Below are 144,179 nucleotides of genomic sequence, written 5' to 3'. Positions count from 1 at the left end.
ACAAGATTGCTCCAGGATTCTCACCTATGGGTTGTTATCAGCAACTGAATTTGCAGGTGCAGACCTATATAGCACCATAAATACCTTGGGTGGGGACAAATGGAATTTCTTTCTAATTGGTTTGACAGTGAACATTTAATTTCTTATAATCAATTAGATTATAATCAATCACTAGATTTAATCAACTGAGACCCATTTCTCCCATTGCATCATATTGTTGAGCAAATAGTGTTTAAATATGGACTACTCAGAACCTTGAATGTGCTTGAAAACTTTCTTTATAATTCTATATCTCAGAAATTGATTAGTAAAATTTATGGGATGTTTTCAGAAATTGATTTAATCTGAATACAAGCTTCCAATAAAAATAAATGCGATAAGGACCAGAATAGTTTTAACCTCTCTATGCAAGAAACTGAATGGAAATGGCTTTTTGAAACTGTACCAAGAATGTTAATTAGTGCTAATCAGAAAAAGAACTTTTTAAAAGTAGTATTTCAGTAGCATCTTACATGGTACAAGCTAATTAAAAATCCCAGACTAACAGCTCCGTTGGAGATGTATAAAACCGAGGGCATAATATGTTCATATTTGGGGGGGGGGGGAGAATGCAAAAAAGTAACTAAGTTTTGGAAGTCTGCTGTCAATAAAATATTGGAGATTACAGGATGTAACTTACCCAGAAACCCAAAAACCTTCTTGCTAGGTATGTTAAAAATGGAAATTGAGACAACAGATTTACAATTGACAGTAACAATTATTAACAGTTGCAAAGACTTGTATTGCCAAAATGTGGCAAAATAAAAAAAGTCCAACTTTATTTGAATGGCTGAAGGAGGTTTGGTAAGTTGCTTTATTAATGAAAGCAACTTCCTAAAGAAGATCACTAATGATCTGCTCCCTGCTTCCTTAATGTGGGAGCAGCTGCCCCCATGGTTCTTGACTGTAAGAGGAATTACAAAACACAAGATGAGTATTCTGTATGGAAGTTAGGGGAAAATGAGATATATGAGTATATGTAAGGAACAGCTAGAGCTCATCCTGCTGTGGAATCATCTGTGCCTGTCCCTGTAAGGCAGCCACAGTCCATCCCACCAGGAGCCAGGACTCCTTCTACTCAGCTAGGAACCAGGTTGGAAGGCAGGCAGGAAGCCTCACCTTCAGAGCCACAGGCAAGGTAGAACATCCTGCCTTGCCAGTACTATGGACAGAGCAGGGACCCACAGCAGCCACTGGGCCACAATGAAGGACTCCTGGAGCCCAGAAGCTTAAATAAGCCTGTGGGAGCAGTCAAAGCAAGTGGATGCAGAAATGAAACAGACAGAAGAAGAAAGGAGTTGAGGAGCATGGTTAGCAGGAAAGCCAGGGGAAAGTTTGTCTCAGCCAGCCTCTCCAGAAGCTGCCACTGAGCCAGGTATCCCAAAGGACAGCTCCAAGCCTTTGCTAGTACTCAGCTCCATATCAGGTGGAGTTGTCCCAATGGAGGGATGTAGAATGTGGAGCTCCCCAAGGATCAATAATGGGACCTGTGCTTTTGAACTGGTTCATGAATGATCTAGCGTTAGGGATGTGCAGTGAGGTGGCCAAGTTTGCTGATGATACTAAATTGTTCAGCGCTGTTAAAACAAAAAGGGATTGCGAAGAGCTCCCAAAAAGACCACTTCAAACTGAGTGAATGGGCAGTAAAATGGCAAACACATTTCAATGTAAACAAGTGTAAAGTGATGTGTATTGGAGCAAAAAAATCTTCATTTCACATATACACTCATGGGATCTGAACTGGCAGTGACAGACCAGGAATGAGACCTTGGGGTTGTAGTGGATAGCTTGATGAAGATGTTGACCCAAGTGTGCCACAGCTGTGAAAAAGGCAAATTCCATGCTTGGGATCATTAGGAAAGGTATTGAAAATAAAACCATCGATATTATAATACTGTTATACAAATTGGTGTAATGGCCACATTTGGAATACTGTGTACAGTTCTGGTCACCTCACCTCAAAAAAGGTATTGTAGAGCTAGAAAAGGTTCAGAAAAGAGCAACCAAAATGATTAAGGGGATGGAGTGACTCTCCTATAAGGAAAGGGTGCAGCATTTGGGCCTTTTCTAGTTGAGGGTAAAGGCAAGTAAGAGGAGACATGATAGAAGTGTATAAAATTATGCATGGCATGTAGAAAGTGGATAGAGAAACGTTTTTTCTCCCTCTGTCATAACACTAGAACTCATGGATATCCAGTGAAGCTGAATGCTGGAAGCTTTAGGACAGGCAAAAGAAAGTACTTCTTTACACAGCGCATAGTTAAACTATGGAATTCACTCCCACAAGAGGCAGTGATGGGCACCAACTTGGATGGCTTTAAAAGACGATTAGACAAATTCATGGAGGAGAAGGCTATCAATGGCTACTCACCACGATGGCTATGCTTTGCCGCCATAGTCGGAGGTGGTATGCTTCCAAAACCAGTTGCTGGAAACTGCAGGTGGTGAGAGTGCTCTAGCACTCAGGTCCTGCTTGTGAGCTGCCCATGGACAAATGGTTGGCTACTGTGAGAATAGGATGCTGGACTAAATGGGCCATTGGCCTAATCCAGCAGGCTCTTCTTATGTTCCTACGAGGCTTGACCCATCCCAAGAGCCTTCTAGGCAAGGGCATTGCTAAAACAGACCCAAAGCTAAGGCCCTTGGGTCTTTAACAGCTGGAGATGAGTCCCAAGCCTTCAATTCTTTGAGGAACCAACCTATGTGCACAGGGGGAATATCAATAGGTAGGCTGTTACCAAGCTACTCTAGGGGTTGTCTCCCCACCACCACCTATTTGCCAGATCCCCTGGCATATTTACCTAGATTATTCTGAACCCACTTAAGTTACCATGGAAGAGGTGTGTGGCAAAGTCTTTGTAGAAGGAGGGGGGAGCTTGAGTTAGCTGAAAATGATTTACTCTCTTGTTATAGAATTTGTAGGCTTTATTCTGGTACTCCATTTGAAAAAGGATCCTCAAGACCCAGGTGTGGATCAACATTCAGTTGTCCCTTTTTTTTAAGACTGAGCATTACACCATGGAGCCAATGGAACCTGGGACTTTTGATATGTCCCTACTTCTAAACAATGCCACAGTGTTCTCACGCACATTCCTTTCTTTGTGTATGTGAAACCCATTTTGTGTGTCCATCTGCCAACATTCCTAAAAATAACACTGATGTGGTTAGAGATTGATAAGAGTGCCAAACTGGGTTCAGCCCATTACAGGTACGTCTAAGAACAGAATGTAATAGGACTGTTGAAGGGCAAGGCTCATCAACCCAGGACTCAATGTTGGATTGGCCCACTATTCAATACAATTGCTGACCACTGCTCTGTGGACATCTAAGTCAGTCACTTGTGTTGTGTATATATCACTGCTCAAATTTTCCTTGATTTGAGTGTTATATGAGTATACACTAACTGTGTATGAGAGTGGAAAATAGCAAACAATCAAGATTCTTTAAATATATCAAAAAGTACAAAAGACTGGATGTTAAGAAACAGCTTTCTGGGCACATTCTGAATAAGCCACCCCAGTGTTTACAGAATGATATTTTTACTAGGCATGACTCCACCCCCAGAACTATATACTTTAATTACATTGCTGCCATTACAACCCTGTCATGTCTCACTGGCTGTAAAACATACACACTTCCTATTTTAAAAATTAAAATTAAAAAAAGCTCCTTATTACTTCTACCTCAAGGTTCTTCCCAACATATCATATTGCTGTTCTGAGGGATGAAATGGAGTGTTAGCATTACATTTTGTCTTCCCAGATAATTTCCCAGATGAACAGCTTTGAAGTGATATATTTCCTTTTTTTAAAAAAATCTTAGCATGAAATACAATAATAGTGAAGACATCAAGTGCTCTTATTGATCAGGGTTTTCTTTGTGCTGTGATGTACTTTTCATTTTCAAGAGATTCCCAAAGGAGGAGGAGGAAGAAGACTACAATGAGGTATTTATTAAAAGGAAGTATAGTTTGTCTATCATAAAGGAGGGTTCATTCTGTCACTCTGTAGACTTTCTGGTGGAATCAGGAACAACAATAATAGAATAGCACATTTGATTTCTTATCTATCCTTTATCATAAGGTCCCAGGGCAGTATAAAAATACAATATTAAAATCAGTTAAAACAATTTAGCATTTGGTCCATGCAAGTATTTGTGTTCTTGAGTACAAAAATAAAACTGAACTCTCCATCAGCCTCAACCAGCCATCGTTCAGCTGAGAGGCTTGTCAGGATGCTGTGAGTTTTCCATCATAACACCATGTTATCCGTTCTAGCTCTGCATCTCCTTTCAGAAACACCAATCAATAAAATCATCTCAAGAGCAAGCTGGTGTTTGCTTCAGACATGCAAATAACTGCCTGAGTAAATGAAGCAGTGTCTGCCATTGCTTTCTGCAACATACACAAACAGAAAACTCCTGCAGTGCTGAAGTCTCCGCCTTGTGCCTGTTAAGCAACCTTTGTGACATTCCTGCTACAGCATTGCCAAACAATAAATAATTATGATAACCATAGCTCCAGGTGTAAGCACTTCAAATGAGTTTGTTTTCTGATTCGTATTCCATTGTGGAAAGGAAGTTTTTATCAGCAACAACAAGTCTTACATATTTTTAAAGTCTTTAATGAGGAGAAGACAGAAACAAAATAACAGATTATTGTATATCCTATGCAGTGGCCAGCAGCTATTAGGCCCTGTGCCAGATCTGTCCCAAGAAATGATATCAGCTGTAAACATTATGAAAGAATAATCTATCTGCATGCTGATATTCTGCCCAAGTTCTAGGAAGGAATCACCAAACTACTATAGATAAGATTCAAAAGATATGATAAGATAAATCTCTGCATTAAAGAAGCGCCACATATGGTTGTAACTAGCAGTGTCTGCCACTGCTCTCTGCAACATGCACAAACAGAAACCTCCTGCAGTGCTGGAGTCTCTACTATGTGTTTCTTAAGCACCCTATGTGACATTCTTGCTATAGCATTGCCAAACAATAAATAATTATGATAATCATAGCTCCAGGTGTAAGCACTCCAAATGAGTTTGTTTTCTGATTTAGTGCCTGGCACTGCTGGGGAATTCTAAGAAACCAAAAAAATCAGTGCAGTCTTGAAAACTGTGGTTAAAAGCAGTGCAGTTTTTGAAAGATTCAGTTTGCTGTCTTGATTCAAAATGGCATCTATTTGTATTCATACATAGAAGGACACCTGCTCCTTAATCTCAAACTGTCATGCAACATTTGGTTACAATATTTTTGAGGGGTGACCAAATGTAGAGCAAACAGATAAGCAAACTTCCCCAAATATATATTCGATACACTATGCTGTACCATTCATTCATCTCACTAGCAACTTGACAAAGAACAGTTCATGTATTCTTCCTTGAAACTAAGTCTGATCCAGTTCAGTGTACAATTCAGATGCACTGAAGCATTGGGTCCGAAGAATAAACTTCTGCTCAGTTTGGATATGGTATTAAATTGTCCTGCTATGCTTTGCTGTCAATCAACACCATGGCTCAACTTTGATCTGTTGATATGCTCACATGATGTTGCAAAACACCTTGAGGAATTCTGTCTGACTTTAACACTTAGAGACATTGTATAGTGGTTCTCAAACATCTGTAAATCCAGCCAAACTCAGCCATACTGTGGTCAGTTTTAGATAAGCCCTCATTCTATCTGACTGGCAATAAAGGCATCAACTAGCAGTTTCTAAGATATCAACTTTTTGTCTTTTAAAAATCCTATACACAAGGGTCTGCATTAGAGAAACCAGACATTCTATTTCCTGTGGAATTACAAAGCTGACTGTGTCTATGTCACACTGCAAGGTGAGCCATCATTATCAGTGTAACCCTTGGTAGAATAACTCATGGTAGCCAATTCAGAGTGTTATAATTGCATCATTAAAATGTGATTCCATCAATATATTATGCTTGTGAGTTTGGGGAAGGAAGGAAGGTTAAAACATCTATTACAGAGTGATCCTAAAACAGAAATATATCCCATCAGTATTTTCATTTATATCCAAATATACAGGCTTTGAGTTGTGGCATTAGTATGTCCTTGTGAAGTTTTAATGAAAGCTGATCAAGTACTAGATTGTACAGGAGCTTGAACTGAAATGGTGCTTTTCACTGTAGAGACAAATAAATGCTAAACTAAGAGTGAGAATACCAGTGAAATGATATATAAGCATGCCATTGTGATACCAAAAGCATTCTCCACCTAATGAGCTAAGAAGAAGAGCCTGCTGGATCAGGCCAAAAGGTGCATTTAGTCCAGCACCCTGTTCTCACAATAGCCAACCAGATATCTATGGGAAGCTCGCAAACAGGACCCGATTACAACAGCACTTTTCCCACTTGTAGTCCCCAGCAACTGGTATTCAGGGACATACTGCCTCTGACAGTGGAGGCAGAATATAGCCATTGTGGCTATTTGCCATTGATAGCCTTATCCTCCATGAATCTGACTAATTTATCTTTATCCTCCATGAATCTGCCACCCTGGGCTCCCTCAGGGAGGTAGGGCAGGATATAAATTTACTAAATAAATAAATAATCCTCTTTTAAAGCCATCCAAGTTGGTGGCCATCATGACATCGTTTAACTAGAACCATTCTGCCAACTAATGTGGACTAAGATGTCTGGCAGTAAATGTATTTCACTTATTTCTGTGTGGTCAAGCAAACTCCCAGTAACCACATCATATTCTGATTTAACCTGTATCACAGTATTAAAAAATATTATAAATAACTAAATAGACACAGGCGATAATTCTTCCTGTCATTTCACTGTGTGTGATCCATTAGGAAGGCTTTCATAATGTCATTCTTTAAAGCTGCCATTATCCAGCATTCTCTAAGCACTAATAAACTAATGTAGAAGCCCTGCAGTTGTGGCTTCATGAACTATCTCAACAGCCAACGTATTTATTCAGTCCAGATAACCTCACACTATGACATTTCAAACTCAGATAAATGGTATATCAGCCTCTGATGCTACATAGCAACAGCTTTTGTGGCTGTTCCAAGAAACCAAGCACTTGATGCAAACTCTTGCTTCAAACACAGTCTGAAGGCATACAGCAGGGTGAGGTTTTATGACAGAGGTTTATCCCTACAGCTCAATGGCAGTCCTTTTCTCTTGTGATCTCCAAAGACACATTCTTAGCTTACTCTCTGCAAAGAAAAAGCCAATTCCATTGGCAAGCAATAGGCAGACTGAGATGGAGTCTACTGAGTAGGTACAGGGGGCTGAATTAACTGGGGAAATCATACATACCAACAACCTCTTCCAGGCCCACTCTAAAATTTGTCAATACCAGGGGTAGGTAAAGTGGTGCCCTCCAGATGTTGTGGACTACAATTCCCATCAGCCTCAGCCAGCATGGCCAATGGTTGGGGATGATGGAAATTGTAGTTCAAAACAGCTGGAGGGCACCACATCACCTTCCCCTAGACTATATCTTTTCAGCTTTCTCCCCAGAAACCATTAGGGCAGAGTTCTATTCTAAATATAGTCTGTGAGAGAGGCAAAACCCCTAAACTGCTGGAATATATTTATAACTGTGTCTAAACTCTGGTTGGGGTTACACACCCTCTGAAGGAACAGATGCGTAACTTGGGGGTACTTCTGAGTAGCTTGTGGATATTTTGGTGGTGTGAAGTGCCTTCCATCAGCTTCAGCTGGTGGCCCAGATACATCCCTATCTGGACAGGGATAGACTGTTTCCTACACCCTGGTAACCTCTAGGTTTGATTACTGCAATGCATTATACGTGGGGCTGCCTTTGAAGATGGTTCGAAAGCTGCTGGTACAGACTACTGACTGAGGCAAGACAATCAGAACATGGAACACCAATTCTGGCACAGCTCCACTGGCTACCCATTAGTTTCCAGGTCAAATTCAAATAGGTTTCGACCTATAAAGCCTTATGTGGCTCAGGACCCCAACACATCATAGACTGCCTCTCCCCACATCAATCCAGATCCTCAGTTTGCCATCTGAGGCCCTTCTCCATGTGCCTCCTTCAAGGGAGGGATGGAGGGGTGGGTGGCAATATAAGAACAGGCCTTTTCAGTGGTAGCTCCCTATTTGTGGAACACTCTCCCCAGGGAGACAACCTGGATCATCGCTGTCTGTCTTTAGGTGCCAGATAGAAATATTTTTATTCACCCAGGCCTTTGGAGTTTAATTCTCTGTTCGTTTTTAGTCAGGTGGAGAGAAGTTGGATTTTGTTTTGTTTTTTATAGTTTAAAGTATTTTAGGATCTTTTTATTCCTGTTTTTTATATCCGTTTTTAATGTTGTGAGTTGCTTTGACTTTTCAATTTCAGTTTTTAAAAAGTGACTAATAAATATAGTAAATAACAACAACAACAATGGAGTATGTTAGTAATTGTAGCAATAAGGTTATTTGTTGGTGGGGTGATGCTGTGATCCCAGTTATTCTAGTTTAATTCTGTAAATTATAAATTAATAAAGACCTCCTTCTATTTACTTATTTTTTGACATTGTTTTGTTTTATTTATGCTATTCAAGTATAACTACAAAATGGCTTACATTTCTTTTTAGACTTTATTTTAAACCAATAATTCAGAATGGGAAAATATCTGAGGTTTTCCCAACCTGATTGGGCCCCCAACATGGTCCAATATTTTATTAATCCTGGAAAACAACAAATCATTCAGTGAACTAATATGGATTAAGATGCCTGGCAGTAAATATATTTCTTGCATTTTTGTTTGTCTGGTCAAGAAAACTCCCAGAAGCTTGATCATATTCTGATCTATTTGCATCACAGCATTAAAAAAAAAAAATCCTACGAGGATATGTTTCAATACTTTGATATTCAAAATGGTACTATAAAAAACACAGGGTCATCACCAAAAATAGAAACACAATGACAATTTTCTTTTCCTGTATGTAATATGTCGTACAACATATTTCTTGACCTGACATAATCACCTGCATTTCCCTGTCCTCGCACCACAACCCTGGCTGATGCTGGTGGAGATGGAGAAGTGCTTTGCATAATGATGTCAGGATGCAATATAAATTGTACTATTTGTTATGGAGGGGATGAAATTAACACTGGGTGACCATTTCAACACCAGCATCATGTTTTGTATAAGTTTACTTCTGTCCTCAGATGCCCTAGTTGAAATTATCAAACTAGAAGCCAAATTCTGCCCTTTGCAGCATAAATGCAACTTCATTTGTTGAATGTCTCTCACCATTTAGAATAGGAGTCATCTAAATGAGTTCAGGGGGCAGGTGCTCCTGGCTGTCAGATCCCATTTAATTCTAGTAATCAATATTATCGGCAATTTTGGGATGCCTTTTTGCTTCATTTCAGTGGTTAGCACTTTTCCAAATCATAAAACAAAACACCACATTATTTCTGTCCAGATTGTCATGGTCATAACGTATGGCTATGGATGTTCCCTATAAAGACTTGGGGAAGCAAGGGGTTGTAATCAACAGAGTGCTAAGGTGAAAGTTCCATCAGTGCAAGGATTTCACCTTAGCAACAAAATATTCTCCCCCTCTTCTCCTGCTGCATGCCACCTAAATATTTTCTGGGGATTCCCCCAACCTTCCAGAGCACATCTGGGGACAGTGCAGGGTGCACTAGAGAGAGCAGAAGGGAAAGAAAACCATTGCACATTCACTAATCCTTACATTAGTAAAGTCTTTCACTGAATACCACCCTCTATGTGGTTAACTTCATTTGAATGGGAGTTACAGTGTCTTAACAATATCTGTTTCTTGGCAAATATATATTCAAAGTGGAATCAAATAGACCCACAGAGAAGACAACCTTAGGGTTGCCACGTCAGAAGCATCCCAAACCCTGAGATTTCAGAGGCAGGCCCTAGTGATGTCATGGGGGCGTGCCCAAGTGATGTCATGGGGGGGCTCTTAGTGATGTGTTAAGCATGATACATTAAGCGTCAACCACACTTGCTAGGAGCATACCACTCAAACAAAAAACATTTCTCTGATTGGAGATTAAGATAGAAATCTTAGCTGAAAGATTTGGCCCATGACATTTTGCTACCTGAAGCAGAATGTCCCTCCCCAGTCAATGTGCATAAGGCCAGTCAACATATTTTGGACCCTGAAGCAGAAAATCTCACACTTACTTCTGACAGTATAAGTACCATAATGATAAATTAAATAACTAAAAAATTCCAGCCCTTTCATGACACCCAAAATCAGCTGCCCAAGGCAGCTGCTTCACTCTGCCTAATAGTAGGACCAGCCCTGCTTCCCGAATACACATTAGTCTGTCAGAAAAAGTAACAGTGATTGCTCATTCATTCTAATTGCGAGCTGTTATGCACCCTAATATTATCTTCTTTAGTATTGGAAAAGATTGTACTAAAGAGAAGAAACATTTCCTCCAAAAGTGCATTGTCTAGTGACATTATATGGCTGCATCAGGTCAGAGATTCAAACTGTGTCCTCCTAACCTAAGCCACAGGGGACACAATAAAGGAGGACTTATTTTTGCAGAGGACTATGTGCTCTGTAAGTACATATAGAGATGACCCCTGGACATCATGCATGTAGCCACATCTGAGTATCAAACTCTACATAACTGACACAGTAAATAACTAACATGATTTGGAATGAAACTCACAGTCTTCAGGGATGCAAGCCAAATAGTTATTCAATTAACCAGAGTGCAATACTATGTCAAACCTCAGGGAGAGCCACTGGCATCTTCCACCAAAGGCTAAGAAATATTGATCAGAAATTTTCATTCCTAACTCACTACAGAATTTTAATGTTAGGGAAAGGGAGGATACTCAACAGGTGTCTCGATTCTACAAAAGAATTGAAGAGTACACAGAATCCTATCTAGTAAGTATCTAATTGAATGGCCTTCACAGATGGGCTTCCTTTGATTTAGCCTTGTCTCCTCAAAATGAGAGATCTGAAAAAGCTTGTCATCTTAAGCATCAGTAGAGATTTTGCCCTTAAAGGACAAAGCTAGAATGAAGATAAACAAGCTAAGAAGAGCTCTGACATTTGCCGTCAGCGTAGAAATAAATGGATTTCTCTCATCCAATCAAACTTTTGACTCAATGTATCCAGGCAACAGAAGTCTTTGAATTCAATAACAGATGTTCAGACCATACCGTACCCACAGAAGCTAACACAACATTCCGTCAGCCACAGCAAGCATTGTTGGCTTTATATTATTATTGGAGTGTGGTGCTGTTCTTTCATACTATTACCGAAAGATCCATTGATTCACTTGGTGTTTTGCTGAGCTTGGTATATTTAGGTTCATTTAGCATGAAAAATCTGTTCTATGTTTACAACATTCTGCACAGCATATGATCTTATATTGCAGTAATAGACTGAGGCACTTGTCAAAATAACAGAGAATAATGATTATGCCTGTCCTGTTAGCTTCCTGGGAGGCAGATTGTGCAAGTTCAAGCTACACATAACAGCTATTGATTGCAACTGCCTCCAACCCTTGATGAAATTTTGTAACTTCAGAGGCCTCCAAACAAATAGTCATTCACCCTAGACAGCTGTACAGCAGAAGCACATTGCCCTAGCCCAGATAGTAGAACCTGGCCTGAGTTGCATGCAATACATTTGAATAATTGAAATTTCTGGTCAAGATAATAATTTTGCTAACCCATCAGTAAGCCAGCACCCTGGCTCAGATTCCCAGGTTGCTGGGGAAAAGAAGGAAACCCTGTCCTTCCCTCTCACCCACATGTACTACTGCTGCCACTATCCATTCCGGTAAGGCCTTAAGGGGAAGTGGAAGGCCGGGAAGGATTTCACATCAGTGTATCACTAGAGATGGGAAAGCATGGGGAAAAAACCTGGAAAAATTAGGGTGGAGATATTTTCCCATTTTTAATTTGGGGGGGGGAGAGGGAAAGAAAGCTTTCGGGGAGAAACGGGGAAGTTTTTTATTCTTCCAGGTTTTTTCTGAGCTACATCATGTTCTTTAAACGATTTGTAGTTGTTTTTATGTTGTGTTTGTAAACCACCTTGAGACTCATGTGGAAGATGGTAATAGCTCACAGTTAAGAAGCAGTGCAAAACATGTAGGCAAAGCCAATACGGGATGGTCACGCCTACAAAACCATTCTGTGAGAATGAGTTTTAGATGGATCTGGATCCCAACAAGTAAGTAAACTCAGGAGTTTGGATGTGACTATGGAAGTTTTGAAAGAATCCGTTGTGTTTTAAATTTGAATGGTTTTGTATGTGTCAAGGCACAGGAATTATAATTCCAGGCTCGCAGAAACTCTCAGGACAGGTTTGGGCCTTTTGGAGTGAACACCTAACCTGGCAGAGGCACAAGACATCATTCTGAAACTTGGAAACGATCAGGGTCCATATTTGTAGGTAGTCAAAGGCTCTTTCGGAGAAGATGACAGAGGAGACTCACTACTGCCCTCTACAGCTCATGTTCTGGAAAAATTTAGCTCTCTGTGCTAAAGAACACATTGTTTTCACACCCTAGCCAAATAAAATGTCTAGGGCAAGAAGTAACATACAGCAACTTCAGATAGCACTGAGAGAAAGCATAGGTATGTTCGTGGAATGCCATGTGCATTCCAAACATGGATACATGTGTGGAAGTAGAATGGAATAAGTGATATTGAACAAGTTTTAGGTAATGTATGATTTATGCAGATGCAAGACAGAATTTGGCTGTGATGTATAAGTGGAGCAAATATTGTATACTGCCAAGGGGAGATTACAGAGAGAAGGGATCCACAAATTGTAATATGTGTTCAAAATGTGGTGCTACATTTTTTTCAGGTGGATTTCATTGTTTTATATTGCATTGCATTACCTTATATTGTAGTTTTTCAGTTTCGTTGTTTGTTATATATACATATTGCATTTGTTATTTTGCAAACGGCTTAGAGACTGCCTTAAGTATTAAGCCACATATAAATATATGAATTAAATAAATAAATCACACATCTTGTGCAGACTGAACATTGAAACTCTAAAGAAACTGGGGAAGAGGAAGTGTGCACCACTGATGCTTCTCTCTAAGCATGCTCAGAATTCCCAAAGGCACTCATAGAATCCATTCATTGTGTCTTGTTGATTCATAGCAGTGTGTATAGCCTCTGGGTAGTTCTTAAAAATCTTGTAAACAGTAATAAACAGCACTCAGAGAAGATTATTAATGTCAAACCAGAATCCTTTCTGCCAGAGATAAGGTGCAATTTTTAAGGTGTTTTTACTAAGACATATTTTATAGGAAACATAATTTGGAATTAATGCTACAGAGGCATTGCTCGGTTTTAACAAAAAAAAAGAAAAAAAGAGTCAGCTATATATGCTGCACCAAAGTTATTCTTCAAAGGTGAGGCTACTGTTATTTTACAGTATGGAAACATACTGTAAAATAGAAGTTTTTAAAGTTGTTTTGTTTTAATGTATTTTAATGTCTGTTTTTATGACGTTTTAAGGTGTTTTTGGTGCTTTCGTTTGCCACCCTGGGCTCCTGCTGGGAGGATGGGCGGGATATAAATCAAATAATAAATAAATAATAAATAATGAACAGTCTTCTCTTCCACTCTTACATTTGTCATTGTGGAAGAAAATGGGATAGCACTGGTGCAATCAATGCAACTACTTTGATGAATTGATTACTGAGGCAGAGTGGTAGCACTAGAATGCAGAGAAGAAGTGCCATGAAGCAGAGCCTGAGATAAACTATAAAGAGCACCTTTGGAACTAGAATGCAATTTTTTTTTGGAAGCCAAAATGAATTATATTTGTTTTCCTATGAGCTCATACATAGCTTTTATCATCGGGGTATAAAAAGTTGTTTTTAACAAAGCCTCTAGTCTGATGAAAGGATAGAATTAGTTATGACGACAAAAAGAAGAAACAACTGCAGCAGCAACCAGTGTTAGTAGCAATTTTACTTCTTGACATATTGCTTAGGGCAAACTCTAAAGTCAACTTCAATAAAAACCACTGATGGTGATGTTGTCGGTGTTTCAAAATGCTATGAATTTCCAACCAGGAAAGGAAGTCAGCATAAGAAGAATCATGTAATCCACAAGTAGTTTGTCACCTGTGACAATCTCCACTATGTCACTGCGGGTATAAGCAGCAGGAAGTATGGACAGTCATGGCTTCTAATCACATGCATGTGCAGAAATATGATCTTACACCAAAAGTTCAAAATGTGATGGCTCAAGACGATCCCAGATGAATACTCAAAACCTCAGCAATGCATTGGTTAATATTGTCAGTCACCTAATTATGATTGCCTCTATTCAAATGATGTACAAGTAGAGGCAACAGCTACGGGCGATGGAGCTCCACCACAGATGGCTTTTACAGGGTAATTTCCCCTTGGCTGAAGGCTACAACGCACGGAGAATATGGGGGAGTCCCCCCTCCGTTTTCTCTACACTGCCTCCCTCATTTGACCTGGACTTGGATGCCAGCGATTGGTATGACCCAGGAATGCAATGTGATACTCTACCTATTCCAGGTCGCCACCTCTCGTGGTGGAGAACGCCGAGCTGGGCTGGAGCTGGAGATGAGCTGCGACCTCTCGGCAGGCCCGGTGCTGTGGCCTGTCCTTGGAAGACGCTGCTTGCTACAAAGATCTTTTGACTTCTGAGGGTTAGGAAGCGCCCCTGCAGTGGCCACTGTCCTACCATATGGCCTCATCCACTTTGCCTGATATCGGTTGTGTTCACACCCTGGCTCCTTGCCTTGGCTTCTCTGAGAACTGCCCTGTTGGTCCCGCCCCTCTCCCTACTGGAGTTGCTGGACGCTAAGATTGGGGGGAGATGCCGTTTTAGATCTTGCAAACGGACTATTGCCCACACTGGTTTTTATGCCAATGTGGGAAGACTTACACCAGGAACTTCCATCTGCAGTTACATCTTCGGACTATACAGGCAAGAAGCCTTATTATTGAAACTCAGTTGCCTTTACCTTATTGTTTAGCTTTTACTGTTAAGTTTTTTGATGTTTTGATGTTTTATATGTTTTTGCTTTGTACATCACTCAGAGTGGCTGGTTAATCCAGCCAGATGGGCGACTAATAAATTGAATAAATAAATAATAATAATACATCCATGAAGTAGGAAATTATCTATTTTCACCCTGAAATTCATCTGTGATTCTCAGCAGTCACATGTGAATCTTGACATTGACCAATTTTTTGTATATTCACTATAACAATTTTTCCCTCCATGGAACGCTCTTCCCTGTGCAATCCATTATCTAAGATCTCTTCTGTGCATTTGCCTATGGACTGTTGACTTAAAGTCTTTAAGCTGGTTATGAAAGACCTGCCAAGTCAGAAATGATAACCCTTAGTTCTGGAGCAAGCTCCACCTATAAAGGAAACAAGTGAAAGATTATTTTTAATTTTCATTTTTTTAAATAAAATTGAATATGAAGAGAGAGAGAGCGCTGCTTGAGGCTTTCGCTATAATATGTGTGCAGTTGTTGCCTATCAGTAATAAACAGTCTGGACCTTTTTCTTCCAGGAAAGTGTTTTTCATGTAGGCAATTCAGAAAGTTCCTGAGCTCCCCAATTTTACGGCTTCCAAAAATTATATGAAGGTTAGTAAGTGATCTGGCTCCCAACCAAGGAGCAGAATCAGGACTCAGGAAACTGGGGGCTTTTCTCAAGAAATCAGTACGGGAAATGCATCATCACACTCTAGGCATAAATCAGGATACAGGAACATACTGGGGTTATTTCAGGATGCACACTTGGAATGGTGGAGGCAGCAAAGACCATTGTCACAACAAAAAATCACAAGCATTGCTGAGCTTATATACCATGGAGAGGTGGCATCTGCTTTCTATGGGTTAAATCTAACTCTTTCTAAGAGCTGAAGGAAAATTGCCTTCTCTTTTCCAGCCGGCAGCCTTGGCCAAAGTGTTATCACTTGCTCTGATAAACTTACTTTTGCTTTCAACTCTCTGAAAAAACTCCCTGTGAGTTGTCAACAAGGAGGGAGTTTGTGGGCTTTCCTTAGCAGAAACACTAACAGGCTTTCTAGGCACGAAGCCTTTCTAAGCCTGAGGTTTCTGGAAGTCTTTTCCCCAGACCTATCCCTGACCGTTTCCACATGTCTATATCCCACTTATTTCCCCAGTCCCAAGGAATCTCAAAGGGGCCCATGATAGCAAGGAAGGTTTGGGAAGAGAAGCAGCTTGTTGTGGGGACTAGGCCATGGGCAGTAGCCTGAGATGAGTCAGGAGCTGGGAATCAAGAACAATGATATAGCCCAGCAGCCAGAACCAATTAGCAAGGAAAAATTGGAGGACAACCAGGAGGCAAGGCCAAGAACAATCAGAATCAAATACAAAGGCAGAAAACAAGTCAAGAGTCAAGATATAGGACAATCAGGATCAGAGATCAAACTAGAGAGCAAGACCAGAGAACAAACTAGGAGTCAGGGCTGTAGAGCAATCAGGTTCAGAGGGCAAACTAGAGAGTTGGACTAGAAGACATGGGAAAAGCAAGACTAGAAAAGCAAGACACACTAGTACTCTGGTAAATACTGTTGCCCACAGCTCAAGCAAGGCTCAGCTATAAGAGGGAGCCCTTTAAACTCCTTCCAGAAGGAACCAATGCCCAGCCTTGACTGAGAAAGCTGTCAGCTGTAGCTAGGTGACTCACCACAAGGGGCAGCTATATACTGATCCAGTTGCATTATACCATGTGCTTGTAGCATATTCTGAAATATGCTATAACTCACACTTGCAGATATAAATCACAAAATTCAAAGCTAGCATTACAACTGTAGTAGAGAAATGCAAGCTTTTGAACTTCTTTCTCTTTCCTCAACCATAGGAAAGTTGGTTTCTTTACCCCCAGATGACTCAGAGATAAATTCAGCTTTGATAAATAGGTGGGTGATAACAGATGTTAGTCATACATCAGTAGACCTACTTATTTCAATGAGTCTGCTCTGAATATGACTTAGTTGGGTATTACCCCCTATCTTTCAGAACTTCCTCATATTCTAAGCAACATTAGTATCTCACTTAAGTCCTATCCTTAAGTAGAAAGAAAATGTATTTCAAATATTTATATCCTGGGGTGCTGGAGGTGTATTTTATGAACTAACAAAACAAATGCTGACAGGGTAGAGATTTACCTGGGTGTTTTGTTGTGTATTTATTATTATTATTATTATTATTATTATTATTATTATTAACAATGACAATGATGATGATGACAATGATGATGATGATGGTGATAATAATAATAATAATAATAATAATAATAATAATAATAATAATAATATACCGCATTTTCCACAAATACACATGTGCTCAAAGCGGTTCACACAAATAGTCCAAATGCAAGAGCACAACACATAATAAAAAGTATAATCACTACATTAAGAAAATATATATATACATCAAAGCACAAATGAGCATAAAGCTCAACAACAAAGCCAAAGCAAAAATATTTAAAAACTAACCCCCAAGCTGATACAAAAATCTCTTCCATCTCCCAAACCCCCATAGCTCAACCCAAAGGGCCAGGAATCTACAGATGTATGTGCTATGCATATCTGTCAGATGAGTTAGCTTTTATGTGATTGTCTCAACAGCCCATATATTTGTGGCTATGTACAGGTCACTGAACACAAATGGTTCTTAGGGCAGAAGTGGCTACCCTGTATCCCTGCAGTTTTTACTGGGCTATAGTTCCCATCATCCCTGACATGGGTTGTCAGGTCAGAAGCATCCCAAAGCCTGAGATTTCAGTGGCGGGCTCTGATGATGTCAATGGGGTAGGCCCTGGTGATGTCACAGGGAGGGTCCTAGTGATGTGATTAAGTGTGATACATTAAGCATCAACCACAGTTGCTTGGAGTATACCATTAAAAAAATTCTCAGATTGGGAATTACTTTAGAAATCTTAGCTAAAAGAGAGCGTTTCAAGTCCAGCTGAAGTGACAGGATCTTTCCTTTTCACCTGCTTAGGGAGCCTGGGTAGGGAACGTTTAATCTAGCCAACTTGCTTCTGGCAGGAAGGGTTTAAGTACCCTCAGGGCAGTCACCAGAAGGCCACTGTAGGAAGAAAGGAGCCTAGTGTTGTGAAGATGTGAGATGGGAGCACTCAGGAGTAAAGATGGATGCTTCTGAATGCTGCAGTTCTAAAAAAAACACTTACTAAGGGACAAAGCCCCATATAACTCAATAGGACTTATTTCTGAGTACATAGGGTTAGGATTGTGCTGTGAGTAAGGTTTGACTAGGGATCCTCTGAAAAGATATCCATATCAAAGCAAGGTTGGCAAACCCCTGCCTGGAATGTCCTGCCCCTGCCTTTTAATGTGGCTGCTCCAAACTTCTTTACAGACTTGACCCTCCCTTGCAGAGAGAGGTTGGAGAAATGAGTAAGAGTTAAGAAGATTCTCTACTCCATCCTGCCTACCATGTGGCTGCTGTAAACTAACTTTGACAACCAACACAATTGCAGTGAGTAATAACTGACAGACAGAAAACATGCATGGTTTGGTCTACCTTCACAGGCAGTAGCTGGGAAATAACAGCAACTGAAGCCACACTTCCTAGTATGTAACTTCTCTTTTACTACTATTGACAAGAACCAAACTGTCATGTATCATCAGTGGGTTTAATGGGATTGAGCTGAGCACATGGAACCACTGTTGTTGCTTCTATGGATGTAAGAGAGTGAGGTCAGAGGTAAAGGAAAAGCAAACAGAAAAAGAAAAAAAGATAGTGATGATTTCCAAAATGCAATACCACACCAACCACAACAAGATTCCTAGGAGTAAGGCAGAAAATTCAGAATCCCACAACCAGTCAGGGTTCCTAACCAAAAACAAAGCTAAAAATACCTATTTTTAGCTGTTTTTGCCAATAATTTTATTGTTTTAATTCCTTCTCTAAACTGCTTTGAGGGGTTTTTTTAACAATAAAGAGGCATGTAAATGTTGTAAGTAAAATACGTAAATAAATTTCAGAGTCACTGTGGCACTTGGGTCTCTTTCCTCTTTAAGGAACGAAGGAATCTGGCTTATACCAACAGGCCATTTGGTACCATCCAGTTCAGTACTGATGCGATGAATTAGCACTGGTTCTCTAGGATTCCAGGCAAAAGTCCTTTCCAGAGATTGAATTTTGGACCTTTGCATGCAAAGCATGTGCCCTACCATTGAACTACAGCTCTTCCCCTGTGTAAAAAAGTGCCTTTTAAAATTGTTCTTTTCAATTCACTAATAAATGCACAGCATACTAGGGCAGACCCACACCATGCATTTAAAGCACATTAAATATACATTTGAAGCACATGAATCCCACCATAGAATCCTGGGAAGTGTAGTTTGTTAAGGATGGTGGGAACTATAACTGTGACAGGGAAACTACAATTCCCAGGATTCTTTAGGGGAAGTTATGTGCTTTAAATACAAGTTTGTTTGTTTGTTTGTTAGATTTATATCCTGCACTTCCTCCCAGTAGGAAATGAGGGCAGCAAACATAAGCACTAAAAAAAAGTTTAAAACATCATGAAAACAGAGTTTAAAATTTAATAAAATAAAACATCTTTAAAAACCTTTTTTTTTACAAAAATCTTTAAAAATGTTTTTTTTTTAAGTTTAAAACATTAAAATTCTAACACAGATGCAGACTGGGATAAGGTCTCTACATAAAGGGCTTGTTGAAAGAGGAAGCTCTTCAGTAGGCACCAAAAAGATAACAGATGGCACCTGTCTAATATTTAAGGGGAGGGAATTCCAAAGGTTAGGTGCCACTACACTAGGTCCATTTCCTATGTTGTGCAGAATGGACCTCTTCATAAGATGTTATCTGCAGGAGGCCTTCACCTGCAGAGTGCAGTGATCAACTGGATATATAAAGGATAAGACAGTCTTTCAGGTATCCTGGTCCCAAGCTATATAGGGCTTTATACACCAAAACTAGAACCTTGAACTTATCCCGGTAGCTAATAGGTAAACTGGTAATACGTTGGATGTGCTTTAAATGTATTGTGTGGATCTGCACTACTTTATAAACCTTGCCTACATATAAATCATTTTAATTAATTTTAAAAATGCAAATCAACTACAAAGCTTACTTGGGGACCATGGGCTACTCCCCATCTCTCAGCCTAATCTGCCCCTCAGGGTGAAAATAACAGAGGGGGACTACGACCACCCCAAGGAAGAAGGGCACACTTAAAATGTAGGGGCAATAATAATGTACAACCATAGTGTGAAATCAGATACTTATCTACCTAGTATGAAGAAATATTTATATAAGCATGACTGTCAAAGTTATTTATTATTTACACAACACAAAGATATTTATAGTGCAACCCTATCCACGTTCACTCAGAAGCAGTCTCAATGTATTCAGGGAAGTATGCACAGGATTGCAACCCCAAGTAATAAGGAACTTCACTCACCCAACCCAAAATTCAGAATCATGCTGCTTGCATGTCACTTTAAGCTGTTTTGTAACTGTTTTATACTTTTTATGGTTATTGGATTTTAAATGGATTTATTTCTTGTTGTGATCTGCCTTGGTTTCCACTCAGGAACCCTACCTCACTGGATTGTTGGAAAGACCCCATACACACACACACACTGGAGATGTAAAAATACATACATCCTATATAACAGTTTATTGTCAAAAACCAGTTGGTCATTGCAGAACATTTTTTAAAAAAATCAGTATTAGTTTCTTACCAAATAAAAGCAGTGACACCTAAGTAAACTCTTCTTTTAAATTGTTTTTTTAAAAAGGGGAGGGGGAGAAAAAGATTTACAACACAATCCTTTGCTATGTTTATGTAAGTCTCATTGATTTACAGCACAATCTTAACCATGTCTACTCAAAAGTAAGTCCTACTGAATTCAGTGGGATTTGCTCACAGATATGTGGGATTAGCATTGCAGCTTTACTCCCAAGAAGTGAGTATATGATTAAAACTTCATATAGGGAAGGTTTTCAAACAGTCTATGAATTAGACAAATAAACTGTCCTTTTCAACAGCCCAGGAAACCATTTTGGTTTATGACTGTGCCAAGGTATTGATAATCCTTGACAAGTTTAACGTCGTCATTGTAAACTTTAAAGTTAAAAGTCCTTCCCCCCTCCAGAACTTTTAAAGATACAGAAGACCTCTTGGAGGCCGGGCCTGGCAACCAAGAGGTCTTCTATATCTTTAAAAGTTGTGGAGGGGGGAGGGAGAATTCCACCTTGTGGTTTTTTCCATTACAGAGTTGCAAGAACACCTGCACTTGGCTGACTTTCTCCTCTCCTAAAGATACAGGATCAGTCTCAGGCCATGGACCTGGCAACCCTAATATATACTTACTCAATTTATGAGATTTGCAGACAAGTAGGAAAAGGAAACTGTTTTCAGGACTTGCAATGGGTTCTAGCTGCTGTTGCCTGAAGGTCAACAAATCCCTCATCAATCACAACCCTGACTTCACTTATTGGCTAAAAACCTGAAAGGGCAGGGATTAGAGCAGGTGGCTACTAACAGAAGTTGTATGGGTGCTGACATTTTGGTGTATATCTCTTGATCCAGACCACCTAGAAACTTTATTTTTGATTAAATGAAAGCTAAACGTCTGGAGATTTGGGTGGCTCATCCAGGGAGGACCCAAAAAATACCAGTCTCTGGGTGAAAACCAGAGATCTGACAACTCTATCCCTGACCATTGGCCATGCTACCTGCGGGCTTCCCCCAGGCACCTGGTTGGCCACTGTGAGAACAGGATGCTGGACTAGATGGGCCACTGGCCTGATCCAGCAGGCTCTTCTTATGTTCTTATGTTCTTATGAGTTCAATAATATCAGGAGGGCCATAGGTTAGCTACTGTTGTCTTCGAGGCATTCTGTTTTAATAAAGGAAAATAAAATAAAATAAAATAATAATCCCTACTATATCTTCCAAACTGTTATACAGTTAAGAGAATTATTCCACTTTGAAAGGGCTTTCTTTCCCCCCTGCTTCTTTATTCTAGAAGCTTCTACCACAACTCAGCATTCAGTAAAAGCAACTTTCTTGTCTGTCTGCTTCTAGCAACTACACTGATTGGCTGCACTGAATCTCTGCAAAATGCTGAGCCACAATTAACTCAACAGGGAGCCTTTTTGCTTCAGTAAAATAGTGTTATATATTACCATTTTCAGTATATTTATAATTATATGTTTCCAATTTATCGCACACAGGTGCAAACGGGAAACAGGAGGAAGAAGTGTTGAGTACAAATCCTAAGAGAGAGGAATGGTCCAGCACTGTGGGGATCTGCACGTATGCACTGTAGCGTATGCATTCTGACCCATTGAACATATCTCTGATCGTGGCAGTGGAGTCACAAATTCAAGAGTTCTCGTGCCACCTCCTGGGGAAGGCTAAATTATTTTTAAACACAGACTAGTATGCATCTTCCATGATCACAAGGCAAGGGAAAATGCAAAGGTGTCACAGCATCTCTAAGTAGAAAGCAATGGCACATGGTCTCTGCAGATAATGCTATACTAGGATTAGGATCTTCATGATTTGTCCGACACACAGCTTTCAGAGACCAGCTAGTAAATAAAGTATAGCAAAATGCTTTAGAAACTTGTCATAAATAATGGACAGGTCTGAACAGGAACCATTTGTGCTGTCTTATTTTATACTCTTCAATCAATTGACTGCAACTTACAGTTTCTGAATTGGTGCAATGGCCCAACACAAACAGCCACTTCACAGAACTCATGCACACCAAAGGTGCCATGATGATGTGCTAGCATCTTCACCTGGCAGATCTAGAGGTGGACAGAATTCTCTGCCTTTAGGATATGAGAAAGCACGTGAAAAACTCTTCTAAAATGTGCCCTCAGTAAACTTCAGGCACTCTGTCAGTGTACCTGTTATCCTCTTGGTTAAGCAGTTCTGCATCCATACATTCAAAGAGGACTAGAGACATGGAAAAAATGGAAAATGGACTGCCTTCAAGTCAATTCCGACTTATGGCGACCTTACAAATAGGGTTTTCATGGTAAGCGGTATTCAGAGGTGGTTTACCATTGCCTTCCTCTGAGGCTGAGAAGCAGTGACTGGCCCAAGGTCACCCAGTGAGCTTCATGGCTGTGTGGGGATTTGAACCCTGGTCTTCCAGGTCATAGTCCAACACTCTAACCACTATGCCACATAAAGGCCTGAAAAATTTTTTTTCATATTTTTCCCAGGGATTATTTTTGGGCATTCACATCTCTAAAAAAGACAAGCCTTCTTTTCATTCCACTTTTTTTTAAAAAAAAATTAAAACATAGTGTTCTGTCACTTCTTTACATTTGCCGGGGGGGTGGGGAGATGTTATTTTATGATGAAGTCAGATAAGCAATAAGGTTTGTGCTAATTAATGTGGCTTTTATTCAGATACCAGATTATATTTAGATACCAGATTTAGCATTACATTAAGACCCTTCCTAGCAGATAATACTTTACTCATCTTTAGTTATAGAGGGAGGCCCCCTTCCCCATAATATTGCAGGGAAAGGGGCCTCCTATGGGTCAGTCCAACAGCCCTCCCTAGGCCTTCACAGAGTCTGTACTACTGATGTGTGATGATTTATGTCTACTCTCTCTCCTGGGCCTCTGTCTCCCTGTGCTATGTCTTTATAGCCCAGTAACAAGGCAAGTTACACATCTGCCACCTTTCAAGGGTAGATCCCCTGTGCATGTGCCCTCCATGAGACAGGCAGCCATCTGTATGAGTCAGGTGAGTCTTCTGTCTGCTTCAAAAAGAGACTCATGCCTTCAGCATGAGTCACCTCTTTCCCAAGCTTAACCACATCAAAGAGCCACCAAGACACTTGAGTTCTAACTTAGGCTGCCTTTCCTTCTTACACAGAATATCAGCTCTAAACTGCTACTTACTATCATAGCCCATTGTTAAGCATTTTCAGACCCCTTTCTAGGCTACAAAATAGGCACCTTAAAGGGACAATCGCTGGATTTATCTATCTTCCAGACAACATCAATACACATAGAAGGCAGCATCACTGTTGGCAAATTTCAGTGGATTTCCTACAGATGTCAACCACTGCCTTAACAGCAGCCTAAGATTCTGAGCATAAAAATGAGCATCTTAATTCATATTTAATAGTCTTGATTTAACGAGGACTATTACAGAGCTCAGTAAGCCAAAATAAGTATGTGCCATCTGCATGCAATTTGCAGAGACTGTGGGTGTGTATTTTGATTCAGGGGAACTAGGTGTTTATTTAAGCTTTTTTCCCCCTCAGAAATCCTTCACTTATGTGCATATGTGAACTTCAATATCACCATCTGCTGCTGAATTCAGCCCCTCTGGGATGGACTTGGATTTCCCTCTCATTTCCACTACTAACAAGAAAATTATTGGGCCTTTGTTAACCTCAGAAGTTGTCTAGCTCTTGTAAGTAATACCAGCAATTATATCCTGCCTTTATACATTTTTTATTAAAAAAAACACAAGCAGTTTATGGCCATTAAACTAACAACAAAATAAAAATTAAATAATCCAGAAACAAATTAGAACTGAATTATAAATGTTATAAAAGCAGCCGCAGTTAGGCTTTATTAAAGTATCCTGTGAAAAGCCCACTGGAAAAAATTACATTATTTATACCACTTGTTGAAAACAGTACAGCATGGAACTAGATTTTGAGCACTACATCTAGAAAGGTGCTCTCTCTGGTGCCCACCCATTGTATCTCCAGCCGCAAGGCAATCTAGAGAAAGGTCTTAGTAGTGGATGAAGTTCTACTGCTTCATCAGAAAGCCTCTTATTAGGAAAAATGAAAGTTTGTAATAATTCCCATACATGCATTCTTCTACTCCAAAATCATTCAAGGGCTTCTAACGCTGAAAGCGTGATGCATCTGCTCCTAGGGAAATTACAGCAGAGTGAGGAGTCAATTTTGTAGAGAGAAATTCTGGATACCATGTCAGGTACCATTTGTTTAATGAGTAATACTTTGAAATCCCAGTTTGTTCACCATAAAAAAACATAATTGCCCTTTTGCCTAAAGAAATCTCACTTGGAGTGCATGTCATGCAGACTCTCTTGGGGGCTTGTTCATTCTTCCAGTAAGAAAAAAACTCAACCTCACATCACACAGTCCTTGTGATTAGTTTCTTGTTAAAGGTTTTCTGCAGGTGTTATATGCTTCATACAACATCCAAAGACAGTAGCCTGCTGCTACAGACTAACTTGGTGACTTTTCTAGATTTATGCCTGAGAAAGAGATTTCCCCCCACTCTCTCTTTCTCTCTCCCTCCCCTTGCATTTATACAAATGCCCATTAACTTTTCCAAGGTTATATGAATAGGCCAGGGACAGAGAACTAGCTCTCCAGATGCTGTGGACTTCAAATCCCATCAGCCCCAGTCAGCATGGTCCATGGTCCTGGACGATGGGAGCTACAGTCCAACAACATCTGGAAGGCCACAGGTTCCCCAGCCCTGGAACAGACATTCACTATCAGGCATATGTATAGTCTTTGAAGTCTTTCTGTATTCCAAAAACCAGATGGGGTCAAGAGGAAAGAAGCTGACCTCTGAACTTTTCAGTGGCTCCTTGTTGTCAAAACTGTACATAGCAGAAAATCCTCAAAGGATTGTCACATATCTTGTTTCTAAAGGCGGTTTTGTGGACTAGAGTTCACTTATCATGTAATTACTAATGCTACACAAAATAGGTCCTTATAACATCTCCCTCCAGTGAAATATGGTTTAATATGGTTTGACAGGTTTTTGTTTTTTTTACTAAAACAGGGGTGGGGAACCTTTGGCTGTCCAGTTACTGTTGGACTCCAAATCCTAACAGCCCCAGTCAGAATGGTTAATGGTCAGGGGTGATGGGAGTTGTAGTTCAGCCACCTCTGGAAGGCCACAGATTCACCACCCCTGAGCTAAAATGACCAAAATGAGCTAAAGTTACTGAAGTGGTGCAACTAAATAAGGGAATTCAGAAGAGAGAACTCTTCAGAAGAGACCCCATTTATTTATAATTTAAATAAGTCATAGAAGATGAATATTAATCAGTATCTGTCATAGATTATATTAACTGCTATCATAAATTACATTATGGTTTTACTGCATGGAGGCTATTGTGATTCTTTTCCTTAGTAAGACATAAATAAGAAGAAAGATTGTTTCTTGATAGAATTATGTTTATGCTTTGTCTACTTTGCATGTTTTAACTGTTTTTCCCAGTTTATAACAAAACAATATGGTGCACTTTCATTCATGTCCCTTCGAAACACTCAGTCAAAAACACTTCTGTGTGCATTCCATTATGTCATTTGCATCAGTTCACATGGGTATTCATCTCAGGAGAATCCAAAATCAAGGTACAATTAAAACAAACTACCTGACCTTCACCCAATGGTCTCAGGGTGGGCTACAACAGTTTAAAATACTTCATTAAAAACAGTTAAAAACAACCTAAAATTACAACACCGCCAAAAATAGTATGTGTCCTAAAAATATACATCTCAGATGTCAAAGACCAGGGTAAAGAGGTGTGTCTTCAGCATTTGCCGAAAATTGTACAGTGAAGTTGCCAGATGTATCTCTGTGGGGATGGAGTTCTACAACTTATTTATTTATTTATTAAATGTGTTAGTCACTTTTCTACATATATATGCACACTCAAAGCAACTTACACTTAATAAAAAATTTAAAAAATAAAGTAAAATATTTTAAAGATATAAATAAGTTAAAAACAAAGATGAGACATAAAGTGGTGGAGCTGGCAACTTCGGAGCTGCCACAGAAAATGTCCTCTCCCGGACCACCCTCTTGCACTTCTGAGGGTGGCAGAACTAGTGAAAGGGCCCCCTCTACAGACCTTAACTTGTGAGAGCCAGTTTTTCAGATATCTGGGACTTCCAAACAAGGCAATCATCAATATTCTGCAATATACCATTATAATAATTTATCTACATGTATCTGATATATTATAGTTATAGCTAGTATTGTAATGCAGTACAGTTTATAATGTTGTTTTCTGCATTCTGTTCACAAACCTAACGCTTGGAACCAACTAGTGCAAACAAACAGCAGAAATATGAAGATGACAGTGGAGATGAAGGCTTTTCAAATGTCTGTTAGGGATCCAGAGCCAGCCTGAAATATTTTGCTGCCTGAGGCAAAGGACAAGATGTTCAAAAGCTGGCCACTCTAGCAGCTGAATCTTACTTCAACACTAGCACTAGGACAGTCTCCATGGTACCTTAGACCACAGTTGAGGCTGCCAATTAGTGCAAATGGGCATTGCCCCACCTCATTCAGTCCGCCCTTAGTCTACCTCCACTTGTCTGCCTTCTTACTTGCATCCAATCCAAGGGATAGTACCGGCTGTCAGCTTCCTCCTCCTTAATCTCAGTGTTGTCATTATAGAATTTAGTAGGGATAAAACTAGAATTAATTAGATCTACTGTTATTGGCTCTGGCTCCAACTACTGTTGGGCTCTCTACATTCTGCCCTACCAATCTCAATGGGCATCAGCTACAACTGTTTAGGGGTGCAAAGCAGGCCACATAGCACATAGACCTCTGCCTAGTCTCCACTCCTCAGCATTTTCTGCTTGAGGTGGCTTCCTTACTCTTTCTCATGATAAGCTTGGTCGTGTAGGGCTCTTAGATACACCTCAGCAGAGAAGCTTTCATTAAGCAGTAAGAAAAGTTATTCCAAGAAGTCACTCCTCACACAACTAAAACATTGAGGCCATTTAATAAAACTTTCTGACAAAGTTAAATCTAAGAGTATATGCATTCAGCTTTCTTGTAGGTCAACACACTGGGAAAGAGTTAACAACTTACATAATTATGAATTTACTTAATGCCACTCAACACCCCCTCTTTCCTTCATTATAAACCTCAAAAACTAAATGGTCAACATGTAGTTTAACTTAAGAACATGACTCATGCCATGAACTTTACAGCCATCTCTTCTATAGACATTTTGGAAGTCCCAATGACTCCTGTCCGAGCTAGATAATATGAGTAGTGACATTTTTCAGCTGGTTTGGGTTCCAAGGCAGAAGAAAGATGAGATATAAATATAAGAAAATAATATCAAGAGTTAGGACAGAAAATGTAGCTTCTACAATGTAGGGCACTGAAGAAATATAGTTTTATAGAAGCAATGTTCATGTTGGAAAGATAGAAAAAGGTAGAACTAAAGTATTATCCCAGTTTGATGTAAAAAGTACAGAGAATGGACATGGGATAATTTCCCAAGAGAGGGAGAGACCTGATTAGGTAGCATAGCAGAGGAATGAGGCACACACACACAAAATAAAAATACATAAACAGACCAAAAAAGTGAAGACTTATAAGTCAATTATTTTCCTCTCCTAATTTTTTTTTTTGGAGAATTAGGATTCATATAATAATTGCGAAGAATCAAGCATGATGACATCACATTCTCTGCTCTCTTTACACTTTTGCAAAAGGCAGCTATCAAGGAGGGGAATCTAGATTGGGACCATTGTATGAGAAGGGGGTGGTATCATTCCCCTACGTGCCACTTTCCCAGTAGCTACATTTGTCCCTTCAAGAAAAACATACATACACTGGGCTGTTTCCAGTTATGCCCCTCTGCTCATGGAAGGCAGAGGTTATCATGAATAGAAGGGGGAAAGCTATTTCTGATGAGTCTCCCTTCTTTATGCCACCCCCACAGGGCCGGCTCCAGGAATGCGGGGGCCCTTGGGCATCAGCTTGCCCTGGCCCCCCGGTGGGTGGGTGGGAAGGTGTGCACACGTGCGCATACGTGCGTGCATCCCCCACAGCCCCCCTATCTGTCTAGTCTTTACCATTGCCCTTAATGAAGATGGTGGCTGCGGTTTCCCTAAGGGGAATGAAGCCTCCACCGCCATCTTTGTTGATGGTACACATGTGTGCTACGTGTGCACATCTCTGCCATCAACTAAGATGGCGGCAGCGGCTTCAGTACCTTAGGGAAGCTGCGGCCGCCATCTTCATTAAGGGCAATACTAAAAAGCCGGCTGACAGGTAAGTGGGCGCGGGATCGCAGAAGGGGAGCGGAGGGCCCCTCAAGGGCTGCTGTAGCTCCGGGGCCCTCGGGCCAGTGCCCAACCTGGCCGCCCTTTAGAACCGGCCCTGCACCCCCAATATGCTCCAGAGAGTTTGGGAACTCTCCAGAAGAGTGTGGGAGGTTGAGCAGTGGGCTGCAAAAGAAAGAGGAAATGTGCAAATATCACATCACTCCCATGATGGAAGCCTTCACTGGAGCATTGCGTTTCTTCCCTTCATGGAAAAACACACACTCAGGGCCAGAGAGGCTGATTTTCAGCAGCTTGGGGGTGGAAAGGGCTAATTTTTTCCCTTAAATCATGCTCCCAAAATGGATTAGGCTTCCTACAGTTGCCATTTGCCAATGCTGAAACAGAGAAGAAATGTATTAAAACGTTTGTCATCATGTCCAGTTTGGCCCTAAACCAAAAACATTCACTCAATGAATCCCCAAAGATATTCAAGGCACCTGGACTTTCAAAAACTTTTAACAAGGTACCTCACCAAAGTCTACTGAGTAAGCTTAGCAGCCATCAAATAAGGAGAGGTCCTCTTGTGAATTAGGAACTGCTTAAGTAGCAGGAAGCAGAGAGTAGGAATAAATGTCAGTTTTCTCAATAGAGGGATGTATGGACTGGTATTGGGACCTTTGCTTTTTAACTTGTTCATAAATAATCTAGAGTTAGGGGAGAACAGTGAAGTGGCCAAATTTGCTGATGATACTAAATTTTTCAGGGTTGTTACAACAAAAAGGGATTGCAAAGAGTTCTAAAATGACCTCTCCAAACTGCATGAATGGGCAGTAGAATGGCAAATGCAATTCAGTGTAAACAAGTGTGAAGTGATGCATACTGGAGCAAAAAAAAAGCTCTTAATTTCACATATATGCTAATGGGGTCTGATCTGGCAGTGACTGACTGGAAATTAAACCTTTGAGTTGTAGTGGATAGCTCGATGAAGATGTCAAGCCACCATGCAGCAGCTGTGGAAAAGGTAAATTCCACACTAGGGATCATTAGGAAAGGAACTGAAAATAAAACTGCCAATATCATAATGCCATTATACAAATTTATGGTGCAACCACATTAGGAATAATGTGTAGAGTTCTGGTAACCTCGCCTTAAAATAATATTGTAGAATTGGAAAAGATTCATAAAAAGGCAACCAAAATCATCAAGGCAGTGCAGCAACCCCCTTATGGGGAAAGGTTATAGTGTTTGGGGCTCTTTAGTTTTGAAAAAAGGCAAATAAGAGGTGCAACCTGATAGAAGTGTATACAATTATGCATAGTATGGGAAAAGTGGATAGAGAAATGTTTTTTCTCCCTTTGTCATAACAACAGAACACGAGGACATCCAAGGAAGCTGAATGTTGGGAGATTCAGGGCAGACAAGAGAAAGCATGTCTTCACACAGTACATTACTAGGCTGGAGAACTGCACTGCAAAATACAGAGAAGTGCAAATATCAAAGGATGGCTGTTTATGGTTCACATATTGTTGTGGAAAGTGCAAATTAGGTAGGGTTGCCTTTAAATGCAAACTGAATCAAATTTCTCCTCCAACCTAGGCTGCTCCTGGGTATCTACAGAATATATTTGTTTGTTTGTTTGATTTATATCCCATCTTTTCTCCCAATAGGAGCCCAGGGCTGCAAACAAAAGCACTAAAAGCACTTTAAAACATCATAAAACAGACTTTAAAATATATTAAAACACAACAACCATTGAAAACATATTAAAACAAAACATCTTTAAAAACATTTTTAAAAAGCTTTAAAAACATTAAAAAGAAGGTTTAAAAATATATTAAAAAACAATTCCAACACAGATGCAGACAGGGATAAGGTCTCTACTTGTTGAAAGAGGAAGGTCTCCGGTACGTGCCAAAAAGATAACACAGATGGTGCTCAGAGCAAAGGGAATTCCAAAGGGTTGGTGCCACTACATTAGAGGTCTATTTCCTATGTTGTATGGAATGGACCTCCTCATAAGATGGTATCTTATAAGGAGGCCCTCACTGGCAGAGCATAGTGATCTACTGAGTATATAAGGGATAAGATGGTCTTTCAGGTATCCTGGTCCCTAGCTATATAGGGCTTTATACACTAAAACAAGGTGTGAACGTAGCCCGGTAGCTAATAGGTAGACCGGTAGCTTATAGGTAATAGGCTGGATGTGCTTTAAATGTATTATGTGGATCTGCACTACTTCATAAACTTTGCCTACATATAAATCATTTTAATTAATTTTTAAAATGCAAATCAACTACAAAGCTTACTTGGCGACCATGGGCTACTCCCCATCTCTCAGCCTAATCTGCCCCTCAGGGTGAAAATAACAGAGGGAGACTATGACCACCCCAAGGAAGAAGGGCACACTTAAAATGTAGGGGCAATAATAATGTACAACCATAGTGTGAAATCAGATACTTATCTACCTAGTATGAAGAAATATTTATATAAGCATGACTGTCAAAGTTATTTATTATTTACACAACCCATAAAGATATTTATAGTGCAACCCTATGCACGTTCACCCAGAAGCAAGTCTCAATGTATTCAGGGAAGTATGCACAGGATTGCAACCTCACGTGATAAGGAACTTCACTCACCCAACCCAAAATTCAAATTCTTGTTTCCCACAAGAATCATCAAGGGATTAAAGGTTCACTTCTACCAAATTCTTTCTAGCGGAAAAGTCTAATAGGAATGTCTGGTACATAATCCCAAATAGCGACTAATTTGTCATCTAACATTTCACATCAAAAAATTAAATGCAATTAACCATGTGTCGCCAAGTTTGCAAAAGCTCAAAAAATGTAAATTTGAATACTATGTTGCTATAAATACAGATAATGCAGTTTGAATTGGAAATCTCTGTGGACTTGGTGTACCAACCTGTCCGGTTCAGAGCGGGAATCACGAGTCGGAGATGAGGGTGCAAGGAACTCTTGCTTTATTAACGTAATGGATACATCAAAGGCTGAGCGCCTCATAGAAAAGACGCTATGCTAACTCACTGCAAGTCCCTAACTACCCTCTAGACATGGTCTGCAACCTGTGAGAAAAGCTGACTCAATGCCCCATTCACAGCGCGGCAGTCTTAAATAGGAGAGGTCTTGGAGCGTAACCTCTCACTCCTTCGCACACACACCCTCTGCCCTGTCCACTTCTCCCTACATCGTGTGCGTGGTGAAGGGGGGCGAGTCTCCACAGCTCATCTGACAGAACAGGGTCCTTATCTGCAGGCGGGGAAGCAGAGGGCTGGGAACCGTCAGGTGTCTCTGGGATACTGCTTGGCACAGGAGGAGTTACTGCTCTTTCGGAATCCTCCCCTAATGGCTCTGTAGGGGCGCTTGATGGCTGAGTGCTGTCCCATTGAGGGGCAGGGCCATCCGTGGGAACTGGCGGGGCGGCTAGTTTGCTCTCTTCCTCAAGGTCTGGGCTAGACTCAACAACAGCTGGATCGTCCATGCCCGCTGACGGCTGAGGCGCCTGCAACTCATGCCTTCCCCCTCCTTGATCCTCAGGAGAGAGGCTGGGCTCAACACCCCCAACACCCCAGGGCTCAACACAACCTATTCAGACATCTACTGTATGAATTCTAATTAAAAGTGGTGGCTTTACATTTACAAAATGCCCAGCCTTGAGTATAATAACACATTAAGTAAACATGCCATTGATTTCTTTTAAAATGTATAGGCCAGCAAATGCAACCAAGCCACAAATAAATAAATCAAAACACTAGTAATAATCATTATTAACAGTAAAGAGAATAGGTCTTTTAAGATTAGAACCAATGATTCCCAGGACACACATCTTTGTATATGGTAATAGGTTGTCTACACTGCCGTAAGCAATAACCTCCCTGTTTGGAAAAGGATAGATTATTCATATTGTCAAAGATATTATATCCTAGTATTTAGGGCACAATCACCCTCCTATAGCGGTGTAAAAATATGATAGTATCCAAAATAATAATATTTAAAGCCACTTTACCACCCCATTAAAACTGAACACTATCAATAATTGGCTTGATGGGAGAATAGGAATAAAAAGGAAAGACAGACTACTTATCAAGCTCTTATCCTCATTTCCAGGATCTTACGCTTTGCTGGCACAGAGGCTGCCTTGACAAGATCTTAGACTCTAGTTGACACAGAAGCTGAGTTTTAAGATCCAGGCAGACCCTTCACCCTTGCCTGATGATTTTACAACAACAATGAAACCTTCTTTGTTAGGATTTCTGGTATCATTTACCTGAAGTCATACATAGCATGCAACTTTTACATTGGCACTTCTATTCTGATTAGTGTTTGGAAACCCATTAGGAGAAAGCTGCTGCAGTGGGGCCCAATATTGGTGACAGCAGCATATCCTCAGTCTCTGCGCTTTATGGGAACTGGGTTAGCTGCAAGGCAAAAGTAGTTTGTAAAGTGTACTTACTCATAAATGATTTCCTTCCTTTCTTTGCAGAAGGATATGTGCAACAGTGAGATATGAGGCCAGAGGCCTTGAAAGGGGTAAGAAGAAGCCCCCAGTATGAGCTGCTCGGAGACAGGTGTCCCTCCCCAGTTAGACTCGAGGTACTACCAACTTCGCTTGCAGGCTACCCGGTTTAAGGGGAAGTTTGTCTATGTTATGGTGTTTTCCTTTTGGTTTCCCGATCCCATACTCCAACTCCCGGCTGCAATTTTAAATCTGTTTTAGTATGGCAGTAATGGCCAGGGACAGGTTGTAAAGATGTACAGTTGGGTAGGGTTCTTGGCCCCTTCCTGGATGCCCCAGTGGTGTAGGGCCCCTAAGAGGCAGCCGGCAAATTACACCTGATTACCACCAGTCTTATTTATGGGGTCAGGCAGTAAAGGTTTTCATATCAGATAGTCTAGGAACAGTGCACTACACTTCATTCAACGTGGTGTGCGCATGTGGCAGAGGTGCCTTATGCATTTTAGGGACTGCTATATTTCTCACAGTGAGTGTTTCAGCTCCTACTGGGAGGGGGCATTCAGGAGATAAGTGGGCTCAGAAGCTGTGGGGCACTACCTGTATGATTGGTGGTTCATAGGTCTGGCAGATTTTGGGGTGCATGTTACCGCCTGAGGTCACAATTTATAATATGGCTATGTAACTGGGGGTTCCCTTGACAGCTGGGAATAGGGAGGATTCTGCCCCAGCATTCACATTTATGGGTATCAAGATGGACTCTGGGGCCCAGGGCTGCAGGCTGCCCGGGGACAAGCTTGAACTGTTGCAGATTAGGATCCTGGCGTTTTCAGGGGCCATGAAAGTGTTTTCCTTTCTGCCGTCCAGGTGTTAGGGGTCTTTTACGGTGGGTTATGATGCCATGGCAGGGCTTTCACAGCCTTACAGGTTCAGGATTGTGGCTGCCTTATGCGCCGACCTGGCTGTGTGGCCTTCTTTCCTGTGGCTGTGGGCCTGGATTTGGGAGGGGTTACCTAGGAATTTCACCTTTCAGTAACTCTTTTCCAGTGTGTTGGAGGTCAACTTATGGGCAGAAAGGCTCATGGCCATGGGCCAGGTTTCGTAACTCCCTTATATTTAGGAACACTAGGGTTAGGGCCCTTGTCTGTTCCTTTGTTCTTGGAGAGGTTTCAGCAGTGCTGTACAAACCGCACATTGGGAGGTTGGGGAACGAGTCAGAGATGGCCATAGGCCTATATGTTGCCCTAGCATGATCACCAGCTATCAGAATGCAGAAAGGGATTACCGGGAGTTCAGCAGGTAGGACGATTGAGGAATTCTGGGTCAGCAAGGGCTATGCGCCACAGTAGCCTATTCTGGTGAGTCACCTGCTAGAATTCCTAGCGGACGGCAGGAGAAGGGGCCTGTCAGCCCAAGCACTTCAAAGTAAGCTGGTGGGACTTTCCTTCCTAGCAAAGGCTGGTGGTTTTTCCCGATCATTCCGGGGACTTTAGAGTCCACCGTATGTTAGTTCCTCAAGCTATGAAGCGACACTATTCCAGGCAGTAGTGCTTATGCTGTTTTTTGGGAGCTTTTAGGATAGGGGAGGTGGTGGCTGGATCCAAGTGATACCTGTCTCAGTGTGCCCTCCAGCTATCAGATGTCACCATGGAGGGGGGTTGTGCTCCATAAAATTGAGGAGGTCTAGGACAGATCAGGGATGCAAGGGGTGGACCGGGCATTCAGCCCCTTCCTCGGTACTGAACCTCTGCCCTGTGTGGGCTTTGCTACCATTTTGGGGGCCCAGGGGATTTGGAGAAGGATATTTATTCACTCATGCAAGTGAGGATCCGCTCACAAAATACCAGTTTTGGGCACTCACAAAGAGGGCCTTGCAGGGGCTAAGGCAGGCCCCCTCAGAGTTGGAGCCCACTCTTTTAGAATTTGAGCTGCTTCTACGGCAGCGGGCCTTGTAGGGGCTAGGGCAGGCCCCCTCAGTGTTGGAACCCACTCTTTTAGAATATGAGCTGCTTCTATGGCAGCAGGTCTTTGTTTTTCACAGTCAAAGGTGCAGGCCTTTGGATGCTGGTCCTCTGGTGCTTATAAGGGCTATATTCACCCCTTTTAGAGGGCCTAAGAATTCGGAAGCCTAACAAGTTGTAATTTGTTTTGACAGGTTGCTGGACAGGGATTGAGCAGACACGTGTCCTAATATGCGGCCACAGCATGGTTCCCTGGGCAGCCCGGAGGGCCACGAAATCAAGCATGGGCTCACAGTTGGGCCTCAGTCAATGGGCTGCAGTGCAGTGGTTTGGCCGGCGAGGAATGCATTGGGATGGGCTCCTACCCACTTGTTCCAGCATGGTTCAGTGCAGATGGTTCCGCATGTGGTGGTCATTCCCCTGGGTGGAATGACCTTGGTTACTTGAGGCAAGGCCCTCAGATCACTGGCATGTAACAACATGCAGTTTGGGAGGCAACAATGGCCTTGGTACTTAAGGGCAAGGCCCTCAATTGGCAGGCATGTGAGGACATGCAGTTAACAAGGCAACGATGGCCTTTGGTACGTCTGCTGTGATCAGACATTCTCCCACACAGGGGTGGTGTATGGAACCCGAAGGGGATTGATCAGGCACGGAAGGTCAACCGGAGGATTTGGTTGGCTCTTCTTGGGTACGGTGGCGTTGGCTGTTCCGCATCCCCACATACAGCATTTGAGGGTTGAGCTTTATAGGGCCCATGCGTTCACCTGTCGGATGCAGGGAACGATGTCTTCTGGGGAGACCTGCAGAAGTGTCTGTGAGAGTTGCTTCTCAGCAGTGGGGTAAAGGGGGACTAAACAGACATTTGTCCCCCTTTTGTGGTGGGAAGGTGCGGGAAGGGAAGTAGGTAAGGACAGCTAGGTGGCCCCCTTAGGCACCTTTGGAGGTGATTGGTGGTTCCAGAGGCCTGTCTGCCTGGGCTTTACGGCTCAAGGGCAGGATATGGGCTGCTTCTGGAGCCAACTTACCTCATCCACCCGAGGGTTGTATGGCCCTGGGGGGTGGTGACATGAGAAAGTTCCCCTACTCACCTACTGGGTGTGGCCGGGGTAAGGGGTAAGCAGATGGGCTTGCCCTTGCCCCAGCAGTGGCTGGTCGCCAGAGAGCTATATGGCAAGATGCTTGCTTATAGACAGTTCCCGCACCTAGGTTTTCCCTCTGCAGGTCACTTTAAAATGGGTTTTGTTATAATTTTAAAAAGTGGCCCTTGTTTAACCCAAGCTGATGTGTCTGTGTCTTATTTCGCCCCTCAGCTGCAACAAGATCTGAACAGGGTGGTTCATGACAGATGCTATTGGAGGTCGCTGATTCATAGGGTCGCCATAAGTCAGAACTGACTTGAAGACATATAACAACGTTAAGAAAACCTAGAGTGCCTACAAGATACTAACCTTGGCTGCTGCACACCTAAGTTGCCTAAAGCTTAGAGCCCGAGGAGATAGAGATGGAAGAGTTAGGAAATATAGAATACTTCGGTGTCGGCAGCCTCCTCCTGCTCCTCTTCAGGCCTGGCATCGGTGCTGCCTCCGGTGCTGGTGCGTCTTCAGGGCCATGACCTGGAGTTTGTGATGTGTCAGGTGTTGCTGACGATGGGTCATTGCTCCTCGCAGGACTCTGTGGACTTCAACATGGGCCACTCCAGCTTCATCTCGTGCCACCACCTGGAGCTCACCTTCTGCACTTCGCACTTCTACCTATACTGCCTCAGCAAGAGCGGCATCTTCATCAATGCCCCTTCCAGCACAGGGGTGGCCCGGACCTCCAGCTGCCCCCACATCCTTCTGTTTGCCATTTTTGGGATCCTCTGGGAAGCTTGTGAGACTTTGGGGGCGATTTGTGTGTGTTGGACCCTGGGTGAGAGCTAGGGTGGATGGGTAGAGTCCTGGGTGAGAGCCAGGAGGTTGAGAGATGTTGAGTGGAGAAGTGCAAGGCAATTGTTTTAATATTTATTTGTTAATTTGTATTATGAATGCATTTGTATTGTGGCTTTATTGTATTTTTTATAATATTTGCTGTTGTTTTATCTTCTGTACACAGCTTAGAAATTTTTACATATATTAAGCGGTATAGAATGTCAGAATCGATTTATTGCTTAGCCATAGGCCATCGCATATCAAACATCACATATAAAATTTGAACAATAAGACCAATACATTTAAAAGTGCAAATATATAACAAAACAGTTACAATAAAATAACAGTTAAAAATCTAAAATCCACTAGCTAATCTATTACAAGAAATAACCATAAAGTGACCTTATAGAAGCAGGAAAACTATCTAGCCAATAACCAGCACTGGTGAATTATCACCTTAAGGTGTCGCCCTGGCAATCAACCCCATGCTCTAAAATGAACTTGGCACGAATCTTTTGTGCTGCCAGCGCAAAGAGAGAGACCTTGTATGTTACAGAAAAATCCGTATCAGACATAAGGTAAGCAATCCTATTGTCATCATGGTCCCACAACGAACAAGCCAACAGGCTTTCCAAAAATTTGGCACGGGTTGTGAATACAAGGGGCAGAATAACAGGTAGTGGGGCAAATCTTCAACCTCCAGGGCTCCACAAATACAAAAGCGCTGGGACCAGGGAGAATGAAAGTAGTGTCCCTGTAACACAGTGTTTGGCATTGTTTGAAATCGGAGTGCCGTGAAGGCCTGCCGGAGTTTTAAAGGTAAAGGCCCGGCCAAATAAGATGATCTGCGGTGGTCATTCTTGTATAACCTATACCATTTGGAAAATTTCAAGTTGATGATAGCCAGCCTATCTAAGTGGGCACTATGGCGGAAGATGGCATTCCGTAGGTTCCCTCTGGTGTTTAGGGAGGGAAGTTCCTGCGGAGATATATGGTACAAATGTAAGAGGGGATTTATTCTTGCAACCCAATACTTGGCTCCTAGTGGATGTTCAAGACATGATTTAAGTATAGTCTTGTAAGGGGCGTCTTTTATAATTATCCCAAAATTTATCAGAGCAAGATGGACACGTGCTCTAATTGAGGGCAAGCCAGTTTCTGCACGAAGCAGGGTGGCGGGAGTACCAGGGGGTAAGTGCAGAAGTCTTTTCAGGAAGCTGTTTTGAACCACCTCTAGGCTTACTAGGTAAGTATTTTCCCATCCCCAAACTGCTGCACCATATAAAATCTGGGGGAGTACTTTGCTTTGGAAGATTTTCAGGGCAGGGTCAATTAAATTCCCACCAGATGAACGGGCAAATTTAAGAATAGCCCCGCTAGTTCTTGCTGCTGTTAGTTTGGTCATGTGGGCGTGTGTTTTCCAGGATAAGTTTTCCGAGAAATAAATGCCAAGGTGTTTGAATTCTCGACATTGTTCGATTGGATGACCATGGATTGAACAACTGAAATTGACATGTCTTTTACCAAACACCAACACCTTGGTTTTAGCATAATTAATCTGTAGCTTCTCTTTTACACAATAATCATAAAGCCTTGGCAATAGCCTTCTTAGTCCAATGCGAGTGATAGATAACAATATCATATCATCTGCATACAATAGAATTGAAATTTTCCTGTTGCCAATTGAAGGTGGAAAAAAGGCTGGGTCAGTTAATTCAGATACTACATCATTTATATAAAGATTGAAAAGTATGGGGGCCAAAAGGCACCCCTGTTTGACCCCTTTATTTGTAGAAATGGGATCTGTTAATATACCAGATGTCCCTGCCCTTACTCTTACTCTTGTGTATAGGGCTCTAATTAGAAATAGCAACCGCCTATCAATGTTGGTGTTGGTCAATTTAGCCCACATCATATTCCTATCTATTGAATCAAATGCAGCAGCTAAGTCAGTAAGTGTTTAGTGGGACCGGTAATAGTCTGTTTAGCAAGAAAATACAGGGTCATACAATGATCAGTAGCACTTTGGCCTTGCCTAAAACCAGCCTGCTCTGGGCAGATAATTTGGTTAGCGGATTCCCAATCTTCAATTTTCTGGAGAAGATATTTACTATATAATTTAGAACCAATGTCTAAAAGACTAATTGGTCTATAATTATTTGGGTCCTGCTTAACACCCTTTTTGTAAATAGGGAGGACTATGCTTGTCCTCCAGCCTTCCGGGAGGATTCTGGTATTATTGATGTAATTAAACACCTTTGCCAATATGGGGGCCCACCAGTCCGGAAAGTTTTTGTAAATTTCTGGGGGCAACATATCCTCCCCTGGAGCTGTACCCGATTTAAGGGCAGAAATTAAAGATTCGATTTGTGCTGCTGTAACTGGAGGCCAGTGCGGCAGCATAGTTGCCTCTGTTAAAGGACAAAACTTGTTATTTGCTAGCGGGGACAGATAGAGCTTGCTAAAGTGGGAATACCAGACTGATGGAGTTATTTGGTCGACAGAAAAGGGACTGGCTGAACCCATATCTCTAGCAACAAGATTCCAAAACTGACTCTCCTTCCTTTCTGTCACGGCTAACTCCAATTGCTGCCATTGGGATTTGGCATATGCTTCCTTCTTTCGCTTTAGAAGCGATTTATAAGCAGATCTTAGGTGTATTATCTGCTCATGCACATAGTTCGCTGGGTTTCTAATAGCCAGTCTAGAATAATTCATCGTTACTTTCCTGGCCTTTCTACACTCTTGGTCAAACCACCTTTTACCCAGGTTCCTGTTGGCCTTAAGTTGTTTTTCCTGCACCAATAATGGCTTCAGGAGACACGAGATAGAATGCGAGGCCTCAATAGCATCTAGGTCGGAGTTCACAAATCCTTGCCGAAGTGACTGCAGGGTGTTGCTGGCCAAAAATTGTGAAACGGAGGAGTGTAGGTCGCTTGACCAGTGAATTCTCCGTTCCACGACATGTGTTTCATCAATGATTACTAATGGCTGAGGGGGCAGGAAGTGCGCGAGTCTCAAGAACAACAAGAGTGGAAAGCCTCCCAAAATCTACACTCCCCTCTCGACTGGTCACTTAATCTTAAGGGGAATGCCCATCCAGTCCCAGGGGAGTATTCAACCTTAAGTCTGGCAGCAGAAATAGATCTTGCTGAGGGCACACATGTAACAAAGCCATCGAATTTGACCATATCCGGTTTAGATACTGATGATATAATTACACCACAGCCTATGGAGATACCCCCAAATCAAGATGCAGCTCCTGGAGAAATACAGCCGGATACCCCTAAGGATGGGCTCATAGAGATCCAAACTTGGTCACAACTCACAGAGCTGACTAACAACCTGAGTGAAGAAGCAGCCCCAACTGAGGGAAAGGAAAGAAAATCCTTGGTGGAGGAACAACACTTAGACCCCCAATGGCTTCCAATTTTGGGCTGCTTATCTATGTTGGTCACAGACATCGAACACGTAAAAGCTTTCTTGTTGGAATGTAACCATCTATTAACGCTTCTTGTGGAACTACACCAAAAGGGTGTTCCGCCCTCTTTACATAAGATCCCACTCATAATGCAGAAGAAATCAGCGCCAAAGATTTCGAGGGTGATGCATAGGAAGACCGAAAGAGGGCTCATTAATGTGAAGAAGAGTAAAAATGTTAAAAATTATAAACCTGCCCACTGTAAGAAAATGAATTTCAAGAAACTATTCAATCTTCTGGACAATTCTCCGGTACAGAAAGTGAGAACTCCGGCCAAAAGCCCCAGAGGAAAAAATGTTACAAAGCCCCAAGAGGACTCCTTCATTCATTGTATATCCATATCCCCATCTCCAACTACTTTAGCCTCCCACAATTCTAGGCAGGAGTCCCATAATGCCCCCCAGGTTCCGTGGTCGGATGTCCTCCTAAAGGGGAACAAAGAACAGGCGGACAATCCACAAGCCACTAAATGGAATCTGGTACTGAATCATTACAACTTGGTGCTAGTAAACTACCCTAAATCCAGTGGGCAACTATCGCAAATGGAACGCAAGCTACACCTTTTGGACTTCCTGAAGAAATTCTCTTCAAGCCATCTTATAACAACTGATATCGAAAAGGTGGAGTATTTATACTACAGTGGCATAACAGCGCGAGCTGTAGTATCCCTCACTACAAGGCAAGCAGTGGACCAAATCCTTAACAGCAAAGATGATCTTGCTAGGGGTGGAATAGTAGTTGCAAGACATTTTGAAAACAAGGCCCCTCCACTGGTCTTGATCCCCCATCACCTCTTACATGCAGAGCACAACCAAGAAGAGAGAAAGGCAAGCCGAGACATCCCCATCGATGTGGACTTGGTTGATGTGTGTGCCAGTAAGGAGAATACTGAGCCAGCAATCTACAAAGGAACTCCGGCCTTCTACTGCCAAGAACGAAGTCAAAATTCTGCGGTGCTTAATGTCCCCTTTGATAAGGACGAAAGACTGCTGATTGATTCCTTTGGCACTTTATCACCTCAAGACCAAACTGAAATATTAAGAAGACTTGAGCTTCTTAAATTGCACCTTGTATATATTCATAAAGAGAAGAAATCTTTATTCGATACTGACCTGGTGGTCTTAGCCGCGGAGTCAGGCCCACTGACAGCAGTATTAGAAACAACGCCTCCTAAAGCAGTGTGCACTCCTGACATCTCAAGGGGGAGTCAACAATTGCCTATTCCTATATCCCAGAGTGTGTCTATGGCTGACGGTAGGTCGTCAGTGGGAGTGTTCCATACTTCTCTGCGTAATAGTTTAGGGAAATGCAATCATGAGGGATCGATTAAAGCTGTTGAGGGAATTTTTCCTTCTACCTACCAGACCACGTTGAAGCAAGATGCCCTACCTAGATATTGTGCTAATAAACTCTCTGAGGCCTCAATTACTCCCCTTGCGACCGATAATATGAACCGTGTAAGTGCTAATCACTGGCAAAATATGAGATTCCTTGCAGAGGAGGAGCTAGGTCTGCCAGAAAGGCCTATTGTGAATAGAGTAACATCAAGTTCCACCTTGCAGGCCCCGGTAGAGGCAAACATCCAATTCCTTAAGAACAGCCCCTGTTGCCATGGTTGGATCTGAGTTAAGACTGACGCCTTCTGGGAATGACCCCCATCTATCTAGTTTGCCCCCATCTGCCGCTAAAACAAATGGTTGTGTGTTAGCCACCAAAGAGTCTGATTTAATCTCCCCAGCCTGAATCTACCCATTTTATTGTGGAATATTATGGGCTGGGAAAATAAGTTGCAAGACGTGGATTTTGTTATTTATCTGCAAAAGTTCAAGATCCTCTGCCTTCAAGAAACCTGGGTCGTTAATACAAACTCACTGTTTCTACACGGCTTCCGCGCCTATTCCAACCCTGCTGTCAAACATAGTTCAAAAGGCTGCGGCAGTGGCGGTCTTACGATCTTTATTGCAGCGGACTTGCCAGTAGAAGCCCAAGTAATGGATAATAATAGTTCGCAGTTTGTCCAGATCCTGAAGATCTGGAGTAAACCCACAGGTCTTCTCATATGCGTCAATATATGCGTATAGAAATGGCTTAAATAAATAATAAAGCAACATTAAAAATAAACACACACACAGAGGTAGTAGAATAATTCTTTTTATCTATAAGATAGCAATGGTAGTCTCTTTGCTGGTAAGGGAAGCGGGAAGGGAGGCAGAGGCCACTACTCAGATCTTTGCATGTCAAACCAAGTGCAACCCCCCCCCCCTCAGCCAGCAAGCATAATCTTTCTCACTTAACCACCTCCCGGACCCTGCCCTGCCACCAACTAAGGGACACTCAGCCAAGCAAACATTTTCCTCTCATATGCAAAAAAGTTAAAACATTGCAAATGCAGCAAAGTAGCCAGGGAGGGCGTCAGAGGGCACTTTATGTGCCAAGTGCAAACACAGTATTCTCTCTCTTTCTCTCTCTCTCTCTCTCTCACACACATTGTCATCTTTTACCTCCGCAGTTCTTTATCTCCATTCTGCTGCTGCTTCCTTCTCCTCCTTTATCCATGTTCTTGCCCTCTGGCTCCTTTTCCCCTCCACTCCATTCTTCTCCATCACCATCCCCTTTTTAAAACAATTGTTTTCTCCAGTCCACCCCTATCTCACTCTCCACCTCCTCTCTCATCACCTCCTACCCACCCACAGAGCATGAGGGAAGAGCGACGCTGCACAGAAGCCCAGACCTCTCCATCCCATCAGTCAAAACAGCCAAACTGGTGAGGACTAGAGAGAGGGCTTTTTCAATTGTGGCCCCCACCCTGCGGAACTCCCTCCCAAATGATCTCCGCCATGCCCCTTCTATGATGAGCTTCCGTCGGGCCTTGAAGACCTGGCTCTTCAGACAGGCTTTTGGGGTGGGTTAGGTTTTATCTTCATTGTTTTTAGATTTTTAATGTCTATGTATTGTATGCCTATGTTGTACGTCACCCAGAGTGGCTGGACAGCCAGACAGATGGGCGACTAATAAATTCAATAAATAAATAAGTAAGTTTGAGGCACATGATTTTCATCCACAAATCAGAGGAGCAGAAGACTTCCCCTGCTCCCCCCCCCCTGAAGTAATGCCCAAAAGTAATGCTGGAAACATTACAATTATTCCTCAAAAGTAATAAAATTACTCTCCGTTCTATTATAATCAAAATGTAAAGGAATTACCCACTCGTTTCTCAAAAAAGTAATGAATTACAAGTAATTTGGGTTTTTGGGTAACTAATTACTTCCAAGCTCTGATTACAGTATGTAATGTACTCTACTGTACATAATGTATGTAATCGACAGGCAAACTGAAAGTGCTATAGAAACAAATAATTCGTGAAGGAAATAGAATTAGCAGAAATTTACAGCAGCATCGTAACTGGTGATGCTGTACATCAATAAGATATGGCCACTATGTTGCCAAAGCATCATAGCAGCATGGGGAAGGGAGTGTGGCTCAATTGTAGAGCAGCTGCTTCCCATGCAGAAGGTCCCAGGTTGAATCTCCAGGTATGGCCAGAGAAGGTCCCTTTCTGAGACTTGGAGAGGTGCTGCCAACCAGCATAGAGTAGACAATACTGAGCCTGAGGGACCCATGGTCTGTCTGACTTAGTATAAGGGAGCTTCCTGTGTTCCTTTGTTTGTGGCAGCTTGCTGAGGTAGCTGTCAGTGTGCAGTCGAGGCTTATTCCTCAACCATGTTTCAGAATCATTTAATCTAGATAATAAAATACAAAATCGTGGAAAAAATCTCCCTTTAAAGGACCTCTAATCATGACAGCTAACCAGTCGACATGCTCTTCTCATTCTGGCACTAAACTACACTATTCCAAAGCAAAATAGCCTGGATTCATACTTTAGAACGTTTATGCCATTATTTCTGCTCCTCAGAGTGTTGAGCCTTGGGGGAAAACAACAGCATCCCTCCGTACACTTCACTGGCCTGCTGCATTAAGTCACTGAAAGCATTGTGTGAAATGAGCAGAAAAACTCTACTTTGAGCCTCGAGAGCTTAACCTATTCATACATTAACTGGCTTGCAGTTACATCCTATTGATTTTGTGCAGGCAAAGTTGCAGCAATGGTTCTCCATGTTCAAAGTAGCCAGGAGGACAATGTACATCAGGACTCAGCCAAGATGTCTCAGAAAATTCTTCTCAGAGTTTTTTTTTCTTACCCTTTCTAGTAAAGAAGGCCACTTTGCAGAATTGTCTCTGAATAGTCTTCACCATTATTATTATTTTTGTAGCAGCCAACATCCCCTCCCATGCCCTGGAATGATGACAGGTCTATGGCATTGTGGAAGATGCAAAATGGTAGCCAGGTGGCCATGCCATGTCAGTTGCTGCATCTGCCACTTGCAATGTTAGCAAAAATAAATAAATCCCTCAAGGGGGGGGAGCTATGTTAGTGCCACTGTTAAAGGTGAGCTTCACCCCCTGGAATTTTATCTGTCCTTGGAGAAATCTGGTGACATTCTTCCCCTGATTTCTCTTGCCTACAAATAAGATGAGGAATTTCAAGAGGCTATTTGCACAGAGCTCCAATAAACATTGCCCCTAAAATGACAGAGTCCTGATTTGGTATTTAAAGGAGTGAACTGACATAGGCAACCTTGATTTATAATTCATGAACTAGCCCAGTGAGGTGTGGATAAGCTATTGTGCTTTAAATTGGTTTTCCGCTCAATCAATGGAAATGTCAAGGCATCTATTGCATTTCAAATCAATAGTGTTTTAATTCATCTTGCTAAGTTCTTGTTGAGGTAGTAAAGTTTTTCTGGTAAAGGCCACTCCACAAAACTCAGTTTTGTGAGAGGGTTCAATGTGGACCCTGCACCTTGGTTGCACGTGAACAGCAGCAATAAAAAAAAAGAGTTTATTGTTCAAAATAGTCAGGGAATACCTTGCAGGCTACACCTTGCTCATGACTTTCAGGTAATTCTGTAATGTGCACTCGGAAATTCACCAAATGGAAGAAAGAATGAATGACATGAATCAACCTAAAGGGACATTAGAAAGAGACCCTCTCAACCTCCTTCTCCAATGAAACAATAGCACCCCTACAGCGAACAAAGCAATGCTCTTGGGGAAACTGCAAATGGAACTCCTGTAGATCAGTTTGCAAAAATGCAAAAGGACCCTTAAAATTAAGTCCATTATCTGTTGTTGTTTCTAATTATTAAAATATTAGGGTAAGCAGCAAAAATCAATTTGACAAGGGATGGCACAAACGTTTGGCCAAGCCTGGGTCAGATTTAAAGTCAGGGGATTCAGAAGACCCCAGGCCAAACCAGATGTGAGCTTTTCTCCCCCCAAACATCCTTCATGAGCACTCTAAATCCAAGCATTTTCTGGGAAGGAAATCCTGCAGTGTTTTCCCCCCAGTCCCAATGCATGCTAAAAGAGCTACTTCATTTCCATTAGCTTGAATGGGGATGGGGCAATAGAAGCCACTGCAGGAGCAAAATCAGGAGGTGGGGAAGGGAGACTTTGACCCCTGCTGCCTACCCCCCCTTTCATACCCACTGCAATTTTTAATGCATACATATAAGTGCAGAAAAGAGATGCTCACTTTGGGAAACTAAGAGTGGGAGCTAAAAACCCACAAGTTATTTCCGGGGAGCTCTTTTTTGGGATTCACCTCAATTTCATACTTGGAACATTTTTTTCCTGCCTCCATAGGAACACTGGAATTGATTATAGGAAGCTGCCATGTACAGAGTATTTTGCATGCCAGTGCATGTCCTCTACCACCGACCTATTGTAATTCTGGAGAATCCAAGTAAATTCTGAGTCAGTCCAATGACACTTTTGGAATCTCATTGTTCTCTTTTAAATTTTGCTCTCTGGTTTTGTTTTAATAATGGTTTTGTCATGTCTTCTCAATTTTTAACCTGCATAGTGTGTGTGTGTGTGTGTTGACTTGGGGATCCTTGTGGGCAGAAAAGCAATTCATACATACTTGAAATAAGTAATAAAGAATCCTGGATATTTAATCTATAGATCTACCATCTAAAGTTTCAGTGGGAACAAATTGCCTAGACTGAGGGATACCCTTTCAAAAACCTGTTTTGGCTTTAGTGTTAGTAGTTCAGCTAGTAGTGATTTCTACTAAGTTTATTCAGTGAGTTTATTCAGTGATCTCACATTTCTATCAATCACCTCAAAACTGCATCTCTATTATAGTTTAGGTAATACAAAAAATTATTTAAATTTCATCAGTCACATAAAAACCTAGTGATAAATCAACTGAAAAAAACAACCCTATCAACTGCATCTGAATCCTAGCAAGACAGAGGCGCTGTGGATTGGTGGTTCCCGAGTTTGGATAATTGGTCAGTTGCCTGCTTTGGATGTAATTGTACTCCCTCTGAAAGAGCAGGTCCGTAGCCTGGGGTGCTCCTGGATCCATCTTTGTTGCTAGAGGCCCAGGTGACCTCAGTGGCTTGGAGTGCCTTTTACCAGCTTTGGCTAGTAAGACAGCTGCAGCCATTTCTGGACCGGAATAGCCTGACCATTGTTGTCCCTGCACTTGATTACTGTAATGTGTTCTATGTGGATCTGCCCTTGAGGTTGGTCTGGAAGCTGCAGCTGGTGAAAAATGTGGTGGCATGACTGCTCACTGGGGCAGAATTGCTCTGGCTGCCCATTCACTACTGGGCCAAGTTCAAGGTTCTAGTTTTGGTGTACAAAGCCCTACGTAGCTTGGGACCAGGATATCTGAAAGATCATCTTACCCCTTATATACCCAGTCAATCACTGCATTCTGCAGGTGAGGGCCTCCTGCAGACATCATCTTATCAGGAGGTCCGTTCTGCACAGCATAGGAAGTGTTTAGTGTTGTGGCACTGACCCTTCGGAATTTCTTCCCCTTAAATGTTGGGCAGGCGCCATCTCTGTTATCTTTTCGGTGTCTATTGAAGAAGTTCCTCTTTCAACAAGCCTTTTAAATAGAGATCTTATCCCAGTCTGTGTCTGTGCTAGAATTGCTTTTGAAGTTGTTTTTAAAGTTGTTTTTTAAATACATTTTTAAGATTTTTGTTTTAGTATGTTTTTAAAGATGTTTTGTTTCAATATGTTTTAAAGTGCTTTTAGTGTTTTTGTTTGCTGCCCTTCGCTCCTCCTGGGGGAAGGGCAGGATATATAGCTACTCAAAATATATGGGAAGCGTGACCTATATTTTCACACATTGACAGTACTTTGAGAGAGTTAACTAATATGCACACTGTTTTTATTTCTAGATTTCAGTCAATTCCATTCACAGTTCTAAATAATTTCACAGCACAAGGCGAATGCATTCAGCTGATAAGTATATGCTTGTGAAAACCTAAGTCAAAGCATACATTTATATCAGCTCAGCAAAGCTAAAGCTGTGCTAGGAATACATGTTTGTGCTCAGATAAAGTTCCCAAACTCATGTTTTGGACTGCGGTTCCCTCATAGACAAAATTAAATTAATTGGGCAGAAGACTTTGCACTCAGGTCCTGCTTCTGGGCTTCCCATGGGAACTGGTTGGCCACTGGGAGAACAAGATGCTGGACTAGTTGGGATCCAGCAGGCTCTTCTTATGTTCTTATGCCACAAAGGTAAAGCATTTGTGTGCAAAGTGAACATACAAAACTTGCAGAACAGATTGCCAGCAGTTTTAAAAGAGGGCAACATTCAATTTGTTTTTGTTTCTCTGGAGTGCAAGTGATTCCTATATTCATAAATTTGGACTGAAAGCATCAGATATTGAGTCCTGCACAGAGATTCTGTTCTGGTCATCTGAGAGAAGAGGCAGATGGAGAGAGAGGTCCTTAAAATCTATTACACTAGGCAAGAAGACCCCATGAGTTGACATTCAAGCCCATGCTCCCTGCCACTTCATATGTGGGAAAATATGTCTCAAAGTCAAAGTACAACAATACAATTCTGGTTAGTTATAAAGCCTACTTCAAGTACCCTGCAAAACTGAATGATGTTTATTAGACTAGGTGAACTTTCACTTTGTTAGCATGGCACTCCTTTATCCAAAGTAATTTGAATGGGTTGCATCCAGACTTGTCCCTCTGTGAACAGAGCAGTTCCTTCCATTCACAGAGGCTCCCTGTTGGAAGAAAGGGGTGGGGAGGCTCTTTTCCCATTACCCATTCCTTCTGCAGCCCAATGAAAGGCAACAACACAGGCAGAGGTTCCTGAGTAGGGATGAGGGAATTGGTCAATTTGTCGTTTTCCCCCAATCTTAAATTTAGTTCTCCACATTTCCACATGAGTTTGCATGATAAAAAGTCTTCATTCATTAGCATTTTGGTGCAATTTTCTCATAATATACTCATGTTTGTATGCAGTTTTATCTAATATATACATTTTTGCAAAGCAATTCCCCCTAAAATAATGCATTTTTGTATATTATTTTCACTAATATTTGCATTTTTATGGACATGTTACCTCGGTATATGCATTTTCATGCACATTACTTGGCTGAAGAACTGCATTGCCAAATTCATTGAAGTGCAGATTTCAAAGGATGGGTGTGTTTTCATTCCCATATTGGTTTGCAAAGTGAAAATTAGGTAGGTTCATCTTTAAATGCAATCTGAATCAAATTTCTCTCTCATCTCTATTCCTGAGAGCCCCCTACTGCTCGGCCAGAGCTCTGAGCAAATGTCCTAGTCTCTCACAGAGGAGGCTGCCCCAGTCTGCTTCCATGGTAACATGGAATTCTTCTGCCATTGCAGTTCATATTTAACACGCCAGAAGTTTCCTAACTTCCCTGAGGACATGTTCAAATCTATCACTACACAGTTGTTTCATGAAAGGTGTTTTTGGCTAACAGGCCTGAAATGGCAATGAGAGAAGTCATTGCCTATTGCATGTTGAATGTTCATTATGCAGAGATAATCCTTGCTCCTACCCTAATCAGATGTAACATGAGACATCATATGAAACATTTGTATCTCTCTAGCTCTCTTGTACACAAATGAAGCAAATGTTTCCAAAATAGATGCAAATACAGAATGACTTCCAGAAATCCAGTTTCCTAAGAATCCCATCAACAAGAATCAGGAGGATGCATACATTCCTTTGACAAATTTACGGAGCTGCTGTGCTGGCAGAAGGAGGGAGGCAGGAAATCTTGATGGATTTCTTCATTTTACACAGTAATTATTAAGCCACACGCTTGTGTACACCAAGTACAGTGACAACACTATAAGCCATAACAATACTGTTAATAAGCTTTTCAGCCCAAACCACCCACTTGTACGGCATTGCTGTCTGCCAAAATCTGCTATGAATTTTATTCTGCCTGTGGAGTGACTCTTACTAACCCCTCCTGGCAACATATTTCAGACTGAATGCCTCTGAACAACACTGGGAATAGTGTGCACTTTCTGGATGAAGACTCCAACTTGATTCTTGAAGTGCCCGTAATCAGGCCAAGTGCTCTATTTACTATGGAGCAAATGGTTTTGAACCAAGCATCCTACATAGTGCTTCAGCATGAGCATAGTTATGCAGCCCAGTCACATTTACCTCTCATAAAAGCCTCTCATAAAAGCTTTCCCCAGTTAATTAAATGTAGTTCAAATTAAACTCTTTCCATTTCCCCCCCAGCTCTTTCATAGACCAGCCAATGCCCATCTGACTTTGGATACATCACTCTGTGCCACATTTCCTTCTCAATCTTTATCTGCTACCCCTTCTAGGCAAAGCCCTGCCATTCATCACCAGCAAAACAATGTCTTGACTGACATGGCTGACAACCAAAGTAATAAATCTCTGTAGTGTCTAGATCTCCTTTTCCCTTGTGCAACCTCTTTGAACTTAATTCTGACATCAATTATCTCTTTTCCCGACTGGCATTTACTTTTTTCCATCCCAAGGCAGCTCTCAGGGACGCAGACTGATATAATGCCTTCATTCATGGCAGTGTTCTTAGAATGATTCCCACGGAGAGAGGGTGGGGGGAAGAGGCAGAAAATATTGTGTCAGAAGTGACAATCTATGCTAATCTTTTCATGAAATAACTTTGAATCTTGCTAGCTGCTACTGAAGTCACTTTCCTAATCCATTTGTATTTTTGCTCAATAGGAATGTGCAAAACGGGAAAATTCTCACAGAACCTGTGTTGACCTTCAGATCCCATCTTCTTATATTTGTGCTGCTGTTTCTTCATATCTTTAACATATGAGATCCAGGGATCTGTCATACACACTTATTGCACTCATCATAGTTGCTCTGCACCATGGATTCTGTAGTGCACTATAGGCACCAGAACCTATGATGATACAGAATGACAGTACATGTGTAAGAGCATCAAGGGCCTAATAATAAAGGTAGGCAAGATAGCCGTGCAAAAGGAAGAGTATCCAAAATGTAGACTTCCCTCTGCCAGTTTCAGCATACAGTTCTGCCTTAGCACAACAGATGGTTTTTCCCAAATTGCGTTTTTGGTAAAATATAGAGGCAATCATAGTTTTTTGTTCCTATGTAATATTTCCCAGTGAAATTCTCACCAAAAACATTCCCCAAACAGTTCAGAGGAAAACATGGAACTGAAAAAGATCCTTGTTGTGGACTTCGCTCAAAGCCAGACACTTACTATAATGACACTTATGTGGTTCCCACTATTCTGTTGTTCATGAATAACTGCTGAAACACTTCTAGTTGACTCAAACACTAACATAACTTTAGTGAACTAGTTTCTCAGTCACCTACTGTAACCTGTAACTCCGCTTATTTCAGTCTCTCTCCTTTTGTGCAAGCAACATTTTCCAGGGGATTCCACATAACCCTGGTTTCAGCCAGAGATGGGTGAATCCCATACATCTCACCCTAGGCTTTCACATGTTCCAAAATATCATGAGGAATACGAGGGAGTTTACAGGAACACTAAAAAGGCACAAAGGATTGAATCTGCTTCCCTGTCAGTTTTTCCAACCTTCCACAAGATAGAAAAAAGTTTCACCTTTGGGAAAAGGGAGGATGGGAGTGACAGGCAGCAGATGGCTACATACATGAGTAAACTGCACACCCCATGACTCCTACCAGGTTAATGACACACTGTATATCATTTGCACCCAAGGAAAGTATTTGTGGGGAATTGGCAGAAAGGGCAGACTAGTGGCTAAGTTGGGCTGCATGCCCCATTTTGAGTTGAGCCCAGCTCAAAATGCAGTCAAAATGAAGGGGAAATTCCCATTCTAATCCCCCCTCCACATACACTGCTTAATTTTTAGTTTAGAGAAAAGAAGAGTAAGAGGTGACATGAAAAAAGTATATAAAACTATGTATGGTATGGAGAAAGTGGACAGGAAAAAAAAGTTTTTTCTCCCTCTCTCTTACCACTAGAACTTGGGGACATCCAATGTAGCTGAATGTTGGAAGATACAGGACAGACAAAAGAAAGTATGTCTTCATGCAGCACATAGTTAAACTGTGGGATTTGCTCCAACAAGAAGCAGTGGTGCCCACCAACTTGGATGGCTTTAAAAGAGGATTAGACAAATTCATGGAGGATAGGGCTATCAATGGCTACTAGCCATAACGGCTATATTCTGCCTCCATAGTTGGAAACAGTATGCTTCTGAAAACTAGTTGCTGGGAACTGCAGGAGGGGAGAGTGCTCTCTGGTTGGCCACTGTGAGAATAGGATGCTGGACAAAATGGGCCGTTGGCACAATCCAGCGGGGCTCTGCTTATGTTCTTAATTCCATCCAATATCTAGTTGCTGATTATTTCAGATCACTCCTCCAAGTCTCTGCACAATTCCATGCTATTCTTTGTGCCCCCCTTTCTTTGCCTTCATCTTGCCCAGGTGATTCTCTTGATCAGTAAGTAAATTATTGTTATTCCAAAATATTTAATTATTTGTACAAGCCAGATGAGTCAATACAAATCTTATCCCTTGAAAGGAGGAAAAAGTGTGTGTGTGTTTAAACACACACATTTATTATTCCTAAAGTCATATTCCTTTATTAATTATAACCAGAGCTTGGAAAAGTTACTTTTTTCGAACTACAACTCCCATCAGCCCAATCCAGTGGCCATGCTGGCTGGGGCTGATGGGAGATGTAGTTCGAAAAAGTAACTTTTCCAAGCTCTGGTTATAACTGGGAAGAAAATCAGTAATCCATGAGGACATTAAGGTCCCAGTGTAAACAATGCATCCTAAGGAACTCTCTCTCATTTACAGTTGTTACACTGGTTTGGGGGGTTTTGTTATCTCAATCAATTATTTACAGTGCAGATCTTTTGAATCTGCAAAAGAAATCTCATTGAAACAGCAACAATAAATTTTTTGGGGTTTTTTTGCCCTCAGTCAAAAATATCTGCACCAAAGAAGAGTGTTGCAGTAGGAAGATGCATCATATCCTCTGTGGGGTTTTTTCTTTCACTCTAAACGAAGTACTATCTGCCTGCATGCACACAACAGGAAGGTAATGAAAGCCATTCTGCACTACCAAGTCTGATGAGGATTGCCCATTTCCATCCTATTGTAAAAATGAAGTGTGCCATGTGCCTGCTCAACTGCAACTAAACATCTCTTACTAAAAGAATGGCACAGAGGCCACTAAAGTACTGTTGAGATTTCCTAATTAAGCTTCTGAGAAAGAACCATCTTGTGCTATACTTTTCTTTTCTTTTTGCAGTGGTTCAGATCTTTCAGTTTCTTTGGATAGGAAGTGGCACTGCTTATGTTGGAAATTATATGGAATTTAGCTAGTTACAATCAAGTGACACTGCTAGACCAAAGGACTACAATAGGCTTCTCTTACTGTGAAATACTACTGGTGCCCCAGAGACCTTTAGAAGCCTACCATAGGTCAGTAGTCTTTCCCCAGATCATGCTAGTCTGCTCCAAGGCCTCCAAAATACTGACTGAGTGGCAACATTCCTGTCCTTAGGGCACTGGCATGGCAGGGAATCTGAGAACATCCTGGGCTAACCTCTGCTCCCTCACATGTATTTCAGAAACAGGGTCACTCTGGTGCTTGGAAACATGCACCATCCTTTCCTCAGCCCTTTAATATTAAATGCTGTTTTTGGCTTTCTTGAGTCTTGAGATGGCTTGTGTCTTTTAAAAAAATAAAAATCACAGTACTTTTGGTTGCCAAATCCTTGTTTCTCCATCTTTTTCCTCAAATAATGTTAAATACCTGAACACAGCACATATTATAGCTGCTTCTCTTCAATCAAATTAATGTTAAAGCTAAAGTTAATTCTCTGGCAGGCAGTGAGCATAGGCATCTCCTTCCTTATTCTAATTTGCTATCACAGAAGTAATCTCTGCTATTAATATTACTGAGCAGAGCATGCCAAAAAATTAAATTCCTAGCATCACAGTGGTCACTCAAAAGTAGCACATACTGGCAGGAATTGTTCTGTCCCTTCTTTTCAAGTGTCCCTGCTGAATACAGAAGCCTTGAGTGAAGTTTGGTAGATGGGAGAAGGGTGGAGGAAGGCTCTTCCCAGGTGACAGAGTTTACAGCCTGATCTAAATATATTCTCAATAGTGGCACCCCTTCTCTGGTATGGCCTGAGGTGCCAAATGCCATTGATTATGGTGCCAGTGGCATTGATTTTATCCCCAGCTGCTATTTATGTTTTTGGTGATTTTTTTAAGCTGATGTTTCATACTCAGGATAACATGATTTTGTTGTTGGTTTTATATGTAACCCACCCTGGGCTTATAAATGGACATAATGATGATGATGTGGAGTAGAATAAAGTATTTCTATTACCTAGTAATTTAAAGGACTAATGGCTATGTAAGTTTGTGAAAGTAGGAGATAATCAGTTTGGGGGCTCTGTTTTGGGGTTTTTAAAACACCCTTGAATTTAAAAACAATTAAAGGGCTTCACAAAATTCTCTCATTCACCAAAGAGTACGAAAATTATAAATTAGGTTCCCACTTCAACTTTCATGCCATGTAAGCATCCAGATGTTGTAGGACTCCAGATGTTGTCTCTCAAGATGTTATTGGACTCAACTCCCAACATCTCTAGCCAACAAGGCCAGTGATCAGGGATGACGGGAGTTGGAGTTGAACAACATCTTAATCATCCCAGACTGCAGGATGCAGAATAATGGGCTTAAGTTAAAGGAAGCCAGATTTCGACTGAACATCAGGAAAAACTTCCTAACTGTTAGAGTGGTATGACAATGGAACCAACTACCTAGGGAGTTGGTGGTCTCTCCCAACACTGGAAGCGTTCAAGAGGCAGCTGGACAGCCACCTGTCGAGTATGCTTTAATTTGGGTTCCTGCACTGAACAGGCGGTTGGACTTGATGGCCTTATAGGCCCCTTCCAATTCTATGATTTTATGATCCCCATCCTTGTTTTACAGTCTCATACACCTACATTCTCCCTTGGTTTTTCAACTTGCGTCCTTTTCCTCTTCAGGTTGGGGGCCAAACTGATACTGAGGAGGTTGTGGAAGGACTGACTGCTTGTCCCTCTGTTTTCCCTGTAAGCTTTCATTTGGGTTGGAGAGAATGACTTATGGAGTGAGGTAGGGAGGGTGCAAAGGTGATAAATGGAGGATGTAGAGAGGGACATAAGGTTCAGTGGAGACCAGCATTTGGGTAAGTACATAACATCATGTGATGACATGCAAGTCAGTAAGATAAAATATAAATTCTGGCATATTTGAGTACACATGCATAGGCCTTTGCAATAGGTTGGTTCTGTTTAAAACAGACTGATCAAATGTTTAGAATTTAGAAGTAGAGAACAGCAAGCAAGACTGATGTTCGATTGATGCCTGAAGAACTGGTTTTGCTTTCTGGCAAATGTGCACAAGATTGCTCTCTGCAACTGAAAAAAAAACCTTACAAGAGGTTACTTGTCAGAATTAAAGCCTTAGAATGTAAAACTATAGTGGAGCAAATTTATTCTTAACATGCACAGGATTGTGCTATGTGGTTATCTTTGGGAAAGGTTGATTGTCAGATTAAGGGTGATATTCAACACTAATCCTTTTCAGGGTAGATCTGTTTTAGTTAATGGACATGACTAACTTATGACAAACAGAATTGTCAAGTGTTATATTAGAGAATTTTCAGATAGCTTAACCTTAACATTTCAGGTAGACCAAATTCTAGGGAAAATGTTTTGGTGCTAGAAAATACAATTCTGACATTTTTAATTCTCCTGTCCTTTAGACATGTTGTTCCTTGGCAAAGGCTCATCTGAGACAATTAATTGTACATGCATGAGGGATTGAATTTATATAAAAATGCTGTGAACATGTGGTCATCATGAATTCTGGGGTGTGAGAAAAGCTTATGAAGACACTATTCAAATAGTTCCTTGCTTCTGATAAACATCTCAGAAAACAAATAAGGTCATATTTACTGAACTGTCTGTGGAAGAAACTAAATAAATATGGAGCTTCATAATATTTGCACCTAAACCATAGAGAGCTGAGTGCTTTCATACCAAATTCATTTTTCCCCACTTTATCTAACCTGTGTGCAGTAGGAGCCTCCAGGATAATCTGATGATAATTCTTTACTCCACAACAGAGCAAATGCCATGCACAATGGTGTGACAGGATATTGCCATGAGTTAAAATGAAACACAGATGGGGAAGAAATCATTTCAAACGCAAAGGATATGACTGTTTCAGAACTATCTCTCAAGTGTGAATGCAGATATAAAGCTAATTGAAGTGAGCATCTCTCAAGACACCCAAAAGCATGAACAGAAACAGTTCAACAGATACCTTTTCTAAGGGGATATCCAGATGACCCGTTTATTGAACATTCATCCTGATTTGTTTGTAGGGAGATTAGACAACATTAGTTGTTTAATGAGCATTCACTCAGATTTGTTTGCAGAGAGGTGGTTAGGTTGCATTAAAGCAAGTGTTATCCCACACTTTCAACTGCATTTCCCCATCACTTTCCTTATTGCAAAAAGTCCCATTTTTGGTGACGCAGGGTGGTTGCACAAGATCTCCCAATCAACTACAATTCCACGGCCTGAATTTGCTGGTATGTGATTAAATTTCACCGGAGAATAGTAACAATCTGGAAGCACTCTATGTATAAAAACATTTCACCAATTTAGGATACATTCCTTGTCCCATTCTGATATAGGATGTACAAATACTATACCAATGTGGCACTGATTGCTAGTAAAGGGATGATAATGAAGTAAGAAAAATATTAAGATGGCATTGTTCATTCATTTCTGGGCTAATGCATAGGCATGCAGGGGCTGCCATATGCAGTGTGGTCATTACTATCTGTTCAAGGTTGCAGGGGAGAGACTGTTGTTACTATCAAGAGTGATCTTTTCCACCTGTCCTGCCCAATGTCCTCTCCTAGAAAGCCTTATAAGAAGCCTTAGAGATGGGGTTTACTCCTGCTCTCTTTTGGGATTTTGGGAGGACTGTTTTTTAGACATGCAGAAGGATGTGTTTGAATCTTAGGTTTTTATTTTTTAAAATATATTATTGATATATTGCTCTCTCAGATTGGATGTGCTTTATTATACTGTTTGAATTTTGCACTAACCTTTGCGAACCACCCTGGGGGCATTTTGACCAAAATTTGGCATAGAAATAAAGAGGAGCCCTGCTGGATCAGACCAATGGCTCATTAAGTTGAGCATTCTGTTCCCACAGTGGCCAGCCAAATGCCTCTGGAAAGCCTGCAAGCAGGCCTTCAGTGCAATACCACCTCCAATACTAGAGGTAGTACACAGTCATCATGATAGCCATTCACAGCCTTATCCTCCATAAATGTAACCAAACCTTTTAAAAGCCATCCAACTTGATGGCCATCATTGCTTCTCGTAGGAGTGCATAGTTTAACTATGGAAACTATTAGCTGGTGAACAACTATTTCCTTTTGTCTGTCCTGAGTAATTCTGCTTCATGAGATCCCAGATGTCATACAACTGGAGAGAGAAAAATACTTCTCTCTATCCACTCTCTTCACACCACACATACTTTTACACACCTCTATCATGCTCCCCTTAATTGCTTTTTTTTCTAAATCCTGGGTTCTCTTGGATGAAACCAATTTTCTAGATCCAATTCAATCAAGATTTAGACCTGGGTTTGGCATGAAAACTGCTTTGGCCGCCCTGTATGATGACCTTTGCCAGGAGAGAGATGGGGGAGTATGTCCCTATTAATCCTCCTTGATCTCTCATGGGCTTTCTATACCATCAACCATGGTATTCTTTGAGAACAGCTGTCCAAGTTGGGGTGGGTGGCACTGCTTTGCAGTGGTGCTAGTCCTACATGGATGGCTGTCTCCAAAGGGTGGTCCTTGGGGAGTGTTATTTGGGCTTGTGAAGCCTTCAGTGTGGAGTCCCACAGAGTTCAATTCTACATGAAACAGATGACTGGGGTCATCCAGAATTTTGGAGTGTGTTGCCAGCAATGTGCTGATGATATGCAGCTCTATTACTCCTTCATATCTCCAGGTGTGGCAGTGGATGTGCTAGATTGATGTCTGGCCCGGAAATGAACTGGATGAAAGCCAACGAACTGAAACTTAATCCAGATAAGACTGAGGCACTGTTAGTGATTGGTTCCCTAGACCGGATGGGTGGGACGTGGCCTGCTCTGGATGTGATTACACTCCCTCTGAAGGAACAGGTGCATATCTTGACGGTACCTCTGGATCCACTACTGTCACTTGAGGCCCTGGCAGCTTCAGTGGTGTGAAGTGCCTTCTGTCAGCTTCATCTGGTGGCCCAGATACACCCTTATCTGGATAGGGATAGCCTAACTTCTGTTGCCTACCCTCTGGTATTCTCTAGGTTAATTACTGAAATGCGTTATATGTGGGGCTGCCTTTGAAGACGGTTCAGAAATTGCAGGTGGTGCAGAATTCAGTAGCCAGACTACTGACTGGGGCAAGATGGCCGGAACATGGAAGACCAATTCTGGCATGGCTGCACTGGCTACAAATTATTTATTTATTTATTTATTATTTGATTTATATGCCCACCCTTCCTCCCAGCAGGAGCCCAGGGCGGCAATTAGTTTCCAGGCCAAATTCAAAGTGTATCGTGAGCCAAGCAGGGAGGGGGCAGATAGACGAATGTGAAACAGAGGATGAAGACTTGGACTAGGAACCTGGGGAGGGGGCAGATAACGGGATGGACTCACAGGGCACTGTAGCCCCTGGGGTGGGAAACAGCATGGGGAGGAGGAGGATGTCGTGAGCCAAGCAGGGAGGTAGAGGATAGACGAAGGTGACACAGAGGATGAGGACTTGGACTGGGAACCTGAGGAGGGGGCAGATAGTGGGATGGACTCACAGGGTGCCCCAGCCCCCGTCTTGGACAGCTCAACCCCTCAGCTCCTGACCCCCTTGTGGAAGCACCACCACCAGTGGAAGAGAATCAGCCTTGCATGTCAGACTTTTCCAAGCATAGAAATATGGCATAGAAATAAAGAGGAGCCCTGCTGGATCAGACCAATGGCTCATTAACCAGCCAGAACTGTCTGTCAGAGATGGAAGCTGAGGACAAACCACCTTCACCCCACACTCAGAGGCGTTTGAGGTGGGAAATTCAACAGACTAAGCTCAGGAGGAACCTGCATGTGCACATGTGATCCAAGCCTACTTAAGGGGACTCAGGAGGGAACCCAGTTGCTGAGTCATTGTCTTAGTGCTGCATTAGCATGCTTAGTCAGGGTTAGCTTAGGACCAAAGTTCCTAGCAAGTGTAGTTAGGTTAATGAGGTCCACTGCTTTTGATGTATCTATAACTTTGATAAAAAGAAAACCACAGATGTGTCTTCGACTGAGTCCTTCAACAACGGGCAGGACAGTGTTGGTTTTGACCTGTGAGCCTTATGTGGCTCAGGACCCCAGTACTTCAAGGACTATCTCTCCTCACATGAACCAATCTGGACCCTACATTCATCATCTGAGGCCCTTCTCCATGTGTCCCCTCCGAGGGAGGTGGCCTTCTCAGTAGTGGCTCCCTATTTGTGTAATGCTTTCCCCAGGGAGGCACACCTGGTGCCATCATTGCCTGTTTTTAGGTGCCAGGTAAAAACACTTTTATTGACTCAGGCCTTTGGAGGTTTGGGGTTTTTTTAGGTGCAGATGAGTTGGATCTTGTTTTTATGTATTTTTGTGTATTTTAGAATGTTTTAATACTTGTTTTTATATGTTTTTAATGTTGTAAGTCACTTTGAGTTTCTTTTTGGAAAAAAGTGACTAATAAATAAATAATAATAATCTAAAAAGCCACAAATGTTGTAATGTTTCCCATGATTATTCAGGTTGCACTTTTCTGAACCTCTTCCTCAGAGTTTTCCCTCCTCCTCAGAGTGACACCTTCCTTTCCCGAGACCCTCATTCTCCATGACAGCAAAGGAGCTGTCATACTAGGAATGACTGTATCATCCCTAATGGCCATTGTCCAGCAACCTCTGACTCTCTCAGCTTCTCTAAGTCAGCTAACCTGGCTTCAATAGAACACACTTCTTCCCTGAGGGCCAGGAGCTCATTGCATTCAGTACATGGCTACAACAGCAGACAGTCATACATGTAACACTGGACAACATTCTAGACATCCTCCCACCCCAGCTGGCTTTTTACCTGCATACCTCTTATTGTATATTTTGGATTTATTAGGTCAAAAAAGCATAATATTAGGTCAAAAAAAGTAATCTCCCCTAGCCTCCTTGATCTGCTACTGAACTTGCACTGCTGCAGAACTTGCTTGTTACCTTGATGCCGTGTCCCTGGGGCTGAGACATAATATGAGAGCTGTATTTTACTCTCTCTTGCCTATAGAGAGAGAACAGGGAGTTAGAATACTTGCCACAGTTAATTGCTAAGTCAGCAGTGAATGGCATTCATATACAGCCCTTGAAACTCTTAATTCTTTATGGCTGTTAGCCATAGTGAGTAATCTAGTGTGTACAGCACATAACAGCTGCTATAGATCTTGGCTCTGATCCAGCTAAAATGTCATCAGTTATATCTCATTGAAATCAATGGTATAAGTTAGTCATAAGTTATAAGTTAGTTATAAGTCATAAGTTAGTGCAGTTTTTTTATTCTTTCTATTACCCTTTGTTTGGGGCTGATGCCCTGTCTCTATCCATGATTCCTCCCCAATATATTCATACTGATTTGATGATATGTCTAGAATCTTGCCTTGTGGCAGGATAAATGTATTGAGTTTCTGGTCCTTTTCGTTCTATCATTTTGTGATGTTAAGTGGAGAAGAACTTGACCACCATCATATCTGAGTTATTTTAGCAGTACTTCACTGTTGATAACACCAATGCCCAAAGCTAAGAGGGGCTGAGAAATGCATCCAGCAGAAGTTCACAGACAGACCTAAACTGGTCTGTTTTCATATCTTGCATATCTGTTGTGGGCCACAATCCAGTTATAAGTGGACAAAGGCAGTATGGAAGACAGGATGTTGTCAATGAGAACATGTTGTCTCATCTACACTATTGTTGTCATCATAGGTCATATTCTAGTACACCAGCAGTCCTTTTCTGAGGAATGAGTGCTTGTAAGCCCTCCAGTCCTTTCAGATCATTGGAGGGGTAGCATCAGTATCTTAGTGCACTGCAGGATGTTTAGACTACAGATTCACTATCTCCACCTTCATTTAGTTTATATCTATGCTAATGTCTTCTACATCCCCAAGTGCCTGTGTAAATCCTACTGTAAATAAGATGTTGAGAACATGTAAATTGCTTAGCCTCTTAGGACTCCACATGGAACTAATTCATGTTTAATCCATGTGCTGGTTATATGTATATAGCATTTGCTGACTAGTATAACTTGTCTGTGGGCCACAGATTGTTGGCATGTGTAATATATATATATATTAAGAGCACACACTTTCCTTATTAGCTTAAAGTAACCAAAGCTGAAGGGCTTTTTTCTTCACTATGTGTAGTAGATCCCTCACCTGGTTCTACTGCATGGAACTGAGGACACCAAGATTGCCTCCAACCTCCATATGCTCATCCAAACTTGTATTTGGAGTTTATATGCAAATATATCACCTGAGCAGGTTTAATATCAATAGAAATAAGAGACTTCTGTGCAGCAGTCCCTGATGTAAGCATTGGAGACTGACTTCTGGAGATTTCCTCAGACTGCCAACATTTCTACCCATAATATGATAATTATTAAAGAATCCTGCTTTAGTGACTTGCTCCACTCCTTTTCTTTCTAATAAAAAGTTGCTGTTAAGTCAATTGAATTCAAATCATGGTGTTCATGCCAATGAAACCTAACAAGATGCTGCATCTCAATGATATAATGTTGGGAAAGGCTGGAACAATGGGCCGCTACTGCACTGCCACCCTTCAGATGTCATTGCCACATAAGAGCAAAGGCAGAGTGGCAGTGAGGTCTGAGCTGTGCAGGTACAACGATGGAGCCATTCTAGTATTCCTGTTGGTATGCTTGCATGGCCTGACCTCACCACTGCCCTAGTAAGCAGCAGTGTCAGCTGTCAAGAGGGCAGTGGTGCAGCAATGACCCACCACACTCGCCGCTCCTGTATAATGTCGCAATGGCAATTAAGTGAAGTCTTGCTTAGTGACAAGTAGCAGAGCACACAAAGAATGTGCACACCCCTTCTCTCCACATTCCAATCAAATGTATATACTTGCATCCCTGTCTTACTCATTGCAACACATATACCTCAGGCCACTCATTTATGTAGCCACACACTCCAAACTCCACACTCCACACAGACCCAGAACCACAAAAGCAGCCTCAACTAACAAGTGAAGAGAGCTCCAGAAATTGGATCTGAAGGCACATTAGATATTTCTGCTGCTGCTACCCCAGCTGAAGTTTGAGATGTGGCTCTGCCTGCCTGGGAAACAAATGTGAGACTCTCTGAACTCCTTGGAGGAACAGTGGGGAATAAATACAATTTTAAAACTGGAGAGACAAGGAAAGAGGTATACTGGAGTGTAGCATGCTGGGCTTCAGGTCCTATAAAAATGCAGGCAGTGCTGTTTCTTGTAGAGAGATGAGGCAAAACAGACCTTCATGGGAAGAATGAAAAAACAGTTTTTGTTACCAGAATCATGGCATATTATACTCTATCATGCATGTTTCTTTTTAGTTTTATAGTTGCACGTGAGCACTCAGTCATATTCAGTCAGATTTTTATTGTTTGTAACCAATGGCCCTTCCAATATAAATCACACCCATACACACCCATATAACACCACTGTCAGTTTGTTGCTATAGAAACCAGCTACCAGTTCTTCATTCAAGAAGACTATGCAATTTTTCAAACTTGCACACTGAAATCCCACTCTGGCTTGCACTAGATTATCTGGGACAGTGTGCAATTTATTTCCCACCAACTACGACACTGATTAATTTCTTCAATTGAATTTGCTTATTGGAATGTATTATGTCTTCCCTAAAGGCCCAGAGTTCATTTCATACGTACATTGATCAATGGTATTGTTTTGTTTTGCTTTTACTAACAGTTAACTTACTGTGAAGAAAAGCAATTAATATTTTGAACCCTCTGTGTTCAATATCTCAGCGAAAAATCCTCAAAATGATATTTGTTCATCCAGAACAAGTCTCATGTATAAATATAACACTGGTTGCTAAAAAAGCTTGCCTAATCTTAGAAAAATACAGCTCACTCACTCAATGTTGAGTTTTCTGGCTAAAGAGTAATTCATATTAAAAGTTTGCCAGGTAGTGTTTAAATCAGCTAAAATTTTGCTTATGTGAATCCACAATGCCACTTCACACATGTCCACAGCACACAGGTTTAATCATTAAGCCCGAAGAATTATTCCCATGTGTAACTAAACATTAAATGTTAAAATGAGGAGTGATCCTTTGAAATTTTGTTTCCAACTTGCATAGGACGTCTGGCATTGTGAACCAGGCCCATGAAGATAAGTGCAAAGGTAACAAGGAATGCCTCAGTGCTCCCCACTAATTCAATCCATCTACAAAGTGCTGGTTCAATGTCATGTTGAAAGCTCAACACAAGGTGTGGGATGGCATGTAAGCATAAGGATCACTCCTGCACCCACAATGGAGAAATTATACACGCTGGTGCATTTGTGAATGGTCCTAATGTTTTTCAATACCATTTTCCATCTGTTAACCTGAGCTAAAGCACGTATGATTAAATGAACCCGTCAGCGCTATAACTTAAATATTTATAAGTGAATGACAAAACCCACAATTTAGGAGGATGCACACACACAGTACCCTCAAAACGTTTTCGTTTTTTCTGAGAGATTTCCTGACAATAGCTGCCCCCAAAGAACCAACGCATCGTTCTTTTTTTAAAAAGAGTTTGTAGCTATAGAATGAGATATAAGTTTTGTTTTTGTTTTTATTCAGCACATTTATATTCTACCCATCTTCCGTCATGGAACATACTCCTCCCTGATGAGTTTTCGACGAGCGTTAAAGACCTGGCTCTTCAGGCAGGCCTACAGGAACTTTGAGCTAGATTCGTTTGTAACGTTTTAAATGATGTTTTGATGTTAGTTTTAATTGATGAATGTGGTTGTATTTATTGTATTGTGTAGTGTATTTATTGTATTGTATATTGTATTTTGTTGCTGCTGTAAGTCGCCTACAGTGTCCAAAAATTGGACAGATAGGCGACTAACAAATTAAATTTTATTATTATTATTATTTATTATTATTATTACTCTCACTTATCTGTTCAGAGCGTCCATGTCAAGTCTATAGGGGAGCTTAAGAAACCATTCATGTTCACAGGGCATGATGTCTTCTTCCACACTTACAGTAAAGCATGGAATGTTCACAAAAAAGAAGGTCCCATCTAAATTTGCGATTAGGCTCTTGCTAACCATAAACTCCTGACCAGAAGCTCATCATCATGTTACATGCTTCCAACTTCATAATTGTTGCTTTTAGATGCTTCAAGTGATGTTTTCAACTGTAATTTTATGGTATGTTTATTGATTATCTTGTTTCCATCAGCCATCTTGATCATGGGTGATATCTAGCTATGTCATATTGAGAGTAGATTCATTGAAATTAATGGACAAATTATTTAAATTCATTTATTTCAGTGGGTTTACTCAGAGTATGATTAATATTGGATATCATACAATTTTTTTAAAGGCAGGCTACAGAGGTTAGAAATAAGTAAAATGTCATTAAAATATGAGAGAGAGATGTAGTAGGTTGGGTAACTATCTTAATTAATAAGAAATGTACAGAAAGACCTAAAATAGCTAAATCTGTTTCAGGAAAGCCCTTCCTGTCTTAGTGAATAGAATGGGCTGTCCCCTGGGCACACAAAGGACTTATATGGATTTATTATTATACCAGCCATCCAGTTTTAACCCAGATTGTGGCGTTTGGTTGAAACAAGCACATAATAATGCTTGGAGGTTCTCACAGCTTTCTCATAAGTGAATGTCATCATGCTTATGCCACTCTTCCATCAATGGGTTGTATTCCATTGTGTCTTTTCACCCATAGAAGGCTCTTTACTCCAGCAGAGATTTCCATGAATGGAAAGGGGAATGTTCTTTGAGCAAATTCTCCCTTTCTCCTCCCACACTGTTCTGGAGGCTTCCTGTGCAGTAGTGTAGTGGCAAATTCAGAAGTGCAGGGTCCCTTTATGATAGTCAAAGCCACGCCCATTCACAGCAACACCCCCTTTCCCTCATCTCCCTCCCTCTCCATGCCATCTCTGCTATGACAGGCATTCAATCAGCATGAAAAGGAGGCTGTGTGTTAGCTACTGAGAAGAGTTTTCCAGTGGCTGACTCACCTCCTTTCACTCTGGATTGGCTCCAATCAGCACTACAGGACAAGGAGTGGCTAACACACTCCCCTTTCATGATAATTAGCTTGTACATAGGTACCTGGCTGGGACCTTGCTCCCAAAAAGTAAGAGGTCTATGACCCTTGCAACCCCGGACAACTATACCCATTCCTACAATAAGAGTTTGGAGGGTCAGGAAGCTATAGAGGAGAGTGGGAATCAGTGAAAATTGTCCCACTGAAGAGCCTTCCATGTGCAGCAGGACACAATTGGAGAGAATCATTTGTATATATTGGTTATGGTGTTACATGAAAATTCTGTTACTCTAGTCTGACAACCTCCTATTTGTTATTTATTTTATAAAAATGAGTATTGCCAAATCTGAATCCGTTGTGTAAAGAAGCTGTTTTAAAACTGTTAACATGATAATTATTTCTTCCACACTGATTGCAGGTTAGGAAATAGCAGCTTGGGTCTAGTTGCTGTTTTCAAACATAATTAACTTCAGAAAACATTGGGTTATCAGGGGATAAAAGGGGGGAAACAACTGTACTTTGTACAAGAGTTACTGTATAACTCTTACAAATTAATATCAAACATTTGCCCATCAAATAATATGTACCATTTAAAGACACCAGTAAATTTGACATTAGTTATGATAACTGTAAACAAATTATTTTAGTGGATGTTGTAGTATTGAAGAATAAAAGGTCCACTGTACTGATTGGTTTTAGGAAACCAACAGATCCTAATTCTGTTTGGCTTATGGCAGCTTTCATCCAAGCCATATAAAGAAGAGAATTGTTATATTCTCAAATGATAACATAGAGGAGAAATTTCAGGAATGTGCCTAATTTTCCCAGAACCATTAATTGTATTAATTGTGTCTATGTATTAATTGTGTTAAGTTAAAGCAATTTGTAAATTCTGTAGATAAATTAAATATGCCTAGAAGAAATACAAAATATGTAATCTATGCTGCACAGTGTCCATTTATATTGGCCATCTCATTTATATTGGGATGACTAGGGTAAAAGTTAAAATGAGAATATGGGGACATCAAAGCTGTATCAGGAATAATAGACTCCAAGTTGGGCTAATTCTATTTCATTTAGAGAGCCCCTTGCTTTTTTTTTATTTCTACTCAGAATAAAAGAGTGCTTGCTTAAGGGCAATAGCTAATGAGGAAAGGGGTAATATGAGAGCTAGCACTTTGCATTGTTTGCCCACACAAGAGGAAGTTGCTTTCTGTGATTTGTGTTCAGTACAACTGCTATTGTCTGCAGACTACAACAAAACAAAGCACCCATGATGTTTGTCAAACACATGCAGGCTAATAAACACAAGTGATTTCAGTGATTATGAATCATATTTACTGGGGAGTTACTTCTCACTAAACAGAGTTACAAATCACAGTCATCAGAACAGTGTTCATTTTTTAAAAAAATAAATAAATGTTTAAAGTATTACTGAATTACTCTACACCCTGGTTGATCGCACATGGGGGGGGGGATGTGCTTTCTCACATACTGTATTGCTACAGTAGAACATTTTAATAAATACATTTAAATATACAAAACATTTTCAGTTTCATTAAGCACATGCAGAGTATTTTTGCAAAGTATTTTTTATCTCCAGTTTGGGATTTGCTTTTAAATAACCATGCTTAGGAAGCAGTGATGTAACTACAACTGACAGGGTCTTTCCTCAGAGAGAGAGATCTGAAATCCCATTATAGATCATAAACATTATAGAAAGGTGTCATGAACCCCATGGATGGGGTGTGGAGCGAGGAGGAGGAGACAGACTTGGATTGGGGGGAAGACTCTGGTGACGTACATTCAGACGTGGTTCAGTTTGAAGGCTTCCGTGTTGCTGAGAATGACAGCTCCACCCCTGAAGATCCAATTATGCCTTCCTTGCTCACCCTGCCATTGTTGCCACGCAGCCCTCCTCCTGAGAATGAGAGCCTTGCTGAAGGTGTCCAGCTGCCCTCACTTTGAATACATGGGCTGTGGCACCAGCAAACTCAAAGGGCTCCCGCTGTCCCTCTAAGGAAGAGCACATGCTCACACTTCCAACTGTGGCACTCTTCTCATGCAAGTAGGGAGCCTGCCCTTCCTTACTTAAGGCTGGTAAGGAGGCGTGTCTAACTGCTGCAACAACATCTTAGTGCACTGTAGTTGTGCCTAGCTATTCCTAGTAAAGATGCTGAATCCTGTATAACCTGTAAGCTGATTCATGAAGCACTCTGAACTGAAATTTTCCATTAAATCTTTTAAAGAAAAGCACATCTTCATGTCTATGTCTGACTTCAACTGGTTTGGGCAGGACAGTTTGTCGCAGCCCCTACCTCCTCTACCCAGTGACTCCATGAGTGAGATGGAAGCAAGCAGCGGGACAGAGGAGGACATGCAGCGCACATTGGAAACCATGTTAGCCAAGCTCCAGAATATCTGAGCTGAAACCCAGACTCTTTGGGCCAAGACTCAGACTCTTCGAATGGAGAACTGGAACCTGCAAATCCAGTTGACCCAGCTTGGAACCAATGTGACAGCCCTATAACAGGGGGTCCCTCCAGCCCAGCTGGTGACAGCATCTTGTATCAAGATGCCCGTGGGACTTTCCCTCAGATACAGCAGCAAGCAGGAACAGTTTGCAATGTTCATCGCACAATGTGAGTTGTACATCAGAGTGTGACAGCCGGACTTTCCCAACAACTTGCTAAAAGTGGCCTTTGTGATCAGCCTATTGGAGAGGGAGGCGGTCCAGTGGCCTACCCCTCTGCTGTTATGGGATGATCCTGTGTTGGGATAACATAACAATTTCATTGCTGCCATGGCAGAAATCTTCCCAGATCCTCAGAGAAAAGTCACGGTGGCCCACCAACTAGGAAACCTCCTCCAGGGGCAAGAACTCAGTCAGGATTTATAGCAATGCTTTCCAAATGTTGGTGCAAGAAGTGGATTGGAATGAGTCGGCCAATACCAGATATACCAATACCAGAAGGGCTTCAGCGATGAGGTGCTGGACGAATTGGCATGAACCCCAGCCCCCAACACCTTAGCAGAGCTCATCTAGCTGTGTCTACAGATTGACAGCAGGCTTGAAAGTTGTCACTTGGAGCTCAAGGCTTCCTCGGCTTGACTGTTACCTCCCATACCTCTCTCCTGCATGCACTTCTCCCCCAGCGTGGGAACCTCCACTCAGTCAGTGGTGGAACCCATGCAAATCAGAGGGGCATGACCATGACTGATGGAGGAGAAGTGTCACCAGGAGTGGCTGTGTCTATGCTGTCAAAAGACGAGGCACTTTGCAAAATCCTGCACATCCATGTCCGAAAAAGCACTGATGCAAGAAAACTCCAAATCCCAGCTCTTGTAGAGGTTCACAAGCTGGGATTGACTGTGAGCAAAGGACCTCCCAACGTTCTTACCACGGCAAAGCTGTCCTTGCAACTACCAGTTCATTTGGGATTATCCTTGTACTTGTAGCATTCAAATACAAGCCATATTGGACTCAGGCGCATCCAGCAAGCCCAAAGTTGTTGCTCTTTACTAAACAACACAACATTCCCAGATGCACCTTTAGCTGTGGAGACCATTGACGGCCAGGCCCTGGCCTTGGAGCCAGTCAATCAGGAAACCATGGGGCTGACTGTGGAGTTATCTAAATTGTCCTTTTTCCTTGTCACCTTGCCCCATTTTCCTGTAATCTTGTGGATGACCTGGCTGATGCAACATAATCCTACAATCTCGGGGGGGGGGATACTTCTGTGGAGTTTCACTTGAACTATTGCAGACACCACTGCCAGCCTACTGGGGCTTCAGCCATGGCAGCTGTAGCTGCCCCACCTCCTTCTACACTGTCCATCTTGCTTGCCAAATATCAGGACTACTGTGATGTGTCTGACAAGAAAGAGGCTGACCAGTAGCCCCCCCCCCGACCTTATGATTGTGCCAATGATTTGATTCCTGGGGGCTGGATTCCTTCCAGCCACATCTAGTCACTGTGTGAGCCAGAGCTAACCACTTTAAAGGACTTCCTTGATGTCAATTTGAAGTGGGGATTTACCCACCCTTCCAAATCCCCAGCTGGGGTTTGTCAAGAAAAAGAACAATGAACTCAGTCTCTGTAATGACTACAGAGAACTGGATAAGATTAGCATTCCTAACAGCTACCCACTCCCCCTCATCAATGAGATGATGGATCAGCTGAGAATGGCAAAAATTTGCACCAAACTGTCTTACAACATCATAAGGATCAGGGAAGTAGATGAGTGGAAAACTGCTTTCATGACTCAGTATGACCACTTCAAGTACCTGGTCATGCCCTTTGGATTATCAAATGACCTGCAGTCTTCCAACATTTTATGAATGACATTTTTTAGGACTAAGTGGCTGACTTTGTGATTGGTTATTTAGATGACAACCTTATTTACTCTGATTCCCCAGAGCAGCATGATGCTCACGTGAAGGCAGTGTTACAGAGATTGAGAGTAACTTGTATGCCAAGTTGGAGATGTGTGGATTTGATTTAACCATTTTGGACTTCCTAGATTATTGTACCACCCCAACAGGGGTGGAAATGGATACAGAGAAGGTGTATTCTCTTGACACCAAGAAGGACCTGCAAAGTTTTCTGGGGTTTGCCAATCACTACAGATGATTCATAGCTGCCTTTTCCAACATGACTGCCCCTCTAACAGACTGCCTTAAAGGTCCTGGTCTTTTTCAATGGACAGAGGCAGCCCAACAGGCTTTTGACCATCTTAAAACATTATTTCCTCTGAACTAATATTACAACATGCCGACCCCCTACCAGCCTTTAGTTGTGGTGGAAACAGATGCCTCAGCCATAGCCATTGGAGTGGTGTTGCTACAGCCCTCCAAAAAGGGGGGGAAATACAACCTGTGCATACTTCTCCTGTGAACTGACTGAATCTGAGCAAAACTACACAGTATGTATGAGATATTGCGGCATCTCCTGGAGGGGGTACTCCACGCTGTGGAGGTTCGCACTGATCACTGGAACCTCAAAAGTCTCCAGACAGCCCACAAACTGAATCAGCTCCAAGTATGCTGGTCTCAATTCGTTGCCAGTTTTCATTTCTGCATTACCTACATTCCCCATGCCCCAAACGGCAGAGCTGAGGCACTCTCTTGCAAACCGGAATACAACAAACCTAGGCCAGAACCTCCTGAGTTCAGTGGGATTTATTTCTGCACAATCATGTTTGAAAATGGAAATGGACTGCCTTCAAGTCAATTCTGACTTATGGTGACCCTATGAATAGGATTTTCATGATACGCAGTATTCAGAGGCAGTTTACCATTGCCTTCCTCTGAGGCTGAGAGGCAGTGACTGGCCCAAAGTCACCCAGTGAGCTTCATGGCTGTGTGGGGATTCAAACCCTGGTCTCCCAGGTCATAGTCCAACACTGACCCAGAGGGGGAGGGAAGGTAGGAGGAGGGGGAAGGGAGAAGATTGGGTGGGTGGACACTGGGTAGAGGAGAAGCTCCTTTCCTTTCCAAAAAGAAAACTTTGTGAACAGTATCATTGCTTCTCAGCATTTCCCCAACCTTTTTATTCTACAGCAGGCACATGTAGCCTCCCACCCAAATTTAAACCAAAGCTGTCCCTGGCCACATCCACATCAGGCCTTTATTTCACTTTGGACAGTCATGGCTTCTCTCAAAGAATCATGGGAAGTGTAGTTAGTGAAGGGTGCTGAGAGTTGCTAGGAGACGCCCTGTTCCCCTCACAGAGCTTCATTCAGAGCAGCTGACTGTTAAACCACTTTGGCCACTGGATCTCTGTCAGTGGAATAGGACTCTCCTCTCAGCACCCTTCAGAAACTACACTTCCCAGGATTCTTTGGGGGAAGCCATGACTGTCTCAAGTGAAATCAAAGTATGGTGTGGGTGTGGCCCCCAGATTAGCGAAGCCAAGCAGCTATGAGTCTGGCTTTTAGAACAATGATAGTTGGTTCTTATTGGGCATGCCTGACACTACCATTCAGTTCAATGCAAAATTTCTTAAATTAATTAAACATCAGCCAGACATTTTTTTTATCTTTTAAACTGCAGAAGAGGAAGGTCAGAGTATGGGGCAAGGTCAGTAATAGGATTACAGGTACTCTGTGAACATGGCTGATTTTTAATGCATTTCAACAGATTATGAGAACTCTGACAGAAAAAAGTCCAAAAGCGCTCTGTGGTTTTTTCCTCTCTTTTTAGATTTTGAACTCTCTATTCTCTCTGACTGTTTTGTATATTGCCATGAAAATTTAGAGGGTTGTTAAGCAAGTGTTTCTGAGTTCAGGACTATAAGTTTTGTAAGGTTTTGTTTTGAAATGAGCTTATGGGAAGCATCAGAATGGCTTGGGAGTATTTTCAATTTAACATTGCAGAATATGAAAAATCCACGCTGGCTATAATATAGATGACTAGTTAATAGTCAAGAACTGCTGGCTAATAGTTCATTAGTATATAATTAGCATACAGTTAGGAGGAATTTGGATTCCCACCTCACTACATTACTGCCTTGGGCATGCTAAACTTTGCCTTGTATGTTTGTGATTAAATGACAAACCCAGCAAATGTCAAAGTGTGCAATCCACCCCTCACCTCCACCACTGGCAGGGTTTTGCAGAGTGTTAGAGCCACCACTGCATCTATAGTCTGTCTACTCACAGTAGCAGTAGTATAAGGTACAGGGGAGGGATTGGGATTCTGAGCTGGCTCAGCCCCATCCCCTCCCCACTTTTGGAATACCCCATTTTGGGGCTTTCCACTGGCCTCTACTGGCAGGGATAACCCCAGCAGCCTCCCTGCCCATTCAGTGGGAGGCCAGATAAGCCAGCAGAACTGAGCCAAGGGACACCTCCATTCAATCCACCCCTAACAGCCCAGCATAAGGATTGCTCTGAAAATAATTTTTCATTGTGGCAGCCATTTTGATTTCTGCAAAATGCACATCTTTTTTTAAAAAAATACACACTGGCCACATACTGTTGGAACTCTGATTCTCCACTTTGTAAAATAATTTTTCCTATCCTGAAAGAAAAGGGGAAATTCAAACTTTAAATTTCAAGGTAGGGAAAACATTTCAGAAATCATCTTTGTTATTTCAGGTCTGCTCATACTGCAAGCTCCAATGGTGAAACACTTTTTTTTTAAAAAAAAGAGGACTCAGTGACAAAGATCTGAATTGTTGGGATTTTGAAAGTTTTGAGTTTTTTTTGGTTGGGGCACAATGGGAAGCAAAGTTAAGAAGGAGAGAGGTGTTTTGGATTCATTCCTTGAAAACACTAGTACCTCACTGCATCAATGAGGAACTAAATTCAGCTCCTCTATTGTGCCTTCTCCATGGATTTAGGATTTTCTGCTCAGCTAGTTCAAGTTCTGTTGTTTGTATTATGTTGGCTTTCATTCCGCATTAGTATTTATTGAAGGTGCATCTTTGCTGAATTCAGAATGGAACATAGAAACATAGGAAGTTGACTTATACTTAGCCAAACCCTTGGTCCATTTAGCTCAGTATTGTCTACACTGACTGGCAGTGGCTCTTCAGCATTTCAGACAGGAGTCTCTCCCAGTCCTACTGGGAGATGCCAGAATTGGACCTGGGACCCTCTGCATGCAAATCAACTACTAAAGAGTTGTAGGTCAGTGCCAGAGCATTTATTTGTTTCATGCTAAGTGACTTAGCGTGAGTCCACAGCTGTTAAAGTTTATGGCTATGACACAACATTGATATGAACTTACTAACTGTTGAAGCACAAAAGTGTTTCACATATACTCACCAGAGACTTTGAGTCTGGAGAAAGATGAGAATGAACTGGCCTGGGAAAGTTTGTATTGATGAATAACAACTCAGTACCTTATGAGAGGGTTAATTTTGTCACTTGGGTTTTGTGAAGGAATTTGTTTCTCTGATTTTAGTTAATGATTATTGAAAATTGTCAGCTTATCCAGTGCAGCTATCCACAATGGAGATCTGAAGTAATTATTCTGCCTTCCTCCTCTCAAGTTTTATACCTGCAGTAAAAGCCTATTGGTATTAGTATGTTGTTTTTTCATACATGGCTTTTTTATTGTAGAAGTGCTGACCTTGAAATGTTTTTATTTTTACAGATTTGCTACGTTTAGGGTTTTTAAATATTATATTAGCCCACCAATGAAGATCTTTGTGTTGAAACATGTTGGCTAATGCTGAAATATAAAATACAGGATTTGGCTTATTAAGAATTTGGGATTGTATTCAACATAGTGCTGAGATCATTCTGTCAGCGTAACCATTTCTCCTTGCCCAACATATTGATTTCCCTTCTCCCCTCCCCCCATGTGCTATTCGGGGGGGGGTTCTCCCAACCCTCCAGAGCAGATTTGGGCAGGACATGGGAGGTGTTCAGAGGTAAGAGAGGGGGAAAGTCCCATTGGGCTAGCGGCAATCCTTGCACTGGCTTCCGCTAGTGCAACATGTTAGTTGAATATGCCCTTATTATTGGAGTGTTTGAATATATGATTATACAGGATTTTTAAAAAACATTTTTTCTTAACTTTTTTGAGGGGGTGTGGGTGCGTTAACGACCATTTGTGCCTTGGTTGTTGGAATAGTAAGAATGGCAATTAGTGGTAATTAAGAGAAGGAAATCTACTTTCTTCATATATGCATATATCTTTTATACCTTACAACATATCTGTCATCTATCTACATTCTGTATATTTAATATACATATATGTGAATATTCAGTCACTACCTGTTTGGGGTTGAAGTCATCAACAGAAGGACGTATAACAAAATAAGAATTTTCTTCTAACTTTCTATTTTAAAAAAAGCTATGTTGCTTCCTTTAGAAATGAAACAAAACAGTAAAAAGCATGCTATTTCCCCCCTGTTCCTTTACTAAAGAATGACACTGATTTGATTGAGAATGCATTATTTCGGCCTATGTGGGCTGTCTTGACATTTACTTTTGCTTTCAATTCAACATTGAAATCCTGAAGTATTGTTATTTCTTGCTGAAATAACATTACATTCTCAACTAAATTAGGTCATGATGTTGTCTTTGAGAATTAATTGATAATTTTGGCATGGTGTTAAACTCAGAAAGGGACAAATTGCTTTATTGTTATACTGGTTACTTATGGAGGAATAATCATAACTCTGGAGCTTGGTAAGTTTGACATTGTGCGTGATCAGATGATTTTGCTTCTCGAAATCTCTGTCTTATCGCATGGAGTAACGATGCAAGTGCCCTGCCATCTCTGCTCACCAAATTCAGCAGTCTCACATCCAGTGGTCCTGCATGTCCCCACAGAGACTGAATGTTGAAATATAGTCTACATATTTTAAATGTGTTTGGTTCATATGTCAACATTGCACAATCAATTTTCTGGCTGGGGGGGAGGAATAATTGACCACATAAATTTTGGCTTAAGCCTTAAACCTCATAGTCCTCTAGATGGCTGCAAATAAATTTCTGAGTGAAATTTGTCCCACCCCAAAAATCCCAAAAGAAAGCAGGGTATTCACTTTTTGGAAAGCTGTTTTAAAACCCTGAACAACTTGATTCAAGTAAGAAAGTTTAGGCTATAAAAAGGGGCACTGCAATAACTTTGCCTGCTTGTGCTGACACACACTGTCAAATGTACAGTTTATTGTTTCAGGGTTCTCCTTCTTTTGTGGGCTGTTTGCCCCAGTGATAAGCTATGGACTATGCTTTTGCAAACTGGAGTTTGCCAGAGACTGATATCTTCCTGAACGGTGGCCTGAAAAGAGTACTGCATCTTCTGAACTGACATCAAGATAAGAGGACTGATTGAAGTCAATATTTTAGTAAAGCAACTATAGCTGTCTCCTGATTGCTGCTTCCAGATGCTTGCAGGAGACAATGTAAACTGAGGAGTGTCCGTAATTGTTGTTTATATAAATCTGATCATTTGTAAAAGTTGGCCTCCAAACCTGCTTTGGCATTAGTCCCTAAGTTCATCCTGGCAGTGAATTGGGGGGAGGGGAGAGAGGGGTGGTTGCACATAAATACAATTTCACATTTAGAGACACAAAGGAGTAGACTGCACTATAGAACAATATGATAAAGATCATGAGGGCCTTTATTAGGGGCTAATGGACAATTCATGTTGAAGAGCAAACCTTTAGTTCTAGAAAATAATGAGATACTTCTGAAAACAGTCCATTCTTTCTTCACAGCCTGCTCAAAGAATGCTAAAACCAGGCATAATTCCACATCTGGTTTTTGTATGCTTTGCTGTGATTCTATTGAAGACATCAATATGGAAGTTATCATGTGATTGTAGGAAAGACACTGGTAAATGTGCAAAATGAAGATTTAATTTAAAGAAATGTGCAGAAGCATGCTCCTGATGTGAAGCAAAGAGAATGTTACTCCTTCTCATAATTTTACTAAGAAAAAGAAGTTTATATCCTGAAAACATGCAAATCCCACTAATGATCACTACTGTATGTGGTTACCACAGACAACCCTTTGTCAGTGGAGAATATGACCCTTTGGCAGGTACTCAGATTCCTCAGAATAGTAGTTCTGAGAAAGAAACAGACCCATTATCTGGCCCATCTCTAGTAGACCAGCTGGCACCAGCTTCTGCACCTTGCCTCCCATACTCCAAGAATGTATGTTTGCCTATGGACTCTGAGGAATGGTGTACAAACTCCTCTGTCAAGAAAACCCTAGAGTTTCTGCTGACCAAGATTCTACAGCCCCAAACCCCAATGCCTAGAAGGTTAAACATGCACACAATCTCTCATTTGGAGACACATAGAATTAGACTGCACTATGAGAGAAAGCAATGGCTGCACCAATGGACACTGGCATTGCAGCACTCAGAAGGTTGGGCTTTAGTCTTCCATCCTCCATGCCAGAGTACTTCCTGTTCTGCCTGTTGCAGGAAGCCAGTACTGAGGTAATATGTTCCTCCTGCTCTCAACAGCAGAATTGCTGTCCATGGTCCTGAACCTCTTGCTGCTGCTTTCTGACTGAGCACCCTTGTAACTGTTCAGAGTCCTGACCGCACTCCAGCACACAGCCAACTCAGGCAGTCCTGGGCCTGCCTCCCACCATCTCACTTGGGCTGTTGCTTTTTCCCAATGACTGAGATCACTATGGAGCAGACAGTAAGCTAGTTATCTGTACTCCCTGCCAAGTGGTGAGAAGCATCTTACTAATCTTCTGCTTCCCTACACTTATGATCAGATGCAAAAGTATGAAAAGGTTTCCTTTCCCACTGGGGAAGACAGTGCAGTTTCATTCAGCCACATGCACACTGTGGTAAGTTCCCACTTGGCAAATGGTAACGTGTATGCATTAAGACATGATACATGCTTGCTTATTTTCAGTATTTCAAACCCACCCTTCACCGACTCATCCCAGGGCAGGAGTACAACAATAAAACAACAAATCAATTATGACTCGTTTGTTGCCCTGGGCTGCTTTTGGGAGGGAGGGTGGGATATAAAATGAATGAATAAATAAAAAACACCAATATACATAATAACTAAAACATTATAAAACATCCTTCAAAACATAAGATCAACTAGCAGCAAACTTCAAACTATGTGGCTCCATACAGTTCAAAGGCCTGGGTGATGGCAAGTGCTTCTCTGTGCATCTTATCTGCTTGAAACCAAACATTTCTTAGACACACTGCTGTGTTAGGGATAGAGGAGAAACCTGTATAAAATTAATTTATTCAATGAATTTGGTGATTCTGACCCAATCAAGTTTTGCTTACATTGAACTGCCTCTTGAATCAAGCACCTGCTTATTGTCTGAGCCACACATGCACTCGTGTCATTGTTTTTTAAGAAAGGCTTACTGATTATATGCAAAAAATTTACATTACACATATAACACACATAAAAGAGTCAAGCCCCAAGCTGCACTATACTTTTGCAGCATAATTTTACATTGATGCATACATATTTTATACAGTTTTATGCATTATTCTATGTTATACTGGTTACTTCAGAAAATGTGCAGTGAATATTTTTACATTATTGTATGTATAACAATGCAAAAATTGTTGGTATTTTTAGCAGAGATTAAGATTAAAGGATTGAGATGGGAATTAGGGGAAAAATCCATGTGGAGAAGCTCAACATCGAGACTTTCAGAAAATTCCATCCATAGCTGGGCTGAGTTTTAGCTACTGTTCTCAGCCCCCTAAAGGTACCCTAGAGAAAGCTGAGAATCAGCTCTCTCACTGAGATCCAGTCATAGTTTAACAAATAAAGAACAATGGCTTGAGATTTTTAAAGCCAATAGAAAAAATGGCTGCCTAATCCATTTAAGATTAAGGGCAGCCAGATATTTAATTTTCCTCGAGGTGGATGAATCTCTCTATTACAGAGCCCAATAATCACTTTGTTAAAATTCTTTTATGATTGTCAAATATCAAATTCAGTTGCCTGCCACTTTGCACTGCAGTCTCTCTGGAGAACTGACATGCCTTTTCAAATGGGATGATTGTGTTCAGCTTTGTAATGAATATCTCTTCACACAGCACATTGAAATGAATGTGGGGTATCGTCATTCCTTCAATAGAAATGGGTAGTATGTTTGCGTCAATCAAAATGGGAGGTTATTCCAAAATATCTAATATGAAAGATTCACCAGGTGCTGGTAATTAGACTATTAGTGAATTTTACACAATAGAATGCTTTTTGGCTTCAGTGCTCTGAAATCACTTTCAGCCACAATTTCAGCTTTCTATTGTGACATATCTAATGATCTGATGCCCATATTAAATTCATTCCTTCAGTGAAGTCTTATGTTGAACATTTTTCATGCATCCTGCCTGTTGCTATGAAGATATTAATCACATTTGGGAATTCAGTTTTCTTGCCAAGGAAGTATGTAATAAAAATCTGATAATTTATCTTGCATTTATTATGGAGAAGTAGCTCAATACATTTCTTCAGACTATTAACTGGCAGAGAACTGTTTTTATCATGAGCTAACTTAAAATTCATAAGATAATCAACTTTTCCAGGGTAAAAACATAGGTGTTTTTTTAAAAAAAAAAACTTGTAGGACTGAAATAAAATCTATAATAATTTGAGTGAAATAAATTAGGAGTTTTGTTCTTGTATGTTCAGTGGTTATGTCACATCTAGTTTTATTATTTAGGCTTGCCAAAGAATATAGTGAATGTAGCCACTTCCACTACTTTAGGTGCACCCATTACTGAGACTGCCATGAATGTCTCTGCAGATACACATTTGTGTCTTGTAGTCTCTCGATCTTAGCTGTTGAATCAAATGGTGTCTAAAGATGACCCGGTCTATGTTTACCATAATCAGAATCCAACCAATTCTCAGCCCATTATTTAGAGGGGCCCAGAAAAATATGGAACAGTTCAAATTATGAAAAAAAGCGGAATGCCCAGAAAGGCACACGTGATAGGAATATGAAGCAGAAATAAAATAACTACCTTAAGCTACTAGAACTACAGCAGAAATTAGATCAGTGTTCTCATAACCAATGTGGTGTAGTGGTTAGAGTGTTGGACTATGACCTGGGAGACCAGGGTTCGAATCCCCACACAGCCATGAAGCTCACTGAGTGACTTTGGGCCAGTCACTGCCTCTCAGCCTCAGAGGAAGGCAATGGTAAACCACCTCTGATTACCGCTTACCATGAAAACCCTATTCATAGGGTCGCCATAAATCAGAATTGGCTTGAAGGCAATCCATATTCCATTTTGTTAATAACAAACCAAGGCACAGTTGAACTCGCACACAGCATTCTTATTGCCAACTATATTACAGATAAGGGATCAAATATGAGATCAAGCAAGGAAATGTAAAAATAAATAATAGGCCAACAGATATTCCCCAAATTTCTCAGTTGGAAATTTAAATCTACACTTTGAATGTGGAATTTACCCCAGACTTTGAAATCCAGATGCTTTACCCAATTTCCGTTCTATGCAATCTATTAGGCTGTCATAAGACAAATGGTAAATACGATTGCACATCAGTTATCAAATCCTATAAAATACTAAATATTGCTACACGTCAATCATCAGTGTGAAATATGGACTGTTGCATATCAAATATATAGATGTCGATATATATAGATATAAAGATATAAAATGTAAGTTGATGACAAACATAGGTATAAAATATTTGATGAACATTTGGCAAAATATTTGCATATTGAGAGAACATTAGATATAAAAAATCCAGTGGAGAATTATGAGGAAAATGACTGAAAGCAAGCCAGGAATGGAAGAAGCTGCCTTATACTAAGTCAGAAAATTGATACATCTAACTCTGTACTGTCTGTTCCAGCGGTTCTCAAAGTTTTTCTCTCATAGACCACTTGAAAATTGCTGAGGGTCTTGGCAGATCATTTAAATAATTTTTCTGATTTTGTTACAGCAATTGCAATGCACTGTGCTAAATTCTGTATGATTTTAATTGCATTTTTATTGCTTCTTTTATTTCTTATATTGTATATTTGCATTACATAGAAATCTATTGAATGTAAGTGTTCTCTACAGACATGTGTACCATCTGAATCAAGCTCATGGACCACTGGTGGTCCACAGACTACAGTTTGGGAACCCCTGGTCTACAGTGACTAACTGTGGCTCTCCAGGGTATCAGACAGGGATTTCTCCCAGCCTTACCTGGAGATGCCAGAAACTGAACCTGTTTTCAGAAATTGAAACCAGATGCAATACAGCTGAGCTACAGCCCTGAATGGAGTACTTTACTATTGAAGATCTAGCTATCTCCTGGTCAGAGTTTTCAAGACATTGCCACAAAAACATCTGTTATTGAACTCTAGCCTTTTCCTGCCCATTCTACCCAGCACGGCTACTGACAGTTAGCGCTTCTACTGCTGTTAGAATAGAAAACCAGTCCAGTATCTATTTCCAACCCTTTCCAGTATAAATCTCCACAGGTCTTGGAATAAGAACAATGCAAATTAGGCTAGGAGAAGTTATGTTTTGCTTGGTTTCAGCTTGCTGTCCAAGGGAAGCAATGGTAGAGATTCCAGCTCAGGTTCCCCAGGTCCACTTAATGCAAATCCACTTCCCATTTCAGACTCTGCTGCTGGGAAAAGTTCATAGAATCATAGAACAGTACAGTTGGAAGGGACCTATAAGGCTATCGAGTCCAACCCCCTGCTCAATATAGTAATCCAACTTAAAGCATACCTGACAGATGGCTGTCCAGCTACCTCTTGAATGCCTCCTGTGTTGTTGAGCTCATCACCGATCCTTAGGTAATTGTTTCCATCGTTGTACTGTTCTTAGGAAGTTTTTCCTGATGTTCAGCCAAAATTTGGCTTCCTGTAATTTGAACCCATTATTCCATGTTCTGCCCTCTGGGGTGATGGAGAAGAGATCCAGGCCCTCCTCTGTGTGACAATCTGTCAAGTACTTGAAGAGTGCAATCATGTCTCCCCTCAGTTTTCTCTTCTCAAGGCTAAACATGCCAGGTTCTGTCAGTCTCCCCTCATAAGGCTTTGTTTCCAGCCCCCTGATCATCCTTGTTGCCCTCCTCTGAATCCATTCCAGTTTGTCTGCATCCTTCTAAAAGTGTGGTGTCCAGAACTGGATGCAGTACTCAAGATAAGGCCTTCCAAATTGACATGAACAGGCCAGTGCAGCTGGTGGCTCCATGTCAGTAGGGCAGTGGAACCTGCTCTAAGTTTTAGTCTGAACGTTCCTGCTGAAGCACCTTGGACAGTTCCTCAAAAGTTCAGACTGGAGTGGATTTCACTGCCCCACTGACATGGAGCTACCAGCTGCCACTGGCCTGTTCATGTTATTAAAACAGGACATCGTATTTTCTTAGTCAAGGGACAAGGAAAAAGATGGAAAAGATTCTAGAGATATGCAGGTGATCCCACCATGCATTTAGGAAATATGGAGAGCGGGTGGGCTTGCATCTGTTAATCAGGCCTTGATGCCAATGTGCCTGCTGGTGACACACACCCAGTGGCCATGTATTTGGTGGCAGTGTGAAAGGAGCTCTTCCAGGGACTTTGAACACACATAGGCTTCATTTCAAGCTATCATGAAATGCACTGCCGGGGGGGCATGATTGGGCATAATACTGTGGCCAGTAGGTATGAATCCACTCCCCCTCATGTATTCATTCAACACTATAAGGCCCCAGGGCAGGTTACAAAACAAAAATAGTACAACTGAAAACAAAATAAAAGCATCCAATCAACCACAACGATCATCAGATTCATGTGATTAAGCCACCATGGAGCGATTTGTAAAGTGGCCATCATTGAGTTAAGAGTCCTTGTGGTTCCACACAATGCCATTGCTGCTGGAGAATGAATGCAAACAATAATTTTGCATTTGTAGGACTTAAGCAGAAATCATGAATCTACTCTGTGATTTGGAAACTTCATAAGGCAGAGGCCACCTAAGTTATATATTCATAGGGTTAGAGGTAATCTCTCATGAATGGCATTGCATCTGGCTGTAAAGCTAATTTTAGGCACCATCCAGCTGGAATGCCCCGATTGCTTTTATAAGTGATAGGATTTAGGGCCAGGAGATGCCCTGTAAAGTATATGCATTCTGTATTATTAAAACAACCCCCATATGATTTGAATAATATGATTTGCTGTTCTATACAACTGAGGCCTTGGAATATATTGCTAGGTTATCTCAAAGATGATGTACACTCTGACCACCTTAATTTAGCAGGCAATCTTTGAACAGCAATCCAAATCCTAATTGTTTCAAAATGGCATTCACCTAGTGTAGCCACTGAAAAAGAATGCTTAAATAAGGGTTGAATTGATTAAATTAAGGGAGGGAAGACAAACAAGAAAAGTTTGAGAATCTATCTAAACGATCGTCTCCTGCCACATACGCCTTTCAGCTTCATCATTTCATCATGAAATCTGGTATAGGAAAGTAGTCCAAGTTGCCCAAATTTCAGAGAAATTATGTAAATGCCTATACAGGATTAAAGTGGCCACTGTTTTATGTAGTGAGCTGCCTTACGTGGTGACGAACTTCCCTGGCGATTAGCTTCTCCTGGGCACAAAGGCGAATAAAGAATTCCCTTTTCCAGCTGAGCCTGACTTGAGCAACAAGGTCTACCTGAACTCTAGCATTTCTTGCATTTCTCGCCTCTCTCCTGGCTTGTCATCTTCTTCCCGCTTTGAGTTTGCCCTCCATCCCATATGCCTTTTGGTCTTGGCTCCCTGTTTCCAGCTCCTGACATTTTCCACAGACCCATTTTAAAATCCTAATGCCAGTTTTTAAGAACCCTGGCAACAGTTTTAAAGAAAGAAGTATGAAAGGCAGCCTGCTCAAACCATCTCATAAGAAATTCAGTGAGGGTTGACCAGATTTTTTTTGAGTGCACATTTATGCAGAAACAGAATAAAATTGAATGGAAGGAAGGTGTGGAGGGGAAAACCCATGTGAAAGGGAACCAGAATGGAACTAGACTGATCTTCCTATCCAGTCTAAATACCAGCATAATACACTTCCGAGATATCCTATTCTAGCACTGCAGAACAAGGATTTTTTTCTTCAAAAAAAAAAACCCTTTTAAGGGTTGCAAGGAGTGATTATGGAACTTGTGATACTTAACGTGGTTCTTATAAGGCAGAGCAAAGAAAGGTTGTAAGTGCACAGCCATGTTTCCAGCTGTGGCACAAAGGGAAAAAAGCAATAGATTGGCAAGTGGACCTTGAACAAAGGTAATAATAATAATAATAAAATTTTATTTTTGAGTCGCCTATCTGGCCGAATTAACGGCCACTCTAGGCGACGTACAATAACAGGGTAAAATACAATATAAAACCATAACAACAACGTTCAATAATTAAACTACCCACTCTTGCATGTAATCAGCAGCATTAAAAACTAACCCACCCCAGAAACCCCATAGGCCTGCCTGAACAGCCGGGTCTTCAAGGATCGGCGGAAAGCCATCAAGGAGGGGGCATGGCGGAGGTCTAAAGGAAGGGAATTCCAGAGGGTGGGGGCCACAATCGAAAATGCCCTCTCTCTGGTCCGCACCAGCCTAGCTGTTTTGACTGGTGGGACCAAGAGAAGGTCTTGTGTGGCTGATCTTGTCAGGCGGCATAATTGGTAAGGTACTTTAGTTAAAAAAGGCAACCCTGGGGTACTTTCTGATTATGGAGAGTTATGCTTGTCTTTGGCTTAACTGCCTTCCACACACGACTACAGATTTTAAAATCAAAAATATATGCTTAGGCTGCATTAAATAATTATTTTGTCCAAGGGTTGGGTGGGAGGTTGATGTCCTCTGCGTACCCCGTCAGACCTCACACACAACAACTTATGTTCACTGGCAGCACTAAATAAAGTTGTATGATTAAGCTATATTATTTATTTTGCCACAGGGCATGTTAAAATGCTTTTTATGTATGCATAACTTGTTCCTTGGCATTCATAGTTCCTTGATTCTGTTCTAATTTTCTTCCCAAAGCAGTTAAGTTTCTGCTTGAGTTAGTAGTAGCTGTTTATGCTATCTGAGATACATCTCAGATGTATCTGAGGCTTGGAGGCAGCAAGACATGAATTCTGAACTACTCCGTTCTTGTGTATTCATGACAGACACAAAAGGACTTGGCAGACAGTATTTTCAATGCATGAAAGAGTGAGGAAAATGGGATTGCTCATGCTGTCCATGCTGCCGACCTGCACACAATCTGGAAAAGAGCGCTAAGAACATAACGGTCATATCCACTTTTTGCACACATTAAACTGATTGCACGAAGATCACAAGGACAATATGTGCAATCCCAATCATCCCCATCCCACATTAATAACACCTTGGAGGAAAAACTGGGGCCTTATACCTACCCTCATATGAACATGCTTATACTGAGTTAGACCATTGGTGATCTTGCTCAATATTGCCTACCCTGACTGGCAGCAGCTCTCTAGAGTTTCAGGCAGCACTACCTGGAGATGCCAGGGATTCAAAGCTGGGATCTTCTGCATGCCTAGCATGTGCTCTGCCGCTGAGCTACAGCCTCAGTCCTCTTCCATTGACTGTAAACTCTGAAGATATCTGCTTGGGGGTGGGGGAATCCAAAGTCTATTGAAGTACATTTCTGTTGTGTCCCTATAGATATAGTCCCCAGTTTCTTTTTCAGATGTTGTCCCTAAAAGACGCCCTGAACAGAAAGGGGGAGGGGACAAAGAGGAGAGATAAGGGAGGGAGGAGGTAAGAGTGATAAAAATAATTGTATTATTTTAAAAAACCTGTATCCCTCACTTTTCCCCTTCACAAAGGAGCTACTCCAAGTAGCCTACAAATATAAAAACAGACATAAACACGATGATCCAGGTACTAAAATACAAACGTTCAAATTAACAGCAGCAGCAGAAAAAAGAAAAAAACCACAGAAGAGCAGGGCCACATGAATACATTAAGCAGCAAGAGAATCAAAATCTTGTTTAAAAAGGAACATTTTCAGTTGCCAGGGAATTGGGCCAGGAAATTCTATGTATGGTAGCTGTGAGGAACCTCCAGACCTCATGGGCCAAATTAGACCCAGCAGGGGTCCCAATTTGACCCATGAGGCTGTCTTCCCATACCACATCCACCTACCCCATGCCTGATTTCATTTTTGACATATGCAAATGAACCATCGGGAGCCTTAAAATGCACTGATAGTTCCTTGACAAGTGAGGCTTGCTGTCATTGCAAATCAGCTGATCCATCTAGCTACTGATGACAGCAAGTCCTGCAGGAATTGGCTGCACTACAGAGTTCCTGTTTGAGAACTTCTAGACTGCAAAGGAAGAAAAAAAAGAACAGGGAGTGCACTTAGAATGCACTACGAAGCAAATGCTTATGTACTCCAAACAGACTGGGCATCACAAGATCTACAGACCAGAATGTTTGTTAATCATTTGTTCCTTCCCAAGAGACACAGTTCAAAACAAGGGGGAAAAATGAAGTTTCAAATGTAAACTTCAAGGACAAAAGGAATTAATCTCATAACCATACAATTTCAATGCTATATTAAATGTATGTTATATAAAAAGTGATCCAATACAGTAAGCTTAAACTAAAGGACAAAAGGAATGCACAGATAGTCTGGTCCATCTTCAACAGAAGAGTAAAAACCAATTAAAAATGTTGCCTGCCACCTTCAAACTCAGAACACCTTCCTTGAAATTCTAATTGCCATTTCTTAAAATGGGCCACCTGCCTCTGCTTCTTCCTGGAGTGTCATGTCATTTTCATACAATAGTTCTTGGGAAAGGTGGAAATTGAAACGTGAGAAATTCTCCTCCTACCTGCTGAATCTTCCAACTGAATCAAAAGCCTCAGTACTGCTAGCTGACAACATTCAGACACCAGGAGTCTGACCTCCAAAGAATGAGATTGGTTTTCAGTTGTTGAGATGAGAATTCAGGATTTAAAAAAAGAAAAAGAAGTTGCCTACCTATAGCTGCTTCCCTTTTAGTACCTATACTCTGGAAAACCATGTCAATCTGCATGCAGTGCAGCAAAATCAACACTTTTTATTATTATTAAAAGATTTATGTACAGCTTTTCACCTAAAAAGTACATAAAACTCCATAAATACACAATAAAACACATACAAGATCATAAGCATGTAATCAATACTTTTCCCTTCCTGGCAGAATGAAGGAGGTACTTTCTTACACGGTCATGCTCCCTATCCTATGAAACAAGGGAGACATACAATAAATGACTTGGGGTATGCCTCTTCTTCTCCATCTGCAATTTTTAAAATTTATTTAAATATATAACAAGCTCAGGGCTTGTGATTTTCAGTAACAAGGAGGAGAGCAAGCACTCTAGGTTAAATATCCACTAAATCGGACTTAGTACCGGATTCCGACTGAATTCAACAGTTCGCTATCTCTTCAGACCAGCACTGATTTCAGTGGCTGTAATCGGCAGGGACTTTATGGCCACAGCCATAATTGACATGGATTTTTATACATTTTTCCACCTATTTTCCATAATTATCTTTCAAAGTTGCTGCATTAGTAACAGTGAAGGTGTGATTATGATCACCACTTGTCCATTCTATATTATGGAAAAGTGTGTTATTATTGCCATATAATGCAAAAAATATTGGCTGCCTGCCCTGCTCTAGACTATATATATGTCATGAATGTTAATTGTCAAATCATCCTGCAATCCCATGCTTTTCAAACAAGACAACTCAGAGCGTTCTGAATCTCCATCCTCTTGTGTGGGAAACATTATGACGATGAAAGAGACTGACCCACATGACTCAACCTGTCCCTGCCTTGCTTTCATTACTGCTGTCCTCAGCTCATCAAGGACTGTCAAGAGCCACATTCACACCATAGATTTATTCCACTATTATTCCGCTTTAAACAGTAATTTGTGAAGGGTGCTGAGAGTTGTTAGGAAGCCTCTATTCTCCTCAGAGAGCTACAATTCCTTGAGTGATTTAACAGTCAATCCCTCTTCCCAGAGAACTCTCGGAACTGCAAGCCTGCAAGGGGAATTGGGGTCTCCTAACAACTCTCAGCACCCTTCACAAACTACACTTCCCAGGATCCATTGGGGGAAGCCATGACTGTTCAAAGTGGAATAATAGTGGAATAAATGTACAGTGTGAATGCAGCCTCTGTGCGTGTGTGTGCTAAGTGTGTGTGCGTGTGTGTTTGTGTGTGTGTGTAAGAGAGAGAGAGAGAGAGAGACTAAAAATACAAGGTGGTACTAGTGGTGATGCTGATGCTGTAGTGCTGCTGATAAACTAATTCAAGAATAGTGAATAGCAAATGGGAGGAGAATCATTTAGCAGCACATCAGTTAGCCCGAGCCAAGAGGCAGACTCAAAGGAGATTATCTGCCTCATTGATATGTAAATAGGAAAAAACTAGAACACCATGATCATTTACATAAGCATTTACGTTAACAGTTATGATTTTCTTTTGCAAACCAACCCCCCCCCAAACTCACAGATCAAATCACCAAAAAAACCCACACAGTAGATCGAATGGGCAAGTGCCAAAGCAAGCAGGTACAAAAAAAAAGGACAGATCGGGATCAAACGACAGACCATCAGAACATAAGCAGATTGCAACTAGGCAGCGAAACCCATCCCTACTGTACGTAAACAATGAAAGTATGGTTTAAGGTAGGGGCGGGGATCTTTTTTCAGCCCAAGGGTCATGCTCCCTTCTGGACAACATTCCAAGGGCTACATGGATGGGGCCAGAGGCAAAAGTAGGCAGAACAACAAATGTAAATTCTACCTTTGCCCAGAAGGTTGGTTTCTTGGACAACCTTCTCTACCCTCCATCCAGGCAAGCAACACATTCTACCCAGACAAAGACACTTGGGATGCAAAAGAAGGTTAATGAGAGGTGTGGCCTGGGGAGAGTTCCAGAGTCTCAAGGGCCACAGTCGGTCCAAGGGCTTGAGGGTCCCCATCACTGGTTTAAAGGAACATTAAGGAAACAATGTACAAAACACATTTGGGTAGCCCACCTGATTATGAATTTTGATTACAGTTCACTGTATTGTTCCCTTCAGTAAATGTGTTACTTTAAATGAAACATTTCAAAACAAGATGTATCCATAATACATTATAGGAAAATAAATATTGTTGTTGTTGTTATTTAATTTATATCCTGCCCTTCCTCCCAGAAGGAACCCAGGGCTGCAAACAAAAACACTAAAAACACTCTAAAACATCTTAAAAACGGACTTTAAAATACATTAAAACATCTTAAAAAATATTAAAACAAAACATCTTTAAAAACATGTTTTTTTAAAAAGCTTTAAAACAATTTAAAAAGCAATTCCAACAGATGCAGACTGGGATAAGGTCTCTACTTCAAAGGCTTGTTGAAAGAGAAAGGTTTTCAGTAGGACCCAAAAAGATAACAGAGATTATGCCTGTCTAATATTTAAGTGAGAGAATTCCAAAGAGTAGGTGTCACAACGCTAAAGGTCCGCTTCCTATGTAGTGCAGAACAGACCTCTTGATAAGAGGGCATCTGCAGATGGCCCTCACCTGCAGAAAGCAGTGATCGACTGGGTATCTAAGGGGTATCCATTTCACTATCATATGAATCAAACTAGTATGAGTTGAAATTCTATCACTAAAGTCTAGTGCAGTTAAATTAAGAAAGTTCTATCCTACATATATTTTGTTTAGTTCATTGAAATTGTTCCGCAATAATTCTATTGAATGAGGAATGAATTCAACTGATTGCGAAAGCTGAAGCTGTAGAAACCTTACTAGTCACGACTCAGTGGTGTGATTATAGGGAAAAGGAATTTTATTTGGAAAAGTTGAAAGGCTGAAATGTGCCAAACAGCTGGCTGCTCACCTCATGTTATCCTGTAATGAGCACAATAAAATGTATTGACTATGCTTGATTGGATTTTTTCTAAAAAATAAGAATTCAGCAGAAAAGAAACACAAAAGTAAAGTATACATGTGTACACAAATGATCACATATGCAACCAGATGGGTTCCTTTGAATCAAGAGTGTAGTTGTGCAGGGTTGCAAGGGGTCGTAGACCCCTTACAATTTTGGGAGCAGGGTACCAATGTACAAGCCAATCAGCACGAAAGGGGAACATGTTAGTCATTGAGAAGAGTCTTATCACTTGGCTAACAACATGCTTGTCCCTCTGTGCTGATTGGAGATAATCAGAATGAAAGATCAATCAGTCACTGAGAAGACTTTTCTCAGTAGCTAACGCTTGCCTCCCCTTTTATGCTGATTCATTCCTAGGGTGAGAAGTGACTTTCATGGCAAAGTACCTTGGTCTCCCAAATCCTAGTACCACATTTGATTTAATTTCACAATTCTTAAATTCAAAATCTTTCTTGTAACATGTAGCCCCCAGCGTGAGAGATTAAATGAGGGGAAATTATGCTCACAGCAGTTTTATTCTGGTTCTATAATTCTGCAACTGCAGATGAGACAATGAATTCTGGGAGCATGGCTGTGAGGGGGCATGGTGTAACTATCATGAAGGGACACTGCACTTTTGAATATGCCATTACGCTACTGCTTTGCACTCAGAAGTTTCAGACAGCCAGTACTTACACACTCAGCTTCCCCCTCCTCCCCATATCTGAGACACATACCTAGCAGTCTTAACTAGCAAATTCTAACAAAGTTGGTCTTCTTCTGACATCCTATTCCACTCTGCTGGCATCATCATCAGTCACAGCTGTCATCCCCTTATAGGCTTGTTATAAATCAAGCAACTGGCAATATACCAGCTGTATTCATTTTCACTGAATACTGCAATACACTAACATTACAATTTTATACATATTAAAAGTCCCATCATGGTCAGTGTGTATAGGACTGCACCTTTAACATTTTGCCATGCACTGACTTGGTAAAACCTGCATGCAAGAACATTATTTCACACCAGATAATGCATGTTAAAAATAATAAACAGATTGATCACCGGTGTATATTTCTCCCTCTGTGGGCACATCTACACCACAAATTTAATGTGGTTTAACAATCAATCCTTCTCCCCAGGGAACTATGGGAATTGTAGTTCTGAAAGTATGACAGGAGAAGTCTCCTAACAATTCTCAGAACCCTTAACAAACAACAGTTCCCAGGATTCTTGGAAGGGAGACCTGGACAGTTAAAGTGGTATAGAAGTGCTTTAAATGCATAGTGTGGATAAGCCTTGTGTCAATATTCCTTTGTGCTGAATCTCACCTCTTCATTTTGGAAGTCTTTATGGAAGTATTATTATTGCTTTTAATTTTTTTGGCTTAAATGCTCCCAAAGTGGTGAACAGCATAGTAAAACAACAAAATATACAGTGAGGCACAATAAAATCCCACAAATCAATCAAAACAACATAAAACACCAAAATCACAACACAGTAGGACCAGGAGAAAACCTTTGCAAGCTAGAGGATTTAGGAATGCTCTTTGGTATGTAATGGAGGGTAGGTTGTACAAAAGACTTTGTTTGCTATTCTGATCTTCCTGTGCGATGCACAAACATGCAAGATAGGACTTTTAGGTACATTATTCTGGGTTTGGCCCAAAACGATTTGCATAACCTACAGGTGTGCTCCAGACTGTGCACCAGAATACTCTAACATTAATGGCAAATCACAGGGATTATGTAGCAGATAATGTGATGTGAAAAGGGTTCCCTAAAGGTAAAATATCCACTGTAATCACAGGCATCCACAGCTGTATATAAAATGGAGACCCTGGCTACCTTGGATTTACACGTTCACCTCATTTATAATGGCAATCTGAAGCCAAAAGATGTATCATACAAAGTATCCCAACCCTTGCTGGGGACAGAGAAGCTATAGAGTAGATGTGAATTCTAAATGTGCATTTGAGCTCCAGGGCAGACAAAGAAGCTCTAAACCAGGGTATTTTCAACTGCAGGACATTCTGGATCCATCAGAGTTTGTACAGTACATGGCAATAAGAATGTACTCCATCCCTAGTTGTTCACTCCCAAGTTCTTACAGTCCATGGTTTTGGTAACTTATTATGTATTTATTTATTTAACTTGTGTACCACTTTATATTTCAAAAAATCTCAAAGTGGTTTACATTAAAACAAATATACATATCCTGTTAGTTGTCTTGCATTGTATTTTTACCATGGCTGTAAACCACTTGCAGGGAGGGTGGGGTGGTTCTGGTAAAGATGAAGAGACAGCAAAGAGGAGGAACAACATCAGGTGACATCAGGAGTTGGCAATGGGTCCACAGCTGGGATGTGGATCTTAGCATGTGCCCAACAGTGCTGATCCCTGATGCCAGCCCTTAGGTCTTCCAGGACTTTTCTTTAGAAAATTCAAACTGACTAGAGTGATTGGTTGCTTCGTAAAAGACGTTGCTTCCTGTGCAGCAGAAAAATGCTTCCTCATTTTTGCACAAAGCAACTGAAAACTGCCTAAAGTAGGGAGTGTTCATCAGTTTTTCACTGGTAAAGCTGACATGATTGCCTCTTTATTTGCCGATACTACTTTGCACCACTTTCTGTATTGCTTGATTGCAGAATTGCCAACTCTTGATGTTGTCTTGCCAATGATGGGATTTCTGAAACTTTTCTGCTGCATCAGCCATTAGCATAAGAATATGCACCCTACCTAATTAGTAGCTATTTGTATTTCAACAATCTGGCAATAATATTTGCCCTCAAATCCATATGCTTCCCCTAGTCCTAAAAGCTGTGTATTTTCAGTCCACCTTTAATGAAAATCTGGCTACCTTCCACAGGTTCCACGGTTTGGTAATGTAATGTTGAGCCAGTAAAAGTTCGCTAATTTAGCTGTCACTGTCAATGGTAACGAATCAAGGCTGAACCTTTGAATATTAGGCAGGCGCCATCTCTGCTATCTTTTTGGCGCCTTTTGAAGACTTTCCTCTTCCAACAAGCCTTTTAAGTTGAGACCTATCCCAGTCTGCATCTGTGTCAGAATTGTTTAATATGTTTTTAATAATGTTTTAAACCCTTTTTAAAAGTTTTTTTAAAATGTTTTTAATGCTGTTTTGTTTTAATGTATTTTAAGATCTGTTTTTATGATGTTTTAAAGTGTTTTAGTGCTTTATTTGCCGCCCTGGTCTCCTGCTGGGAGGAAGGGCGGGATACAAATTGAACAAACAAACAAACAAACAAACACTTATATTAGGGTTTCCTTGAATTAGCCAGTGCTAGCTTCATCTTGTTTTATGTTTTTGGAACAATTTTTCATCATGATTTCTAATTAAGTATATATCATTTAAGCTGCAGTACAATTTTAATGCTATCTCAGCACCCATAATCTTTGCTACTAACACTACCCATCAATGTCTGTTATTAAGGAAAAAGTAAGGCCTCCTAAAAACCTTCAGTTCAATGGGATTTGAGTCCTCTTTCAATTATGTTGATGTGCATGCATCAGTACTATTATCCGTAATCTTGACGCATCCTAAGGTTTGGATTCATGAACTGGAAAAGGCGTTTATTTCACATGCCCATTCAGAAAACCTGGGAACCAATTTTGGCTGGAGGACTTGTCACACCACTCACACATCCACATAATAGGAACCATAAATTTACTTCAGTACAACAAGTAAGCAAAAGTAGCATTAGAATAACAGAGAAAAACGCCTTTCACTCAGGGTGTCCCAGGGTCTGATGTTCCTCACAAGTGAGCAGCTGCAGCAATCCAGGTGGTAACTCAGCAGCCTGAATGCTCTTGCCTTCTAAGAAATATGACAACCTGTCTGGAAGACACTCGTGTATACAAGTCCACCTCTGAAGTCTGAAGCGTAAAAACCACTGCGGGCTCAGGATTTCAACTTGGTCTTTTGTTAGTTAGTGAACAGACAGTGGTACTTTTGTTATCCTATCCCCAGTAGTGTAGTGCCAAATTCAGAAGTGCAGAGTCCCTTGATGATAAGTCACACCATGCACCTTCACAGCCACGCCCTTTTGCATTTTCCCTCACCTTCCTTGCACTCTGTGTTGTCTCTGAGTTCACACTCCACTACAACAGACATCCCTAGGAGCCAATCAGCATGAAAGGGAGGGCTGTGTGCTAAACTACTGAGAAGAACCTTCTCAGTAGCTGACTAACCTCCTTACATTCTGGCTCCAATCAGCACAGAAGGATAAGGACACTTCTCAATGGCTAACACGCTCCCCTTTCATGATGATTGGCTCATACATAGCAACCTGGCTGGCAGCCTGTTCCCAAACAAGTAAGAGGTCTACACACACCCTCCATGACCCTGGACACCCCTGCCTGCCTGTTGTCTTTTCTCTGCAGGTAGTTTGCCCAGCTTCTGCTGGTGACTCATCAAAATTGGATTGCCAGTGCACTGAACTGAGGGTGAATTGAGATGAGTAAGATGAGCAGGGTCACACCCAGTAGCCACGTGCTCCCCCAATCAACAATGACACGCAGGGTGGTGATACCCCACATTGGCCATAGTTCAACAAGAATGAGAAGGGGGCCCTGCATGCACACCAATGTATGTGCATAACATTCCCCTATAAGTCAGGAGATCTTGATTGGCCCAGGATCTTCTATATGTGTACATCATGGTGCAGTCATCAGACATATCAGCAGTGCGGGTAGGGCTACCATCCATGGGCTACCTCCTCATGGATTCTTTTAACGTGACAAGAGTTTGCCTGATTTCCACCCCCTCTACATTTCTTCTAGCAGTTACTTTGTGATTTCCACTAAGAAGCAGCCATCAACCATTTCTAAAGTTTCCAATACCACTATATTTTGCTCCCATAGTTAGGCTTAGTTATGAGGAGGAGTGTCTTCCTCAGGAAGATCCCTCTGTCTGAAGCTGTGCCACATTTCATTTAGTTTTCTAAAATGAAGATTACTTTTATAAGGGCTGTTATGATATAACTGGGCTGTTATGATATTCGATTCAGTTTGCATTTAAAGGTGAATCTATCAAAATCACACTTTCCAAAACAGTACAAGAACCGAAACACCATCATCCTTTGAAATTTTCTGAATTTTGTGATGCATCTCTCCAACCAAATAATGTGTAGAAAAATGCATATACTAGGGCAAAGTGTGCATATATGCATGTACTAGTGAAATAACACACAAAATGCTTGCAAAAATGGGTACATTAGTCAAAACCTTTTTTGTTAGAAGAGGGATAGCATGATTTTTTTTTAAAAAAAAAGCAAATTGCTGCAGATATCCTTCAATCCCAGGTTGTGGTTCTATGGTTATAATATTGTATCATATTGGAATATTTTATACCTCCCTGGGAAACTTTGGGTTGAAGGGCAATTTTAAAAATGGAATAAATGACAAGAATAGTAATAAGAACAACTCTCAAACAGGTAGCTTACCCTTCTGTAATGCAACCCCCATGATTCTTTTTTATTCTCCATCAGTATGCAGAGGGTATTGTCTTTTTGCATTCTTCCCTGATAATGTCTCTGACTTCAATCCATAGTTCTTCTGGTTCTTTATCAACTAAGTTTAAAGCCTCGAAGTTTAACCTCTAATTAAAAAGAGAGAAATACCTCAATAGATTGATGAAACTCTTAAAATGGTTAAAGATGGAAGGAAAGCAAAAGCAAAAGGAGACAGAAACAGAACCCTAAACGCAATAATACAGCGACTAGTACGTAGGGACAAAGATAAGTATTACAATATTTATTGTATAGAAATAGAAGAGGACAACAAAAAGGTAGAACAAGAGCCCTATTCCAAAAGATTAGAGAAATGAAAGGGAAATTTAAACCAAGAGTAGGAATGATGAATAATTGACAGGGGAACACACTGACTGACTGAGATGAAATAAAAGGAAGATGGAAGCAATACACTGAAGAACTCTATAAAAGAGATGCAAGGATGATAGATTCATTCATGGAAGAACCGTATGATGAAGAACCAGAAACTTTAGAATGTGAGGTGAAAGCTACTCTTAAAATACTTGGAAGGAACAGATGGCATACCAATAAAGTTGGTACAAGTTACTGAGACTGAATCTGTTCAAATTTTGACAAAAATTTGTCAACAAATATGGAAAACTAAACAATGGTCCACAGACTGGAAGCGTTCAATATACATCCCAATTCCAAAAAAAGGGGATCCCAGGGAATGCAGTAATTATCGAACTATTGCCTTAATATCCCATGCAAGTAATGCTCAAGATTCTACAACAAAGGCTCTTACCATATATGGAATGAGAAATGCCAGATGTCCAAGCTGGATTTAGAAAAGGAAGAGGTTCCAGAAATCATATCGCAAACATATGTTGGATAACGGAACAGACCAAGGAATTTCAGAAGAAAGTCACCCTGTGCTTTGTAGATTACAGCAAAGCCTTTGATTGTGTAGATCATGAAAAACTATGGAATGCTTTAAAAGAAATGGGGATGCCACAGCATCTGATTGTCCTGATGCGCAACCTATGCTCTGGACAAGAGGATACTGTAAGGACAGAATATGGAGAAACCGATTGGTTCCCAATCAGAAAGGGGGTGTATTTTATCACCCTATTTGTTTAATCTATATGCAAAACATATCATACTGAAAGTGGGATTGGACCAAGATGAAGGAGGTGTGAAAATTGGAGGAAGAAATATTAATAATTTAAGATATGCAAACAATACCATACTACTAGCAGAAACCAGTAATAATTTGAAACGAATGCTGATATAAGTCAAAGAGGAAAGCGCAAAAGCAGGACTACAGCTCAACGTCAAAAAGACTAAAGTAACGACAACAGAAGAGTTATGTAACTTTAAAGTTGACAATGAGGACATTGAACTTGTCAAGGATTGTCAATACCTTGGCACAGTGACAATAGTCAAGAAATTAGAAGAAGGCTAGGACTGGGGAGGGCCGCTATGACAGAACTAGAAAAGGTCCTCAAATGCAAAGATGTATCACTGAACACAAAAGTCAGGATCATTCAGACCATAGTATTCCCGATCTCCATGTATGGATGTGAAAGTTGGACAGTTAAAAATGTGGATAAGAGAAAAATCAACTCATTTGAGATGTGATGTTGGAGGAGAGCTTTGCACATACCATGGACCACGAAAAAGACAAATAATTGGGTGCTAGAACAAATTAAACCAGAACTATCACTAGAAGCTAAAATGATGAAACTGAGGTTATCATACTTTGGACACATAATGAGAAAACATGATTCACTAGAAAAGACAATAATGCTGGGAAAAACAGAAGGGAGTAGAAAAAGAGGAAGACCAAACAAGAGATGGGTTGATTCCATAAAGGAAGCCACAGATGAACTTACAAGATCTGAACAGGGTGGTTTATAACAGATGCTACTGGAGGTCACTGATTCATAGGGTCGCCTTGAGTCGAAATCGACTTGAAGGCACATAACAACAACATACAGAGGGAGCCCCACCCTTTAAGGCTAGATTACATGCAATAGCAAAGCTTCTATCCTAGATGGCTAATACACAGAACATTATTTCCTCAAAGGCTGACACACGCGTGCAAGCTTGAGATGCCATGCTGGAAAGCTTCACAATCACTTGTTTATTTACTTACTAATTTATAAATAGAGTAAAAAAGACGAACTGTCCCACTGAATTAGGAAATATCAAGAAATTTGGCCATTTCATTTTTACCAGTACCTTTGCCATTCCTTTGTGGTTTTCCCCCATGCTGCCCCAGTAACATAAGATTTGAAGGAATCGTGTAGGAAGGGTAGGTTTGTATGGGAATAAACACCCATCCATTTTACCCCTTCCCATGCTTTTGCATGCTTCTTTCCACATGATTTCTCCTTTCCCAGTGGCACCTCCATTCTCATAGTCCAAGAATGTTGTGGGAAGGAGCCACAGGGAAGTGGCTCCCATGAACCTACCAGTTAAGCAGGAATTAAACCTTATTTTCCAAACATAAGTAAAAGGTATCTCCTTAATTTGAAGAAATCTCAAAGTGCTGTAATGATTCGCTTAATTGCAGACTTTACCAGTATAGCAAATGGAGAATTGTGTTTTAACAACATTTTAATGCTTCCTGAAGGAAATCTGATTCCATTCACCGTTTCCTTCTGAAAACCAGCTTACTTGCGTGAAACAGTCTGCAGTCCTAGACATTATGTCTTCATTATGGAAAGTAACTTTTAGCATGCAAGTAAGGCACATCTAGTGTACTGTGACATAAGAGGTACAAAGGTCTAGCATCTGAGGAATACTTTTTCACATTAGATTTTACTTATAGGCAAGCAACCAGAGAAGGTGGGAATCATGAGTAGCTGTAAGGAAGCCACATGATTAGTCTCCCTCTCCCCCTTTGACGTTAATGTTTTGATTTTTTAAAAAGCAAAAAATAAGAAGGCATGCATCTACTCATGAAATCATTTCCAGAAAGATACAAAATCAAATACATCAAAACAACAGTTTGAAAACATCAGCATTACCTCTCAACATTCCCTTGCCTTCCCAATAGCAAATATAATAAATGAACTAGTTGGTCAATGGAATTATTTTTTAAAAAAAGGAAAGGAAAAATACACACATGGATGGAAAATGCAAAAGAAAGGATCTGGTCAAGAGTAGCTAGGTAACAAAAAAAATGAAAAATACTTTATTGGACAAAGCAACTTAACAGTCCAATCCAAAGCATGTTTACTTGGAAGTAAGCTCCACTGAATTCAGTGCTTAGGAATGCTACCTAAAAATTGATGTCAAATGAATCCAAATTCTAACAGGTTGCCTCTCTGCTTGTATATTATTCATTTCTTTTGCTAAGAGATCAGAACCCAAAGTTGTACAACCAGATTAAATTTTCATTTTCCATTTCTGCAATGTAAGAAATCAGTACAACCATATGTAAACCAAACCTGTCGCTTTTGAGAAAATAGCTTAAAATTGTATCCATCTCTGGAAAATAACTCCTACTTATTTCCTCCCTTAAATAGGGAAGGACCATAGGTTATGGTAGAACACATGCTTTGCATGCAAAAGGTCCCCAGTCAATCCCTGGCATTTTCAGGTAGGAAGTGAGGAGAAAGATTTCTGCTTGAAACCCTAGAAAGCCATTGCCCTGTATGGAAACATAATCTGACCTGGCATAAAGCAACTTTTTATTTATTTATTTTTAAATAATGAGCCTATATACTACACTTGGCCCATGGTACGCTTCTCATCAACACTTGATCCAAACAGTTTGAAGTATTTCTGTAACATGAAGTTCAATAAGAATAAAATGTCCTTTGAAAGGTTACAACAAAGCTGGGGTCTATGGTAGAAGAGATGTTAGGGCAGCCAGTGATATATCAATCTCTGCTACAAGACAATTTCATGGACATGTTCTAAATCAATGAAATGTTCTTTAAGCAACTAATTTAAAAGAGGAACCCATTTCTTTTCAAATGAGGGCAACAAATCCAGGACTGAAAGAATCTGGGGAACAACAGAAACAATATCCAGACTGATTTTAAAAAAATATATTATTAACAAAAGAGATTGATACAAAAGGAAATGATCTAAGAAAGAGAATCCTTATAAATTTACAAAAAGCAAGCAATTCTTCCATATTATTCATTAAACAATTGAAGATACTGTTGCACCATGCTGCACAGTCCTCACCCTTCTATCTATAAGGCAAGATCGAACCATGGCAAAGTATGCCTATAAAGGATCAAATTTAACCATTTTTGCAGTCTACAGCATGGGTCCCATACTGGAATAATTAGCACATGTGGTTTTATTGATTTGGAATAAATAAAATGAATACTAAAGTACATTGTACAAGCTGAATTCTCATATTCTTTCAGTCCAGACGACCTGAACAAGATCAGTCATGGACCAGCTAGATAGGGAAGGGAGCCAGAAGATGAAGCTGTACATCTGGAAACAAAAATCCTATCTTTTCTAGTAGGCACCTGCAATTCAGAGAAGATAAATCCAAGGATAGGTTCAACTTTTTCTCCACTGCATGGCCTTTGTATTATCATTTTTTGAATTTATATCCCATCCTTACTTCCAAAGAGCCCAGGGCGGCATGTAAAATCCACTCCACAGTATCGAGGAACAAACTGGTAATTGATGGCATAGTTTTGGCTATGTGCATTAGCTTTTTTGTGCATATGACACATTTAGATGTTCCATCCCTGTTAGGGCCATAGAGGCGGTACAGAACACTGAGCAGGCAGCAAGAGCAGATACAAACTCCATACAATGGTGATGTATGCCCACATCTTAAGAGACAGACACTTGCATGATTTCTCTCCAATATTCAGCTCCCTACCACATTTAGGGGAAATGTAATGTGACTGGTGGCCCTAAGAACGGTTGAGGCTACATCATAATGCAGTTGTTTTGTCTTACCTGTCAATCTCCCTGTGCCTCCCCTTTTCCATTAAGGGAATGATCCCAATGTGTGCATTCAAATGTCTCCAGCACTACTGTGTTATTTATTTATTTATTTATTTAACTTGTATACCACTTTATATTTCAAAAAATCTCAAAGTGGTTTACATTTCAACAAAAATCAATATAAGTTTTACATTCAATACAGTTGCTAATAATAAGAAAAACAATCTACATTTTAAGTAACATAATTGAGCAATAAATCTCTAAACAATATATATAACATGAAACCAAAGTGAATCATATACAAAACAAATTCCAGATTATGACTGACATGCGGTGGATGTGCTTTCTTTTGCAGTATAGGGGTAACTTTCAATAGGCCACAATTAAGTGGAACCTGTTTGGTTATTATAGTTGACAAATCACACAGTGTGCCATGTCTTGGCTTTTCCAGTTGTGAAATACTTCTTATCATTGGTTCAACTGAATTGTAGATATGAATATGGTGACGTTATTTAGAACAACCATTCAGGAATGGTAAGTGTATATCCCAATGGTGTTTTCACTTTTCACAACGGCAGCTGCAGATAGATCCAGAATGGTGTTTTCTACACCCAATTTAATGTGTGAACTGAGTAAATTAAAATGAGGTAATACATGGGTGGATGTGCTCACTTTGCAAAAATCTAAAAAACCAAGCCACTAAATTTCCATATTGTCCTGCAGTTGTTGGATTCCATTACGTTAGAAGAAGAAGGTATACCCTGAGTTCACCAGTCTGTGGTCATTTTAATTGCTGGTGAATACATTCTGATTCCAAATGCTTGTTTCCAAGGAGGCAAAGAAAGGATGCTTATAATGTGCTTCAGTTTTAATTGCACACATTTCCCATTGTTGTATTATAATGAATATTCCTTTTTTAATTCCAGTGCTTCAGATAGTTTTCCACTTTCTATCACTCTAGGAGATATTATAATTACAATGGAATACCCAAGGCTATGAAATAACTGGATTTGCATGAACACTGGTTGGTAGCAGAAACAATCACCCACATTCCCTTCGGTGGTTCACTCTAGAGTGAAAAACGCAGCATCTCACTATAGGATGTCTATTTAAACAATATATTTCCCAAGTCAAGCTCATTTGATAAAATTGCATAATGATGATTTTACTATGTTCAAAAGAAACATTTTGAACAGGACTTTTGATATACATGTTACCTGAAGAATAATTAAGGTCCATTGAAAGACCACATCTACCCCTAGATTCCCACTACAATAGTGTGACTTCCAGCTGAAACTGAATTACTGGGAAATGTTGCTAACAGAGGAATCTTTTAAAAAATGTTTGGGTTTTTGGGTTGTTTTTTTTTACATTGGAGCAGCGAATGCAAATCCAATACTTATGTGGTTTATTTTGCCTGTTCAAGTATAGATGAATTCCTATTAATGTTATCCTTCCACTTTATTTGAAAGGCTTTCTGCATCGTAATGAGATGCTAAAATATTCCCAGGCTGAACGGAAAGTGGGAGATTGTATCACTGTCATTGTACTGCTCCTGTTGCTGGCAATCCAAGTGCTGCTCATGGAACAACAAAGTCTCCCATTTGCAGTTTTGCAGGTGGGAGAAATTCAAATAAATTAAAATTAAAATACCTAATCTGAATTATAGCAGGGGTGAACTACATTAATTTAGCAGCGACAAACAGTACCATGTCTCAAAAAGCACAGTAAACAAAAGAGCCTGAAAACAGAAAAAAGTCAGTGCTGGCAAAATGACTGCCCAAGTTATATGTCAAAACTTGTGCTTTTCCCATAAATAGTTTGCAGCAAAATAGTAAGTGCTATTGTGATCATCTTGTCCTCAAAGAAACCTCCAAAAGTATGGATGCCAAGAAAGTTGTAAGAGGAAAGGAAGCACATCTGCCTACAATAGTATCCAGAATTCTCTGATAAATTTATTTATTTATTACATTTATACCCCGCCTTTCTTTTCATCATAGAAACCCAAGGAGGCTTACATATGGTTCCCAGGCGGTTTCCCATCCAGGCACCAACCACACCTGACCCTGGTTAAGTTGCACAGACTTAAAATACACCTGACAGCTGTGGGAAGTTTATTATTAATTTCATCATCATCATTATTAATGTTAATAATAGTATTATTAATATTAGTAGTAGTAGTAAGTAGTAATAGCAATTGTCGTCGTCGTCATCATTTACCACACAGGAGTTTCCAAGTGACTTACAAATTTTTAAGAGCAAAAGATCAGAAAAAAGAACAATACATTACCATGAAAGCCTCACAATAACCTAGACAACAAACCCAATAAAACAGCAGCAAAAATGTACCAACAATAGACAGCAAGTCATCATAATCCATCAAATGCCTGGTAGAAGAGATGAGTGTTTGCCTGGCGCTGAAAGAACACCAGGCAGAACTCACTGGGGACACTGGGAAGCCACAACTGAAAAGGCCATTTTCCTTGTTGCCACCCCACTCCAAACCTCCCTCAGAAAGGGCACACGGAGGAAGACCTCAGATGATAGGGTTGCCAGGTCAGAAGAGGTTTTAGGGGTGGGCTCGAGTGATGTCACGGGGCGGGCTCAAGTGATGTCATTAAGCATGATACATTAAGGATCAATCACAGTTGCTTGGAGCGTACAATTAAAAAAAATATCTGATTGGAAATTAAGCTAGAAATCTTAGCTAAAAGATGAAGCCTGGGTAGGGAACATTTAATCTAGCCTACTTGCTTTCAGCAAGAAGGGTTTAAGTGCCTTCAGGCCATTCCAGTCACCAGAAGGTCACTGTAGGAAGAAAGGAGCCTAGTGTTGTGGAGATGTTAGATGGGAGCATTTGGGAGTAAAGATGGAGACCTGGTAACTATCAGATGAAGACTGAAGGTTACAGGTAGTTTCATATCGGGAGAGGGACTCCAAAAGATATTGGGGTCCTGAGCCTACAGGGCTTTATAATATTAAAGATATTTCTATTTCTCTTTTGGACTCCTCCTCCTTTTCTCCAGTTTATGATGTGGCTACATTTTGTCTTCCTGTAAAAAAAAAAAAGGATTCTGCTATCCAAAGTGGGAAAACATCTTTACTCTCTTTGTCATTTGTGGTGGGGAGCCTGGTTATGCTCAAACCTGATTAGAGAGAAATAAACTGTAGCAGGAACAGCTCCTCCTCTTTGGATAGTCCGCCATCTGGAAAATAGCATTTCCCTGGGAACCATATAGTTCTGCAATGTATGTTTGTGTGTATTTGTGTAGGAGGTACAAATGGTGATGTTAAATGTTGTGTTTTCATAATTAAGAGAGTTTATAGAAAGAAAGAAAGAAAGAAAGAAAGAAAGAAAGAAAGAAAGAAAGAAAGAAAGAAAGAAAGAAAGAAAGAAAGAAAGAAAGAAAGAAAGAAATTGAGCCCCTGAGCCAAGAGCGGGTTGGAAAGGTCAGCTTGGTCCTGTGATTATCATCAAGTAGAACAGAACAATTATTCTGTATTATTCTCAGTCCTTAAAACATTAAAGGTGGCTTGCTGGCAGAATTTGTTCACCACAGTTTGTTAGTTTTTATGATACGAAGATCAAATGGTTATTAGTGAACAAAGGCATATCACATATTCAGATGACAATTTATTCCAATTCATCTGCTCTGCCATTGTATGATTTTGCATGTGATTAAGATATTCTTAATAAGGTCTCCACTTGCCAAGCACACAAAGCATTTTAAGCCCTAATCCAGTGTTCACTTTCCTCACATGTAAACAGACACTGACACTGGTTCTGACACTGTCTGCTAGCAAGCTGTTCTGTTCTTCTTTGCTACTAATAAAGAGATAATCGGAAGAGTCTTAATGGCCTCTCTCCCCATAAAAACACAGGAACATGTGAAGCTCCCTTATATCAAGTTGGGCCAAGGGTCTTTCTTGCTCAGTATTGTCTTCAGGAGTTGTCAACCTTTTTGGACCAGAGGGCACATTTCAAAATTTGAGAGAGTGCTGTGAGCCAGTCACAAAATGGCTGCCATGAGGGCATGGAATAACACAAAATTAGAGAGAGTATAATCATTGCTGATTTTCTCCCTCCTGGCCCCAGACAGCCTCATGCTTACCATGGGAAGTAAGCTATGTCTTGCTCATCTTGATTGTGGAGATACAGCTGTTAAAGGGGGGGAAGCGCCCCGTTTTTCCCAAGGCCAAGCCAAAACAGCAAACCCAATGTCAACCCTAAACACCTAGGATGTCATCCTTTATCCACTTACCTGGAAGAGAGCCCTATTAAACACCAATGGACTTACTTCTGAAGTAGACATGTATTCCAATGTATGTAAGGTAAATGTACAGTGAATTCTTGAAGAGCGCCTGGATATCAGCTCCTGCACAGGAGGGCAACAAAGATGATCAGGGGACTGGAAACAAAGCCCTATGAGGAGAGACTGAAAGAACTGGGCATGTTCAGCCTGGAGAAGAGAAGACTGAGGGAAGATATGATAGCACTCTTCAAGTACATGAAAGGTTGTCACATAGTGGAGGGCCGGGATCTCTTTTCGATCGTCCCAGAGTGCAGGACACGGAATAATGGGCTCAAGTTGCAGGAAGCCAGATTTCGACTGGACATCAGGAAAAACTTCCTAACTGTTAGAGCCATACGACAATAGAACCAATTACCTAGAGAGGTAGTGGGCTCTCCGACACTGGATGCATTCAAGAGGCAGCTGGACAGCCATCTGTCAGGGAATGCTTTGATTTGGATTTCTGCACTGAGCAGGGGTTGGACTTGATGGCCTTATAGGCCCCTTCCAACTCTACTATTCTATGATTCTAAGTCTTTTTGCAAAGTTTTCACATTTTGCATTTGCCATTTGTAGAGGAAATTATTTTCCATCAGCTGCTCTTATTGTGTAGCAGTATTTGAGGAAATTAACTTCAAGGGAGTATGTGATGTCAGACAAACCCACCACAGGTAAGATGCCTCCTGGTTGCTTGGAAACAAAGAAAGGGAAACTGTATAGATTCCAAGGACTACTAGAAAAAAAGACAGAAACGTGCACTGAACAGGAAGGGAAAACAGAAGCTTTTTAGGACCCCAGGGTTTCTTTTTGGCTGGTGTCCAAACAACTCACTTGTCACATCTCTGACTTCACTCATTGGCTAATAACACTGACAGGCAGGAGCAGCCAGGCTGGTTCATTTCACACAAATAACTTATAGGATACCTGCACATTTGGATCCATAACTTTCTTTCTAGGTGAACTAGAAAGAAAATAAAAGCTTAGATTCTGGTATACCTGCTTGGGGATCAATGAAGGCCTTCATGGGTGTCATGGCACCTGTGGGCACCCAGTTGGTGACCCCTGGTCTACACTGACTGGCGGCAGCAGCTCTCCAGGCTTTTAGACAAAGAGTCTTTCCCAGCCCTACATGCAGTCCTAGGAACTAAACCTGGGACATTCTGGCTTATCCTCTGTTCTATTTATGTAGTTTAACAACCCTAAAACCCTAATTCAATCCCCTCTTGGGCATACAAAAACAAGAGAAGAAGCAAACTGCCAAGGCCTGTCCTCTAGTGCACCATTGTGTACCATTTAGAACCCTCAATTTTAAAACCCACGTTGTGTATTTTCCAAGTTTCTCTTTACCACTAGTGTTAGATTACAGAATAGAACAGTTTGCCTGCAGAAGCTTCAGAACCAGCTCCTGCTGTGTTTGTGGAAAGGAACTGAAAGCAAGGCTGAGACCAAGGTGTTCTTGTTGATCAAAGAAGTGACCTGAGAGGCTTTTGTAGAGTTTTTGGGACAACAGCTGACCATGTTAGCTTATTGCTATTAAGAGGCTAGTTTCTCCACACCTTTCCAGAGCTTGGAAAAGTTACTTTTTTGAACTACAACTCCCATCAGCCCAATCCAGTGGTCATGCTGGCTGGCGCTGATAGGAGCTGTAGTTCAAAAAAGTAACTTTTCCAAGCTCTTCCTTTGACCTTTGGACAGAGTTTAGTGGTGAGGTATGAAGCTGAATCCACAGATATAAAGGATGACAGGGTTCCTCAGCCCTTGATAGTCACATAGAAAGTGAATTTTTGGTACAAATCTTCATCTACTGAAATCCCAAATTCATCTACTGAAATCCCAAATTCTACATAGCTATTGAAGGTACACAAGCACTCTTTGAATCTGTTTACTGCAGCTGAGCCCCTGAGGTGCCAGCTTGAGGCAAACTGCAGGCCCAAGTCCTGATGGACAACTCAGTGTTTTATCAATCAAACGCTTCTGAAGGGAAAGTGTTGCTATGTTGAGATCAAAGGCCTATCTTATACAGCACCCTCTTTCCCATGGTGGCTGACCTGATGCCTCTGGGAAGGCCACAAGCAAGGCATGAATGCAATTGCTCTCTCCCACTGTGGTTCCCCCTAGTGAGCATTCAAAGGCATGCTGCCTCCGATCCTGGAGGTAACATACAGCCATCATGACTAGTAGCCAATTGGTTTGGGTCTTTATAGAACAAATAATAAGTTGCTTGTCTGAAGTGTTTTCATCTCAACACCACATAACAGTCTTTCAAAATCGGATAAGCAATTAAACATCACAACAAAATAATTCCCTTTGATTTTCTTCTTCTAGTAAAAAAAAGGGGGGGGAGATTATGCTACAAAGACTTAGTTTTCAGTGTAGCTCCATTTTCACATGCTCAATAGTGGCTTCTACTTTGGAGTAGGCACAAGGAGATTATCTGCTAAATAGATCAGAAGATTAAAAAAATGCTCACCTATATTTAGAAAAAAAAATCAAAGATTCAGTTATGATATCAGTTATTACTATTGTGGACTCATGTATAGAGAGAGTTTCGTATTTCCATTCTCACCATGGTACAACAGGAACAATACTGGAAACTGGTTAAATTGGATGTTGCTAGAGTTTGCTACTGGGTTAATCTGAGGAAGATTTCTGCTGTATTCTTTGAGGAAACAACTGCCACCATGTCAAGATGGCAAGGCAGAGCTCTTTAGCAGACAATTTGCTGTTTTTTAGGAAGCCAGATAATTTTGATCTATTCACAGGCAACTGTAGTTGGGAGCATAAAGAGAAAGTCTCAAGAGTATATAAAGGTAGTTGCCTGAACATGAGACTCTGCATTTCTAACAGCAGTCTCCCATTCTGCACAACAAATGGTCTTAACCCACCCTCTTCCCAGATTGTAAAAGCAGCATGTGCGAGATTCCTCAATATGCACTGTGTGGAGCTTCCTGTATAGACTTCTATGGTGCTAGACTTGTACAGTGCAGTCTCCCACTATCTGGTGCCCACCCACATTTTAAGTTACAAGCCTCATCAGTAAAAAGGAGAGTCTTAGGAGGGACTGAGGGTAGAGCCTGACACTGATTTTATGCCTTCTATGTTAATTTTATCCTCTGTAGTCCCTTCAGTTCCACTCCATATATATGTGTATATGTGTGTGTGTGTGTATATATACATTTTATGTATTTTAATTCATTTTATGTATTTTAATTTATTTTAATGTTTTGTTATCTTTATTGTGTACAATTTTATTATGTACATGTTCAATTTTATTGTAAGCTGCCCTGAGTGTCCTATTATAGGGTAGAAGGGTGGGGTAGAAATATTTTAAATAAATAATAAATAAATAAATAAATAAATAAAAAGAGTTCACTTTTATATAAATAACAAAGAAGACTTGTGAGAAACATGACATGCAATCTCCCAGGCTTACTGCATTTACAGGATAGGCCAGGAAGGCTACTGAAGAGATTACTTGTAGAATGAAAAAAAGGACATTCATAACCCCCTTGGCTGCTTGAAAAGTAAGGTAAGGACAATAAAACCCCTGAACCCCACCCATGAACATTTCATTGCAATTTTCTTCTCATCTTTGATAGTTTTTGAATGCGATTTTCCTCATGGAGATTTATATATAACAACTTACAGCTCACATTAACACCACACTAGACTTCAACAGCTCATGGCTAGTTTAAAATGCAAGGGTGTATAAAAAGGTTGTCATCTGGTGTCAAAAACACTGTAGAGGTGTTTCTATAGCCAGGATGCCACCACCAAAATAGCTCTCTTCTTAGAAGCCACCCACCTCACTTCACTTGGCCAGCAGGGCCTCTGAAGATCTTAAGGTTCAGATAGGTGTATCCCAACCAAATCTCATTACATAAAGTCAGTACATTTTGGAGTTTGGAGATGCTCATGGGTGGCTGGCATGGTTAGCAACATGTGACTTTTCCCATGTGCAAACTGTAGAGAATGGTATACAGACGATGCTACTGTACCAGCTCCAGAGCCAGCAGGGGGCCCAGTTGCTGAGCTTTCATTTAAAAGAAAAAAAATTAAGTCTTTAGCCACTTTAGAATGAAAGGTATGAAGCAAAATGTGTGCGCATCATTTGAAGAAGTTGCTACATGAGAGACAAGCCTGCTCCTGCCTTTCAGTGTTTTTAGCCAGTGAATAAAGCCAGAGCTATAAGTGACAAGCACTAAAAATAAATGTATAGTTATACAAGTCCAAGTAGAAGGGACTTCTTGGTTCATTTTGAAACTGTTTTTCGCTCTTCCTTGGTTCATGTTGCTCTAGGTTCAGATAATGGAGAAAAGCTGCATGGTTCTGGTATATTTTGAAGCTGTTCCCCTCCCCACATATTATATGGTAGAGAGGTGATGGTTGCCTAGATAAAATGACTGATAAATCCAGGAATTTAGTGTAGCTATGACTGGGCAGGGCCATACTGACACAAAAACAAAAGGTAGCAGCAAAGACAGGAGTTTGTGCTTTTAACAAGTTTAATTTTATGCAAAAAAGTATGTGAAGAGGTTTTTTTGTTTTTTTAACATCTTATTAACGTAAATGTAAATAAATACATCCGTGCTCCGGGTGGGGAGGGATACTGTGGTTGAAAAAGATTAGATTACGTAAACCTGCAAAGTATCCCAATGTAGCTGTACTAATATTGCTCGGGGGGGTGCTAAGAAAGAATAGTGCAGACCTAGCCAATGAGGTACACTTCAAATGTTTTGAACAACAACTTCCAACAGCCCTACTCAGCATGGCCAATGGTCAGGAATGAAGGGAGTTGTGGTCTATAATAAGAATCTGGAGGACATCATGTCATGGGAGTGGTATTTGACATCCCTGCAGTGTAGTTCAGTGTTGTTATCAAGTCTTATGATGGGCTATTTTTCATTTTTACAAAAATGGAGTTGAGAGGGACTGTTAAGCTTATTATAGCAGCAACATGGGATGTCTGATTAATTGCTTTTTACCCATGAGGAAAAATAGGGGGATTCTTGAAGAGATGGCTTCTTGCAGCTAGAAGAAACACTTAAATGGGTATATTCATGTCAAAGTCTCAAATCATTTTTGCTCGAGAGGAGGGGAGGCAGCTGTTTAACTTGTGCTGTCAACATTGTTGTTGTTATTATAAGGAATAAATAATAAATAACCAGAACAAATGGACTCAGAATACACTCCCTGCTTTTTAACAATTTACTCTTGAAGTTATCCAAGCATGAGCATCTGAATCTTAGTTGCTAGAAAAGAAGCATGCACACTACCTTAAACAACACACCTCCTCTTCTAAGGAATGTAATATTGCCAGCCTAAGATCAATTGATGAAAGACCTACAGTAACATAACTAATAATAATAATAATAAATTTTATTTTTCAGCCGCCTATCTGTCCGGGTTAGGGACACTCTAGGCGACAAACAACAAGAATAAAAACAATACATACAGATCAACATAATCAAATTTTAAGCTAAAAAACCATTCATTAATTCAATTGTAACATAAGTTAATCTGTCTCAATCTTGTAGGCCTGCCTGAACAGCCAGGTCTTCAAGGCTCGGCGATAGCTGGACAGGGAGGGAGCATGTCTGAGATCGAAAGGGAGAGAGTTCCAGAGGGTGGGGGCCACAACAGAGAATGCCCTCTCTCTGGTCCGTACCAGCCTAGCTGTTCTCACCGGTGGGACCGAGAGAAGGTCTTGCGAGGCTGATCTCGTCAGGCGGCACAATCGGTGATTCTGGAGGCGTTCCTTCAGATATACTGGGCCGAAACCGTATAACTGGCCTAAAACTCATGAAGCTTTAGTTCTTTGCATGGTTTAAGTTGGCATCATGGGACAGCAAGGCTCTTGGGCTTTTAACAGCTGTGTGGCACGCAGAAATCCAGCAGTTTAAGCCTTTTCTAATAAGGAAATAATTATGAAGCTTCACCTGTTGACATTCTGTCTGTCAGACATCTTATCACCTGTGTGTGTCCCCTGATTATTTTGGGGGCCTTGAGACACCCACGAAAGAGGATACAAATTTGCATATGGCACAAAGAATATACTAATTTGTGTCCTCTTTTGTGAGGGGGGGTGGAGGGCCCAATGTACATAGACTATTGGAGGGCCCATAAAATCCTGTTGGCAACACTGTCCTTGAGAATCAAGATCCCATGTGTTAATGCCACAGGCCTAGACTTCTTGTGCAGAATCATTTAAAGAGCAATCTTAAGAACATAAGAACATAAGAAGAGCCTGCTGGATCAGGCCAGTGGCCCATCTAGTCCAGCATCCTGTTCTCACAGTGGCCAACCAGGTGCCTGGGGGAAGCCTGCAAGCAGGACCTGAGTGCAAGAACACTCTCCCCTCCTGAGGCTTCCAGCAACTGGTTTTCAGAAGCATGCTGCCTCTGACTAGGGTGGCACAGCACAGCCATCACAGCTAGTAGCCATTCATAGCACTGTCCTCCATGAATTTGTCTAATCTTCTTTTAAAGCCATCCAAGCTGGTGGCCATTACTGCATCTTGTGGGAGCAAATTCCATAGTTTAACTATGCGCTGAGTAAAGAAGTACTTCCTTTTGTCTGTCCTGAATCTTCCAACATTCAGCTTCTTTGAATGTCCACGAGTTCTAGTATTATGAGAGAGGGAGAAGAACTTTTCTCTATCCACTTTCTCAATGCCATGCATAATTTTATACACTTCTATCATGTCTCCTCTGACCCGCCTTTTCTCTAAACTAAAAAGCCCCAAATGCTGCAACCTTTCCTCGTAAGGGAGTCGCTCCATCCCCTTGATCATTCTGGTTGCCCCCTTCTGAACCTTTTCCAACTCTATAATATCCTTTCTGAGATGAGGCGACCAGAACTGTACACAGTATTCCAAATGCGGCCGCACCATAGATTTATACAACGGCATTATGATATCGGCTGTTTTATTTTCAATACCTTTCCTAATTATCCCTAGCATGGAATTTGCCTTTTTCACAGCTGCCGCACACTGGGTTGACGTTTTCATCGTGCTGTCCACTACAACCCCGAGGTCTCTCTCCTGGTCGGTCACTGCCAGTTCAGACCCCATGAGCGTATATGTGAAATTCAGATTTTTTGCTCCAATATGCATAATTTTACACTTGTTTATATTGAATTGCATTTGCCATTTTTCTGCCCATTCACTCAGTTTGGAGAGGTCTTTTCGGAGCTCTTCGCAATCCCTTTTTGTTTTAACAACCCTGAACAATTTAGTGTCATCAGCAAACTTGGCCACTTCATTGCTCATTCCTAATTCTAGGTCATTAATGAACAAGTTGAAAAGTACAGGTCCCAATACCGATCCTTGAGGGACTCCACTTTCTACAGCCCTCCATTGGGAGAACTGTCCGTTTATTCCTACTCTCTGCTTTCTGCTTCTTAACCAATTCCTTATCCACAAGAGGACCTCTCCTCTTATTCCATGACTGCTAAGCTTCCTCAGAAGCCTTTGGTGAGGTACCTTGTCAAACGCTTTTTGAAAGTCTAAGTACATCTTATGTATGCTTACTCAGAGGTAAATCAAACAGTGTTCAATAGATCTTGCTGTCTAGGTATATGTGCACAGAATTCCAACCTTCAACAAAACTCAGATGATTACCTGAAATGGTGTAGTCTTCCAAGGTCTTGGGGGGTCTAAGACCCCTTACTATTTTGGGAGCAGGGTCCCAAAAGGGTCCCTATGTCTCCAGTGTTCCATAAGCCAATCAGCATGAAAGGAGAGTGTGTTAGCCACTGAGAAGGGTCTTCTAACTTGCTTTCTGCTTATTGGAGCCAATCAAAGTGAAATGAGTTCCTGTTAGTTCCTACTTCAAAAAGCCAAGTTGTGGAGAGTAAAACTTCTGTAAGTGCAGAAGAAGGGACAGTGAATCCTAATGATAGCATCCCATCTACATCATCCAGCAGTTTTTGGTAGCAGCAGGATACAAATGTGTAGACAATGAGTTCAGTAATTCAAGCAATATCTCTGACAGAAAGGACAGTCAAATGATGACAGTGACAGAGAAGCAGAAAGCTGTATTCAAACCTGGCCAGATAATTCTATAATCTTAGAAGATTGTATAATCTTAGAAGGGGGCATAGCTGTGACTGTTATGAAGGGACCTTGCACTTCTGAATTTGCCACTACACTACTGATAAACTGTCCCCCCGACATTTGCAGCTTTTAACACACACACTTTGGTCTTCCTATTTCCTTCCTTTGATCACTCTTGGCCAGGATTTAAATTCTGAAAGAGATAATCTGCTTAAGGTGTTCTTAAAAAGTGACTGGTTGTTTCATCTATTTTGTCACATCCTGCCCGCTAGCACATAATATCGAAATTCCAAAGATTAAATCTTGGATGTAATTATAAAAGATTCTGGAAAAATGAATCATAAGGGTTGGCCTGTGTTCTCTGACATTTAACCTGTTTTGGCTACATTGGTTTTTGCTGAATAACTTGTTAAAATGATGGATGGGAAGGAATATATCATTTTTCTGCAGATCAAATAACTGCATTTAATGCTCTAACAATAGGCCTTATGAAGTTTAATTTTCAACTCTATTATACAAGATAAGCATAATGCTCCTATCTGACTGTGAATAAATACATTAGAATTAGCCAGAGAGTTTCCAATGCTCTTTTATTGCTAATTCTTATCTTTGATTTCCCACACTCTCAGCTGGACAATGTAAGGTCTCTAGAAGCATATGCTGCAAAGAACATTTGGAATACCTGCTGCAAAGAACAGAGAGTAAGTCTGGTTTAGCAACTTGCTTTATGTGCAACTGTCAGCCAAGCCTGAGCGCCCTGATAGGTGCCAAGTAAGGCCTGATCTGTACATGCAACAGAATACAGTGGTAGAATGGATCATTGCAGATTGCAGGTGGGGAGGTATAATTTTTAAATGCTCCATGAAAGCAGAAAAACCAGACAATCAGGACAAGCATTCTAGACTGACCCATTCATTGCTAACGTAGCATGGATAGAGAAAGTGGATAGAGAAAATCCTCTCTCATAACAATAGAACCCATAGACATCCAATGAAGCTGAATACTGAAAGATTCAGGACAGATAAAAGCAAGTACTTCTTCACACAGTATATAGTTAAAACTATGGAATTTGCTCCAACAGGAGGCAGCAATGGCTACCATCTTGGATTGCTTTAAAAGAGGATTTCACAAATTCATGGAGAATAAGGCTATCAGTGGCTACTGACCCTGATGGCAATGTTCTGCCTCTACTGTCAGAGAAGCAATGTGCTTCTGAATATCAGTTGCTGGAAACCACGGGATGGGAGAGTGCTGTTGTACTCCTGCTGGTGGGCTTCCCATAGGCATCTGGCTGGACACTGTGAGAACAAGATGTTGGATTAAATGGGCCACTGGCCTGATCCAATAGGCTCTTCTTATGTCTGCAGAGAGTTTTCTATATGGTATTAAAACAGCTTTTCCCATACTTTCTGAACTGATACAAATTATACTACAAACTCATTCCAGTCCTAGTATAGGTCAGACTTAAATGGCTGGGGTAGGAAAGAGATGCCTGTGAGATCCAAGAGCCATTCTCTGTATGTTTTATATCATGGCCATATTCACACCATACATTTATTTCACTTTAGACAGTCACTTCCCCCAAAGAATCCTGGGAAGGGTAGTTTGTCAAGGGTGCTGAGAGTTGTTAGGAGGCTACTATTCTCCTCACAGAGGCTACAATCCCCAGAGTAGGTTCACAGTCAGTGCCTATTCCCAGAGAACTCTGGAAATTGTAGCTTTCTGAGGGGAATAGGGGTCTCCTAACAACTCCCAGCACACATAACAACCTATCCTTCACAGGATTCTTCGGGAGAAGCCATTACTGTTTAAAGTGGAATAATAACAGAATGTATTGTCAGAATACGGCCCAGTAGCCAAAGTCATAGCTACTAATGAAAGCATTCAGTTCAATTTCTCATGTTCTTGGCAGGAGACAATTGGACCTCATTACTTTTTCCATGCTTTCTTTTTTAGAATTTTATTTTACAAAAAAATTAATTATCCAATCCACATCCTAATTAACATACATTTTAAATACATTTTTGAAACCATAAAATCGGAAAAATATGTCTTGGTTGGCACAGATCCTGTCCTATACAGAGAAGAATAAACTTTTCCCATTAAGGTCTACAAAATCAGGTTCTTCATTGTTGTGCATACCGACAATGCAAATCCTCCGATTTTGGACTCCTCCAACTGAAACATTATCTGACTATGTGAAGCAGAAAGACAGAGGATACAAAGCACCCTTCTCTATGCATGTGATGTCTGACGGTCTAGGTAACTCTCTTTGGAGGTTCTCCCTTTTTCCAGGTCTGATTTTCTAATTGCTACTTTTTCAGCAAAAATATCAGACAGAAGGCATTAAAGTTTTACCAAACCAAATGAAACCTTTTTACTAGCACTCTGAGTGACCTAGAATTTTTTTTTTATTAGGTGGCAGGCTATAAATAATGTTTAAAAAATCAGTAATAAATCCAAGTCACATATGGGTTTCTCAGTATCAACATGACCCTGAATAATGCAGAATAATTTCTGAAGTTGATATATATACTGTGGTTCCCAGGTACTCTTCCATTCAAGCATTAGGAATAGGTGAATCAAGTCAATTTCTGGTCCATGTCACTTTAGCATGTATTCACTCATAAATCCATCTGCTTCAGCATTACTCGATTTTTCAAAATCTGTGCCAAAAATTGAATTCAAATATGTATTCCAATACATATTACTAAACTTGTTTTCTCTCAGAATATGCATTTATAAATGTATTTTCTCATAAAATATGAATTACTAATTTTTCTTTGTAGCTGAGTGCTGAACTGGAACAATGGAACAATGAACTGCAAAAATGAAAAGTGGATTAACTAGGTTCTGATCTGAACATTAAAGTCTGGGAGATATGGATCAGGTCAGTTTGTGCCAGAAACTGTAATGATCAAATTCCTCCAGCATCCTTACCAGGCACTGACCAGACCCAGATCCACTTAGGGCTCATCCAGATGACTGCAAAATGTGTGACATGACCGCTTTGTGTTCTCATTATTTTTTGGTCGTCCTGATGACGCCGAGTGCAAAAGCGCGTTTTCGTGTGGTTAAATCCGCTTTCGCACAACCGCGGAAAATGCGATACACTTTTTAAAAGCGTGAATCATCCGCGGTTCCTTCAGCCGCTTGGACACAATACCGCGGATTTAAGAGATGACGCTGTTGCATGGGCGGTCCTGGGGCGGTTCCCCAGTCCCCCTCCTCTTTTCCAGCCAATCCCGTCCTTTGCACGTTTGCGCTTGTGTGGAAACGTCGCCCGGGAAAACGTGGCCAATCAGTGCTGTTGGATATACTGCGCAGGTGCAGAAATGCAGGTTTGCGCAGAAGCAGGAAGTCATGGTGGAAAAGCTGTTTAACCGTTTTGGATTAACGTGATTGCAGAAATGCAAGAAAGCATATTTGTGAAAGCAGCAGAAGGAAGGGGAAACTGGAAGGAGAAACACAAATCACTTTTGCGCCCAAATTATGATGTACTTGCAGGGGCTTATAAACGGCTGCAATAGGGAGTGTTTGGCAAGCCGAAAAGGGAAATATCCAAGAAGCCGCTTGCTAAATGGAGTAACTTTTCTGCTTTACCACGAATGTGCATTTCTGCGAGACTTGCCAAGCAGATATGCTGCTATAGGTGCTCTGTCACAGAGCTATAGCCTTTCGCCCATAGCAACGGAATTAGCTGCGATCCTGACTTATGGCTAACTGTAACCAGAGGGAGTGTTTGGCAAGCTGAAACGGGAAATATCCAAGAACTCGCTTGCCAAATGGAATAACTATTCTGGTTTACCACGAATGCGCAGTTCTGCAAGACTTGCCAAGCAGACATGGTGTTGTAAAGTGGGGGACACCGTAACCATAGGTGTTGTTTGTGTGCGATGAGAAGCTGGGTGGGCTGTGGTGTGTTTTTCTCCTTTGTAGCCGTGCAGCCTCGTAAGCCGCTTCCCGCTCTTGGGGCACCCCCCATCCCCAGATGAGTGGCTGGACAGCTTCCCCCCTCTCTGCTCATCAGCTGTGAATCGGGTTTGTGTGAGGTACTCTGGCGGGAGGTTTGAATCCCCTGAGTGAATTCCTTGTGCTGCCCGATCCCGGCTCATCAGCTGTGAAGCAGGCGTGCTCACAGCTTTTAGGGGGGAGGTGCGAATCCCCTGCCTGAGTGGGTTCTTTGTGCTGCCCGCCACCCTTTCATCAGCCACCTATGATTTTGCCCAGGGCCCCATAGGCTACGGGAGGACTCGTGGCCCCCTCCTCCAAATTCGGTTTGGGCCATGACCTCCATTGCGCCCACAGGAAATTCAAACTTTTGCGCTTCCGCGTTCAAGCACGCATGTGCAGAACTGATAGCAGTGGAAGGGGAGAGGGGAGCAGATGTCATATTTTCCCAACGAATCGGAACATAGTGGGATGTGTCAGGGGCATGGACAGGAAAAAAGCGAGAAGATGCTGCATGTTCGGGCTGCGTGTGCGGCCGGTAAAAAAGCGTGTTTTTAATATCAGCAAAAAGCGGGAAAGGAGCGGGAAAAGGGGCAAGTGAGGACTCTCAGCTGACAGAGCGGGTATGGAAAACCTGGATTATCCCGCTCCGTCTGGATGAGCCCTTAGATAGCCTTATTGATACACTTCCTCCAGAGACCATAGCCCAATTCAACAAGAAAGACATAAAAGCAGTGAGAGGCAAAGGAACAGAAATCTGAGGTTTTAAAGGGCTCAGAATTATGAATTTCCTCCTATTTATTAAATTTAGAGGACATCCTTACATGTGCTATGCAAGTCTCTAACCAGTGCTGGGTTGAAGCTTTCACTCCAGTTTTCTATTCTTTAGGGGAGGCTGGGAGGGACAGATTTAGTAATCTGCAGGGGGAAGTTGCAGTACTTTGAGTGTGGGGAGTGGATGAGATAGCTATGACTTTATTACACATTTTGATGAGGTGGCAAAGAACTTAATTATCAACTTCTTTTGGTTTTAAAAAAAATATTGCTGCCATCTTTTATTTTCTTTCTCCCATTTCTGAATCTTTCTGTCTTGATTCTTAAATAAATGTTCTTAATTGGAACTCTGGAGTTAGTTGAACCTGGATTGGTTTTTACCGAACCCCCACAGGCCTGGGTGGTTCACTATTCTAGATCCCAGCTTCAAACCATGAGATTCCAACTTTCAACCCTTGATCCCACACATCAATGGATTTTACAGTGTTTTACCTGAATTCCATAGTGCATGCCAGGAGCAACCCAACATGAAGTCTATGAGGAAGGAGGAGCTGACTCGGAGTGGAGAACAAATCATTTCTATCTTGTTCATTTTGATATGGGTGTCTGAGCTTGTGGAGAGCTGGATTACAAGCAGGTTAAATGGGTCCATAGTTCAATTTAGCTGACAAGAGCTGAAACTGATAGAAAACGAATGAAAAGGCCAATCCTCTGTGCACCAATGTCTTACAGAAGTAGAGGAGAACAAGAAGTGTTGTTCCCCGGTCTGGTGCAACAATGACATTTGAACTGATGGGTCAGTTTCTTGAAACACAGGCACAGTTCTAATTGTAATTTTTCCTTCCCTTGAAACTCCATATTTTGATCTTTTGAGTTCAAACTCTAGCATTTCAAGGAAGGGCTGGGAAACAGCACTGTCTCTGACACCCTGGAGAGCCACTGCCATTTAGTGTAGGACAAGACAGGGCCCACCAGTCAGAGTATAAAGGCACCTCCCCACAAGAGTGCCCAGTTCTTTACGACCACATACACAGCTAATTCAGATTATTTTGATGCAGGGATGATGCACATAATATGTTAACAGGCCTTGGGAATGAATGTCTAGGATTTCCAGTGAAGATAAAGAACCTTAGCAAGAGCCCCTGGCAGTCAAAATGGGGATAGCAATTGAATTACGAATACATAATGAAGGCTTGACAGACCTGTTTTTATCACTGCTGCTCTGTCAGATCCATTCTATTAATGTGCCAAAGCAACATGAGAACATTTTATTTTTGTGGAATCAATATAACTATGCTGACAATGAATCCTCCAGGTCCCTTTCTGAGATTAGATAGAGGGAGGGAGGGAGGGAGGGGGAGAGAGAGAGAGAGAGAGAGAGAGAGAGAGAGAGAGAGAGAGAGAGAGAGAGAGAGAGCGCACAAAAAGGGAACTGGAGCATTCATTGCCAGCATGAACTGAGACCAAGGTACAAATCCCATCTCAGCCGTGAAGATCACTGAGTGACACTGCACCAGTCACCATCTCTCAGCTTAACATACTTCACAGGGTGATTGTGAAGATAAAAGGAGGAGGGGAGAACTATATATGCTACCTTGAGCTGCTTTGAGAAAAAGCGGTAGAAATGTAATAATAGATATAAATAAATAATTCTAACATTTATCTTTTCACTTTGTCTATATTATTTATTTAAAAGAATTTAATAAATTCGTAAATATACCACTTGGTTCACATATTAAAATAATGACAAAATACATTAAGCCAGCCTTTCCCAACTAGTGGGCCACCAGATGTTGTTGGACCACAACTTCCATCAGCCTCAGCCAGCATTGCCAATGGTCAGGAAAGATGGGAATTGTGGTCCAACAACATCTGGTGGCCCACTAGTTGGGAAACGCTGCATTAAACCAATAAAAATATATCATTTCACAGTAGTTAGGGATAATGGCTTGGCAGAGCCAGTGTGGTGTAGTGGTTAAGGTGCTGGACTACGACCTGGGAGACCAGGGTTCAAATCCCCACACAGCCATGAAGCTCACTGGGTGACCTTGGGCCAGTCACTGCCTCTTTGCCTCAGAGGGCGGCAATGGTAAACCACCTCTGAATACCACTTACCATGAAAACCCTACTCATAGGGTCGCCATAATTCGGAATCGACTTGGAGGCAGTACATACAACAGTAATCAGGAAAATGTGTGGTCAAACAGATACGTTTTAAATTAAATTGTCAACAGAAGCATTTCACACTGCAGGCGTGGGGAACATGTGGCCCTCCAAATGTTGTTGGGACTTCAACTCCCATCAGTCCCAGCCAGTATGGCCAGTGGTTAGGGAAGATGGGAGTTGTAATCCAGCAACATTTGAGAGCCACAGATTCCCCATTTGATCTCAGTGGGGAGATCATTTCACATGGTAGGCAATACCACAGGAAATCCCTTCTTTGCACAACTATCAGATTAATAGTTGTAGGATATGGTACAGTAAGCAAGGCCTTTTTTCACAGACCCCAAGGACCAGGTGACTTATTATTTATTTATTTATTTATTTTGTATCCCGCCCTTCCTCCCAGCAGGAACCCAGGGCTGCAAACAAAGCACTAAAAACACTTTAAAACATCATAAAAACAATTTTTAAAATACATTAAGACAAAACAGTGTTAAAACATTTAAAAAACTTTTTAAAGGGTTAAAAACATCATTAAAAACATATTAAGCAATTCTAACACAGACACAGACTGGGACAGCTCTCAACTTAAAAGGCTTGTTGAAAAAGAAAAGTCTTCAAAAAGCGCCGAAAAGATAGAAGAGATGGCTAATATTCAAAGTGAGGGACTTCCACAGGGTAGGTGCTGCCACACTAAAGGTCCATTTCCTATATTGTACAGAACGAACCTCCTGATAAGATGGTATCTGCAGGAGGCCCTCACCTGCAGAGTGCAGTGATCGACTGGGTATGTAAGGGATAAGACGGTCTTTCAGGTATCCTGGTCCTGAGCTGTATAGACTAATATGCCTGAACATTACAATTTTGCAAGGAAAGAAGAATTTCCTTGCAAATTCCCCTCCTGTTCTATGGAGACATAGCAAACAATGAGGAACATGATAAAGAATAGCACAAATAGAATTTTAAAATGCCCACAGCTCTCAGAATGAAGCCAGCCAAGCTACCCAGAAAACTCCATCGCTGTCTGATTTACAAAGAACACTTCAAAGAGTTCTTGAAAAGAACTGGAAATTAATATGTTTCAAGATTGCTGTCGCTATCTTAGACAATCTTGATAGTAGGGCTAGGGGAGAAATTAATGCAGTTCTCATTTTAATGTGAACTTATCTAATTTACACTTCCTGAACAAGTACAATAAATGAAATAAAACTCTTCTTTGAAATTCATGCTTCTAATTTCAAGATGGGATTCTCCAAAAAAAATTTATACAAAAACATATATTAGGGGAACATGGGTACAAACATGTGCATATTCGAGAAAATAATGTAGAAAATGTATGATATTCGGGAAAAAAGCTTGCAAAATGCATATATATTAGCAGAAACGCACACAAAAATGCATATGAAATTTCATGCCTTAAAAAAAAGTTCAGAAATACTCTGAACATGTGCATATATCCCCATATCAGACTAACAATTCATGCATCTGGTGAAGTGGACTGTAGTACACCAAAGGTTATGCCCTAACAAATGTACTAGTCTCTAAGGTGCCACAAGATTCTTTGTTGTTTTTGTAGCAACAGAGTAATGCAGCTGCCCCTCAGAACATGGCTGATTGAGTAGCTCTAGTGACAAACTTTTGTACTATCCTTAAAGCAAAGGATGACACTTGGTTCATGGAAAACAATGGTCAACATACCTGTGGTTTCATTTAACTTGGGTATGCTTTTGCATGTGTTATTTATATTTATTTATTTATTTATTTATTGCACTTTTAGACCGCCCTATAGCAACAGGCTCTCAGGGCGGTGTACAACAGGATAAAAACACATTTAAAACCAGCGAATGTGAATACAACATATAAATATAAAACACATTAAAAACAGATTAAGACAAAATTAATAAAAATTACAATTAATTGACAATAACATTAAAATTAAAACAAGACTAAAATGCCTGGGCAAAGAGGTAGGTCTTTACCTGGCACCGAAAAGATATCAAAGAAGGCGCCAGGCGTATCTCGTCAGGGAGGGCATTCCATAATTCGGGGGCCACCACCGAGAAGGCCCTAGATCTCGTTATTGCTCTCTGGGCCTCCTTGTGAGTTGGAACCCGGAGAAGGGCCTTCGACGTCGAGCGCAGCGAACGGGTAGGTTCATAGTGAGAGAGCCGTTCCATCAGGTATTGCGGTCCGGTGCCGTTAAGGGCTTTATAGGTAAGAACCAACACTTTGAATCTGGCCCGGAAACGTATTGGTAGCCAGTGCAGCTGGGCCAGGACAGGTGTTATATGATCAGATCTTTTAGTCCAAGTAAGAACTCTGGCCGCAGCATTCTGCACCAGCTGAAGTTTCCGAACTGTCTTCAAAGGTAACCCTACGTAGAGTGCATTACAGTAATCCAATCTAGAGGTTACCAGAGCATGGATAACTGAGGCAAGGTTCTCCCTGTCCAGATAGGGTGGTAGTTGGGCTACCAGCCGAAGCTGGTAGAACGCAATCCGTGCCACCGAGGCTACCTGAGCCTCCAGAGACAGGAGCGGATCTAATAAGATCCCCAAACTACGGACCTCCCCCTTTAGGGGGAGTGTAACCCCATCTAGGGTAGGTCGGACATCAACCATCTGGGCAGAGGGTCCCCCCACCAACAGCATCTCAGTCTTGTCAGGATTGAGTCTCAGTTTATTAGCTCTCATCCAGACCATTATCGCGACCAGGCAGTGGTTTAGTACATCAACAGCCTCACCTGAAGAAGATGAAAAGGAGAAATAGAGCTGCGTATCATCAGCATATTGCTGAAAATGCACTCCAAAACTCCTAATGACCTCGCCCAGCGGCTTCATATAGATATTAAAGAGCATGGGGGACAGAACTGAGCCCTGCGGGACCCCATATTGGAGTACCCAGGGCCTCGAGTAATGCTCCCCAAGCACCACCTTCTGGAGACGGTTCTCGAGGTAGGAGCACAGCCACTGCCAAGCAGTGCCTCCAACTCCTAAATCCGCAAGTCGTCCCAGAAGGATACCATGGTCGATGGTATCAAAAGCCACTGAGAGATCAAGGAGAACCAACAGAGTTACACTCCCTCTGTCCTTCTCCCGACAGAGGTCATCATACAGGGTGACCAAGGCCGTTTCTGTACCAAACCCCGGCCGAAAGCCCGATTGAAATGGATCCAGATAATCAGTTTCATCCAAAAGAGCCTGGAGCTGGCGAGCGACCACACGCTCTAGGACCTTGCCCAGAAAAGGAACATTTGCTACCAGTCTATAGTTGTCAAGATTGTCGGGGTCCAAGGAGGGTTTTTTTAGGAGCGGTCTCACCACCTCCTGCTTTAGGCAGAGTGGGACCACTCCCTCTCGTAAAGAGGCATTAATCACCTCCTTGGCCCAGCCGGCTGTTCCATTCCTGCTAGCTTTTATTAGCCATGAGGGGCAAGGATCCAGAGCAGAAGTGGTCACCCGCACCTGTCCAAGCACTTTGTCCACATCCTCGAGCTGTACCAACTGAAACTCATCCAATAAAACAGGACAGGACTGTGCTCCGGACACCTCATTAGATTCAACTGCAACAATATTGGAGTCAAAGTCCCGGCGGATGTTCATGATCTTGTCTTGGAAGTGTCTCGCGAACTCGTTACAGCGGGCTATTGATGGTATCATTGTGTCCTGAGGACCAGAATGTAAAAGTCCCCGGACAACTTTATAAAGTTCCGCTGGGCGGTTAGAAGATGACTGAATGGAGGCAGCAAAGTACTGCTTCTTCGCTGCCCTCACTGCCTTCACATAGAGTTTGGTAGAGGCCTTCACAAGTGCATGATTACAGGCGTCGGGAGTTCGTCTCCATTTGCACTCAAGCCGTCTCCTGGCTTCTCAGCTGCCTTGCGGACACCCACAGCCACTTTACATCCCTGGTAATGAGAGATTCCTTTGAGCCAACCTATCTTGCTTCATCACTCTTAACTCCGAGGTATACCAAGGAGCCAATTGAGCTCTGCAGCGGGGAGGGCGCACCGGGGCGATTGTGTCAGCTGCCCGGGTCATTTCCGTATTCCACAGAGTGACCAGGGTTTTGACAGGAGCATCAGTTTTATCAGCCGGAAAACTCCCTAGAGCCTTTTGAAAACCCTCAGGATCCATCAGTCTCCGGGGACGGACCATCTTAATTGGTCCTCCACCCTTGCAGAGGGGAGAACACATTGTGAGTCTAAACCTCAATAGACGGTGATCTGTCCATGACAAAGGAATAGATGTAAAATTCCTTACTCCCAGATCACCATCCCCTAATCCAGTGGCAAAAATCAAGTCTAGAGTGTGCCCCGATATATGCGTAGGGCCAGTAACAAATTGAGACAGCCCATGGCTGTCAGGAAGTCCTGAGCCGCTCCAGACAAAGCGGTCTCGGCATGAATGTTGAGATCCCCCAATACCAAAAGTTTGGGGGATCGCAACAGTAAATCCGAGACCACCTCTGTCAGCTCAGTTAGGGAAGCTGTTGGGCAGCAGCATGGACGGTACACCAACAGTATTCCCAGTCTGTCTCGCTGACCCAACACAATATGAAGACACTCCAGACCATTAGCCACATGGATAGGGTGCCTAACAAGAGGGATGGAACTTCTATAGACCACAGTGATTCCCCCTCCCCGACCCTCGGATCTACCCAGATGCTGAACCGAGTACCCAGGTGGGCACAACTGGGTAAGATTAATACCTCCCAGATCCCTCACCCAGGTCTCGGTAATAAATGCCAGATCAGCCACCTCATCCACAATCAAATCATGGATGAGGGAGGTTTTATTATTTACCGATCTGGCATTAAAAAGCAGCAACTGGAGATGTGAGAGTTGGCTGATAGAACTACCAGCAATCCTATGGATGTGAGGAGGACCGGAACACAGCACAGCCACCAATTGTCTGGGTCGAGTTCCCCTAGGCTGGCATGTCCTCCTCACAGCACCATACCTCCCATTACCCGTCACCACGCTGACTGGGGCCCCCCACTGGTCCTCCCTCCCAATACACTATCCTCCCGCCCAGGAACATAATAAATAAAATAAATAACAAAACACAAAATCTATACACACTCACACACTCACTCATACAAGCACTCATGGATCCAACAATATAAGAGTAACAGCAGCACAGAAAATAGAAGCAACCAAAAGCCAATCCGCGATTAATAGAGTCCTTAGTAATGAAAAGCTGCCTCAAAAAAAAACGTCGTCCCAACCCTCCCTCACTCCATCAAGAAATAGCCCCAACCACAACAAGCATAGCAACAAGCAGCTCGCAAGTCCCAAGTTCTCGCCAACCAGCTTCCCCCGCAGCCACTGATCAGGCGCGCTCCAAGCCCGGTTCCAAGCCTGGCACCCCCACGATGTTCCACCACCATCAGGCTAATGCTCCTCCCGACTCTCCGTGTCAGCAAGCCTCCACAGTGTTCCTTCACTCCCTCGGCGTCGGGCGTCCTCCTCCTAGGCCTCAGCGGTGCTCTCACCACCGCCAACGCCCAGGGGTAAGGGAAACAAGCCTCCTTTACTCCCTCAGCGTCATCTGCCAGGCGTCCTCCTCTGCCTCCACGGTGCTGCCACCACCGCCAGGCCAAGCCCGCCGCAGCTCTCTCCACACCGCCGCCGGATTGCACTCCAAACCTGGCACCCCTCGGCGCTCTCACCACCGTCAGGCCGACACTCCTCCCAACTCTCCGCGTCAACAGCCTCCACAACGTTTCTCCACTCCCTCTGCACCGGGCGTCCTCCTCCTCGACCTCAGCGGTGCTTCTCACCACCGCCAACGCCCTCAGCGCCAGAGGCAGGAAAAGCAGGCTGCATCCAGCACTCCGGCGGCCACCACAACCCTCTCTTACCGCTACAGTAAGGGAAAAGCCGCAACAAAAGGGGGGGCAGTTCACATACGAGCCCCAAAGGATTGTTCTAAAAAGTGTTCAGTACAGCAACCATCTATTTCTCAGAGGAGAGAAACATGTGGCATGTTTCTGGCAATAAAGTGTGCATGAATGTGAACATCACCCATTTGGATAGAACGTTGCCTTGGTTGTACTGATGGGAGTTTATGCTCTCTGCCTAGGGTATTTATCCTACTTAAAGGTGGTGATGGGGAATTTTTTCTCAAAATGCAAACTTACAAGTTTGAAGCCAACAAGCAACAATGCCCTTACATATACAATGGACCTTTATCTTATCTTCAAACAAGCAATTAGCCTCATAGTAGACAATAGCAGGTATAGAAGGGTTACCTTATGTTGAAATATGTGCTCACCAGCCAGCAGTAGCACAGAATAAGGGTATGGTGCAGCAACTGAAGTTTGAGGATATTATAGTAAAAAAAAAAAAAACACACCTTGATTTGCAGCTATGCATTGTAACAATCACCAATGCTAGCAAGGCGATATCTACCCTCTTGTTTTGGGAAAAGCCTTTGGAAGTGCCACATAGTCATAGACATACACTGTCTACCCTACTCTTTAAGAATAAGTGGGTGTAAAGAACACCCTAAATCTGCAGTGCCTATTACTTCAGAATTCCTCTAATTGACCCCCATGGTTGAGTTCTCCATTCCAAGAACCTTCCCTGGATGCTCAAAACTTTTACCTGTCATAGGGAATATGAGCCCCTTCGCTGTCACTCATGATCCACCTGATTTGACAGCATATAACTTTTTAATTAATTAATTAATTAATTTTATGACTGCATTTATATCCTGCCTTTCCTCCAAGGAGCTGAAGGTTGTGTGCATAGTTTTCCCCCTCTCCATTTTATCCTCATAAAAGCCCTGTTAAGTAGGTTAAGTTTAGAGGCTGTGACTGGCCTGGGGTCACCCAGAGACCATGGAATATTTCCCTCTGTTAGTTGTCACTTCCATTAATGAAGGATGATGTCCATTAAATCTATATGGGTGACTCCTAAGTGTGTGAGAGCATGTGAATGCTCTTTCAAGTGTCTTAGTGTAGGATAGCAAGATTTTTAACATTTTGTTTTCTAAAAAGTCTGCTCTCTCTTTGTTTCTTATTGCTCATTCCTAATAAAATTACTTTTTAAAGATGTTTTTTAAAGATATTTTTAAGATGCTCTGTTTTAATATGGTGCTAAAGATGTTTTGTTTTAAAGGTGTTTTAAAGTGTTTTTAGTATTTTTATTTGCTGCTCTGGGCTCCTTCTGAAAGGAAGGGCGGGATATAAATTTAAATAATAATAGCAACACCATTTTAATTTGGCCCACAGGTTTGGGAGTGATTTTGTGACAAGCCAAAAAGGAAGATCTCTCCCCCCCCGCCATATACACCAATCAGCTAAGCTGCTGGGAGTTACACTACATACTTTTGTCTATGGGAAGATAAGAGGCAAGCAGGCTGCCCTTACTCCTAATGATAGGAGGGTTCTGGCTGGTTGCTACCAATCTCAAACAGTTAAATGGTTCAGAGTGCTGGACAGAGTTAGATTGGTGGGAGGACTATACTGTAAGGATAGAAGTATGCACAGCCCGTCTACCTCACAAGGCAGTTGTAGGAATAGCTTTGCTAATTTTAGTGGGCTAAAATATCCGTAACCAAGTAAGACTCAATATACAAGCACCTGTATTTATTTGAAGTTTTGTTGGTTTTTTTCAGAATGAAAAAAGATATTTTGTTTGGCAATGCAACCTTATGTAGTCATTGGGAGGAATCAGTTGCACAAAACATTGGAAATGGGGAAAGGATAATTAATTCCTTTGTAAATGTGGATGAGGGTGCCGACCTGGCATGTCTAACCGAGACCTGGGTGGGTGAGCAGGGAGGAGTTGCTCTCTCTCAGCTTTGTCCACCTGGGTATACGGTGCAGCACTATGGTAGACCTGAGGGTCGGGGAGGCGGGGTCGCTGTGGTCTATAGGAGTACTTTCTCTCTCACGAGGCAGCCTGTCCAGATGGCGACTGGTCTAGAGTGCCTCCACCTTGTGCTGGGTCAAGGAGACAGACTGGGAATCCTGTTGGTGTACCGCCCACCTTGCTGCCCAACAGCTTCCCTAGCTGAGCTGACAGAGGTAGTCTCGGAGGTATTGCTGAGGTCCCCCAAACTTGTGGTGTTGGGGGACATCAACATTCATGCCGAGACTGTTTTATCTGGGGCGGCTCAGGACTTCATGGCCTCCATGACAACCATAGGGCTGTCTCAATTTGTTACTGGCCCAACGCATGTATCGGGTCACACTCTTGATTTGATCTTCGCCACAGGTCATGGAAATGGTGATCTGGAGGTGGGGTGTTTTTCATCTACTCCATTGTCATGGACAGATCACCGCCTGCTGAGTTTTAGACTTACAACGACTCTTTCCCTCTGCAAGGGTGGGGGACCTATTAAGTTGGTCCGCTCTCGGAGGCTTATGGATCCTATTGGTTTTCAGACGGCTCTGGGAGTTTTTCCAGCTGATAGTACTGGCGCTCCTGTCGAGGCCTTGGTCGAACTGTGGAATACGGAGATGGCCCGGGCTATTGACACGATTGCTCCCGCGCGCCCTCTTCGATGCAGAGCTCATACAGCTCCGTGGTATACCCCGGAGCTGAGAGTGATGAAGCAAGAGAGAAGGAGGCTGGAGTGCAGATGGAGACGAACTCCAGACGGATGCAGTTATGCTTTGGTAAGTGCCTCTACTAAGTCGTATATAAAAGCGGTAAGGGTGGCGAAGAAGTTTCACTTTGCTGCCTCTATCAGGACATCTCTCTGCCACCCTGCAGAGCTTTTTAGGGTTGTACGAGGACTCTTACATTCTGGTCCTCGAGATACTATTGAAACATCTGAAGCTCGCTGTAACAACATCGCAGGGCACTTCCAAAATAAAATCGCATGCATCCGTAGGGACCTAGACTCCAATGTTATGACAGACGAATCCATTGAAGTGTCCAGAACACGGTCTTGTCTTTCATTATTGGATGAGTTTCAGTTGGTGCAGCTTGAGGAAGTGGACAAGGTACTTGGATTGGTGCGGGCGACCACGTCTGCTCTAGATCCTTGTCCATCTTGGCTAGTGAAGGCTAGCAGGACTACTACCACCGGCTGGGCCAAGGAAGTGATAAATGCCTCCTTGAGTGAGGGAGTAGTCCCTAGTAGCCTCAAGGAGGCAGTAGTAAGACCTCTCTTAAAGAAACCTTCCTTAGACCCAGATGACCTGAACAACTATAGACCGGTGGTGAATGTCCCCTTTTTGGGCAAGGTTCTGGAGCGGGTGGTTGCCGGTCAGCTCCAGGTGCTCTTGGATGAGACCGATTATCTGGATCCGTTTCAATCCGGTTTTAGGCCTGGTTTTGGCACTGAAACAGCCTTGGTCGCCCTGTATGATGACCTTTGTTGGGAGAGGGACAGAGGGAGTGTGACTCTGTTGATTCTCCTTGATCTCTCAGCGGCGTTTGATACCATCGACCATGGTATCCTTCTGGGGAGACTCGCGGAGTTGGGAGTTGGAGGCACTGCTTGCCAGTGGTTCCGCTCCTACTTGGCGGATCGTCGCCAGAAGGTAGTACTTGGGGAACATTGCTCAACTCCTTGGACTCTCCATTGTGGAGTCCCTCAGGGGTCGGTTTTGTCCCCCATGCTTTTTAACATCTACATGCAGCCTCTGGGTGCCGTCATCAGGAGTTTTGGAGTGCGTTGCCACCAGTACGCTGATGACACGCAGCTCTATTTCTCCTTTTCATCTTCTACAGGTGAGTCTGTGGATGTGCTGAATCACTGCCTGACCGCGATAATGGACTGGATGAGAGCTAATAAACTGAGACTCAATCCAGACAAGACTGAGACACTGTTGGTGAATGCCTTCCCTGCCCAGATGGTGGATGCTTACCCTGTTCTAGATGGGGTTACACTCCCCTTGAAGGAACAGGTTCATAGTCTTGGGGTTCTTTTCGATCCTTCCTTGTCTCTGGAGGCGCAAGTGGCCACGGTGGCAAGGAATGCATTCTACCACCTTCGGTTGGTAGCCCAGCTACGCCCCTATCTGGACAGGGATGACCTCGCCTCAGTTGTTCATGCTCTGGTAACTTCTAGGTTGGATTACTGTAATGCGCTCTACGTAGGGCTGCCCTTGAAGACAGTTCGGAAGCTTCAGCTAGTGCAAAACGCAGCAGCCAGACTGCTGATGAGGACCAGCCGGTCAGCGCATATAACACCTGTTCTGGCCCGTTTGCACTGGCTACCTATTTGCTTCCGAGCCAGATTCAAGGTGCTGGTTTTGACCTATAAAGCCTTACACGGCGTGGGACCGCAGTATCTTGTGGAACGCCTCTCCCGCTATGAACCGACCCGGTCACCTCGCTCAGCATCTAAGGTCCTCGTCCGGGTACCAACCCATCGGGAAGCCCGGAGGACAGTTACTCGATCTAGGGCCTTTTCTGTAGTGGCCCCCGAATTGTGGAATAGCCTCCCCGAAGAAATACGCCTGGCGCCGACGCTTCTATCTTTTCAGCGCCAGGTTAAGACCTGGCTATGCTTCCAGGCATTTTAAAGCGTTTAATGTTACAATTTTAAATCTCTTTGTTTCAGTTTATTTATTGTGATATTTTGTATTTCTGTACTTTTAATCTTTTGTACACCGCCCAGAGAGCTATTCGCTATGGGCGGTTTAAAAATGAAATAAAATAAATAAATAAATAAATAAAATAAATAATCAAAATACGAGAGTAACGTCCTCCATTTGTGCAAAATGAGCCTGACATGTTTCTCAAGGACAAATTTAGACATATGGATTCTATGCATTTGAATTACAAAGCGATGTTCAAATTTCAAAGTGTGCAACTGCCATCTCATCTTCTTTTCTTTTAAGAAACCAACTGTGTTCTTTGATGAAGAGCATGCAAGGTTTTGTGAAAGAAATAAGCTTTAATAACAGCATAAAACATGATTGGTATCACATTCTCTACTTTCAAAGAGGAAAGGTTCCTGCAGGTGAGAATCAATCAAAGGAAAGACGGTTGAACGAAGGGGGCTTCAGGTATCAGGAGCAGCCAGAAACATGAGGGAAAGATGCAGGTTGGAGAGAATGCAAAGAAAAACACAGTGTACAGAATTTTGCAAGTGACAATGAAAGTTGGAAACCAGGCTTAGCATTTCAGAGTCACCTTGAATTTGGAAATTGTTTTGCAAATGCTACTGTAGTTAAAAATGGAAGGAATGACCTTATGGTTACTGCAACCTAACAACACTGTATAGATAGTCTGCTGCTGGAGCTGTGAAGCAAATGAGCTAAATCAAAGTTTGGGGTAGTGAGGGGAATAGGCAGGTGTTTCTTGGGTGGCTATGTAACTCTAACCTAATTCATGTTTTGTCTGCTCTCTCTGCCCCACCAGTTCCAATGGCCACCAGCTACCACTACTGAACACCTTTAGCTTTCTTGGCCCTGCTGATATCTACCTCTTCATCCCCCTGACCCTTCCTACCCAGAAGCCTCCATCTTTTGTTACTGTCACTGGAAGTCTGCTATTTGGAGAGCAGGGAACAAATAACTAAGTACCCAACCAACCAGGCTTGACACTTGACCGGCTGCTGATGAAGAAATAGTCCAAATATTGCTTTATCAAACTATCAAACCAAAGTTGAGCAGGATGAGCTTTGATGAGCAGCTGCCTATCAGATTTAAGCAAAAGATAACACTGTAAAAAGGAGGTAACAAAACCAATGGATGAAGAAGAGCGACAAAGGGGAATGAGTAGAGGGATAAACTGAAAAGACTTACCTGTGCAAAAATGGTAATAAGAACTGTTGAAAGCAATTGTTCTAAATCAAATATTCAAGCAAACACCAAGTTATCAAATATGTTGTACTCCCATGTTTGGATTTAAATAATATTTGAAAGTGCACATCTGCTAATTCTATACTCAGCAGTTTATTTGTTCTTATAAGATTCATGCAGCTCGCTTCTCATGGCTCTGTTTGTTATAGGGGCAAGGAAACAATTTTTCAGTTGAATTTTTCAGTTGAATGAAAGGGCACTAGAAAAGTTAATTGAAGATCCCACCAATGTGGTAGCAGCCAATGTTGTGGGGCAGAGCAGAGCAGCAGAGAGACCGTCCCAACAGTGATGTTGCTGCAGCTTACTTGGATGGGACGGGGTAGGGTAGGGTGGCAGCAAGGTCTGGGCAGACACACTGGCAGGAGTGCCAGATTAACTCAGCCAGTGCATCCGTGCAGCCCTGACCTTGCCGCCACCCTGGTAAGCTGCAATAATGCCAGTGTCAGGGTGGTGTCTCTACAGCTCCACCCCACCACACTGGGCACTACTCCACAGTCGTCTCTGGTTTTCTGCTTCTGAAGAAAAACCACACACACAGAAAAATGTTGTGAATGTGTCCCCAATAGTCAGGAAGTTTGATTGGATCATCATCTCCTCACCTGAAAAAAATTAGCAGTTGGGTAAGAAGTTGGCATGCAAGTAAGCCAGTTATAGATGATGATAATAAACACACGGGATGTGCAACACATTGTCTAGAGAGAGACTGTGATTCTGAATGGAGAACATGACATGGGTATGTGTCAGATGCAAAACAACTGTATGGTTCTGAATTCTGAAGACAGTGTATCAGCTTTTGAAGATGTGTCCTGAACTTGTGAAGGCAAAAGTATTAGACGATGGAAATCATCTGATCCAACCCCCTGCTCAATACAGGAGTCTGCAACTACCCCCTCTCTGACAAGATGGCCATTTAGCCTCTGCTTAATTACCTCCAGAGAAAGAGAGTGCACCACCTCCCCAGGCAGCCTGCTCCACTATCGAACAGCTCTTACCTTTAGGGAGTTTCTCCTAATGTTTATCCAAAATCCCTTCCTTGTAATTTCCACCCATTAGTCCAAGTGCAGCTCTCTACAATAACAGAAAACAAGTCTGTTCTGTCTTCTATGTGACAGCCCTTCAGATATTTGACAGCCATTATCATGTCTTCTTTTCTCCAGGCTAAACAAAGGAACATGTTTTGCATTATCCTAAGGAAAAATAAAACCACAAAAGCCAACAAAAACAAACAAAAAGTACCCAAAAGTAATGAAGAAGCAAACTACCGAGGAGCAAATTTTCCTGAGAGCAAATATGAGAAGTAATGAATTCAGCACAAAGTTTACATGAACCGAAATACAGGTTATTCACTGAAGCATGGAAAATCCCCAGTTTCATTTTATGAATATCAAGAGGCAAATTCATTTTGGCTGCAGGAAAAGTACAAAGCAAAAGGCATGAAATGGTAGAAATAAGGAAGAGGGAGAGAGCTGAAGTGAAAAACCAGTTGATATACTGAGCCACCTGCAGAGGATTCTGGGACCTTGGAGCAGGACAGCATTCCGTTGCAAGAACAAACCTTTTCCAAGTACCCTGGCTAGTGGCATGTTAAAAAGTAGCTAGAGTTGGCCCCTAAGGAGCTACCCCTGACTAATCATTAGTGCTTTGACATGCCTCAAGTTGACAGTCTGTTATACTAAATTGCCTCACTGGCTGACACCTACCCTTAGTGAACTGGAGCCCTGGGCATTCATTAACAGTAAAAGGTCAACTTGTTTAAGCAGTCACTTCAGTCCCACAGAGAGACCCCCACTCCTCCTATCCTCCTATCTTTGTTAAGCTCCTCCAGGCAGTAGTGTGACTCTTTCCCACTCCTGCAATCAAGGGGAGAAAACTGTGGCGCTGGCTTTTTTTAGAGTCACAAAAGAAATCAGCTGGCTTTTAATTATTCAAATATTTGCCACATTTGAGAAATAACAGAGGGTTTTTTTCCAGAGCTGGTCTTTGGAGAAAGGGAACAGAGCTGCAGCAAGGCAGCCTTTGATGCCAGCCATGCAGATCTGGTACAAGGCAAGCAGTTAGTTATCACAAAAGATGACAAGACAGTAGCATAAGCCACAAGAGGGCCATAGGGTCAGCCTGATCAATGGATAAACAGGGCAATAAGGAATGGTGCACACACAGCACTCTTTCTATCTGCAACCCTCTCCTGGGTCCTGCAAGAGGATGCTGACAGGAACTGATTGACCCTGCCATCAACACCGATCAAACATTAATTTTACACAGGGAGGGTGGTAGTGGTTGAAATGATACAGTGCAGCACACTTAAGAAACAGATGAAAAGAAAATACTCCATCTCCATCTTGTAACAGATTCCACCTGCACTCCACATTGAGCTAGCTCTGCAAAAGCTCTATGAGTGCAATTATAAGAGTCTTATTTTTGGTTGTTTGGATATCGTACTGAGCTGAATCAAAGCACCTTCCAAATTTCACAGGCCTGTTAAAAATCTGTGAAGAGCAGCTTTGATGACTGTGGGGGAGCAAAAAAGGGCAAAAGTATCTACCCATTGTGCACCAGATCATCCTATTGACTGTCAGGCAGGAGATGAAGGTAAGAGAGTTATAGCTGCAGGCAAGTCAAACACCAATATTATCAGGTGCTGGTGGCTGGGCTGTCCTTCTGCCCCCAACACCCAGTCAGGCCATGGCTGCATTCTCCCATCCTGACAGGTTGGGATAACAGTGAATGAAAAAGAAACCCTAAATAAGGTACAAAAAATGGTCTGCTGATGATCTACTGCAGTCTGTGAATAAAACTCAAATATTTGAAGAACAATTTGATCCCTCTGATAACACTTTTCATGCTGGAATCATCTGTTCAAAAAATTCAGTATGCTTCTAGTACCACAACACCCAGCGTTGAGGCCTTAAGGTGAAGGTCCCTGATACAGCCTTTTCTTCCTCTGGAGCCATGAGTATTTCATCAGACTTCACATTTCCCCTCTTACTTTAAATAAAAGGAACAAAGTTAGAAAGGTTCTGGAGATACTCTTTGCCTTTTAAAGGCCTATCAGCTTGTGAAGTTGTGCCTTTAAATTAGGGGTGGGGAACCTTTAATCCATAACTCTTAGTAGACCCACCAGGACTCAGAGGTTGACCCTCCCAGGCTGTTTTGGGCAAGCCATACTTACCTTGCCCATGCCATGCCTGACATCATATATGATCTTTCCCTGCAGGTGCAGCTCGAGCCATAGCCACAAAAGGAAAATGTTCCTTTGGACATCTAACATCATTGTGATGCCAGGTGATTGACAGGTGGGTACTTGTCAAAATGGAGGGGCTCAGAATCTGGCCTACCAACTAGTTCATTTCCCCCACCCCATTTTAAATTTGCATCAGATAAAACTAAATTAATGTTCTGAATATAATACTTTGCCTCTGCCTGTGGATCCCTGTGGGAATACTTATGTTTCCATGTCCCAATAGGTTCTGTTCTAAAGTAAGAGAATGGTTGGTTGATATGTAACTTCCCTTTATATTAAGAAGGCTACATGGAAACATAACTTCCTTGTAGCAAAGCAGAGTGGCTCATGCAGCCTTCCGAATACTCTAATGTATGCCCACACACAAGAGAGAAGGGACAAGCTACAGCCACACACCCAGTAGGACTAAACCACACCAGACAAGAAGCAGCAGGGAACCTGGACTGTTCCATTATAGGCCTCTTAAAGATGCATTCAATATACTACACTGATGAAAAGATAAAGATGTGAACAAGGGTTCTGCTAACAAGAAAACATAAAATATAATCTTGGGTGTCCATCATGCATTCCTTCTCAAAAAGTAGTGTCCCCTGCTCCCAGATCTTCTCATGTGTCTATGCATACATACACATGAACCCAGACTTTCCCCAGTAGGGTTGCCAGGTGTCCAGTTTTCACCAGGAGACTCTGTTTCTTGGGGGTCCTCTCTGGGTCTCTGGGTAACTCATGTTAATCAGCGAACTCTTAGCTTTCATTTTTTAAAAATATTAGGTTTCTAGGTGGTCTGGTTCAAAAGATATAAACCAAAATGTCAGCCGCCGCCCCCTGCAACTTCTGTTACTACCGGCTGCTCTAACCCCTGCCCTTTCAGGTTTTTAGCCAATGAGTGAAGTCAGGGTTGTGATTGACAAGATTTGTTGACCCCAGACAATAGCTAAATGCACAGTTTCCTTTTCCTGCTTGTCTCGCATCAGGAATTCAGTAAATATACAGCTTTCAGCAGCATAAAGAGTACTTTCTCTGTACAGGATTGGGACTTGCTTCTGAGTAAACATGCATAGGATTGCACTACAACAGGAGATCACAGCAGGATCTTGGTATGCATAAAAGTGTATATGCAAGGTTTTTTAATTACTTGCAAAAAATGGCCTACATTTTATCTTTCAAATAATTTTTGAACAGAAGTTTCTAAAAGTGTACATGCTGCAGTGTTATAGTTTTCTAATTAAGGAGTTAAACAAGTTTAAATTTTACTGGACTGTTGAAGAGGGCAATTTATTTGTTTTATTCATAATCTGTTTTGAAAACCTTCCCAATATGAATCTTTTCTGGGAGTAAAGCTATAATGCTAATTCCACATACATGGGAGACAACCCCATTGAATTCAGTAGGACATATAAAGTATATTCACTAATAGGCAAAAACTTTGTGGTTTAGGAATGTACCTATACCCCACAGATATTTCTATCAAACTTTAAAAAGCAGGGAAATTGGGCAGCTATAGTATTTGCTTCATTCCTGTGTTACTAATGTTTCTACAGAGAATCTAAACTAGAAAATTTTATTTCCCTCATTATTCATCCTAGAAATCTGTGTCAAATTTATTTTTATTAATTTCAAAGCCATTTTATTGGTCAATGTCATATGATGGTGAAGACAGCCTTTTGTGTTTCAAATTGGAAGTTATGTTCTATTTCTATGTTGGGTGCATTAACAGTTGAATCTGAAACTGCAGTTTGATGTAAAATCAGACTGATTCCAATACGTTGCTACTTCAGCAATGACTATAGCTGTGGGGAAAAAGAGGATACATGTTTTCAGCCTATGTTTAAACCACTTTATTTAAGGCAAGGTGGGCACGGTAAATTAAAAACATAGAACACACTTCGAATTTTGCAAGAATATATTTCACCTCCCACTGTTTTATCTTGTGCAAATTGAGACACTCCTGAGGTCCACTGGAGACTATTCTGCAGAAGTCAGTTCCATTATTTGTCGTAAACCGCCCAGAGAACTTCGGCTATGGGATGGTATACAAATGTAATAAATAAATAAATAAATCCACAATTATGTTTGGGGTTTTTTAGTGTAAATTTTGCAAAGTGTTGCTGTACTTCACATATTCACACAAACAGAAACAAAAGAAAATGATTTCCTATAGGAAACTTCACTAAAATTGCAAAGTAAATCAGACATATTTAAAGTGACCATCTGAACTATATCAACTGTCTTAATAATGTTGCTTCCTCCCTGCTAAAACAAGATCAGCACAGTACACGTCTTGTTTCTATTATTTGGGCTGGTTGCAGGTGTTGCCACCACTCACCATATGCTCAGAGGCATGTTACCAAATTCTTCCAAGCTACACAGGAAATGGATTGGACTGTGAAAAACCAACCCAAATGGTGTTTGCATTTCGACAACTTTGTAGGGCAGTCCAATATCTCAGAGAGGAGGTCAGGAGGTACTGCTCCCCTGGTGCATTCAATATAGCAGCCCAATTTCCCTGCTTTTAAAAGTTTGATAGAAATATCTGTGGGTTAAAGGTATATGCTTAAACTGCAAGGTTTTTGCCTATTAGTGAATTTCTCTCCTTTTGAATCCGGGAGGTAAGAAACAGGATCCTGTGCAAGTTTGCTGAGAATGGGTTGATCATTTGCATGCTTATTGAGTTCAGTGGGATTTACTCCCCTGCAATCATGCTTACGATAGGTGAAACTCACCATGGGGAGGAGGGGGAGTGGGAAGGAGAGGATTAGAGGGGGAGGGGAGGGAAGGGGCAAGACCAAGGGAATAGGAGGAGAAGGGAGAGTGGGTTTGACCCGTTGCATACTTTTTGAGTTCAGAGGGATTTATTTCTGTGCAATCATGTTTGAAAATGGAAATGGACTGCCTTCAAGTTGCTCCCAGCTTATGATGACCCTATGAATATGGTTTTCATGGTAAACGGTATTCAGAGGTGGTTTTACCATTGCCTTCCTCTGAGGCTGAGAGGTAGTGACTCGCCCAAGGTCACCCAGTGAGCTTCATGGCTGTGTGGGGATTCGAACCCTGGTCTCCCAGGTCATAGTCCAACACTGACCTAAGGGAGGGGCAGGGAGGCTAGGAGTAGGGGGAGGGGAGGCGATAGGGTGGGTGGGCACCGGGCAAAGGGGAAGCCCCTTTCCTTTCCAAAAGGAAAACATTGTGAACAGTATCATTGCTTTTCAGCATTTCCCCCACCTTTTCATTCTACAGCAGGCACATGTAGCCTGCCACCCAAATTTAAAATAAAGCTGTCCCTGGCCACATCCACACCAGGCCTTTATTTCACTTTGGACAGTCATGGCTTTTCTCAATGAATCCTGCGAAGTGTAGTTAGTGAAGGGTGCTGAGAGTTGCTAGGAGACACCCTGTTCCCCTCACAGACCTTCAATCAGAGTGGCTGACTGTTAAACCACTCTGGCCACTGGAGCTCTGTCAGTGGAATAGGAATCTCCTCTCAGCACCCTTCACAAACTACACTTTCCAGGATACCTTGGGGGAAGCCATGACTGTCTAAAGTGAAATAAAGGTCAGGTGTGGGTGTGGCCCCGTGATTAGGCAAGCCCAGCAGCTGTGAGTCTGGCTTTTAGAATACTGACAGTTGGTTCTTACTGAGCATGTCTGACACTATCATTGGGTTCCAGCCAAAATTTCTTAAATTAATTAAAAATCAGCAAGGCATTTTTTAAACTTTTAAACTGCAGAAGATGAAGGTCAGAGTATGGGGCAAGGTCAGTAACAGGATTACAGGTACTCTGTGAACATGGCTGATTTCTAATGCATTTCAATGGATTATGAGAACTCTGACAGAATAAAGTCCAAAAGGTGTTTGGGTGTTTTTTCTCTCTCTTTGGACTTTGAACTCTCAATTCTTTCTGACAGTTTTGTGAATCGCCATGAAAATTGAGAGGGTTGATAAGCAAGCGTTTCTGAGTTCAGGACTATAAGTTTTGTAAGGTTTTGTTTTGGAATGAGCTTATGGGATGCATCAGAATGGCATGGGGGTATTTTCAATTTAAAATTGCGGAATGTGAAAAATCCATGCTGGCTATAGTATACAGCCACTCTCATGGCTGTATAATGACTTCCCCCAAAGTATCCTGGGAAGTGTAGTTTCCCTCTTACAGTTATAGTTCCCACCACCCTTAACAAACTGCAATTCCAGTGATTCTGTAGTGGGATTCATGTTCTTTAAATGTATTATGTGGATATGCTCTAGTATGCTGTGCGCTTGCCATGTTCAAAAGCAGCATACTTCTAAATACCCGTTCCTGGAAACCACTGGAGGGGAGAGTTGCTATTGAGCTCAGGTCCTGCTTGCAGGCTTCCCATAGGCACCTGATTGGCCACTATGAGAACAGGATGCTGGACTAGATGAGCAATTGGGCAGATCCATAAGCTGTTTTGATGTTCTTATGTGGCAGATGCTGGGCAGAAGGTGGCAAGTGACAGCAAGATGTTGGAGGATTAGGGTTGCCAGGTGTCTGGTTTTTGGCTGGATATTTGGGGGTCCTCTCCGGATGAGTCACTTTAATCTCCAGAATCTCAGCTTTAACTTTTGGAAAAAAAGTTTCTAGGTGGTCTGCTTCACGAGATATACACCAAAATGTCAGCCCCCGCTCCCCGCAACTTCTGCCCTTTCAGGATTGTAGCCAATAAGTGAAGTCAGGGTTGTGATTCGTTGGCCTCCAGGCCATGCCTACACCCCATTGCAACACCAGAAAATGGTTGTTTTTTTCCTGTTTATCTGAAAATCTCATAAATTGAGTAAATATATAGCTTTCATGGGTTTTTGTTGGATATGTGTGTGTGTGCCTCACATGAGTAGATGAGCAAAACTGTAATTATGGGGTTAATCCAGCCAGGGTGAGCACCAAGGACGTTGGCAGGCAGCTGTGCCCAGCGAGGCCATCCTTATCTACAAAAGGCTGGAGAGAAACCGAAAGAAGCTCTGTGGGGGGAGAAGTTCTTGTACGAATGTTTTGTAGCTGTGAGGTGAAGAGAAACGTCTTGTGAGCTCTGTGTTTTTGCTGTCCCTATTGTCCATAGTAAAGGACTCTTATGCAAGTTATCTGTTTGTGCTTGGATCTCTTACTCCTCTCGCTGTTCACCTGTAAAGAGCCGGACACGCAATTCCTACACACGCTAACATTTTTTCCTCTTGTGTGAGGAGTCAAACCCTGGGCTGTTGAAGAGGGTAGTGTTTTGAAAACCTTCCCAATATGAAGCTTTAATCCAATACTCACTTTTCTGAGAGTAAAGCTGCAATGCTAATCCTACGTACCTGGAATAAACCCCATTGAATTCTATAGGACTTACTTTTGAGTAGACAGTTAGGATTGTGCTGTAAATTAATAGGATTTTTGAGTGAACATAGCAAAGAATTGTGTTTGTGTTGTAAATCTTTCTATCCCTTCCAATCTAACTTTAAAGCAGTTAGGCAGGGCTTACTTAGGTATCACATTTTTATTATGTAGGAAACTAATACTGATTTTTTAAAAAAATGTTCTGCAATTACCAACTGGTTTGATAATAACCTATTATATGGGGTGTATGTATTTTTACATCTGCAGTGTGTGTGTGTATATATGGAGTCTTTCCAACAACCCGGTGAGGTAGAGTTGGTGATTGGAAATCAAGGCAGCTCACAATAAGAAATAAATCCCTTTAAAATCTAATAACCATAAAACAAGTATAAACAGTTGCAAAACAGCTTAAAGTGGCATGATTCTGAATTTTGGGTTGGGTGAATGAAGTTTATTTATTATTTCTTTATTATTTGATTTATATACCGCCCTTCCTCCCAGTAGGAGCCCTGGGCAGCAAACAAAAGCACTAAAAACACTTTAAAATCATAAAAACAGACTTTAAAATATATTAAAACAAAACATCTTTAAAAACATTTTTAGAAAAGTTTTAAAAACATTTTTTTAAAAGAAAATGTTTAAAAACTTATTAAAAAGCAATTCTAACACAGATGTAGACTGAGATAAGATCTCAACTTAAAAGGCTTGTTGAAAGAACCAGTTCCTTATCACTTGAGGTTGCAGTTCTCTGCACACTTCCCTGTTTGAGTAAACCCCATTGAATACATTGGGACTTGCTTCTCAGTAAACAAATATAGGATTGCACTATAAATATATTTAAAGATTGTGTAATTCATAAACATATTTGATAGCCATGCTTATATAAATATTTCTTCATACTGTGTCTCAATAAGTGTTTGATTTCACACTATGGTTGTAGATTACTATTTCCTCCACATTTTAAGTGTGTCCTTCCTTGGGGTGGTCATGGTTCCCCTCCATTGTTTTCATCCTTAGGGGCATATAGGCTGAGAGATGGTGAGTAGCCCATGGCCACCCAGTACACTTTATAGCTCATTTCCATTTTGAAAAATTAATTATAACAATTGACACGCAGGCAAAATTTATTAAGTAGATCGACACAATACATTTAAAGCACATCCAACTCACATTTAAAGTGCATGACTCCTCCTAAGAATCCTGGAATATTCCTGAGTCTTCCTAAAGAGTGGGAGGTGGCAGCAAACATGCCTCCGCACAAAGCAGGAACGCCATTTGCATGATGGTTTATTTCTTGCCCAATAGTGGTAAAAGAGAATTCACATACTGGGAAGTGTGGCTTCAATTGCTGTTGTTCCCAATCTAGTGCCTGTGAAGTTAGACCAAACCATGTTTTTTTTTTTCTCTGTCAATTATTACTCACTGGAATTGGGTTGGCTGTCAAAGTGAGTTTAGTGAGAGTAGGCAGGAAAGAGCAGAGAATCTTCTAAACTCTTACTCATTTCTCAAACCTCTTTCTGCAGTGAAGGGTCAAGTCTGTAAAGAAGTTTGGAGCAGCCATGTTAAAAGGCAGGCAGCCAACCCTGCTTTGATATGGATATCATTGCAGAGGATCCCTAGTCAAGACATACCAACAGCACAATCCTAACCCTATGTACTCAGAAATAAGTCCTATTGAGTTATATGGGGCTTAGTCCCTTAGTAAGTGTGTTTAGAATTGCAGCCTTCAGGGGCATTCATTTTTACTCCTGAGTGCCCCCATCTAACATCTCCACAAACCTAGGCTTTCTTCCTACAACAGCCTTCTGGTGACAGGGCTGGCCTGAAGGAACTTAAACCCTTCTTGCCAGAAACAAGTAGGCTAGATTAAATGTTCCTTACCCATGCTTTCTAAGCAGGTAATGAATGAGCCCATCACTTCAGATGGACCTGGAAACATCCTCATTTAGCTGAGATTTCTATTTTAATTTCCAGTCAGATAATTTTTTTTGTTTGAGTTAGGATATGCTCCAAGCAAGTGTGGTTGATGCTTAATGTATCATGCTTAAAGACATCACTAGGGTCCATCCGTATGACATCACCAGGGCACACACCCTATGACATCACTAGGATCCTCCCCTGAAATCTCAGGGTTTGGGATGTTTCTGACCTGGCAACCCTATTCCCCAGGCCTTTGGCTGAGTGGAGATCTTCTCTCCTCCGACATTGCTCTAGAACTGCAGTTCTATGCTGCTATGTTGTCATTCTGATATTGGTTGTTTTTGTGGTTTTTATTTTATGATTTTCATTGTACATTGCATTCTTTTAATGGTCACATTTTTATGACCTGCCCTGGGGCTAATTGGTGAAAGGGCTGGCTATAAGTACAAAATTCTTGCACTGGCTTTTGTTCCCATCTCACATATACAAAATCAATACCTATTCTCTGTCTCTCTCACACACACACCTACCTTTAAGGATTAAACTTTATAGTACCTGCATTATTTTGGTACCTAGGTAACTAGGTAGTCTGATGTTATTTTTGTTCTTGAATTAAACATACTTGAAGATGTAATGTAGGTAATTCAGATTCACAAGTGTTTTACGCCAATGCAATACTAAAACTTTTCTCCATTTTCTTAAAAAAACGGAGTTGTGAAAGGCACATAGCTTTACTCGTACAAAAGGAGGCTGTAATTTATGTCAATTTAATACAAGTTTTTGGTTAAGCACACACTGTAATAAATAAGCTCCCACCTTGTTTATCTGGGGAAAATATAATCACTTGATAATATTTTTATACTTTTTTACATTCTCTGTTAACATTCACAACTGTCAATCCAATTTATTCATGTTTTCTACTTTAGCATCTTTCAATTCTATTTTTATTAATCTCTCTCTCTCTCTCTCTCTCTCTCTCTCTCTCTCTCTCTCTCACACACACACACACACACACACACACACACAAGTCCTATTATACAATTGCAGCAGCCCTCAGGAGAACTACATTTTCCATAGTCCCCTGGGCTTTTGTGCCTCAGTGCTCTACTAATCTGCACACAAGAATAAAGAAGAAGAATGTGGGTAGGGGAAAATCTCTCTCCAATCCTCTCCTTGTGGACTGCCACTGCTCCCACCACCTTCACTATTTGGAAGGGAAGGCAAGGAAGAATGTTTTTTGGGGGTGGACTTGGATGGCTTTGGGGTAACAAAGACTTTTGGGGATGGATGGATCAGAGACCAAGGAATTCTTTTCCAGCTCAGAGAAAACTTGTGTAATCGATAGAGACTGTGCATTTTTCCACAGTTAGACCATCCAGAACAGTGGTGCTGTGTTTTTTTAAAAAATGAATATATCTCCATAAATTAAGAGAAGCCACATCTTTCTGGCTGCTATTCAACAAGATTAATTTTGGGCGTAGGGGAATATCATCACCTGCGTTATTTTTCAATCTGCTCACAAACTTTTGGCCAAAACTAGCAAAACATTTACAAGACATCTCATGGAGTAGGCACAGTTAGTGCTCCAGTTTTCAGCTGTGCAAAAGTGCTCCTCATCATGGTTAAGACCTGAGCTTCAAGTTCAGGGGAAAATCCAGGAGCACACAGAGTTTTCAAGGAGAATACAACCCCACCCACCCAAGACAGGATGAAAGCCTTATTCCCTATCTGTCATTGTACTCAGCAGGAATGTCATTGTTTTAAGCTTCAGGTTGTTCACCCTCATTCTGCTTAATACCAATTCCAAATACCCCACATCCATTCCAACAAGCCTCATTATGCTTTTTTACATGCATGTTGAATATGGACAGATGTTACATACCATCTGCTCAAAACCTTATAATCAATTTAAATGGTCACACAGATCTGCTATACATCTGCCCTGTTCTCCACATTTAATTTTATGTCCAATCCTTCCCCCGTTTAACATATATATTGTAATGAATCCAGGAATAAACACTTGTATAGTTCTGAAATCAAATCTACTGTTTTCTGTGTAGGTGTTTAATAGAATCTCCTCACTTGAATAATTCCCAAGGCTTTCTAGACTCTTGGTTGATGAATTCTCTTTACTTTCTCTGGTCCAGTAACTTTGAACTTCATATACTTTGTGATGCAGAATAGCTACAATATGTAAATTCTACCAAAGAGTTTCCATTCCTCACCTTTCAAAGCCAACAAAGTCCCAAATATATTTTTATATGTTGTCATTAAAACAAATCATCATCACATGAAATCTTGCCTTTTTACAAGGTAGGTAATTTTACAAGATAAAAGAACCAGCCCTATCATTAGGCAAACTGAGATGATTGCCTCAGGAGATCACATGATCAAAGGCTTTTATCACACAAGACCAATGGTAGTCTCAAGAAACTGACCATGTATTTTATGCTCAGGAGGGGCTGATGTTACTAATAGTTATAGCTTTTGCAGTTCTAGACAGCTTTAGGGGAGGTATACATCTGGTGAGCTGAAGAGCTGAGACATGCTAATAGATTTGGTTTATATAGCATCAAACAATGGGTCAGCACTTTGCTGCATATATAAAGCTTGACTACATAACACCACCCTTGTCTTGACAACATTATTGTGAACACAGGAGGCTTTGAGTTTCAATTTCAGGTTCATTCAAGGGGCTTTCAATATAGATCCCTCTTTTTCTTCACTAATCCATTGCTTATACCAGAAGTTCATCTTTCCACTCTTAAAAGCACTCCTCCAGAAATTGTTTTTCATTCATTTTTAATCCATGGGTGGAAGATTACCCACAGGTACAAACTGTGCCCCTAAACAAAGAGAAGGCATACTTAAAGCGAGGACCACAATCAAATGTCTTTCTGAGGTGGTGTCATTCTGCCCCTCAGGATTTAATAGCATATGATCTCTAATAGTTTCATCTGACCTAAGTGTTCCAAGGCAATGCAGGTGAAGTCCATGTTCTTTTCCTAGTGAATCATTTATTTTGCCACAAGTAGCAGAGGCTTCCTATAACAATTTAAGGTCTATGCTTCTAAGGAATGAGACAATGTATGATTCAGAAATACTTTCTTTTATTTTATTACGGTCATAGACCCGAACAAAACATGAAAATACAAAT

The sequence above is a fragment of the Rhineura floridana genome, chromosome 3 (assembly GCF_030035675.1).
Source record: "Rhineura floridana isolate rRhiFlo1 chromosome 3, rRhiFlo1.hap2, whole genome shotgun sequence".
Classification (NCBI taxonomy): domain Eukaryota; kingdom Metazoa; phylum Chordata; class Lepidosauria; order Squamata; family Rhineuridae; genus Rhineura; species Rhineura floridana.
This window is presented reverse-complemented; position numbering follows the sequence as displayed.